Source organism: Fringilla coelebs, assembly GCF_963513975.1.
Source record: "Fringilla coelebs genome assembly, chromosome: 3".
NCBI classification, from domain to species: domain Eukaryota; kingdom Metazoa; phylum Chordata; class Aves; order Passeriformes; family Fringillidae; genus Fringilla; species Fringilla coelebs.
The window spans coordinates 63,049,217-63,193,395 of record NC_140030.1 but is presented as its reverse complement, the minus strand read 5'-3'; the positions used below and the strand labels follow the sequence as shown (position 1 = coordinate 63,193,395).

General features: G+C 37.5%; 3 protein-coding genes across 4 annotated transcripts; 2 read left to right on the top strand and 1 right to left on the bottom strand.

Moving 5' to 3' along the window:
- Nucleotides 1-57,029: 57,029 nt before the first annotated feature.
- On the bottom strand, nt 57,030-74,555 carry NMBR (neuromedin B receptor; the record flags this gene model as incomplete). The annotated part of the gene is made up of 3 exons (XM_084202871.1): nt 57,030-57,431; nt 59,761-60,109; nt 74,140-74,555. The coding sequence occupies 3 exons, from the start codon at nt 74,553-74,555 to the stop codon at nt 57,030-57,032; spliced, it is 1,167 nt and encodes a 388-aa protein (XP_084058997.1).
- Nucleotides 74,556-80,973: 6,418 nt separating this feature from the next.
- GJE1 (gap junction protein epsilon 1) lies at nt 80,974-82,581 on the top strand (the record flags this gene model as incomplete). Its single annotated transcript, XM_084201771.1, has 3 exons — nt 80,974-81,012; nt 81,606-81,788; nt 82,186-82,581. The coding sequence occupies 3 exons, from the start codon at nt 80,974-80,976 to the stop codon at nt 82,579-82,581; spliced, it is 618 nt and encodes a 205-aa protein (XP_084057897.1).
- Nucleotides 82,582-87,423: 4,842 nt separating this feature from the next.
- Nucleotides 87,424-125,404, top strand: VTA1 (vesicle trafficking 1). 2 transcript variants are annotated; one of them, XM_084202727.1, is made up of 8 exons: nt 87,424-87,591; nt 101,401-101,495; nt 104,484-104,611; nt 105,259-105,334; nt 108,688-108,799; nt 115,078-115,248; nt 117,032-117,112; nt 124,245-125,404. In XM_084202727.1, the coding sequence occupies exons 1-8, from the start codon at nt 87,483-87,485 to the stop codon at nt 124,388-124,390; spliced, it is 918 nt and encodes a 305-aa protein (XP_084058853.1). In that variant the 5' UTR covers nt 87,424-87,482; the 3' UTR covers nt 124,391-125,404. The 2 variants fall into 2 exon arrangements, with proteins under 2 accessions (XP_084058853.1, XP_084058852.1); XM_084202726.1 differs by having other exon boundaries at nt 115,075-115,248.
- Nucleotides 125,405-144,179: the final 18,775 nt, after the last annotated feature.

The window sequence follows — 144,179 nt, the reverse complement described above, 5'->3', positions numbered from 1 at the left end:
TATTAATGAAGTATATAGCTATCAGTAATAGCCTATAGTTTATGTATCTCTGTGTGTGTCTATGCATACATGTAAGCATATATACATGTGTATAAGTGTATACACACCCATGTGGTCCAGCATACTACTAATGGAAAAAGTGTTGCTTTGCACATGTACATACATGTAAGCACAAGTAAATGTACACCTGGGCACACATTTCTGTGTGCCCAATGACATTATTTACATCTGTAAACATTTACATATGTATGTGAATGTTTTTGTGGGTGCAAACACGCACAGCGTACGTGCTCCATACATATAGAGAATATATGCAATATAAATTGCTGCTATTTTAGGAAATTGTTACACAGTTCATTTCTGGTGACAAAGAGCCTAACTTTGATAGGATATGAGCTTTGCTTATTCTTTTACTTGGAAGTTACTTTCAATTGTCTTTTAATATTCTTTTGTGAAATTGTTGACTTTTGATGTCAGTTCATCCAAAATGGAAAGGTCAGAATTGAGGAGTGAGTCACTTTGCTCCCTATGACAGGTAGCTGTTAGCAAGTTCTACTCCTCAAAGAGATAATCTTTATTCTGTGATATAATCCTATGATTTATATATTTCTTCTTTGGTTAATAGATGTTGTCTTGCACATCCTGAAAAAGTCTGCTAAATTTTGCAATCCCTTTGCCTGTGGGCTTAGTATTTGAATCTTTCTAGCTGCCTTTTTCTGCATTTTGGATTACATTGTATGCTTTTTTAATCTTGGAAAGGTGCTCTTGACCACAAGTTGGAAAAATGTAGTAGAGAAAATCCAATAACTGAAAACAGTAACAAAGCTTTTCTGTAATATTTCCTTTACTTACAGAAATTCAAGGTTATTCAGATGTACAAAACATAATTTTTGTCCCAATGCCTTTAAATATTTTGTCACAGCACTTTGGCACTGCATAAGTATTGCTTATTAGATGCTTAAAGTGATTAATTATTCTTAAGATAAATTAGAAGTAAATTCAATTTAATAATAAATTAAATAAATTTAATTATATTAATTAAATAGTTATCCAAATAGGTGAAAACTGATCCAAAACTTTTAATAATACATATTATGATTATTACTATATTTTTTGTATAAACTATATTTTAAGTTACAACTTTAATTTAATTTAGAAATTGATTAATTGTAAATAGACTCCTTATAAAAAATTTCTTAAGGCTGAAAATTAATTTCATTTTCACGGTATTTTACTATTTCTTCCTTGAAAATTATTGTCTGTGTTAAAACCTAGCACTGTTAACTAGTGAAGCAGTTTGCAAAATTTCAATGTCCTAAATTACCTGCTGTAGCAACAATGTAGAGTGAAACTAAAGCACTGTTGAGTCAGGGGTCTTCATTCAGCTGGATAGGGACTGAAAAAATATAAATCCAAGTAGTAGGATTTTCTGAATTTAGAACCAAAAAAATAAAAAAGTAATTTCAATAAGTATTTTCAAATTATTTTTCAAATTATCAAATGATTTTTCAGATTGCATTCTAGAATGGATTGTCTTTAAAAATTAAGTTTGTTTGGCCACTCATTCTCATTTAACCAACAGTTTTCGCTGAGAGTTTCCAAATGCTAAACTTTGAAAGTCATTATGCAAATATAATGACTCACAGGATTTGTTTAGTTCTCCTTTTTGGGGGGAACAAAATATCTTCAGGACTTGTAATTATTGAGAAATATCATCAATTGCAATTCCCTTCACTTCTAAAGCAATATAATCAAATATCTTCTTACTTTGTAATTATGCTAACAATCTCTGGGTGCTTTGTTTTATTTATTCAATTCTACCACATTTTAGTGTATGTTTTATTAAAGACCAAAATAATTACATGCTTTTTCAATAATGAACTGCACCCACTAAACATTTTTAATGTATCATTTCAGAATTCAAAAACAAGAAACTCTTTAAATTTTAATTGCTGTATTTCTTTTAAAGTGCATTTGCAAAGGGAAAATTCTACAAAAGCAGAGAGCACATTCTTCATTGTTGTAACCAGCCATTTCTTACAGATATACCAACCTGCATATTCAGAAATAAAACTGCTGGAAAACATACTCAAAACATCTTAGAATCTTTCTGGGTTTTGGTTTGGCTTAGGGTCTTTTTAACAGTAGGTTTCACTAACATTTGTTATGAAGTCGCTGAGACTGCAGTTTATTGTAAATTTTCACAGCACACTGTAGGGGAGAGAACATTTGTGTGCCATAGTAGGAAAGGAGTCAACAAAATTCTTTACTCAATAGTTCAGCTGCTTGTGTCCCTGTGAGAAATTTTGGGGTCCAGTAGGCATTCCTCCTGGTAAATTTTCATGTCTATGTTTGCATTCAGCATGTCTGACCTCCTGAGTGACAAGGCCAAGTATCTTTTTCTTTATTGCTTGACATCTGTTTCTTAGATATGAACAGTGTCTAAAGAAATACTTTTGGTCTATATTCTCATGGAGCTATGAGAAGAAAAAGGATAGAAATGAACAGAGCTGAGATGCTTCAAGTAACTTAAATAATTTATGGGCGGAAAAAAAAAAGCTATATTTGTTGAGTCTAGACACCACAGGAAGTTTTTTCAGATCCAGAGAAGGGGAAAAAGATTTCATGGCTTTATACATTAAACTGATTTCATGAGAATATGTTTTTGACAATGTTCCATTTAAATGGATCTCCAGTTGCTCATCTTTTTCATATGCAACTCACAGTAGCTTGTTGAAAAGCTTTCAGAAGTCTGCCAAGAGGTAATCCTCTCAATGGGAGTTAAGAAACAGAAACCTAAGCTCAAGTATTTCTTAAATTGGAGATGCCTCTGAAAATCTATAAAGCAGTTTCCCTCCCCAATGCAAGACATATATCTGTGTTCACACACAAAATTTGAATCTCTAATCTTCATGCTTGTGATTGCATCACTGTTCAACCTATAAATAACATTAATATTTTCTAATTTGCAATTAATAAAAAAGGGAAAATTCCTCTATGAAACGGTATCATAAATGGGTAAAGTTTGTCACATAAAATTACAGAATTTAACACAATTTTAGAAATGTGTGGTTCTCACTAAAACTATCTGCTCTGAAAAGAAAGCAACCAAAGAAATAATACAGCCATATATTATGAATAGGAAGGGAACTAATGAATATGCACAGATCATTAATTTGAAAAAACTTATAATAACTCTGGGCTTCAAAGTGAATTATTATTATGTACAGTTTGTAAATTAGCATGGCTTAACTGTTGATAAATTTAGTAGATTTTTTTTTTAACAATACTTAGTACTTTTTACTTCTGAGAGAAGATCCACAGAATTTTTCTGAACAGCTAGCTTACCAACTGTACAAAACTTGAGAGAGAAGGATCCTCCTTAGCCAGTGCTTGTGAAACACGTGATGGGGACCCACTTTTTCACATGGGGAAAGGCAGCTTAGCTGTGAAGCTCCCAACCCACGGAACTTCCTGGGTATGAATCTTGCTTTGGATGTGAAGATGTAACACACGAGAAGGTTTTTTTTTTACAGTACATGTACTACAGCACTGATTATACATTGTCACAGCACTGCCAAGATCATCTCTTAGAGATTTTTTCACTGCCTCACTGCTTTTGTCTTTTGAAGTAAAAGGAGAACCTCTTGCTTCATCCCAACATTTATTTCCACTTATTTATAGAATAAAATCTATCTTCTCAGTTATTCTCAGCTCAATATCACTAGCTATTATCAAGCTGTACAAAATACGACTTTTAGGTCAATTTTTTCAAAAAACACATCCTCAACTCTAAATCTTCCAGAGTAATCTGCCACCCACATGACATTATTGCTTGCACCACAGATCATTTTTATCCTTCATTTTTCACTTTAATATTAACAGGCTGCAGAGAAACCATGGCAAAATTTCCTCTGATCACAGTCAGAGTTACAGCAAGCAATCAAGTGCCTGTGTATTGGATCTGTGTGGAAAGGTTTTAGCTTCAGGTCTGGCTGCTGTGCAAAGCTATGAGAGGTTTCCCTTATGTCCAACGGAGCCAATGCCAGCTGGCCCCCCGCTGGCCAAGGCCCATCAGCAATGGTGCTAACATAGTTAAGGGGAAAAAAACCTGCACAACAGTAACATCAGCAGCAGAGGAGAGAGAAAGAGCCCTGCAGACACCAAGGTCAGTGTCAAAGGAGGGGCAGAAGATGCCCCAGAACCAGAACAGATGGTGCAGACCATGGTGAGGCAGGATGCTCCCCGACAGCCCATGGAAGTCCACCATGGAGCAGGGATCCACCTGCAGCCCATGAAGGACCCCACACTGGAGCAGGTGGGTGCCTGAAGGTTGCTGTGGCCCCACGGGAAGCACACACACTGGAGCAGGTCCTGGCAGCATCTGTGGACCCGTGGAGAGAGAAACCCACACAGGAGCAAGTTCACTGGCAGGACTTGGACCCCATGGGGGACCCATCCTGGAGAAGGCTGTGACTGAAAGGCTGCATCCCATGGAAGGGACCCACACTGGAGCAGGGGCAGTGTGAGGAGTCCTACCCCAGAAGAGGAGGGAATGGCACAAACAACATGTGACAAATAGTTTGCATCCCCCATTCCCCACTGACCTGCGCTGGGGGGAAAGAGGGGGGACAGACAGCAGGGAGTGAAGCAAAGTCTAGCAAGAAGGGAGATGTGGGTAGAAGATGTTTTATAGATTTGGGTTTTTTTCTCATTATCCTACTCTAATTTGATGTGAAATAAATTAAATCAAGTTTTCCTCAACTCAAGTCCGTCATGCCCATGGTGGTAAGTGGGGGCTGATCTCATCCTGCTCTTGTCTTGGCCAATGAGTTGTTGTGTTTCCTCTCCTCCATGCAGATGAGGAGGAGACTGATAGCACAGCTTTGATGGGCAGCTGCCATCCAGCCAGGGTCAATGCAGCACAGTCTAAAATCACTAGTATATTTATATGATTCCTCTCTTCTTAAAAGTGCAACATGTACAGAAATATTCATGCAAATTTGTCTATTAAATAAAGTTAGAGTCCCTTGCAATGGATTGATGAGTCAATGCTCTCTGCTTTTTGTATTCCTTCTTGGGGCATTCAGTGATCACATTTGCTGTTTTCTTCCCCCTTCATCCAAGTCCTCCCTCTTCCCATTTCCCAACATATTTTGTTTTACAGTCTCATGCTTGCTCTGTTCATATTTCTCTTACTCCTTATGTTCCCACTTCACTGTTCTAAAATTCTTGCCAGCTGTTATTTTTTAACATTTTTTCCCCTTCTTCAGAACAGGAACAATATCAACACTTTGAGGCAGGGTGAAGCTGAAAATATATTGTTTTGCTTCTCAGTGCTGTGGCATTAGAAAAGAATTATGAAGATCTTCTTGTTTATGCCAGCAGGGAAGTTCTCAGATATTCGGTACTTACCCATTTGATTAAGAAAACAACATTTTAATATAGATTTTCCTCTTTGTTTGTCAGCTAGATTACTCTTCCAGTCCACATTTTCTTCATTCTTTTTCTAAGGAAAATCTAAGATCACCCATCTTATTTCCAAACTCTCTTTCTGCCTCCAGTTTTTCTTCTCTGGTCTTAAAAGAAATTTGCAAATGTAAGATGAACACCTCTCATCCATATCAAAGACCAAAAGTTACCCCCTGTACCTAACAATGAAGTTATCTCATAACATATATTACACAAGAGCATTTGTCCTGCTTTAATCTATATTGTAATAATTTCATTCTTAGAAGAAATTGTTTTTCTCATTTATTTCATATTGTTTAGCTTTCTGACATGAAACTAATTAGTGTAAAACTATTTAATTAAAAACATATATGCCTTTCTTTTAAATTGATGTGAACAGAGACATGGTATTTAAAAAGAATCCTGTGCTTTGTTCCATGCAGTGGTCTGATGCCTCATTAGAGTGAGCTCAGTGCCTGGTGCTCAGACTGGAGTGGTTGAGAACACAGTGCTGAACTTCTCTTGAGAAAAAAGCCTGCATGAAAAACAAATGTGTGTTTGGGTTTTTTTCATTCATTATTTGCATGAATTGAAAGGGAGAACAGGAGAAATGTGGCTATCCTTCACATTAAGGTACTGTACAGACTGCTCTAAGTGGACTTGTGTTGAGCTGAAGGATGGATTACATGGCCTCTGGTACTCCCTTCCAATCCTTCACACCACCCTGTGAACCTAGCAAGTGCCATATTTTCTCACCAGAAGCTGAAAATATTTATTGGAAACACAGCCTTGTCTATATTGACATGATTTGTATTGCTATGTTCCTGCTATGGACCTGTTCTGAAGGCCATTAATTACCATTATGTTCAAACCACCTACTAAGCAGAGTTAGCCTGTGAAGTCAGACTTGCACACCCCTGGCATGGTGAACCCTGCCTGTCACACAAACAATTTGCCTCAGGGATGACTATCTAAAATGGAGTGCCCAGAAATACTTTGTGTTTCACCTCTATTAGATTAGGTGTAGATGTAGTCATGCACACTAACTGCAAGTTATATTTAGTTCCCCCTGAGTATCAGAATGGGATTTAAAAATTACCAAATTCAACATGCCAAAATTTGCTGTAAAGCTCATCCTTTACATTACAAGTAGATATCCTCCCACAGCAAAGAGTAAGACTAGCTTCTGTAGAATACTCTCATTCTCTTTTCATACAAGTTTTAAATGTCAGAGCATAATGTCTGCTAGATATCTACTGGAAGAGATCAGCTGCTGTTCATTTAGCTCTTTCCCAAAGAGATGTTATTTCTTCTTTTTTTTCTTTTTATCAATTAATATTTTCCTGATTTTTTCCTAATTTAGTAGGCAGTGTCTATAAAGCATTTACTAATTCTTCAATCCATAAGATTCAAGACCTCTGTTTTTACCTCTTCTCTAAAGCACTTTTCAAATTAGTTACAGTGATGTTTTATTTCATATTCAGCAGTGGCTTCAGCTTTAAAAAAAATTATAGAGAGATAAAGTGAGTGAAATTGTGCTGCCAGAGGTCTGAGCTATAACCAAATCTTTCAATCTTCATTAATTGGCTATTTTATGGTCATAACTAATGGTGCAATGGGTGAGAAAAAGGAATAGCGAATAAATAAGTAAGATTTATCTATGAAATTACATAGCTGTCCTAAAGATGTTTTAACCCTATGCTATAGAGAAGCAATGAAGCACATTCTGTTTAAATATATGTTTTGTAAGAAAAAGCTCTGTGGAATGCTGAAATTTCAGAGATGGGGAAAAATGATTGAAGATCCCTCTCAGACATCTTGATTGACACACGAGAGGCATCAGTGATCCTATTCTGTGGAAATGAGACTCAAATCAATGAATGGTTGAAGTTCCACTCCCAGATGTTTTATTCATGACAGGACAGCTGAGCACAAGGGCAGAGATGATGACCAATATTTCTGACACTGGAAGGTATTATATGTTAAGTAGAGGCACAATTCCTCACAGATCCCTGCTCACACTTATGGGCAAATCCCAGTGGAAGCTTTGCAGATGTTTTCCATTGATGCTAAAACAGGGGAGCACAGAACAGTTTGCCACGCTTGGCTCATTTATTTGGCAGCAAGAAGCTCCTGTGATAGAAGGATCATAACATTTTCCCTCATGTCTGAGCAATTGCCCAGGATACTATGTGCAAAATCCCATCTGACAAGACAGCCCTCTCACTGCTTTCTCCAAATGAAAAGTGATATACCAGAGTGCAATTGCTAGATCTAGCTACAACACTGAAGCATTTTACAAGAAAAATGTTATACATAAGGAGTAACAGAATACATTAGGCATCATGAGACGGTTAGCAATTACATATAGCACTGTAGGCATCAAACAAATGCAACACATTTAATAGGAGTGAGGCAGCACATTAAGATACAGTGCATATCATCTTGTGATAAACATGCTCTGCTTTCAAAGAGCTGCATGGAATTTTAATTAGGCAGCTACTAACACAGTGGGATCATGTTCTAAGGACACATTTGACAGTCTTTGGGAAGAGGCAAGGATGTTATTAAGCCATTTTTTTTACCATGATCATTGTCTTGTTACTGCATCTATTGCGAAGAGAGTGAAGAAATATTTGACTAATACAGAAAAGAACTCAAGGAATTTGCTATTCAAGAGGATTATAATATTATTTTTGGAAAAGTGTTGGGTCTGGAAAATAGTTTGTGGGAATTGATTTAACTGGGAGTCTTCACACTGGGATTACTACAGGTTTGCAACTCTTCCTTTGAACTACTAATTGATAAAATTTTATAATTCATTATACAATTATGTTATGTTATATTATATTGTATAATTTAATATTACATTATACTATTATATTATTCTATTATGTTATTAATTCACTGTACTCCTCTGGGAACACAAGAAGTTGGTAAATTAATCTCTTTATTACACCAAGTTCTTTCACAAAGTGGCAGGGTAGTAGTTACTTTTTCCTGTTAAGATCTTAATGTAACACATATGGTTAAATAGAGTTTGTATATATACAACCCACAACTATTTTTACTGCTTTATTTCAAGTCCTGCTTTCAAACATAGCTACACCAGCTGGATTATAAAAATCATGGAGTCTTTTATTTTAGCCTGTATAGGAACTAATTAATAGAAAAATAATTATGTTATCAATGTCCTCTGAAAATATTTGTGTGAAGATTTCAAAAATAAACATCTTAAAAGATCTTTCAAAAGTATTTTTAATAATCAATAAAGGATTAGAAATACGCTTTTATCTTTATCATTGATAAAGAAAGATTCAATCAAATCTCTTCAACTGTTGTGAAGGAAGACCTTCACACAATTCCCACAATACATTTTTCAGAAATGGGATAGGATTGTTCATGATTAATATAGGATGGCAGTATACTATTAGCTATTTTTACCTCCTGTCTAAGAATAAATATAAAGTACTCTCATATGTTCACATAATTAAGAGTCATTGACAGAAAACAACACCTAAGAAAATCACAGGAGAGAGTTTCAAACACTTTAGCTACTTTTGGTATTAATTGGCTCCAGCTGTAACACAGGGGTGTCACTGTGCTGAGCAGCCAGGATGCTCCTGAGGACATGGCTTCATTCAGTATGTAAAATCTTTTCAAAATCTGGTCCCAAACTTAAGATTTCTGTCTGTGTGTGAGGAATTTAAGTCCCGTTAAACCGCAATAGGATGTGAGTGCCAAACTCCCTAATTTCTTTTCCTTGTTTCTACAGTTTTAATGTGATGACAATTTTTAGTACTTGCTCTTTCACTTGTTTCTGGTCAGGCATAGAGTACCTTTTTTCAGCCTCATAAATGCAGGCAAGGTCTTGTGAGATTTGCCAGGTTTTGGTTACAGGTATTCTAGTACAACATGGAATATGGAAACTGCAGCACTTTCACACTTGCAGTGCTACAGCTTGAACAGTAGAAGCACATAGGGAAAATGCCCTCGCAGATGGATTACCAGGGGGCAGTTTGGATCAATGATATCTTTAAACAGGATGAAACACCAGCTGGATATTAGTGCTGATTCCATAGTGCTGTGAAATTGACTGCAGGAGAAACAAGTTGCCATCAGTCTCGGTTAAGCTACAGCACAGGCATTTGCACAAACTTGAAATCACACAACAATTACTCTGTGCTCTGGAGCACTGATTATCCAACATCCATTTATTATGTTCTACAAGTTAAAACTGAGAAATACGCAAGTCTCCCCCAAAAATTCGTCCAAGGGACAGACCAAAATATTTTTACTGAAACTCTTAGCAAAACCTACAGCCCCTCAATGCTTCAGAAGGTTATTGAAAAGTAGAATGCAATATGCAGTGACCACTCTCAAAATAAGCATTGGGAACACTAGCTCACTTCCAGGTATTCAGAATCTTATGAATAACAAAAAAGGATTTGCTTCACACTGAATTTATTCAGAATCCTTGTACTGGTATATTCATTACCATCACAAACTTTGAAGAATATTTCTCTTAAGCTATTTAATCTCTGCATCTCTGTTCATTTTGAAATTATATAGAAATTATCCAAGTGTAGAGTACAGAAATGCATTACCAGAGTAATATGAGCAATGCAGTGTAAACAACCATTTAAGTTATTTTTAGATAATACACTTTTCCTTTTCTTTTCAGACACAAAAACTTCTGCATAAAACATTAAGCACTTTTAAATTATTACTGTTCTCCTCTGCATAGTTCTTAATCTGAAGAACAGGCTTTCAAGGAGACTGAAATACCTCAGTTTAATCAAAGCTCAAGAAAGCCATTTTTGTTAAGTTCCTTTTCCCATTTTTTCTTCTTTGTTCTAACACTCACTTACGGCATTTTATTTCAGATTAGATTTTAATGCTTTTGGCAATACACCTTACAAAGCCCAGAAAATGGAAAGTGCTGGAAATAAACCAGCTACAGCTGTGGAATGAGTTTCCTGAGAATTTAGAACATGGAAGGATATGCTTCAAGATCCTGATTTCCATGGAAATTCTCACAGTTTCATTACTTTTAAGACTTTCAGCCAACTTCTCCAGCAGTAATACATCTAATATAAACAAACAAAATGTAATATTCCTTTGCAGTACCAGTGCTCTCAATGCTGCAAAAACTATCAAAATTAAATTCTTGTGATCAAACTTATATGATCCAATTGATCCAACCTGAGACACACCAAGCTCCTCCCTGCTCTCCTCCCTGCCTAGGACATTTCCTTCATTTGTAACAGATGTTTGTATCTAAAAGAATGCCAAAAAAAAAAAAAAAGAAAAAGAAAAAGAGATAAAATCATATCCTTTAAGTCAAGAGTAACACGTTATGCAGATACATCACTGTAGCTATGAAGATACACAGAAGAATTCTGCTCTTGCATGGTGTGCTTTGGGTCCTGTTTGAGATTGCCAGAGTACTTGCCTCAAGAAAAAGATTAGCTCAGGTGAGACATCAGTCTGGCCCTGGCACTGGTCTCTGTGCACGCTTTCAGATCCAGGTTAATAATGAAATCCAAAAAGTATGCATGAGAGAGACTTCTACCCTCCCACCTGAAAGAGAAAGGTGTAAAACTTACAGGCCATGCAGTTTATCATGTGCCCACACACAAGTGGATGCATGCTGCAAAGGGAAGACTTCAAGCAGAGATAACACACGTGACTCTTCCTTTCTCAGTATGAGCCAGAAAATCAGGCTTGTCTGCTTTGAGGAAGAAATTTATATCCTTAATGTTTTAGGATGAAGGTGTTCACTCCCCATCCAGGGAGAATTAAAACAATAAATTTTATATGTTATATTTTTTATTACAGACTTGGAAAATAAAACAGCAGTTAAAAATGAGACAAGTATAACAGGACAACCCCTTCAAGTAGAAGATGCCTTTTGTGTACACCACCAAACAAAAATATTATAAGCTGTTTTAGGCCAATACCATGAATATACAGGCAAGCTCTGATTTTTCATGAACCTACAGTACACTGCACATTTACTGCTGCAAAGGAGAAAACAGACTGAATACCTGAATAGGGAATTAATACCAAAATTCCATAAAATATAATGGTGTGACCTGTGTAACTAATGTTTCTGATTTTTACTTGAAAAGAAGCAAGGAAATATTTTATTAGATACAAATGTCAAAGTGCTTTTTATTATACGACTACTTAAGGAAGGCTTTAATCAACAGTGTAGATGGGGGTGAAATAATGTAAGCTAAGGAAAGACCAGACAGTTTGCCCAGAGTGACAAAGAGTTGGCTAAGGAGATTATTATTTTGCTGATGCTTTTTTCAGTGAAGTCTGGAGGAGTGTTCAAGTGCCTGGACTCCCCAGCACTCCAAACTACGACTGCTGCCACCAAAAGTGGGCTTGGTGGGGGAGTGACAACTGCTGTATGGGACTCTACTGAGAAATCCCAGATCCAGCCTTGTGGCAGCTGAACCTGGAACAGCCAATATTTCTTAGCTATCTTTATGCATCAGGCAGTCAGTCTGCAGGCCTGTGGCCTGGCCAGTACACCTGTAAAAATAAAGAGAGTTAAGATTATTTCATAGAGAACTAAAGAGAAAGTAAATAATGAATATTGGTCAACATATTCTCATGGAAAAAGATCTTGTCAAACAAATGTGATATCCTTGGAGGGGATTTCACTTACAGCACATAATAGAAACAGACACAATACAGGCAAAACCAAGACATTCATCTGAGTGCTGCACATCATCTCATTAAAAAATTAGGTAGACACTGCATCCATAAAGCATAAGTTTAATAGATTTGAATATATACAAGCAATGATGACAAAGTGCCATTCTTAAGGGGGAATCATCATAGAACAGATTTATTTCTAGCATTTACGGTACTATAATAGACTGAAAGTTCTCAGTACCACAGTTATGAGAAGCAAATAAAAGCAATCCAATATTTGCCAATGACACAGAGCTGACAAACTGGTAAATACTGGTAAGGAGAGAGTGATCAGAGAGGCTGCTCTGAATTGTTTGTCAAATGAAATTTGCTTAAGCTCAGTGTTTCAGTATAGCAAAGTAATAGCTCTACGGGAATAATGATATTCTGTGTGCTAAACAGCAGCACACTGTAAGAATGTCACACAGCTTCTGCAAAATCCAAACTTTAATGAGATGGCAGTAGAGTAATACATCTACTTCTAATTTTCATAAGTTTAGAAGTGCAGAAGAAATGAGACAATGCTAAGAACAGAATAAAAAAAAATAATGAGGGATTGCATCTTAAAAATTCAAAAGGATGATGAAATGATCTATTTACAAAGTATATGTTTCTTTAAAGGAAGAAACTACCAGTCATCAAACATCTCTACTCTTGTGAAGAAAAGCATAATAAAACCAACAGTTGATAAAAAGAAATTCAAAGTAAAAGATTAGTCATAACTTCCATTACAGTGATTAAGCAATAAAAATCAATTACCAAGGGTTATACTGCTGCTTCTGACATTTGTTATGCTTAGCTTAGCCTGCCTGTCCTTTAAGAAAACAGTTCTAGCTAAATATAGTGGGGTACATTCAGCATGGGGGTAACTTTGAATGACTCAGTTTCATTCAAAAAGCAGCAGTTCAGTTGTACCTTCTGCAATAAATTATGAGTATCTTAAGATTTTAATTAAGGTAATTCTGCACAACACTGTTTCTTTTTTTTTGCCTTCCAGTGTGTAATTTTACCCTTTTTGTGGTAGATCTCAGCTTTGCTTCTGTCCAGTACACATGGCATACAGCAGAGCCTTCCCTTCAATAGTATTTGATTTAGTTTAGCTTAGGTTTTAATGCCTGGTCTGATCCTGAAGCCTCCATCAACTAATCAATTTTGTTTTCTACTGACGCAAGAACTGGTCCTTGAAAACATCTGCACTGAAACATTTGTCCTTCCCAGGACAATCTGGTAGTCTTTTGTTACTCTGTGTTAAATGTTGATGGACACTTGATAAAACTTATTTCTCCTTTTCTTAGGAGTTGAATTCTTTAGTCTGACCATTATAATACTTGCAACCCGTTGTTATAAGCTCCAGCACAAGCCCGTTTTAATCCGTTCTAGCAGGTTAATGTTACCTGTTTTCCTGCCACTGTTCTTTCTGCATGCTGCTAGTAGGTCTGGAGACCTCTCCCTCAGAAATGTGCAAGCAGGTCATGATGTTGAACTGCTTCCTGCTCAAGCCAGAGAGCAAAGAAGGTGCCAGAAGCCACTCACACACTAAATTTTCTCATCACCCTGCAGTGTTGATTTTTTTTCTCCTTAAATAGATTTCTTGCCTGCTTGAACATAGGTGCAAGCAGACTAATTTCTCATGGTTATCAAAAGATCTGCAAACAGCAAATAGCCTTCAAGTCTTTCAGGTAGCTACAGAAGTATTGTGGTATTTTATTTTATTTTATTTTATTTTATTTTATCTTTATAAAGGTTCTCAGATGAGATAATTTCCATCTTAAAATATCTTCCCTGTGAGGGTAGGTGGAGGGGCAGGTACTGATTTCTTGTGTCTGGTGGCAATGACAGGACACAAGGGAATGAAATGAAGCTGTGTCAGGGGAGGTTTGTGCTAGTTATGAGGCAAAGATTTGTCACCCAGAAGGTAGTTTGTCACTGGAACAAGGTGCCTAGGGAAGTGGTCCCAGAACCAAGCCTGATGGAGCTCAAGAAGCAATTGAACAGTGCTCTCAGGCACATGGTGATTCTTGGGTGATACTCAGGGCTGGACTTCAGCGATCCCGGTGAGTCCCTTCCAACTCAGGAGATTCTATGATTCCGTGATTTCGATGTTGTTGTAGCAGCTGTGAAGCACCCACTCCACAATGACAGAAGTGTTATCCAAGCTGCAAGCTTGCTGACATCGTGCAACCAACCCAGTGCAATTAGGAGAGGAGCAGAGAAAACATGGACATGAATCTAGGAAACCATCAATCTCCGCTGGTCTTGCACTTGCCTTAAAAACTTCCCACACTGAAGAGGAGGAGCTCACACATTTTGGCTTTCTGCTCTGGCTGAACAACTTAGAATTTGGGGTTGATGGGGTAGTGAGGCTGGTGTCTGGGGGTCTCTGCTTCTCAGTGCATTGAGCAGTAGAGCAGCAATTCAGTAAAAATTCTGGCAACTCACCATTGCAGTATTAATATTTCAGTGTGCACATTTTGTAATACTGCGTGTGTGGACTGTGTGCTTCTGCTGGAATTTTGTGAAGGGTATTTGATTTCACCACCTCACTGAAAAACTGCCATTAAATGGATATACTATAAAATACAGCAGAGAAATCTGGCAGTAGTGTTTTATGCATATTCCAAAGGGCACAGTTTAACTTGTCAGATATCTTTATTTACATTTATGTTCCTTGCCTGTCTTGTGAACCAAGGTGAAGGGAAAAATCTGAAACAGCAAATATGGAAATATAAGGGGTTTTTTGGACATTCAGAAGACAAAAGATTAGTATCACACAAATTGGCCTTTTAAAATTTTACTAACCAGCTCAAATAGTAAAGGATATTTATTTAGTCTTACTTTTCATCATAAAATTACTCTTTAGGTCTACTAAAATTATTTACTGTAGTGCTTTTGCATCTAAGCTTTTTGCTTTTCCTCTATCTACATGAACCACTTCTTTTGTGAAAGTAAAAAAGATGTTTTTATTTCAGTGTGGTTTTAATTTTTTTCTTTTTTTTATTTAAATGTTTTCATTTATTTATATTTTAAATTAACAAATATAGACCGATTTCTTGTACTAGTTAATTCAAACTAATAATTTTTAAATCTGAATTTATATAAAACAAGAATAAAACTTAAGAAATTTCTGATTCATTAGAGTTCAATCAATTAGCTTTTCATTAATCAGCATTATTGTTACTCAAGAATAAAAATAAGGCATTTATTAGAATAAATGTGCATGGAATGTGCTAAAAGCTAATGGTGTCCTCACCATATATTATTTACAATGTCATGTTTACAATGTCCTAGGTTTATTGGAGCAGTATTTTATGCAACCATTGCAATCTGCAAAGACTTCAAATATTGACTTTCTGCAATGAAATATCTCCTTCCCTTTTCTGCCCATGGTTTATATAGATCTCTATATACACCTGTGAACTCAGAATTGAAAGCTAACGTGGAAAACTGCTGCAAGGTTTGCCTTACTGTATCTTTTAAAGTTCCTAAGCCATCATCTTGACAAAAAAAAATCTGGCTGTTCTTGTTTAAGTTAAAACCTAAGCAGATGTTTCTTGCTGTACCAGGGCCAAGGATTTTATTTTCAGTATATTCCCAGGCAGACACTCATCAGAGGCAGTTAACAATTGTTAAGCAGAAGTGGAACTTCTTAATCAGATGTTGACCAAATAGAAAGTCTGTTGGGAATGAGATGTTGGACCATGTATTTATTTGCAGTTCATTTTTGAAGTAAATTGTTATATGAATGTAAAATTTGCTTCAAATCTATTTAAAATAAACTGAGATAGCTAGATGCAGAAAAATCCAGTCAGTTCAAAACTACAAAAGTTAGCTGTTTCATTAAATTTTCTGGGTCACTCTGGAAATCCTGAGCCTCACTTGTAATAAAATTAAATTAAGTGCACTATCAGCAATTGTATCTGTGTTAATTAAAATATTAGAGAAAGATTGTGTAATTGTTCTGACATGTGCAATGAAGGCATTCTATCTGCCTAAAATCTAGACAAGTCCCTTTTATGGAAGTTATCCAAAATAAAAATAAAAGGAGTTAGTAATTCTCATGGATTATTATGCTGTGATTCCTTCAGAGATTTAAATAAATGATGAAGAAAAACAACAAACAAATTGGCTCTGCTTGGTATCACAGAGACATGTGCAACAGGTTTGACTTTTCATACACCCAGTAAATGGGGATGCTGGCGCAGATATCCACTTCAGTAACACCTAAACTACCCATGGTCTGAATACAGTATCAATATATTCGTGCAGTACATGTTATACTGTGATTATGAATCTGCAAGTACATAGCCTATAGCCTGAGGCATATAAATTTGCATAGTGCTGTTCCATGCTACACAAGAAGAGAAGGGCAAATTTCATCTCCTGAGCTGGTTTCTACCTAAGAGATGTATCTTTTCACCATGATTCATTTCAAGCCCCAGCCATGTTCATATTTACTGTTCTCTCTTCCAGAAAGACCTTTTTGCTTTTCCAGAAACTTGAGCTGGTCTGTGCAGCCCTGTGCATTCACACATCTTATTTCTTGCTCCAGCATGAGGTATAGAACTGCTTTATGACCTAAGGATGAGCCATGTACTTCTGTCCTGCAAGTTGTACAGGCAGCAAGAGAGGGGCAGGAGGTACACAGCCATTTAAAACTGAAGGTAATCTCGGCAGTGAACCTGGAATCAAGAGTTCTCATTCTTAGACAGTTACGTGGATCCAAATAATGGAATCATATGTATGGAGAGACTGGATGGCTGGATTTCTAGTGTTGTGGAACAACTTCAGCTGTCTCTAAAGTCACATTCCAAGGAAAGTTTTAAATTAACTTTAGCTAGAATTAGCACAGGAATTGAATCTTAGCTAACAGTATCTTACAAAACTTCAGGATGATCTATGCAGTCTTAATTTTTTCCTTGTGTGTATTAGGGCACAGTTTTCAATTATATCTTCTCACTTCATTTTTTTCCTTGGCAGTCTTGGCTCTTTCATTAAAAACTTTGGAATCAGTAAAAGCTTTTTTAGTATTACAAAATCTGGAAAGGAACTATGATAGAAGAAAATATGTTTGGTATGATCTTTGCCATCTACAAAAATAATTCTGAAAATTGTGTTCACTCAGAACAGGGTCCTGTACTATAGGCATTACTGCCATTCAGAATTAGAAATGACAACAGAAAATTTGGGTTCTTTACAAAAGCAAAGACAGACCAAGCAGAAATATTTTACTACCTTAATATTAATGGTAATAAATAAATCTTACTTGCATCTAATTTTAATGGAACTGAAATTTTCATCTAAACTTCAATTTTTACTTCCATTTAAAAAGGAAGCATCCTTCATCCATATATGTAAGGGGGATCTTAGTAAAGTTAACAGGTCTGCTACTCATTGTACTAGGATCCATTTCTCTAAAAGGCCTTTCTGCCTGCAAAGACAGGATATATGTAGTTGCAAGTTATGGACCTAACTCAGGCATACTGAATTGCCAAAGAACTTTTGAAAGATTATCAGAAAATAATACCTATGTCTCTAGAAAGGTGTCAGGAGACAAACAGATCTGCCACCATAAGCAGACATCTTTTAAAAGAAAACGAATCCTCAGTGGATTCCATTGTGGAAAAAGAGAAACTGGTATTCTGTATACTGAAAGGTAAGGAATGAGTTTTACAGTGGTGTCTCAGCTGCTTTTAAATCCTAAAGGGTGAGAAGAATTAAACATTATATTCTTATGTCTGAATAGCAGGAAAATGTATGACATAAAAGGCCCCTGGAGCTGAAAATGGTCCCTCAGAGAAAAAACACATAGGGGAGATTTGGTGATATAGTGATAAAAGACATTGGGGGAAAATAAAAGCCTTTTTGTTGTTTCAGAAAAGGAGAAGGCATCTGCTTCTCTCCCACAGTCCAAGTGAGCTTTTAATTTTGGGGAAGTGTGACGATAAATCTGCCACACCTTGGCACAGTGCTGAGATGTTCTAGCTCTACCCTGGCTCTTTTCTGACAGTGTTACAAAGCTGCCTTTCTTTCACCCAGAGAAGTCTGTAGCAGCCACCAGTCTGTGCCAGTCTGAGTCTGTGCAGGGAGGGAAAGCCAGAGCACTGCCTCTGCAGTCTCAGTGTGTTCTCCATTTGGAGATGGTTGATGGTGCAACCCTCCAGTGGTCAGCTACTTGGTACAGTTTGCAGCAACTGGACCCAAATCCCAGCTCTGTGCCATTTGTAACTAAACCATGAGCCACTGCATTTTCTCCTTTGCCTCCATGTATTTCATGTCAGAACCAAAGCCCATGTGTCCAAACCACTGACCTTTGGTTGATGTTACCAGTTAATAGCCATTTCGCAAAAGGTTGCCATGGTTGTTTTGGTACAGGATAGAGCCCCTTGATTACAGGGACAAATTACTGCAGATGTTCAATCCTCATTTTTTGACAAAGCAATTCTGCTAAAAATATGTGTGAGTGTAACCCAAAAGAAATTCAGTCTTTAGAGTTTGTAATAACAGTTGTGGCAAAATTGAAAACAAGTTAGTAGAAGTTGTCAGGCAGGAGTGCCATATGTGTCAGGAAAGCCAAGAGACCTGGAATAGCTCCACTTTTCTCTAGGATCTCTTTGAACTAAAATGTGCTCTTTTAATCAATTTTGCCAATCTAAGTAAGCTTACACATTAAGCAACAATGAATGTTCAAATTGTTTTCAGGACTGTTTTAGTTTGCTTTGATTTTTTTTTTTTTTTTTTTTTTTTTTTTTTTTGTAGAAATCAGCAAGTGTTGGCCTCTTGGAGAGGAAAAAAGTGGGAGAAAAAAAGTTCCTACAAATAGTACTATAATGAAAGCTACTAATGATTGGAATCCAAGAATCATCTGTATCTATGAGGATTAGAGATGGAACACGATGAACGCATCAGAACTTTGCTTTTCACTCAAGAGATGGAGCAGTTAGTGCTCCTTAAAATAATAGGGAAGATGAATGGGCAGATCTCTGCAGTAAGCCTACATGGTATGTCAGAGGTTAGCCATGTACGTTTATGGATTTGCCAAGTTGCAGAAGTGGAAGGATAGATAGAGTGAACAGAGGGGCGAATGGATGAGATGGAGACAGAAAGTCTGGAACAGCAGCTGAAGGTCAGAAAAATTCTAGAGGAAATGAGTCTATCTGGAGCTGTCACATCAGAATCTCCTTCTTCAAGTGTCCTGTGTTTCATGCTGATGACCTGTCTGTAGGTCAGGATTAAAATGTTAACGCTGTGCTCATGAGGAGGTAGGTGCCAGATAGCTGTTCTGTGGAAAGCCTAGACAGGAAAAATCTCTACTGAAGTTTGTGCCAGTTGTATGTGCTAATGTGTGAATGACTGGAGAGTCTAGACTCGAGACCAAGATGAAATATGTGCTAAGTGATAAACCTGGAGTTTCCTGGGCACATAATTGAAAAATCTGATGGGTTTCCAACAGCTAGCTTTAATGACTGTGGGTTTGTTGTACATTTGTGGAAAACAACAACGAAAATAGAACAAGTCACAGATATTTCCCAGAAGCAACTGTGGCAATAATCTTTCTGGTGAATGGACTGAGTTCCATATAAAAACATTTGAAGATTTTGCCTCTCTATCCAAAATGAAGGAAGACTTCTTTGGAAAATAAACGCCTCCTGGTGTTTTACAACAGACTAATACACACAGATCTTCTATTGTCTTCAGTGGCATGAAGATTGGTGGGTTTACAAGTCTCACTATATTGTTATCATATTTTGCAACATTATTATGGATAAATGGAATTGAATGTCTTTTTTTTAAAGCAACTTTAGAAGAATTGCAGCTGTATTTTATTGATTATTATCCCTTTTATACTCCCCATGGAAAAAGTCTTGTCTTTACCTTTATATAGTTTTCTATTATTCTTATGAAAGTTTGCACTTTTTTCTGGTTTGATTTCCTGCTGTTTGTTAGCCTTTCATACATTGAAGTTTCTTGTAAAACTGACTTTCCTCTTCTCAGGTACCAACATAACTTCCCAAATTCTTTCCTTAACAGAACTCCCCTATAATTATGACTGACCTAAAAATCTATTGTTCCAGTACTCACACAGTCTCCATCTCCCTAGGGTAGTTCATACTGTGAACACATTTCAGTTACAAAGACCAAAATCTCCTTCGTATTCCTGGTACTTAAACCATCTGATCATTCTTCAGCACTTTCACTGCTTGTTTTGTAACATCACTGAATCTCTCACCTAAAGCTCTGAGCATAGTTATCTAATTAAATAGGAACCTTGAAACATTTATTGTAAGAATGCTAGGGGGGAAAAAGTGATAGTAAGGTAAAAAAGAAAACACTAATTAGACCCCTGGCCTGAACACCTCTCCCAAAAAAAAAAAAGTTAGTGAAGCAGAGACCAGTATTCAAGGATATCAGATGGCAAGTAGGAAATAAAAGAAAACATTTTGAAAAATGAATGCAAGAGGAAGAACATAAAGAGCAGGACTGAAGGTTAATACTAGCGTCACAATCAGGCAGATTTATGTGAGGAACCATAGACTTTTTACCGGAGGAAGGACAGGAAGGAAGTATTTCTGCCAGGGACAAGAACACCTATTTCTGAAAAGCAATGAAGAATTCACTCTGCAATAAATTTCAAGACTAATTCTCTTCCAAGGTTTCTATTTAATTAGAACAAGGCTGACAATTCCCAGACAGAATTCAGAGGATCACCAGTGATACCATTAGATTAACCCTTCAAGAAAGTGCTGAGAGAAGTACAAATGAGGATTTTCATGCCTTCCTGGCAACGTTAACTGGATGCCACTTGCTATTCTCAAACTACTGTGGGCCAGAGACAGCTAAACCACATTCCCTTGTGTGTAATCTATATAGATTACAATGCCTATGAAAATGAATCCAGCTCCTACTGGGTGCGAATTTGCACTGTGAAGAATGCAGTTGTATTTTCTCTCCTTTCCATCAATCTCCTAAACATAATGTAATATCCCCCTCTTCCTCAGATAGCAGTCTCTCCAGAAGTCAAATTACATTCATTTTTTACTAATTACATTTTAAAGTTTGGCACCCTAATATGACCATTATGAATGTAATTTTATTGGCTCTTAACTCTGCCAAAAGCTACAAGTATCAGTTCCTGTAAAGTGTGACCTGAACTGTTAATTAGACTCAGATGTTCAGCTTTAGTTTCCCATTTTGAAGCTATTAGGAACATGCTAATTGTAACACAGCAGGTAAATAGCAATCTGAAACTCTATTTCATAGCAATTACAAAGAAGCCAAGATAAATGTGGAAGTTACAAATGGATTTAAAAAGCATAGTGTGCTTAATGACGTCTTACATGTTACGAAACTTGACTGCTCTTAATAGTCAAACATTTATACAATAGTCAAACATTTGTACACCAGAAGAGTGCATTTTGATGAGAAGACAGGGAGATCTGTAGTGCTACTGCATCTTCCAGCTCCATACAGGACAAGATAAGCAAATGCCATCCTTGATATAGAAGATGGACGTATCTTGCTCCTGATAGTCACTGTTCTCTGGTGCCATAAAAGCACAAGTGTGAAAAGAACTGACAGGGGCCAATCAAACCCACAGGTTTGACCAACCTGGTGACGTGATACTTCTAAAAATGTGTTAGAAAATACAAGATGATTCAGTATTTCCATCTATTGGAATTCTGACAGTTTTGTGGCAAAGTACTGCATTGAGTGTGACTTTGATATGGAGTAGCACTGCTTGCCGAAGTAAATTCAGTAAATTCAGTAAATTCAGTAAATTCAGTAAGCAGAGCATTCAGAATTATCTCTGTACTTCTTGAGGTTGAGCATTAAATCTGGTTTTTTAATTAGTTGTAAACTGAAACTTTTCAGGTTTGGTTTTGTTTGTTTGTTTTTCACCTTGCCATCACACTTCTGTCGTTTTTTTCCCAGGTCACAGTTTTAAGGGCGAGAGATACAGCTGGGTAACCACAATAACTTAAACCACCTTTAATTACAAAGCAGCCTTGAACATGAACTTACAGCCTTACAAGATAAGCTGATATCACTACAGATGAGAATAATTGTATCTCACCATAACAGAACACTATGTCCTACAGCAAAAAAAGGGCAGATCTGTAGCATGCTGACATTCCCTCAGGTTCATTATTTCATTTTTTAAAAAATGGTAAGGCAGTAAAAATGTTAAAAAGACACACACACAAGCTAAGAAATTTTTCATAAGAGGCATTACATGAACCAAATACCAGCTTTTCCTGAAGGACTACATTTTGGTTAGCCTGGATCTTCTGTGCTATCTTATGATTTTATGATACATTTACTGACTCCTATATCTACCAAATTTTCATAATTCCCACTACATTTTCTGATGACACTGAATATAAATTTCAGAGGTCAAAAATTCCACGCATGATAAGAAAAAGATCTCAGTACTGGAAATTCTTTCAATATATAAAGGGCTGGTTGAGGCCTTGCAGGACCAGGAGGGAAATATTCAGAAAGATGTGACTGAGGAGTATAAATCTCTTTGGGAGGGGTCACCCCCCATATACACAAATTAAGAGCAATACCTCTGACATTCCCCATGCCTGAGAGTGAAATAACACCCAATGGCATTAAGAAAAATTGCAGAAATTACATTTCTTTTGTGAATTCTGAACTTTCAACGTGGAGTTGGAGCAGATTTTGAAGGGGTTTCCTCAAGTTTTAGAGTGTAACTTTTGAAAATGTTATTCAGTTGTTCCCTCTTTAGTCTTCTACACAAAGTCAGTGTTATCACACTTTTCCTAATTATCTATATTTACATGTTGAATTCCCCTGAAACAGATTCTCAGTTTTCCTTGGCATATGGATCTTCCATGGATGGCTCCTTTGAGCCCACATCCCTAATATGCCTCCTGCCTTGCAATACCCTGCAAAGCAAAACTTCCCATGTGTATTCATTATTTTTTCTCTGCTAACAGATACAATGTGAAGGGTAATTTCTTTCTGCTTCTTGAAAAGGTTTTGTGATAAATAGAGAGTCGCAATTCACATAACTGCAATATAGAGCAATACACAAACTACTCACAGTCACATAGGATTTTCAGCATTATCAAAGACTGGGACATGACTGAACTGAAAACAGCCACACTGACCTCATCCTCGATGGCTTGACACATTTTCCCATGTGTAGTCATTTAAAATCCAACCAGAGCCCTGGTAAAAGACCTTTCCATGTCTGCTCAGTGTCACCCAGTGCTCTGAACATTGGTGTACTTCATTTAGGATTCCTGACTAAATTCATCCCCCATCCCTCTTCTGAAAATCAGATCCTTGGCACCTCTATAGCAGAAATTGGGAATGTGTAAGTGGAAATATATTAAATTATCCCCCCTTTTCCCTTTCTTTACAAATAGCACTGGTAGTAAAATGCAATTGTAAGTCAATGTTACAGCTTTCCCCAGAGGGTGCTGCCCTCAGTATAATCCTTTCATTACAAAACATGTTTGATGGTCAGATCCTGTTGGTTAAATCTGTTTCTTCACTAGTGAAATTAGAAAAATGCAATAACACTGTGTCAAGAAAAAAATATTTTTAATACTCTTAAAATTCATATCAATGGAATTCTGTGATAAAATAGCATGAAAAAGGTAAGACAGGACTTGCACAAATGTAACAGGGGAGAGAAAATGGAAGAGAAGTAAAAAATAAAAATGGGCAGTGTTTTCCCCCTCTCCCCTGCAAATGGTAGAGCAACTAAAAGGAAGCAACAGAGCCTGAAATTCACAGAGCAAGCATATGAAAAATGGAAACAGACAGAGGAAATTAATAATTTCCTGTACAACAGAACAATGTTTTCAAGATAAACAATAGGCTTACAAATGAAAACAACAAAAGGAGAGAAAAGTTTCTAGAGAACATTCTTTGTTTTTGAAATGCTAAACAGCTCAGATTCTATGTATGTTCTGAAAGAAACCTTTTCAAGAAAAAGCTTTGTGATTGGGCTAAATTTAGCTAATATATTTTCTTGGGGTTTTTTTAATTCAATTAAGTAGATCTGAAATGGATAAAAATATTTAGCCCAGAAGACATATCAGAGTAACAGCTTTTCATGTAGATATCAGGAATAGACGGCTAAAATGCTCTTTGCGTAAAATTGTGTGTGCTTCTTTATGATAGTTGTGTTATTTGCATTAAATAGCAAGTTAAGGATACATTATATTAAATTATCTAGGATATTATTAACACATGAATAAAACATGCTTTTGATAATGTAAAGTAATACTTTTGGACTGTGAGAGTCCCTAACATTTAATGGAGAGGAAAATACATTTCAAGGAGCAAAGCACAGCATGGGCCAGCATACAGTGCTATCTCCCCCTTCTCACATGGGTGATAATGATTTGCATCAAGTGAGGGTTTGGAATGAAGCACTCCCCTTTCCCATTGACAGTCACCAAGTAAAGCAGATTTAGGGACACCAAGTGATGTGGTGTAAGAAAACTGATCTGTGGCCCTTAAAGCTCCTGCAGTTTGTGAGCAGCTCCAGAACAGCTCCCACTCCAGGGCAATGTCACACAAATAGCAATGCAGTTTTCATGTCTAAAGGTTGCCAAGCAGTTCAAATTCCCAGCTTTGGGAGCCGCTGAGCCAAGCACAGGCCGATGAGTCTGATATCGGTGGCTGCTGTGATGTCCAAAGGAATCTGCAAGCAAATGCTGCAGACCTCATGAGAAACTGATGTCTCACAGATCTGCACTGGATTTCAGGGTCACTGTAAATGGCCAGCACTGTGCAATGGACAGAGATCAGGTCCGTGACATAAGACTCAAGGCAGAAAATTTGTTTAGGCTTCAGATCTTAATTCCCTTGCACTGACAAAAGTAGCTTCAAGCTTGTTATTTGAGAACTAAGTATTCACTCATTATCAGCTAAAATCTATATTTTTCCTTCTAGCTAGGACTAAGACTGCAACTACTGCATAAGGCATAAGAAGATAAGAAGTATAGGGTTTCTTTTTCTATGGTGTTGTACTTTAGTACTTCTGGATGTTAACTTATTTTGATAATCAGTAAAAGTTTTAAAAACAGCTGCAAATTAATTTCCTGGCCAGAGGAAAATGGCAGATAATTTATATAGCCTGTAGAGCCTCCTACTTGTCATGCTTGACAAGGAAGACATGATGAGTTTCTTTTGCTTCATTTCCCTTATTATTTTGACATGAAAATGAGGGGAGGATGTGATGTGATTGCAATGCACATGTGAGAAAAGGAGAGGAGGCACTGAAATTTTCCTACTTAATTACAAATCATAGGCTTATATAATACTGAATTTTTGTCTACTGTGGATTTTATTTTTCAAAAAAAATTTGAAAATAATTTCTGTTTAAAAGGAATAAACCCCATAGAAATAAAGAATATATAGGCAATTTTCTGTTTGCTTTAAATTGTAAGGGATTTTATCTACCGCTTATACTGATTACATTGCAGTTACACTGAGCTCTCATCTTCAAAGGATGTTTTGACCTTAAACTCATCTTGTCAAGAGTCCTTTATTCTTAACGAAATGCAATATTAGAAGATGATAATGGGACCAAACAATCTGTCCCAAAGAATTTTGTGGATTTTTAGCTAGACCACCAGTCAGTCCCAGCAGCTGTCTGAGTTTACTTCATAAAGAAAGGAGTTCAAGCCTGTAGAATACTTCAGCCACTAAAGGTTTTTACTGATGTAGCTGCAAAAAGATTATATACTTTTGCATTATTTATTTAATACTCAGCTCTGTGGGTGTTTGGACAACATCGGTGGTGGAAGTCTTTGGAAGTCAGTGAGATACTTTGGGGGTTCTTTAAGGTAATAATGCTGTTTATCTTAATTACATAGTGGAAAGATGACGCAAATACTTTGCACAAACAGAACAATGTGCAGGGATTACAATTGTTTGTCTTATTAATTATACCTCCTATTTGGCCTCTTTGTTACAAGCTTGGTTTTATAAACTCACCAGGCATGTCATTCCATGAGTCATGGAGTAGTCTAACTGGTAGACCACATATAAATTTCATCTCCTATTAAAGGATTTACTGGGATTCTCCCATGTGTTTGGGTGTCTGTTTTTGTTTGCTGAAAATGCTCTGAAACAGTGGAAATCAATCAAAATTAAAAGCAAGTAAAATGCCAGCGGTTTGATGCAAAGGTCATTAAAAGCAGCAGAAAGTTTTAATGGATGTCACAGTTTAAGACATTACAGCAGTAATGCAGGTGACACCAAGCTGGGCAGGAGTGTTGATCTGCTGGGGGGCAGGAAGGCTCTGCAGAGGGATCTGGACAGGCTGGATCAGTATGGCAAGGCCAACAGTGTGAGGTTCAACAAGGCAGAGGGCTGGTCACCAGCCTTGAGTCACAACCACTCCACGCAGCTCTTGAGGCAGAGCGCCTGAGAAGCTGCACAGCAGAAAAGGACCTGAGGGTGCTGGTCAGCAGCTTGGGCATGATCCCAAACAGTGTGCCCAAGTGCCCAAGAAGGTCAAGGGCACCCTGACCAATGACAAAACCAGTGTGGCCAGCAGGGCCAGGGCAGGGATTTCCCCCCTGTACTCAGCTCTGGTGAGGCCACAGCTAGAGTCAGGTGTTCAGTTCTGGACCCCTCCCCAAAAGAAATACACTGAGGTGGGGAAGCAACTCCAGTGAAGGACAACAGAACTGGAAAGATCTTAGTTCTCACTAGGGTTTACAGGAAAATGCTTACAGGAAAATTAGCACCATGGAAGATACCCTTTAATTTGCCAAACAAGCTGTGAAAGTAGAAACAGAAGACTTGGGTAAAAGGGACGCAATTTTTTTTTTCCAAGCATATTATATTTGCAGCCTTCAACAAATACATTTTTTGATACAGAAGAATTTGAAGAGGTCATGTAGTGGCTGCAAAGTATAATAGATTTTATAAGTTTTATAGAAACAGCATTTTCATAGGTGATGCTGAGTAAAGTCAGGAAAGGACAGAATTAAGAAGAAAGCAGTAAATAAAAAGGCAGTGCAAAAATATTCAGGCCTCATGCTTTTGCATAATATTATATATGGCTATATACATGTATTTATATATTATGTGCATATTATATTTTATACCTAAAGACTACACATATAAAACATGCATATCTATACACACATATGCGTATAATTTGATTTTATTGATTGATACATAACATACCAAAAAGAAATAACATGCTATAATCTAATATACATAGAGACACTCATTTATATGTACATACATAGGTTCTGCATTTATGACATTTGAAATCTTGACCTTTATTTTGATTTGAGCATCTTTGAAGTTTCAAGCAAAGACTCTTCTTAGAAAGACTTGCCTCTGTAAAAACTCCCTACTTCTGGGGATTTTATAGTGTTGGGAAAACCTTTATAGTTTCATAAGATGCATGCATATTTTCTTTGCCAAGTGAGGAACATTTTTGGCCTATTTTTAGGTAATTTTTATTAACATTATCACTATTTATTAGTAACTTGCCGCATAAGCAAGTACTAAACAAGTGTGCAGTGAAATTGAAAACAGCCAAGACCAAAGTAAGACACAGTAGGCAGATTATTGGCATCAAAATGTTTCAAAATTAAGAACACTTAGAGTAATTTTAACTGTTTCCAAGAGGCTAAAACTCAGGTAGCTGAATCCAAAACAACAACTTTCCTCTGAACCTTAGAGCTTTGGCTTCAGAGAGCTTTGATCAATTAAAACGCACACAAAATAAAGGGGGTGGGCATGAAGGAGCTTTAGAAAATATTTCAGTATTCCAAATCTTTGCTGTGTGCTCAGATAAATGCCTATATGGTTTGCTCATGAGTCTCTGTGCCAAATTCCTACCAGCAGCAGCTTGTTGCCATAAGAAGAACAGCAGAGACAAGAAGAGGGTGAACCAGGTGACAGAGTGAACCATGTACGTTTGTTTGTCTCTGGAGACCGGGTCGCCTGCATCAGCTGGGGACAAATGAAGCCCAATATAGCAATCCAATGCTAGTGTCTGCCAAAACCCAACACGATTTGGCTAATTCTTTCCTCCTGATATGATTATCTGTTTAGCTGAAGAGTTACCATATTCATTATAATTCTGAACATCTCCTCAATCTATATTAATTATATGGATAATATTATTTAAAACACAGAGCTCACGGAGTCACATCTCCAGTCAAGGAAGCTCATTAGCCTCAGGCTAATTGCTCAAGTAAATTGCTGGGCTTCTGTATGTACAATTTAGATCATAATTCTGTTCACAACATAAATAATCATCGCTAACTTTACCTAAGTTATCCTTTTGGTATAAGTTCCTATTCATGCTTAAAAGAGGGAATTTTCTCCGAAGTGAATTTAAAAAAAAAAAAATTTCTCTTCAGGTATCTGTAATTGGAAAATCACTTCCTAAGCAGTGTCAATGCTTGTTTATCATGAAATGGAGGCACGATAAGAATTAAAGTAGAAACCAGTACGCACACGGATTGAATGGGATCTTGCTTTATAAATCAACTGTAAATCTAAGCAGCAAATGTATTCTATTGCATAAGACAAGCTAAATGGTGAGTGATAAGCCAGTTGCAATGCAAAAATCACAAAGCCAATTATATGAGTTATAATTAATAGAACAATAAACACAGAAAACTGCAGATACATTTAGTTGATTTTGTTGACAATCAACCAATTCCACCAAGTTCATGAATTTTAGCCTTACAGGGAGGGTTAATGTAGATGTGTTTTGCAAAGCAGACTGAGAGCATTTTCCCTTGCACAAGAAAAAAACAGCTGATATATCTGGATACACTAGGAAATCATAAAGCAGATGGATATAAGTGGCCATCATTCTTGGAACAGTAATTTTAAAAAAACCAAAAAGAAACCTGGTTTGGCAATAATTATTGCCATTCCAGATGAGGCAGTTAGAACCTCAGCTTATTAAAAATGTCATATTGTTTAAGACATCACAACTAAGTCAAGCTGGCTTACAAAGTGGGTCAGTGGTAAAGAGAAATGCATTGTGTCTGCTTTAAAATCAATCAGGCTCTGTGGGGGGATGCGTGGGACTGTGGAATAGAAACATTACCTAGCAGATTCACTGAAATCAGACCAAATCAGATTTAATTCAGGATACATTTTCAGTGCAAAGATGTGTTAGAAGCAAGATGTATAGCTATTTGCACCAGCAAACTATTTAATTCTATAAACCCATCACCAGTCACAAATTAAAATGGTTCTGCCTTCTTAGACTGATCAGTGCCATCCTAAACACACCTCCCCAAACGTGATAGGTAATCTGCACAAATGATCTTCTCTGCTCAGAAGAATTATGCTTTTCTGTGGGAAATGACCAAGCCTGGTGCTGTCTCTGCTTGCACTTCACATTCCCTGGGTAATTGATCCTCCAGCACAGGAGGCACATGCTGATCTGTTCTTGAAAACGCTTTCAGGTTCCTTTGAAGTCTCTAGTAGTGTTTCTGCTGACTTCAAACAGCTTGGAAATAGCTGTTATAGGTAAACAGGGAAGAAAAATAAGGTAAGCAAGGAAAATTGGCTTGAAAAAAATACTGTTTGTACTGATCTAGAAAGAAAACATATACATGACACAGCATGCAATAACAAAGCTGCATCATAAACAATCAATTTTGCATGCACAGGCATTTAGGAGGGAAGTTTCAGCAAAATTATCCAGTGGTACCATGAGGGAACATTTCCCAGACAAGTTTCATGCCAGCAGACCCCTCAGACTACTGCTACCATTACCTGACCCATGGAGGCTGACAGTCTGGAATCTCAGTGCATCCAGGGCTGCCTCTGAACCAACACACCTTGCCTCCAGACAGCACCTCCTGCTGTGGATGTGACCTCCCACACCTGCCAGACTGCTCCTGCACCCTGTGAGCTTGTGTCCAATGATAAATTAGGGACTCCCTGCCTTGGTCTCCATTTGTACCACAAGCATGCTTTCAGGAGCATTAATAATCCATGGTATCTGCTGCTTCTGGAGATATTAAATTAATCAGAAGGTTTCATCACAACTGCACAAATGTTCCAGGTATCCCTGGCTGCTCCCAGTCTGCTCAGATTTGCCCATTGCAAAATGAGTTCCTTTCTATTTGTACAAAGCCTTCAGTTACTAAAAAAATGAGGTAACCTTCTGCATGAAGTGTTTGTCTGACTAGTTTTCTAATCCTAGGCTGTTTTCTAATCCTAGGCTGGTTTTTTTTGAAAATCAGAACCTTAAAATGCTGCAACTGTGACTTTAAAAAAATTTTAAAAGACTGCCCATGGCTGATTTAAAAGCAAGAGGGAACACAAGCTTACTCTGCATTGCAAACATTTTTCTCGGCAAGACACAGTCACAATTCCAGTGCTATAAGCAAGTCCTGATGTCAGCTACAGTGCTGTTCTGACTGTCCATCTGCTCAGGCTTTGCATTTTGCAGCAGAAATTAGTGGGGTGTATTACCACTCTCCAAATTATATAGCTGGAGGATATTTACATACATATTTGTATATGGAAGCAGCCTTTGCCTATCTCCTTCAATAAGCTTTATGAATTGATCATTTGAACTGGCAAGTGATACTGGTAGTTCAAACACAAAACCATATTGCTAAGTATTACCTCCATCAACCTTCCTTATCTGTCTAAGATAAATCCTTCTCAGTGTGAGCTGACTGTTAGGAAATGACCATGAGATTTTTTTTGGAGGCAGAAAAAAAAGGCAAAAGAAAAGTGTTGCAGGAGATGTACAGAAACCTATTTCCCTTTTTCACCACTACTAATTTACACACACACACAGACCCACCCACCCACACACTTACACCCCCATTATGCCTGTTCCATGTATTGTTACTGAATACACAGTATACTGGCTTAAAAATGTGGATTTGGAAATGCTGATGAAAAGCCTGAAAGCTCGGAAGAACTAGCCAGTTCTTTGACTTCTAGTGTATCTTGAATTTCTCTCCATTATTTTCATATTAACCTCAGCAATTTGAATTCAGCCAACATGTAGTCCCAGAAATAATTCAAACTTCATTTGAAGATCTCAAGAATAAGTGTGATAATAAAAATACTGTTCTTGTTAATACTTAGAGCTTATCTTGGTGGTTTGGCTAATTGAGTAATTATGGCTTTTTTTAAAAGGTACTTCTTTTCCCTCATCCAAATTATACAGCCTGAAGTCAAGAACATTTACTTTCATTACCTTTTCTTTTTTTAAGTGAGCTGGAAAAATCCTAAAATACCTACCATTTTCTCTTCCTGAAGATACTTTTACAACTGAATCACACTGCCTCTCTTACTTCCCTTAAACATACTAAAAAAAATAATTGAACCTTTCAATTCTTTGGAAGAAAGCCATGTTTTACAGATCATTCATCACTTCTAGCCTTATAACTTCCCTTTGTGCAAATTTTCATAATCCTTCTAAAAACATGGAATGCCCTGTTGGACCAAATGGGATTCAGTGTGTTCCTTCCATAGGAAAAAGAAGACATTTACAGAGGTAAAGCCATGTATTTTCTAGTTCCCTCCCTCTATAACTAAGGATAACATTAGACTCTTTCTCTAATGTGTACAGTGGTATTTTTTTTTTAATCTGGTTCTTGGTTACTGATGAGTATATTGAGTCATGCTGCACTGAAAACTACCCCTTGAAAATCTTCAATGGAAGTTCCTGCACTAGGTACTCCATTCACCTCCTATTTCTTGTTAATGACAAGGTTTGAGAGCTTCAGGTCAGCTCTCATCTAATTATCTGGAGCATAAATGCCAGATTTCAATCTGAAAGTCATAAAGTACAAATCAAACTGCTTACTCAAAGGCTTTGTGTTTTACAGAGCCTTTATCAGCCAAAGTCATTATCTCAATTCAAATTGATGTTATATATTGTAAAACAGATGTACTCTGGGGGGCATTTTTTAGCTTCTGGAGGGTTTTTTCTGTTTTCTTTTCCCACAAAGGAAGCTACAGTGGCTGCCATTAATAATCTTGTCTCCCATCACTTCTTTATGGATTGAATCCAGTCTGAATTTTTCTGTAATTATTCCCAAGAAGACTGCGACTCTCCAAGCAAAATAATGTCCAGTCTGCAGGAGAAGTAAAACAGCATTTAGTGCTGGTGTCATGACAGGCCATCTACAGAAAAAGATCAGGATTGTTAATCAGTGTAATAAATGCAGCAGCAACCAGCACAGTAGATTGTCTTTCTGATTCACTGAATCTCCAGGAACTGGGGAAATTACCACCAAACACCCTACACACTGCACAAAGACTTGCATTTCACAAGGCACCCTTCCAGTTACTAAAATTTGTTATATCAGTAGAAATGTAATACAGAGGTTTTAAATTTACTTATCTGTGACCTTTATACCTGATGTTTTATGAGCTCTGAATCCAAATGGAAAATTTGAATGATGATCACATCTTTGCTTGCAAACTTTGAACACTATTGATTTTGCCCTTTAATTTTTGTCTCAGTTGTATCAGTCAATAACAGCTTTTGAATGTATATGCTTGCTTATGTTGCTATGGTTCCCTTTGCTGTGCTGAACAAAACCCTGTGAAATTAATTTGCATTTTGCTGAGAGAAATCTATCTTTTGCTTCTTCTCACCAGGAGACCATTCTTTGTGATATTTCAGTCTCTTGCTGAGAACACTGTCTTAAAATTGCAGAGAATTAGGCTTTTTATGAGGTGATAATAGCAAAAACTATACATGGTTATTCTTAAAGCAAATACCATTTTTTATCAAAATGCTGCATTGAAATGTTACAACGATTATTTCATCAAGACAAAACAGGAGGAACTGTACTTAATATTTTCTTATAATTCAATAAAAAGGACACTTCAAACTTTGTTTTCTTCTTTATTTTTCTTTACAATTAGAAACAGAAGGAAAATAAGTAGAGCGTTGAAATAGGTGCAAGAAAGTAAAGAAAATTTGAAATTGTTTTTATTTTCTAGAAAATAAAACTACTAGAAAAAGGTCAGTCATATATCAAAGAAAACCTTCTAATATTTTATGTTTTAACCCCAAAATTGCGCAACAAATAGAAATAGGCTATTGCTTCCAAATAAATTTTGTAAGCCAACATTTTGTGCTACTGTCTGATATACCTAATACTGATATAATCTAAGTAAAGTGCTGAAATCATGGATTAGGGAATAAAACTCACAAAATATCTACATCTCCTGAACTGATTGAATTTTTGGAAAAAAAAAGATACTGTAACTGCAAAATGATGTGGTGGTTTGCCAGGTTATTGAACACGGAGGACTGTGATTTCATTACCGCATCAGTCTAGAATGAAAAGGCTGCACCCCAAAAGTCTAAATGACGCTCACTGCCAGGAACTTTGCGAGTGCAAAGGCAGCTGTATGTCTTGAGGATACATGGCTTGCTCCTCTTCTTAGCAGGCAAAGAGCTGACAAAATCTGGAACGGAGCCCTCAGGACACTCTACGTTTTCTGTTCATATAGCCACACACATACTGGGGCGCTGATGCTAGTGTAACTTAGGGCAAATGAAAGGCTTTTCAAAGCAGAAAGGAAGAGTTTAAATTCCCTGCCTTAATGAAACATGGACTTTGAAGAGACGGGAGCACACATTCATGTCACTCCTTTTCCCTCATCCTTCCTTCCCTGGGGCTAGGGAAGCAGGAACTTGATATTCACCTGGTAAAGTGGTAGCACTCTTTCTGGTATTAACAGGTGATAATGCTAGCATGTGGAGCAGCAATTTTTGTCAGAAGGGGAGACAAAAGTTATTTGTCACAGGCCACTATGCAGAAGAAAGTGGACAGAATGCTCCAAGCATCACTGGAAAAGGAAAGGCTCCATTAATAAATGACACATTTTAACAATAGGGAAAAATGAACCTAATAAAAACATCATTTGAGATCTAATATTACATTCCAAAATATTCAAAATGTTTTAAGTTATTGTTTGTAGTATCTGTTAAGTAGCTTGAAGCTGCTTAGAATTCTAGGTCTAGCCATCAAAAGATGGTGACATCTTCAACTCAAAATGAGAAAAACTGATGACTAAAACAGCCATGTATAGTATCAGAATTATTTCCTAATGCTAGACTTAGACTCATAACACCTGCAAGCCCTACAGTATCAGAAAACATTGCTAGAGTGTTTGTGTCTAACACAAACTTCCTTCTCAGAAAGAAATCTGAGAGCACATGAGCTGAACTTCACCCAAGCATAAATAAGAGCAAACATCCTCTTTGGCTTCATGTTAAAGGTCATTCTCCTTCAAAAGCTGTCAGGTGCCTGATCACAGCCAGCAATTTTTCAAACAGATAAGTCAAGATTTTGTCATTAAGGGAGATGATAATAGAACTACACTGATTAATGTAATTAAGTGTAATCCAGCATAACTTCAAATAGCAGAAGGAAAAAGCTCAGTAATGCTAGTGTATCAAACATCTGGTCAATGGTATTCATTGGAGGGGCAGATTGTGGAGCCACAAAGACTGTAATTATCCATTATTTAAAGTGAGAATTTATATCTCTTTATCACAGAAAAATATGAGTGGTTGAATTTTCTGTTATAGAAAACTGACTTCAAAAACTAAAAGCCAGCTTTTAAAGTTCTTCTCAATTAATGTTATTTCAGGCTTCTCTGCTACATCTCTTTTTTCACCCCAAGAGACACAGAGTATTATTTAAGCCTCGGAAAAGTCTTCATTGGAGATTCCTTAGCAATAAAAAAATTTAAACGTTGTGGCCCCTTCTACAAATGTGCTGCTGGCTATTTCCACGATTACTACAAGAACACAAAATAGGATTCAGGAGAAAAGAATAGCACAGAAAGTGCTTCGATGTAACAGAAAAGAACAAAAACAAAATGAATACACTTAGAACAATCAGATAAACATATGATTTTGTATCTCTCTTCTCCCATGTGGGTTATGCATGCTTTCCCTTTCAGATGTTCCCTTAGGCATGTTGCAAGTAGGACTGCATTTAGCTGTTTGTTCATTCACCAACAGGCTTCCCAAAAGGCAAGTTTGTGTATAAGACCTTGCTCCTCCTTTGAACATGACTATTTCCAAGGGGGAAGTCTGCAGGGAGCAAAGGCTGACCCCAGGGAAATGCTGAACATATCACTTCATATCAGAAGGTATACATTCTGAAGGTATACATTCTGAAGGTACACATTCTGAAGTACCAGAATGTATCCCAAGGGGAAACCTGCTGTGAGACAGAGCCGCCCCCAGGAGAGAACAACGTCAATTCAGAAGTTTTCCAAGGGGAAGCCTGCAGTGAGCGAGAGTAGTCCCCAGAGAGATGCTGCTAGCTACCTGGAAGAAACCAAAGGGGAATCTTGCAGTGAGCTGGAAATGTCCCAGGGAAATGCTGGTCACTACCAGGAAATGTCCCAAGGAGAAGCCTGCAGTGAGCCAGAGCTGTCCCAGGGAGCTGCTGGAAGCTTCCCAGGGGGAAGCCTGCATTAAGTGGGAGCTGACCCCGAGAGAATCAATCTCATAGCTTCCAGAATATATTCTAAGTAAAAGCCTGCAGTCAGCCAGAGCTGCCCCAGGGAATGGCGGTAGATAGCTGGATGTGTCCTAAGGGGACGCTTGTAGTGAGCCAGAGCTGTCCCCAGGGAAATGCTGGTATCTACTGGGAAGTTTCCTAACCCGAAGCCTGCAGTGAGCAAGTGCTGTCCCAGGAGATGCTGGTAGCTACTAGAACATATCCCAAAGGAAAGCCTGCAGTGAGCCACAGCTGACTTGAAGGAGATGCTGGTAGCTCCTGGAAACATACCAAGGGGAAGTCTGCAGTGAGCCAGAGCTGGCCCCAGGGGATGACAGTGTCCATCAGGAAGTGCTGTAAAGGGAAAGCATGCAATGAGGCAAAGCAGGACCCCAGAGACGCCTGTAGCTACTGGGAAGTATCCCAAGGGGAAGCCTGCAGTGAGCCAGAGCTGTCCCAGGGAAATGCTGGTCTGGTAGCTATGAAAAAGTGTTCCACAGGGAACAGTAGCCTGCAGTGAGCCAGAGCTGGCCCCTGGAGATGCCAGTATGTACCGGGGAGTATCCAAAGGCCAAGCCTGCACAGCTGCCCCAGCCCCTCAGCACCCATGGGCTGGTGCCACCAGCAATGAATCACAGAGGGTCACCAGGGAGGGAAGGGACCTTGACAGTCATCCAGTGCCACCATGACAGCGGCACCACCAGCATCACCCCTAAAGCACATCCCCAGCTGCCGCATACGGATGGCTCTTGAACACTTCCAGAAACAGTGACTCCACCTCCTCCCTGAGTGACTTCTTCCAATGCGTCACCACTCTGACACGGGAAATTTTTTTCTGATATTTAATCAGAACCTCTCCCAGTGGAATCTAAAGCCATTTTCTCCCATCCTGAAAGGATTGCTTGAGATCCTTTGTGATTTTATCCATGAGGAATGGGCACAGACAGGAGGTACTGCTCCCAGGACCCCACTGCACACTGTGGGACTGCAACACACACAACTCATCCAAACCAAATAGAAGTTGGTTTTAAGAAATAGTAGTATTAAAAAAAAATAAAAATAAAAAAACCCACATCCAAACAAACAAAACAACGCCCCCCCAAAAAACAGAAAAAGAAAAGGAGGAAGAATAGAAATAAGAATAATAAGAAAAAGGAAAAAGAAAAAAAGAAAAATAATCTGAATCAGAATCACATGATATAAAAAAATTAGTAGTAGTAAATAATAAGAAGAAGAATAAGTCAACTATAAGAACAAAAATATGAATAAGTATAATAAAAACAATAAGATTAAGATAAGAAAAAATAGTAGCAATAGCAGGAATAATTAGAAGTAACAGAAGAAAAATAATAAGAATAATAAGAATTCTAAGATGAAGAAATAGTAGTAAATAAAATATTGATATTGATATTGATATTATTATTTCCTATTTCTATCTCTCTCCCTCACATTTCTTGTTAAATAAAATCTATGTTAAATTAAATCTGTATCTTGTCATCATACGGTTGCCTCTGCACCTTAATTCAGGCAGGGGCATCTCTCCATAATCTGATTTTAACACGTGAAATGGGCCTCACTGGAAGGGCTGAGAATCAGACCATTTTTATCTATTCCCACTCAACAAAATAGTGTTGACAGTAGTCCTAATGAAACCTCAATCAGTGTCCATATGGGAATTGCCAATACTACAATAGCAAGCTGCTTGTGAAAAAAAAGTATTTCTAGTACGTTCTTTGATGAGAGAGTGGCTGTGGAATTGAAATACTTCATTCCATCTTATACTGTTTCCCATCTCCAAGTGTTTAGCCATCAACAGTGGAAGGGACTAGCACTGGTAACACCTTTCCTTGCTGGTTGACATATTCCTCTTCTTTATAGCTCTTAATTTTTCCTAGTTTTCCCATTTGGTAAGTCATGGTTTGGTGACTCTGATGATTCCAGATGAAATAATGGAACTAGGAAGGAGGTATGTAGAAAACCTCAGGTAGCAACTTAATCCTTTTTCTAAACCAACCTTGGTGCTTTTTAACTATGAACAGAGACCCAAATATATTGGATTATGATACTTTCTCAGGCCCATTGCAGACTACACTGAAAGAAGAAAGAGAACTCTGCCTGCCAGAGGGCTTGGTTTCCAACTTTCTTAAAGGGCTCAAAGCTTGCTGGAATGTATAAATCATAGAATATGCTGAGTTGGAAGAGACCCATAATGGATTTGTTTAGTGGTGGATTTGATTGAAACATATTTCATGGAATAAAAATCTCTTTGACCTGAACAAATTGACTTTTAATGGATTTCTTTCTCATTCATTTAAGGCTAACTACTTGCATAAATGTTCAGAAGCTCCAGTAAACATGCAAATTAGTTGGGAAAAAAGTTCTTGATGGAGTTGGTCACCCAACATTAGAAGTGGAAATATACTTTACAGTTAAAAATATAAGAAGGTCACCCAACATTAGAAGTGGAAATATATTTTACAGTTAAAAATATAAGAAGGTATGAGCTGTTTCTTCCTGTTTTATTTATTTTACTAAGACAATATCAGGGAGAGGTACTGTTCTTCTCACATTCCAAGAAACACTTTGTTTTCCATTTTTATGATGAGAAATAAATCCCTGTCACTCAACAACTGAATATTGTAACTTGGGAAAAAAAAAAAGTGTCATGAAAACTTAGACAGTGGCAGCAGCTATGAAAACTTTATTTTCCATTAATTAGACAATATTTTAGGAGTGGGCTCTGATCGAATATATTTGTATAATATTTTTCTCTCTTAGTGATCATATAGGTTTTCCTTACACCCCATACTAACCTTATAAATCCACTTTCATTTTATCTTTTTTGTCAATTTTCAGATCCTTATGTTTCTTTTTGTGTGACACTTTCAGAAAAATGCAGTACAGGTGAAAGTATAGGTGAAGGCACTTCTTTTACACTGAGCTGATAGGTTGTTGTGAGTGATAGTTAAGTCAAATGTATCCATTTAGCACCTGCAATGCAAAATCATTGACTCATCTCTTCCCCGACCTGAAATATTCAAGTTAGGTCTTTGAACCTCAGCTTTTGTGGAGTAATTATTTCTAATTTCCCTAAGTTAAACTCTGGTTCACTTCATTCTTGAATTACATGTAACTTCATAGATATTCACTGGATGTAAAGCTAATACTGCCAGGCAACTCTATGAAATTTGTAAATCTTGTCTTCCTAAAGGGAATTTTTTTAATATCATTTATTCTTCATCTGTCCAGAAAAATAGGTTTAAATTATCTAAGACAAAAGTAACTGATTATGACAGATGTCTTAAGCATGAATGCTAATAAATCATGATACAACAGGCTACCAACATCTGCAATAAAAGGTGTCTTAATGACTGTAGAGTCCTTAAATTGTGACTTGACGTAATACTATTTTTGGACTCAGTGCTTGACTGTTTGGAGCCAGTATAATGCAGTCCCTAAATACAGCGATTCTTGGGAATCAGATTGCTCATTGCAGCTTCAGTAGATGCTCCCTGTAAGTGCTCACTTTTACTGAGGACAGTAAATGTGATAGTGGGAACTGCTTGGGTTTAAGCATTTTGGGTCAAGCCATATTTGAAAGGGAAATAAATTCCTGTAAAAATGTAATAAGATCATGGAAGTGTAATATTTAAAAGACCTGTTTTGTCTTTGGAAATTGCAACTGAAATAGGCCTAAATTTTTTTCACATCCATTATTAGAAGAAATCAAGTATGTGTATACCCCTTCAGTATAAAGCAACTTACAAAATTAAGTTTTTTAAAAATAAAGTATGATTTTTTTATACATTGAGTACACATTGAAATGGTACTACTGTATTTACATAGCTGTGATATGCAAATGTAAGTTTAGAACCAAGAATATATTTAGGTACTACTATCTGTCTCTTAAGAAAGAAGGTGTCAGGGGAAGAGAAATCCATCCCATCTGCAGAACCTGCTGAATCAGTGCTGTGTGGCAGCTCGGCTGCTGGGGGAACATCACTTGCCATAGCAAAGGCTGGTGCCACTGTTAACCACGTCCCATTGTACTTATGCATTGCACTGCTGAAACATGAGCAGGGGCATGTGGCTTTTGCCATTTGGTTTATTTTATCCCAGTTATCTTAATTACCGCAGAATTCTGAAGCCAGCTGTGACAGTTTTTAAATTTACCTCATACAATACGCCCTTGACCCCATTGCCTGTAGCAGTCTATGAACCCTGTGCCACACTTAAAATATGTCAGAAATTATTCTGATTTTTTATTTTCACCTGGCATTCCCAATTACTGGAGTCACCTAAAGAAACCGCTCCCAATGGTTACTCTGTTGAGCTGTGAAAAAATTTCACCTGCAAAACTCAAATTAATGAAAGAAGTTATGCTTATACCACCAGTTGAGTTATCACTCAAAAGGTACTGTTTCATTTTGGTTTTTTATAAAGCCATTCTATAGACAATCATACTAATTATATATGTACATAAGCATATAGGTCATTTCAATATAGTCCTTACAAAATATATTTTTCATATATCATTAGCTTGCAAGGCCAAAGTTTTAACAAATGCTAGTGCAGAATTCTAACCCAAATAATATTAAATTAAGTAAAAAGATTATTTAAAAGAAGAAGTACTAAGACTTAAGTTAAAAACATATTTAATATAGAAGAAAAAATCAGTACATTGAAGATAGTGTCAAGGAATTGTTGCACAACAAGAGATTAGAACATGATTTTGCATTTGTAGATGATAAATATTAACTTGATATACCATACAAAGCAACAAAATGTGTAACAAATTCCCAGGAAAGCATAAAATATTTGAGAATAGGTTGCTTTAAAATGAAATTGTGACACTAGAAGAGAAAGAGAATATTGAGAGCAAGAAGGATGGGTGAGACAGATGGGATCAACCCTCTCTTTTTTTGTTTAGCCATGTGTTGCATTAAAGAATGTATTTGTACAAGATACCTACATTAGGGCTGTGATTTCTACTTTGAGCACTGGTGACCTAAACAAATAGCTGAGCTCAATTCTCCTTCTTTTTGCTTTTCCTCTAACTTTTCCAAATTATTTCCCAGAGCTGTTAATAAGGTCACTTATTAACAGTATTAAAGTTTTGGAAGTTAACAAAGTGATTTAAATGTGTTTAAGCAAGACATTCTTCCTTGTGATTTAATCTTGTGCTTGAATTCCCATATAATTCTACAGGTCTATTATCTGTGAAGGAGCTATGATGACTAGATAGAAGAGATTTTTAAAATTTATTTTATTTTCCTTTCACTATGATGATTCTGGATTTTTTTCTCTACCCTTTTTCTACTATTCTTCCCCCTCCTTTCTTTTTTTTTCTGGTCACTCTTGGCTATAATAATTGTAATGCAGTAACTCATGCTCTCAAAACCCACATGGTGTCTCTGTAATGAAGCAGGAGGAGAGCAGTTGCAGCAACCTTTTTTTGAACTTAAAATAATCTACCTCCTGGAGGACTGCTCTGTCATGTGTTGGCAATGCATAGGAAAAATAAAATGCATAGAAATATTGTTGTAAAATACCTGGAAAATAAATCAGAGAAATATATTAGACCAGTATTTACAGTGCCTGTGATTAGGTTTGGCTTTCTTCCCAGTCAAAGAAATCAAATGCCTTTAATATTATTAAGAATTAATACTGTGTTGAAAAGGCAATGGATTTTGTTAGCTCATCAAAGTGGATCTACATATTCAGATCTAAATGAAAGATACTTCATTTATAACTATCCCCTCTTTTCTATAACTGCACATCCCTTAATTTAGCTCTTATCACATTACTGAAGATGAGTTTGCTCATGTTTCTATCATCATTTGCAAGCAATTCAGTGAGGAAAGAATACCTAAACTGTCTTTCCAATTTCATGTTCCTTGGTCCTTGAAAAAGGCATTTCCATGTGAGGCAGCTGAAATAGAGCAACTAACCACAGAGATGGTTGGAAGAGCATTCTTGTAGCTCTCATATGAGTTAGCAGGCTGTGGTAAAGAATGGTAGGAAACCAAGCATGTACCCTGCCTGGTAAGAACTACTGACATTTCTTCTCTGCTGTTCCATGCTATTCAGTGGCCATCATTAACAGGAGGTTTTGCCTTGGGGCACAACTGAGTGTCCACTATGGAATATAAATAAATTAAAAAAATACCTAGAGTGAACTAGAGCAGGAAAATGTATATTTCTGTTACGAAGAGATGAAGTCCATCGCCCATGAAGGCAGAAAGTTCTCCTTGTAAAATCATTAGTACATTATTGGGATAAGTCTACACTGCCCTTCTGTGCCAGACCCCTTCCTGCACTGCAACTGGCAGTGACAGGGACATTACCTAGAGCAGCTTTAAACTAGGTTTTCATCTGAAGCAGCTTTCTCTTACTGCCCCAAAAAATGAGCTGAAATGTAAGAGACCCTTGCAACACACTGCCCAAAAATTATTGGCTAGCAATTAGCTAATTGTCTGGCAGGTGTTTTTTAGGCAGACATATGTAGAAGGACAACAAATTTGTTCTGCAAATAATAAAAAACTCAGAGTGACAGTGAGCAGCTGCCAATGAACCAGCATCTGGAGCTTCCAGTAAAGGCACACAAGGCTTCTGTCCTGTTCATTGTTTGAGCCTGACTCTTCAAAAGAAAGTCTCAGGAGTACTTTCTCTACCTATGTCACAGAAGCTGTTGCAGAAAATATCTGGATGTTCCCTGGAACACGGATCCTGGAGGATTTGGGCTGACTGGCTTTCATTGACAATATACTGAGAGATGACAGTATCCACCATCCCCTGCTGGAATCAACATAATAATCACTTTTAGAAAATTAAGGTATCAGGTGTTCCTCCCTTCCTGGTTTCTTCCAGGGAATGAAGACTCCAGGGAGTGCTGCATGTGTTAGCATGACCTAGAAATAAGCGACCTTCCTCCTTGCTTTCCAGCTAGATCTTTTTCCCAGAAAACAATATACAGTACATTGAAAACAAATCAAGCTGATACAGCAGCTGCCAGCTGTAGCACAGGTGCTGCACAGTTTTATCAGAGTCATTATCTCTTAGTGCAGCTGTCTTCCTTGAAGCTGTGAGAGCTTCTGCATGGCCAAAAGGTTCATGTGACAGCAGCCTACTGACACACTCACCAGGCAGCTCGAGCTTCCCCTAAACCAGGTTCCTGTCTCCAAGATATCACTGCTGCCTGTTCCTTACCTTCAGGCTGACCCATCCCAAGTCACTGGTCAGTTTCTTCTGCCTATCCCAGCCTTTCCTGTGTGTCCTCTCACATCCCAGAGTGTGTGACAGCCTCTTGGCATCTCCCTATTCTTCACAGCTGGTCTATCTTTTAACACCTACTTCACTTTAAGTAATGCTGGCAACTTAAGCAACTTAATCATTCTTTCCTTCCTCTCCCACTTACTTTTGTAATTTACTCAAGCCAAGATGATCACAAGCAGATTGCTGCCTTTTTCAAGCCGGGAACTCCTGCTTCAGACTCAGGATCTACGATTCTGCACAATGTGTGGAAACTGCTCATGATCCATACTCTGCTAGGACTATTGGCTTCCCTGGCAGGCTTAATGGAGCACATGCTTTATAAAAGCTAAAGAAAGGGTGGAAGATGGGAGCACATCCTATGCATGTTAATCAGAAAATTAATTGGAGAATTACCAGACTTAAATTCATTGTGAATCCCCAGAGGAGCTGGTAGGTTGGAAGAGTATACTACTGAAAAACATTTAGGTGTTGAAACTCACTGATTAGGTTTCAACTCCTTGTCTTCTTACCACATTGGTGCCCATTGTGATGCTTTCCTGATTTTTAAAATCCCTAAAAGGGCATTCAGGGAATACTTCCTCTCAAAGACGACCATTGTCTTTGTGTGTATCTTACACAGTTGCAGTCACTTCAGTCATGAGTGATGGACTAAACCACAGCTACTTTTGGTCCAGCACATTGCTGTTGACACACCAAAAGAACACCCCTTTGCCCAAGAGAGAATATTACTCTTTTTGCAGGGTTGACTCTTCATTTCTTCCTCCCAAGAAAAATCTTCTCATTGCTTATATTGATGAAAAACCATCAGCATAACAAAAGAGTTGGCTTTATGCAAACAGCTAGAGGATTAATTACTTGAGAGAAACATATATTTGGATGCCTTTTTGGTCAGTTCTGAGTACACGAATACTTTGGAAATCCTGCATCAAAATAGATTATTTTTCTGCAGAGCCAGAATATCTGCCAAAAACTAGTAAAAAGCAACAATTCTGCTCTAAAAGTACTACATCAAAAAATTCTGAAAAAAAAATTAAATTTGAGGTTGATTATTAAATACTCTTCTGGGGAATTGAACTGGCAAAAAGTTTGAGAGGCCAGTTTTTAGGGATTAAGTAACTTCAAATCCTATTCAGCTGTGTCAACTAATAGTTTAATCCTTCATGGATTCCTACCAAAATGTGAAATTCTCACTCTTAGTGAAAAAGCCTTAATTTGAAAAGCTATCACAGTACGTACTAATCAACCCTCTTCCTGAGAGTTATTACAGATATGGCAACAGCTGAATGAGCATGAAGTCTGGGAACAAGGAAACTGGTTGGAAATTTTTGGAAATGCAACGTTCATCTGAGGGAAAAAAATTTGTTATATGTTCTAGGTAATGAATATTGTACTTAGGGGAGAGGACTAAGGTTAATATATGCAAACTAGGGACTAGGCTTCTTATTTTCCCCCTTCTTTTTTACATAATAACCACCTTTCTGTATATTATTCTTTCCCTTTTTAACAGCTGAATAGAATAGTTTTATAGATAGGGAATGACAAATCAAGCAACACATTTTTTGTCAATTTATCAAAGACATTTTTCAAGTGAAAGCTCAGGCATTGTTAGTAGCAACATTTTTTTGTTCTAAGATTTCATTTATCATGCCAAGAAAGGTGGTGGGGGTAGGAAAATATATGGTTTAATGGTACATCTACTTGTCAGCTCGGTGCAGAAGATGGTAAGTCTAAGTTTATAAAATGTTCATATAGAAATAAACCACAAGCTGGGTAAAATTCAGGCTCTCAAACCTCAGTGTTATTTCCTGAATGGTAAATAACTGAGAGTCATCGAGTACACAAAAAGTAACCAATTTATTTACCAGCATTTACAGAAATGAATAGGAGTTATGTAGCAGATATTTTGAGTAGGATATAATGAAAATATTTTTCTAACATAAAATAACCTAAAATATTTTTCTACATTCTGACTTAAGAAATAGATAACGTGACATTATTTTTATTAGCACTAGTTTCATTCTGCTAAAGCTTAAAACACCAAGAAAGACTGGGAGCCTTCAAAGGTCTTGCATGTACACATATTTACAGGAAAAACAGAGAAGCTGGTGAAAGAAAAGGAAATAAAATGGATGACACATCTTAAAATGCATCATGCCAGGAAAAGACAGCGCCCTTCCAGTGCTGTGAGCAATATGGACAGTGGGATTGAGTGCACCTTTAGCAAGTTCAGCAACACCAAGCTACATGATGTAGTCCACATGCTGGAGGGAAAGGATGCAATCCAGAGGGACCTTGAGAGGTTTGTGAGGTGGACCTGTGTAAACCTCCTGAAGTTAAACAAGGGCAAGTGCGAGCTCCTGCACCTGGGTCATGGCAGCCCTGATATCAGTACAGACTTGGGGATGAACTGGTCCAGAGCAGCCCTGCTGAGAAGGATGTGAGGGTGATGGTGGACAAGATCCTGGACATGAGTTGGCAGTGTGCACTTGCACCCCAGAAAGTCACCCAGATCCTGGGCTGCATCAAAAGCAGCATGGCCAGCAAGTCAAGGGAGGTGGTCTTGCCCACTACTCTGCTCTCGTGGGATCCCACCAGGAGTACTGTGTCCACTGTGTACTGTGCTCTTAAGTTGGTGCTCTGGAGGCCCAACTTAAGAAGAATTTTAGCCTCCTGTACTGAGTCTAGAGGAGAGCCACAAAGTTGACCAGCAGGCTTGAGCAGCTCTCCTACAAAGAAAAATTGAGAGAGTTGGAGTTATTCACTCTGGAGAAGATAAAATTCTGAAAAAAAATTATAGCAGTTTTCCAGTATTGAAGGGGTTCTACAAGAGAGCTGGAGAGGGACTTTTCACAAGGTCATGTAGTGACAGGACAATGGGGGAATAGCCTTAAATGGAAGGAGGGTAGGTTTAGATTAGCTATTCGGGATAAATTCTTTCCTGTGAAGGTGATGAGGCACTGGGAAAGGCTGCTGAGAGAGGTTGTGTACTCCCTATATGTGGAGGCATTCAAGACCAGGTTGGACAGGGTTTTGAGCAGTTCTCCCCAGGCTGTTCTTTGTGCAGCAAGGTCAGGCTGGCTCAGTCGGCACAAAAGGCACATTCATGCACTGGGAGCCTGATGCCTCTCAATCTTCTTTGGGGCTACAATAGCTTGAGAATTTTTCCAGACATGATCTGCCCTTGAAATGTCCTTTATCTGGTCCCAGTAAAGTAACAGTGTCGTATTTCAGTAAGGCTTTTAAAACAAATATAGGTCCCCTTCAATCAATACAGGATGCTGGGATTTACTTTTAAAAGTAAATAATAGCTTTTTAAGGTCCTTTTGCTGGCCTTCCCAGCTACTTTCCTCTTTCTCTCTGTCATACTTCTAAAAAAGTGCTCATCTAGATCACAGTAAGGGTCTTACCACAAAGACCTACCATTCTTTTTTTTTTTTTTTAATGGCTAAAATGAGAAGTTCCCTTTTTACTAGAACTCTTTCTGTGTGGTAAGTTTTTGAGACCAGCCTTCACATTTTTGTATATTTTTTTCTTCCTGGAAGGCATACCAGTGCAGTAAGAATGTCTTGTATTTTTAAGCATTATCCAACTTTCAGGTCTGAGTGAAAGTCCTACCTATATCCCAGCTTCATATCAGCACAAGACTCTGGTTCTTGCTACATCCTCCAGCACATCACAGACAGTAGGCTGTACACAGCTTCAGGAATTTTCCTTCCTAAACACTGTAAACATCTTGGAGGTAAAGTTAGTTCTGCATAGCCTGTGAAGTCTCATATGTTACATATTAAGAGTTAGAGGCTGGACTCAGATGCCTTCTTTCCCCATTAATAAAATTATAATCTTATGAGGACCATTGATTTTTCAAATTAATGTTCTGTCTTCAATTCCCAACATGGTAAATTTGTCCTGTTATTTGCACCATGGAGTTTTCCCAGAAAGAACAACACTAACTTTGCCACCGTAATGGGGAAAGAGAGGAAAAGCCAAATATTATTTATTACCATGGCGTGGGGGAGTAAAAACAGACTGAGACTATCACATTCCTCCTTTTTCCTTTTAAAGCATTTCTATTATATTACTGTATAAAACATTAATTTCTGGCTTGGGTTTTTTTTCTTTCTCTTGTGGAGTTGAAATACTTACTGAATTAAAATAGGAAGATAAAAAATAGTTCTCTTAACTGCTACAGCACAAACTGCAGCATATTAAATTGTCCAGATGTTTCTCATGGTGTGAGCAATCAGAATGCCTGACAGAATGGAAAGTCTGTGTGTGCATTACATTGCAATACACAATTATAAATGCTTGCTGAAAGGAAGCAAAAGAAGCTCCATCTCAGTCCAAAATCCCCGATGACGTATCGCTATTCTTCCTGATTCTTCATGTCATCCTTAACCCAGTCATCTTCTTATGGAAAGGACTCCCCTACCAGGAAGATGTGCTTGTATAGCATCAACTTGTTCTAGTTCCCCATAACCTAAGAAAATACAGTGAGGTCCCTGAAGTATGCTTCCACTTGGATTCTAAGTCCAGAATGAAACCATGTCAGGTTTTCAGAGTAATGTCTCCTATTTTGAGGAACCTTAAGGACTTCTTCTCTGGTACCTACCCATTGTCTTCTTTCATTATTTCCTCATCCTCTGACAGAGGAATTCCTCCTTCTGGGTGAGCATGCCACTGTAGCACCCTCATAAGACCATGTGAAATGCTCAGCTTGTTGGGCACGCTGAGCAGCTCTTGAATTGCACAGGAAAGGCTGCAGGACTGACTGATCAAACTCTCATGCAGACATGGAAGGGAGCTTTCTTGGGGTTATCAGTGAAGCACGCACTATGGTAGTGATACAGTGTTCCCTGAGATACTCAACCCTTCTGCTTTCAGCATTGGTCTCACAGAAATTATGCCTTTCTGTCCTGGCACAGCACCATGACTTGCAGATTATGGGATTCTTCTGTTAATGAATCTTCAAAAGCAAGAAGGATTTTCCACGTTCTTTTCTGTAAAAGTTCTGATGATTATAGTGAGAAAGAACCGTGTATGGAAAACAAAGTGGTCTCATTTTTGAGTGCCCAGCAAACACCTTTCTTTTAAAGGACCCTATAAATATCGGGGCATTCAGGCTGTGCCTAACTCTGGATGAGGGCACAGACAAATCCAGAACAACACACTCCGTAGAACGTGAATTACACATCTATGCTAGGTGGAGTGAGTTGCAAATAAAATGAACACCAATCCTGGAAGACATGTCTAGACTATATTTGGATGAATAATTACAGCCAGATGAAGCACACTCTTAATTTTTACATTAACTTTGTTACATTAAATTAACATGTTTAATATTTATTATCTTACTTGATTCATCAGAAGACTGATAGTGATCTAGTTTTGTGAAGTTTTGTCAAGTGCATTTTCCTGGTGAGTCCTGTGCTGCTATCAATTCCTGCTTCTGACCAATGCCACAAGGCAACACACTCTCTGAAGGGTACAGAAGCCCACAGCAGTCCTATGAGAGCATCTACTCAGCAGTATCAGGTATGGGATTTATTCTGGTTCTCTGTAATTATGGATTGTGACAATTTTGTATCTTTTCAAACCTATTTGTCACTTAGCAAAAAAGTGCAAAACGCATGCATTGCAAAATGAGGGTTTTTCCCATTGATTACACCCCCTGCAGTATTTTCTGCTCACTTAGCAGACATTGTTTGCTGCATTTTCGAAAACACAAGAGAATGTACAAGTCAGAGACTTGACATTTTCTCTTATTCCTTGTGAGTACTACACACAGCCATTGATCCAGCAGGATTACAGGAAAGACAGCTACAAAAAAAGGAAAGTTTTAATCTATCTGAGATGTCTGAAGGGTGTACCCAAGGACTATACCTGCTGTGTATGTTCTTGCTTCAGTAAGAAGAGAAACTGCTTTTGCATTGAAGCATTCTCTTAGTTCTGCCACCGTGCAAACTCTGGGAAAACACTGAAGTGTTCTGATGTGCCATGGCTTCACTTGTTCAGTGTCTGATATTAGACTGTGTCAGAAAATATCTTTATTTTCACCTGACAGAATGATGGAATAAGCACTTTTGCTTGCTGCCTTTCAGTCAGATTACTGTGCTGTGCTCGTTCGTATCAATATCTTTCACATTAAATAAAAGCCATACATAATGTTGCTAAATATAAAGCAATTCTCTAGTAAAAACTTGCAGTATACCTGGCTTGACACATATCACTTTTGGATATATACACTTTATCACATATCACTTTTACTATATCACTTCTGCATGGGGTCTGTCAAACAGTTCCCATAATTTAAGATTTATGCCAGGGAGCTTGAACTAGGCAGTTTGGGTTCACAGAATCACAGAATAGTCTAAGTTGTACTCACAAAGATCATAACTCCAGCTCTTAGGTGAATGGCCCATATGGGGATCAAACCCACAACCATCACATAGTTAGCACTGTGCTCTGACCAACTGAGCCAAATGGAAATGTTCTTCTCCTCAAAACCAGAAAATCTCTGTCATTAAGTAAAATATCCAATTTTTCTCTGCTTTTTTGCTTAGATATAAGAAATACTGTAATTTTTCTTAAAAGGTTTATAATTTGTTTTTTCACATAAAATGTGACATTTTCAAGAAAAAATTGTTGATATCTTTTGCATGATTTCTTTTATTGGGAGCAATTTCCATTTTTAAGACAATCCTAGTGGAAAGCATCACACAGGACACTTTGGTTTTTAGTTGTTCTTTGTTGGTTTTATGCTTCTGTGGGAATTATTGAAGCTAAATGAAATGAATAAATGGATTTTTAACAGGCTTATTACAATGAACACTTGCCAACATGTTCTCAGCTTGAAACATAAAGCTCTTAAGATTTAATTTTTAGCTGCCTTTCTCCAAAAGTGAAATTTAATTAGAACCCAATTATGCTGAAATTGAGGTAACTGCTGAGGTAGTGCAATGGATACTCAGTCCCATATGGTCTGATTTATAATCCACAAGAACTTTGAAGAACTACTTTATTGTTTTCTCTATATTTATATGCATTTCCTATTAACATACATTAGAATTGCATGGCTTCTTTTCATGTATTTGAGAAAAATTTAAAAATAAAGTTATATTATAATGTCTATTTTACTATCTATTTACTATGGCTTTACATTCCTAAGAATAAACATATATAAACTAATGTTATTTCAAGGCCTGAGAGTTTTTGTCAGAAAGATAAAGAGGAAAGTAGGAAAATCTTTCAGGAAGAGCAGTATCACCTTAATTCCTTTGTACAAAAAAAACCTTCCTAGAAAACACAAAATAAGGTTTCCTATTTTTTACTCACACCAATGTGAGCACAAAATAATGCTTCTAAACTCATGACTTCTAGATATTCCAGACTTAAAATTATGTTTTAAATATCTCTAAGCTACATGTGAATCCATTAAAATAAAATTTATTTTAAAATCCCCAACAATCAAATAACACAGAGATCCAGATTATTTTCTTCCATCCACCATTTTTCTTTGAGGGAATTTCTGATGCCTTTAAGGGATTTTATCTGAGATTTCTAATTAATTACTTGAATAGAGCAGAAAGAATCTTCATGCTCTCTCTACATAAGGCACAACATAAGGGACAAGACAATGGAGGATCAGAAGGGTCAAAAACAGTAAAGAAACAGAGGTCTAAACAAATGGGCCTTCTTGACCCATGCTCTATTAAGTTTTGGTCAAATATTGAGTCACAAAATGCTGCCATTCCTTATTTTTTAATGTTTAATGGGAAATGTTAACAATTAAATGGCAATTGTTTACCTACCTGATTAGCATTTCCTATAAGATAATTTGATGTGGACTTAGGTTAGTTTGTTAAGCTCAAGCCTTCTTCTGCAAAAATAATTTCTGTTTTCAAAATGGTTTCTGTAGGATAATAATCTATATTTTAAGAGGAATTTTATGGATGATCAATATGATGCCGAGGTTTGGAATCATAAACAAGAAGTTTAAAAGCATATTTATTGTGTCTATTTTTTCCAGTTACACATCTGATTGCAGATCTAATATGTCATGGGAATTGCCAACAGCTCTGCTTGTTGGCAGCTAAATGTCACTGAATGCTGATTCTGTACATTACCACATAACTTCTCAGATCATACTTGCATCTACAATCCAAGCACTGCCACAGAAAGCTGATGAGTGTTCCTAAAGAGCAGGAAAGACTCTACAACCCACCATGTAAACAATAATTGATTCACAGAATTCATACACCCATAGAATTGTTAAGGTTGGAAAATACCTCTAAGATCTTTTCATCAAGTCTAACCACCAACCCAGCAGCACCACCATGTTCACCCCTAAACCATGTCCTGAACTGCTATAGCCACATGTTTTCTGAACACTTCCAGCTCTGGTGACTCCACCACTTCCCTAGGAAGTCTGTTTCAAGCCCTTCTGTGATTGTTTTTCAATGTAAACCCTCCCTGGCACACCTAACTTGAGGCCATTTCTTCTCATGCTGTCACATGTTACCAGGGAGAAGAGACCAACATCCGCCTGGCTACAACCTCCTTTCAGATACCTGTGGAGAATGGTAAGGTCCTCCTTGAGTCCTTTTCTCCAGGCCAAACAGCCCCAGCTCCCTCAGCCACTTCTCATAAGATTTGTGCTCCAGGCTCTTCACCAGCTCTGTTGCTCTTCTCTGGACCTTGTTCCATCATCTTAATGTCTTCAATACAGCACTTGATTATGTACTGTTAAAAACTACCAAAAACTGAGCTCCATTTTTTTTAGCCCAATTCAGGCTGCTACTGTCATTATAAAATAATCATAAAACATCTTTACATCTTTGAAGAGCGGTTCAGAAGTTGGTTAAATTCCCAGCACGTGCTTGCCCATTTGGGAGTCTCACAGGGTGTGATCATCATCATGCTGGTCCTTCCATACTGTGTATAAGGATCATTTCCTCCTCTCTGCACGTAGTCTCTGTTCTCTATTGCACTTGTGGGCAAAAGACTCAAACTGGGAGTTTCCATCTGCTCAGGTTTTAATAATATTATTCTGAAATACATCTTGATTAGCTGATTTTCTGGTCAGCTGCTGCTAAATCCTTTCCAGGTATAAGCTGATTTGAAGCTTTGATGTTTAATTGAAATGTATTTTTGAGACTGTTGCTAGTTCTGGTCAGTACACTGGAAAATGCAGTCTGACTTCTTGTGATACAAACTGCCAGGGTGATGCAGACTTTTTTTCAATAAAGGCTAAACCCACAAAACTGCTTTTCTCTGTAAACAGCGCACAAAGCATTCAAGAAAACCATAGTACAAGGTCACTTTTCAAGTGGCAAAGCAAAGATCTCCAAAATAAGTAAATACTGGATTTACAGTGATCCTTACTATGTTTATCTCCTTCCCTGTGCAGTGCATATAGAGAAGTCCTGTGGGAGTAGAAGAGTTTGCGTTCCTAGAAGTAATGATATCAATAATGCCTCCCTCAAAAGAGACACACCACTGATTTTAGCCATTGCTTCTTTGTCTGTGCTCTGATCTGCAGCTGAGCCAGACTGCTAGAGCAACCATATATCATGAAATCATGGAAGGGACCCTAAAGATCATCTAGTTCCAATCATGTTGCCATGGACAGGGACACCTTTCACTAAACCAGGTTGCTCAGAGCTCTATCCAACCTGGTCTTGAACAATGCCAGGGATGGGGCATTAACAACCTCTCTGGGAAACCTCTTCTGGTTCCTCACCACTTTCTTTCAATTTGATCCCATTCTCCTTTGTCACTATATGATCTGGTAAATAGTGTCTCTCCATCTTTCTCGCTGGCTTTTTCCCTTTTACTCCTGGGACTTTTCCTAACTGCCATAACTTTTGAAAAATCTTAGGAAACAAGATCTTTTCAAACAAATATAGGAAAGTGACTTGGTAACTACATCAGTCAATTCCCTCAGGACTCTGGGATGTGTCATCAGATCCTATTGACTTGCTACCCCTCGACTGATCTCTAGTAGCCTGGTCTTATCCCTTCCCCCCTCTGAGCATGGTTTAATACTTCTCAATCAGCCCTGCTAATTCCTGGGCCACAGTTTCTGTGAGTCTGTCTTGACTGAGTTAAGAAAAATATCTATGGGGCAGGTATGCTGTAAAAATTTGTAGTGTATTCTAAGTTAAGTGGCTTTGTTGAAGATAATTATCACATCACAGTGCAATGCTAAATGAAATATCTCAGGTTGGTTGAGAATTTAACCATATTGACATCTCAGGATTCAGCAGTGTATGTAATATTTCTAGTATTGAGAGGGTGAAGTGAGAATTATGTTGTACTACCGCTAGTCTACAAAAATAAATGTCTTACACTGAGAAAACAGTAATTACCTCTATTCTCTCATTTTTCAAAGACTAAGAAGGAATGGTAGTTTTCTCAATCATTGCAAAAATATTTTTGAAAGAAGCCATCTCAAAACTCAGGAGAGGAAGATAGAAAAGAGCTGATGTTCTTGAAATAAGAACATTTTTATAACAGGAAAAAAATCAGATGGCATTTTAACAACTATTTTGGCATAGATCTCAATGCGGTATATGAAAAGCTGACATGATCTTATTTACAGATTTTCTTTGTTCCTTTGACTACAGTTAGAAGAAAATACTTCATAAAATGCATTCAACTATCATTTTAATGGTTAGCAAGCAGAGTTGTCTGAAAATAGCTTTATACATACGGCTTATATACAACATGTACAAAAACACAATAACAGATACTTCCAAAATGTGCTCATTGTGTTAGCAACACTCCTAGTAAATCTCCAGACAGATTAAGTAGTTCCCCCATGCCATGCTACAAGAACTTGAAAGGAGCTATATGAAATTTACTTTACTTACTTGAAACAGACTTTGAATATTAGGACTGGGAAATAATGAAGCAAAACCGTTTCCTGACAACAAGGAGTTATAGTCTACTTCTGAACACCTTCCCCTCACAAGAAAAAGGAACAGACTGTAGCTTTCCATTCTGCCAGAAAAGCTGGTTCATGCTGTCCATACCACACACAGCAATTTAAGACATTGGGACAGAAACATCAAATCTACTACAAATTAGATTATTATTTTTCCACTAGGGCACCTCTATCATCTGGTAATGTCCACATCAGAAAAATTCATTTGGCAATAAAAACCACAATGGATTTAGAAGTTCTGTGAAAGGCTATGCAGTGTAGAAAGATTGTCAAACAAAATGAGGAGCAGGGAACAACAAAAACCCCAGCAGAAATAAACAGAAAACTTGACAACAGTCAATGATAAACGCCAGGAATTGACAAAAGAAGACTTTAGGCATTAGTGCTCTGCAGGTGTAAAATATTTGTGAGTGAAAATGCCTTGAGACTGATCAGAAGAGCAGGATCCAAAACTTTGTCTGGCATCCAGGAAGAACTAGTGATATAAAATTAAAAAGTAGTTCTGAGAACATGTGGGCTCACACAAAACTAAGGCATGAAGAAAACGAAGAGCCAAAATGAAGGAAAAGGAGGATGAGGCAGTGTTAGGCAGTTATGGATGTGTCCTGGTTCCAGCCAGAAAAGGGTCCATTTCTGCAGTCGCCAGGAGGGGCATGACCCGGACCTCGAGGTTACTCTATACCACCTCATGCCAAAGCAGGGGGCAAGGGAGGGATGGGTTCCTTCCAGTCAGGCCAATGGTGAAGTGAGTGGTCCAGGTAGTGCCAAGTTCCCTGTGGGAAGTGATTGCATATGAATCCTTCACTTCCTGTTCTTAATTTTAATAACACTCTCTTATTAATATTGTTGTTGCTACTATTTGTTGCTTATTTCATCGCTGTTTCTAGTAAATTGCTATCATCTTAGCCCTTGATATGTACCTTTTGTGCCTCCAATTTCTCCTCTCCATCCCGCTGCAGGGGGAGGGAGAGAAGGAATTGTGGAGTGAGACAGCAGCCCATGGTTTGGAGCCTTTCAGCGGGAACACTAAACTAAGGAATTCCATTCCTAAACTATGACAAAACAACAACTTTCTAAACCATTCCACATAAATTTACAAGTTCAAAGGAGTTAGTCATCTCTTTTGTATAAAGACTTCTAAGGAGCCACTGAAGCCACAGGGCAACTGCAACCAGCTAGGGTAGGCCATATGGAGCCAGTCTAAACTGAACTTAAGAAGTTTTCTCTTTTGAATGCTGCACACAACTTTAAATGCATTACATCCTCCTACAGGTCTCACCAGCTAGACCATGCTGGTTGACATTAAGAACTTCAATCTGTTACTTTCCGTGTTGAGTGGTTACAACTGAGGAATTTTTTTCCTAGATAATTAGCTAGAACACTTACAGTTTACATCAATATAAGTTTTCATTGCTTTAAAATTTTGGGTAGAGATATAACTAGTCTTGAAAAAAGAGGAACTGTGAAAGAAATTTTGAACTTCAGGTGGTTCACAAAGTTACAAACAGAACTAAATAAGCACAAGTGTATTATTAAGGACAAAGGGAACAATGATCAGATACACTGCATTAGCACTTCAGCTTTTGAAATTATAAGACTAGCAACTAATTCCAAGGTCCAATCTAAATTTCTAGTGTACTCTCTAGTATGCACCTTAGAGAAGTCACTGCAGAAGTACAGGATAGAGTGTTGTGACAGAGACAGATCTGTGCTGGAGCAGTTCCACCTAACTGTAAAGTAAATCATACTTAAAATTACATTTGGTTCACAAACTGGCCATAAATAGCTACTTCCACAACGCGCCTTTATCTGGTATTACTGTCCCTTCTAAGAAAGACACGGTGAGCACCTTCTCTCTGGAGCTCAGACATGAAAACTAACCTCTCACCTGGCTTGGGAATGATTATTTGTCAGATTCTATGACACTGTATAAGGGGGAATTCAGTTCTGACACTGTTGGGAAGGATGAAAGTTTGACGAGAAAGTCTCACAGATATGTATGCTTGGCAGAAAGATTTTTAAATGTGGAGTCTGATGAAGGAATAGAGTTGGAAGCAGTTTTGATATAGAAGAAAAGAATTGCTGAGCCAGTCTTACTGGATAACCAAGGAGGCAAAGGGTATGTTAGTTAGAAGGGGTTTTTTATGACTTAGAACAAAGAATAAACCCACCCCAAACAAGAAGATGTTTTTACCAAGCAAGAAGATACCACAGGCAAACAAGCCTGCTGATGTGGCAAGTAGAAAAAAGGCCTCAGAATTTTCCACTGCAAGGAAACTGAATAACAACTTCCAGCTTAAACTGTAATGTACTGACTTTTAGTGATTGGAGACAGTAACATGAATATGGTAATGATAGCAGTTATGATAGGCTATAGATAATAGTTAAGGGATAGATTGGTTCTAATGTATTAAGATGCTCACCAAAGAAAAGTACATAATGCATTGTAACCAAAACCAAAGGGTCTCCAGGCCTGCCTGCAGCTGGAGCTGACAGCTGTAGGCACAGGCTCTGTTGCCCACGACCCTGGACTGCTGTAACCTCGTGGATGGAATAAACTGCATTTTGGAGAGCTGCCTAGAGTCCCACATCCCTCATTCTGGCTCTTACACGACACCCCTCTTCAAACTTTTATATGAACAGCCTTGTATCAGTAGAGGCAATAAGCTTCAGTCATTGTGTCTATTTGACTACCTGTGCTGACATATGAGCTGATTAAAGAAAAAATAAATTAAAAAGAAAAGTTTAATGGAACTTGCACACACATCAGAGAGCTAAGGTCATGCAAACTCTACTGAAGCAAAACATAAGCCTGGATCAATATTCAGTTAAAAATGCATATCAAAAAATCTATACTTTCATATCAGAAAATCTATACTTTTTAAAGCAATGTTTTATCAGATACACTGCTTTCCTTTATCTTAAACATATATCAGCATCTCCTTTTAAGTACAATATTATGTCAGTCAGATTTGTTTACTCAATAAAACATACTCTTCACTTCTAAGAGTCAGACAGTGTGAAATAACCTCAGATTGGCCAGAATTTTACAGAGCCTCTCTTCTGAGGACTGTCTAAGAACAAGAGCCAAAAGTGACTTACAAGCTGCAAAGGAAAAGTTCAGATTTGTTTCACAGTCAAAAATCACACTCATTAGATCATAATGACATTTCTTGTTTCAAGATGTGCCCATTCAATTGTGTCATGGTAGTTACTGTGTTCCTGGTGTTGCTTTTCAGGGAAGTCATTTGAATGGCAGAAGAGTTGCACAAGTAGCTGGCAGATCTCTCTTTCTGAGCTTTCTTCCTGCAGCGGAGCTGGTTGTTGAAATGTCTTCTAAAACTCTCACTGAGGAAATACAGTGCAAATGGGTTGACACAAGAGTTACAGAAGCTTAGCACTCGGGCCACTAAGGTAACAATCATATGTCCCATCGATGGATCAATCTTATTGTAATTAAAAGATCTGTACATGTATAGCACGTGGTTAGGAAACCAGCAGATAGCAAAGAAGCCAACAAAAACTAAAACAATTTTTGCCAGACGCTTCCGAGTTTCCATCTAAAAAGATGAAGAGAACCCAAATGAACAACAACAAACAGAGCTACCCCACACAACAGACTTAATTAAGATATGTAGCATTTTGCTATATTAGCTTCAGCAATTGTCATGAGTAAGGCCAGCAAAAATGCTTTCTTCGGGGCCTGAATTACTTTTGCTATCTCATTTACTTTCCTTTTCCCCTTTCAGTTAACTTTCAGTGAACTTTCTTACCTTTTGCAGTTACAGAAGGTTGCTCTTTCCATATGATACACACAGCAAGAGTGAATCATGACCCAAGGAAGCATTGCTTTTTAAAAGCCTGTATGCATGCACCAAAGGGTGCTATGAAACGTAACCTTTTCTGACGAGATCTCAGCGCTTGGCTCGAAACTTAAGTTTTAGTTAGAGAGCTATTTAGAAATAGCTTCTGGCTTCAAAATCTAGAGGCATCATGAGATAGACTTTACTAGGGTGTTAGCTACACAGTGGTACTTATGTCCTTTTGTTTTTCACTGAGGGTCTCAGCTTGCACCTCTCTCCTGGGGAAACCACCAAAATCATATTACACCATCTAAAGCATCTTAATTCCAGGGTAAGGTGAAAGGTTCCGTTAATTGCAAGAACTTCTCAAAACGTACCTTAATTGCAGTGCTAAAGTATAACGGATTACATTGTAGATACTGAGAGTGGATGAAAAAATGGCACGATAAGAGCCTACACAGAGGTTCCAAACTGAGAGAGGGAGATAAACTGGCCAGGTAGAAGGCACCAAAGAGAAGCAGAAAGTTTCCCCATATTCCTCCTAAAAGATTGTTATGTATATCAGGCATGTAATTTTGCAGAGGAAGGAAAGTTTTCTACTCTGCTCAATTTTCTGGGGAAAGAAAACCAAACAAGTGAATTTATTCTAACATTTTTTCAAAACCTGTGAAATTAATCTTTAAATTGTTTTCTTGGGTCTATCTAAACAAAAAACTGGGGAAATCAAAAAAGATGGGAAAACTCTAACATTCAAATTTGGTAGAATTTGCATTCAGACAGATTGCAAGAGCAGAGTAAAAGGTGCAGAAGTGTAGTGTGAATATTACACTTGGCTTAAAGAAACATGAGCTGATAGCAATAGTCTGAATTTATTTCCTCTTGCTGGGAGATATGTAAGTCCACCAGATTTTTTTATTCTTCAGAGCCTCATAGATGAACAAAGAGAAAAAAAACTAAGTAGAATGAAAAAATGTGTTCTTACTTTGAAAATACATGTGGGTTCAGAAATGTGGTATAAATTAAATATTGTTTCCATCCAGAGGGTTCAGCCAAAAGGCTCTCTATATTTCACAGGGAAATAAAATAATACATGAAGTGCTAATATGTATGCACTTTTGACAAGAAACAGACTAGAGTAGAAATGAAATGTTGCTCAAAAAAGGACATAAAGGAATGTAGTCTTTCAAAAAGAATGTGTGCATGCAAAGAGATTCCTAAGAGCATGGAAGTAGTTTTCTAAATTACTGGCAGAGAAAACAATTCAAAAATGTTTAAATTGGCATAATTATTTTTCTATCAGTACTACTGCTTTTGCAAAGCAGCTGAGGCACTTTCACTGCAAAAGTTGTTGTTTGTCCATATGTGTGTTCCTGCTAATGTTACTATCTTGTTGCTTCCTGTGCCTTACAGGGAAGATTAGCTTTGTCCAGCATTTCAAAATGGTTTGTCTCAAAGATATACAGAACCTATACCAAGAGTTTTATAGCATCTCTAACAGAAAAGATATTGGAAAAGCACAAGTTCAGTATTGTATCCAAGAAAGTTTAAAAAATCAGTTAATGCTCTATGTTCAAATTTCCAGCCTTCCTTCATCTGAAAAGAATCTTAGATCCCCTAAGTAAAGCTTTCCCTGCCTATGTCAGTTTTCTCATTTCCAAGCACAAATAAAAAGGGACAATTCTCAAAACATTCATGTAAGATTCCTCTCCTAAAATGACTGCCTACAGAGATGGGTGAAGCCACCATCATTAACTACAAACACATCATTCCTCAGTAAGAATACAAGTAATGGTTACAGTAACAGCACATACAAACATATATACTAATCTCATTTGCTGTTAGGAATGTGCATTCATGGCAGTGAATTTACAATTTTCCTTGTTCATATTCATTTACTACTGGTCTTCATATTGGGTAATTGCGAAAACAAGAAAATCTTGAGATAATCCTTGGTTTATTTTGTGTGGAAACTGAACTAATCCTCTGCAAAATCCAACAATTTGGATGTTATAATACCTTGGCTTTCATTTGTAAGTGTATACAGCACACAAATCTTTTACCAGGATGTAAAAAGCAAATTGCTTACCTGTCTTTTGGAATGCTCACTGTGTTCCCCAGGGATGTTGTGAGCACTTTTTATTAAACTCTTTGCAATATGATAGTAGTAGATACTGATAATTACAAGAGGGACAAGGAAATACACAAGGAAAAGCAGCACCGAATGGATCTTTGGGTGCATGTCATCTGTCATGGGGTATGGTATACATGCTGTGAAAGTGGCATTATCTGTGTCATTGATGTGAGCCAGTTCGGAGAACACTGCTTCAGGAACTGCCAGGAGCATGGAGATTACCCAGATGGCAGTGGCTTTGAGACAAGTCCACAGCACTGCACTGGAGGTCTGGATGTCCATGGGATTTACAATTGCTTTGTACCTGAAATTGACCAAAATGCAGATACAAATTAAAAAGTATTCAAATTCAACATGCAATGCAAAAGTTTACTTCATAACTTTGATTAAAATAATGTCATATTTTTTTCTTATTTGAAATGTCAAGGAGCTTTTAATCTTTCTTTAACTTACATTCTCTTAATCTCCACATTATTTTGTATACACTCATCAGAGGAGGCAGAAGAAGACCTGGATACAACCTGTGGCTGTAGGTGCCCATTCTGTGCCAGCGTGGTGAAAGTGAAGAATCAGCCAGGGCTCTACCCTTGGCTTCTCCAAATACCCCCGGCAAATCTCCTCATGTGCATCCTACCTCCATACTCCACATGTTCAGCACATGCACACGTAGTGTTTTCTTCCTTCTTTCCTTGGCTCCTGAAGCCCAGGGCTCTCTCTTGCTGCCACCAGAACTTTCCCACCCTAGCACACTGCCAGCCCCTCTCAGAGGAACATACACATCCTCATAAAGCCAGGCATTTATGACCCCCAACGGCCTGTGCAGAAAGTATTAAACTCCTACATAAAGTAAACATTCCCACATCAATAGCTGGAAGCTGCTGGTCTAGGCTGCATTTTGGAAAACTGTCTCATAATGTATGATTGCATATAAACCTTTGTGGAACCGATCATTTCATAGCCCCTGCAATGGAAACAGGAATAATTGCAGAGAATGGGAATATCACTCTAGAGCAAAGTAAAATAAATTAATAGAAGTTGACTTTGGTCAGGAATTTTTTTATTTAAAAAAATCATTCCAGGATGTGATACAAAGTCAAACTTTCCGCAAGAAAATGTAATTGTTATAAGGACAAATAGAATTTAAGAAAAATATTTTAAGGATACCTTAAAGCCCTACTTAAATTTTTAATTTATTCAAATTTTATTAAATGTAAGTAAATTATGCTTCAATGTTTTTATTAAAAACTAAATCTTAAACAAAGGTTAAACGAAACATTTCATTTTGTCTAAGCCGTGGCAATATGGAAGCTCAGGGGATTTTTCTTAACTGCATTAATTTTTTTTGGTTCTACTTTCAATTTGATTTGGGATGGCTGTGATCTTTTCTGAAAGAGCAAAAGTTTTGAGAAATGGAAAAAATTATTCTCCTTTAATATTCAAGGAAAAGTTTAACAGAATAAGGGGAGTCAGTAGAGGTTCATACTCCAGGTACATAACTTTGTTCATCCTCGGATGTTTGCAGTCTTTGGAGACTTTCAAATCACTTTCAAAGAGTGATTCATATTTTAGGCATATTAAATCTCCCTCTAGGGTGCTTGGTTTTTCCCTCTGTTAGCTACACAATGGGCTTAGATTAAGGAGAACAGTAAGTTAGATGCCTCTACTTTGTGATAAAATTCCATGTCCATGTATGTAGCTAGATGTACATGCCCATAGATGTATAAATATGTACGGGGATGAGCAAGTGTCTAAATACTTACCAAGGATTAGTTTATACCCAAATATAACTTGATTGCTGAAGGGAATGCTGATAAAATGGAGCTGTGATCCCAAACACCCCTCAGGGCTAATTTGCCTGACAGGTAGTTCATAGCCCCTCAACACCTTAAGCAGATGTTTGCAACTGGTTACGCCATGAAAACATCTGGAGCAGAGCACTGCAACAGTACCCAAGGAAACCTTTCCTTCACAGAATATGTCAGTCAAAATGTGCCTTAGGGTTCTCTTTCTCAGGTTTGTGACAAATCATATGATCACTAAATAATTAAAAATAATGGCTATTAATGTTCATATCCTCTCTAAATTCAAAGAGAATTTTTACTGTGTTTTCACCCCTATCATGGAGTAGAAAACAAAATTCAGCAAACTGTCTCTGTTAATTTATATTTACCATTTCTGCTGACACACACTGAGAAACTCCCTGGACACCAAGGTGTAAAGAAAGCCTTTATACTGCCATAGGAAGAACAGAAGTTTCTGCACAAAGCATGAATACTGCCCAGCACAAACTGTGACCTCATTATTAAATAATTGCTTCCTATTGCTGTCTGCCTTTATTTCATTACATAAAGACAGACCCTCTATTTTTGAGGCAATGTCAAGTCCTTACATCTGCTCATTTTTTAAAAAGTTTGCATTCTTAGGAAGAGCTGGTTTGGGGATTTTGGGGTAGGGGGAGGACACGATAAAAATAATATTTTGTAGTACATTTTTATTTCCTCTCCTTTTCCATTTCATTGCTTCAAAATATTTTAACCACAGTCCTATGACCCAAGTAAATGACCATGTCACAAATAGTTGTTTTAGCAGCAAATTGGCCTAGTTAATCTCTAAATGGAAGAATTTTTCACAAGTCTTTACATTAGCAGAAGATGTGACATATATTTGTACTTTGGTGTATATTGCTGTTTGAGCAAATAATATGCTTTTCCCTGAGCCATAACTTACTCCAAGTGGAAAGGCATTGAAGCAGGGTGCCCTTTTTCACAAAACAGCTGAGTTTAGCGCAAAACAAACCTCTTCTTTCATTCAGCTTGCTACTTTAGTGGCTACAAGGTGACACTCTTCCTAGGCACTCAGCCCTTCACCGTACTCAGTGTCAAGAAAAATGTACTGTGTTTTACAAAAAACCTGTCATCTTGTTTATATCTTTAAAAAGCTATGGAGTGAAAAGAAACAGGTTACAGATAAAATGAAATGTAGATGTAATGAGAAGTGATCCCAAAGTGAAAACCTAACCTCTTCTTTTGTATAAAACCAGTGAAAAGGCTAAAACATACCACCAACCATTCAAATTACAAAGACCATGTTTTCCATCAATAAAAACAATGTCAGTAAATTAGACTAACAGTGCAAATTAGTCAAATTAGTAAGTAAATTCATCTTTTCTTTTGCTTCACTGATGAAAAAGAGCAAATTATAGGTTGCCATGAAGTTCAGAAATAATTGTAAATATGCATTTGGTTTTAATTAAAAGCCATCATGCAAATTCTGTCTTCCTATATCCTCTCTTATTATCACAGCTGACAAAGGGACCCCAACTCAGGAAACTCTTCCTGCCTTTGAAGCTGTGGTTTCTGCCAACAGATACAAGCACAAACTTGCCCACTCTCCTTCAGCAGATTGCTTTAAAATGTGAAAAAAACACTACACAAAAAAAAAAATCTCCTCCCTTCTACACAATCCCAAAATAAATTCATGAAAAGAACATCCTCTTTCTCCAGAGGTATAACGTTGTGCTACCTTCTAAACTCCAACCTATTTTATATGCTTCTCCTAATCTTTGTTTTCAAAGACTTTCTAAAGGTATTTCTCAGCTCCAAATTAGAATGGAAAGCTCTACTGTTTCTGCTGCATCTACAATGCTATTTCCCTCCCACACAGCTGATTTCAAAAGCAGGTGCTCCTTTACTAGACCTATGCTGTCCTTCCTTTGTTTTCCTACCTCTTCTTCTCCAGTACTTTGTTGTGATGACCTTAAAAAATACTAAAAAGAAAGCCCCAAAATAACTAGTCAATACTTAGGCAGCCACTGGAAAATAGCCTACCATTCTAACTAGATTAGCCTCAATATCTCCTTGCCCTTTTGATTCTGCATGGTCTCTAGACCTTTTTTAAAAAGCCCTCCAGGTCAAGGACTTTCTTCTTCTTGCTGATTACATAGTAACTACCACAAATAGGACCCTAAATTATCACCTAATTTCCTGCATGAAATCACAATGAAAATAAATACAATAAAGAAGTGTTAGAAGCCAGGCAGGGAAGTTTCACATTACTTTGCTTGAATTTTCATTTTAATCCTGAAGCTGGAGGGGTTTGTTATTTGCCTCATTATAAATAAGCTTTTCAAAGTGATGTTGCTGTGCCATTGTATTGCATTTCCTGCAAACTAGAGTAATTTATCAAAACCATTCATATGTTAATCTTTTATTGTGCCCCTGCATGGTGCTTTCAAACACAAAAATTTTAACAACATAAAAGCTTATAAATATATCCAAAAAAGAAACCTGCTTGTACAATCAGTATTTGTTAAAAATACTCATATCATGTTCTACAGTAAAATGAAATTTTGGATGGGACCAAAGTCCTTTTCCTTGTATGGGCAGTTCAACTGGCCCAACTCCAGCTGAATCATTAAGAGGGCAACAATTTATCTAGCTGAAAACATGGTGGTATCATTTTATCGCTGGAATTGAGATGTGCATTCTTCTATATTCTTGCAATGTAAAGTACATTTCTCTTTTTTTTTTTTCAGGTACTAGCAATATTTTTATTCTATGCTTATCTCTTGAGAGCAAAGAATTGTATTTACTCAGGAATGAGCATCTCTGAGGTCTGATAGTGAACATAATGAACAGTGTTTGAAGTGCAGACTAGAAGACCATGTGCAAACACACTTAAAGTCAGTGTCAATGACGCATTCTGTGTTTCTCAGGGGCAAAATCTTAAGACTTTCCTAAGTGGAAAAAGTTTTCCACTCTGTAAAAATACACTCTGTTGAGCCAAAAACTATCAATAACAGTTCAACACTTGTTGATGATTTCTCTACCCTGAAAAGAATCAAACCAGAAGTTTCCCAGATGGTGGAAGGGTTTTTTTCTGCATGAAGTGTATTACCTGTCCTGTCCACCCAGTGTTTCAGAGGAGAAATTTTCTCTTTCATTTTTTCTTCTCTTTCTACTTCTGCTACTTGCTATTTGCCTCACATTAGCTAACTATGCTTCTTACAAGCTCGTGCAAATCTTGCAATGCCAGCTCATTGCCTGCAATCTGGACTTTACTTCTACTTCTCTAAAGCCATTCATTGATATCTGCACTAGTTAATAGCACAAGTTAAAAGTACCTTAATTACCATTTGTTCAATTCTGCTCCTGAAAGCAATATTAGTAAGTTGTTTCACCAGCTATTAGTCAGAAAAGTTCATAAATGTCAGTATTTCCAGTGAATTTAGGTTTGATGATTTCAAGTCACTGATGAACGTGTTTTAATGTATCTTAAGACTAATGGGTCTTCATTAGAGTTGCAGTTTCTCTAAGTTTCTGCTGTGAGAAGGAGGAGAGGACAGAGGGGAACCAAATCAAATAAAGATGCTACATCTCTATGAGCAAACCTAACAGTGCCACAGTCTATCTTTAGGCCTGGAGGCCAAGTGCCATTGGCCAGACATCCATGACTATTTAATTAATCTCTTTAATTGCCCAGTACAAGACCACCACATCCAAACAAATTAGGCAGTTTACACCTCTGCTGGTAATGGGCCCTGGGCTTTTGTTTAATCCTGAATCATGCCTAGAAATTGTTTAAAGAATACTGATTGACCCATGTCAAAACCTCATCATGGACCTTTACAAAACCAGTTTGACCAGTGTCTGACTGCCAGTCCTCAGTCCCATGTTCTGGTTCTGTTGAATATGGGTTTGTGCCTATATAGATAGATATACACAGACATATATATGTGCATAAAAAAAGCCCCCCACACTTTCAGGTGCCTGAAAACATCATCCAGCAGCCTTACACAATGGCTGACCCATCCCAACCCACGGTGCCCATTCTTGACTTTGAAAATAAGCAAGCAGTCGTATTTCCCCTGCTGTGCACGTCAGGAGCTCCCCAGATTGCAGTTTGCACCTACTCTGTTTGCACCTAAACTTCATTTACAATCCTGAAACTAAGCACAGCCAGGTTGAGGGGTCTGATCTCAAAGTTATGTTTAAATAATGGCTGGGGCACACCAAAGTCATCACCCTTCACAAAACTGCCACGGCAAAGGCAGCTCTGGCACGTGCCTCTCCAGGAACAAAATGGGGCCATTCGTGCAGCCAGGGTGTCTGGGAGCCATTGCCCAGGCTGCTAGACAGAGGCTCAAAATTAACATTTCACCTGTGAGCAGAGAACTTTATTCTTAGCCTGCTGCATCACACAAATAACTGCATATACTATTTCCCAGGGGGAAGTATAAGGAAGTTTAGCATGCGTATTCTCTTGGCTTCTACCACCTTTCTCAACAATTTATCCCGTTCCAACACTAGTCTGGAATTCTGGATTTAGATTATGCTCAGGAGGGGAGGATGGGATGAGGAGAAAGTCAGTACCTAGGCTAGATATTAGGCCTTGCAATGTGCAGCCTGGACAAGCATAGGTACTTTCTGGCTTTGTCCCCTAGATCTCTTTTCTCCTATTAAAAAAGCTTAGAAAACAACAACTAGCCTTGTTTAATTCTTTCAGGGTTTACAGTCTCAATCCTGAAGGGTCAAAGAACTTTGATAAAAGTGAAATCCATTTCTCCAAATGAGTTTGATCCAAATCCCATCGATACCCCAACCTTTAGATTGATGAGACAGAGTTGCATGCTTGTCTGCATATTTACTATGTGCTTACTGCACGTCTCTCAGCAAAAATATCTATACATACTTGAATGAAAAAAATCTCATAAAATCATCAGTGCTGGATCAGAAGGTCAAGAAAAATATTAACTACAGAAACTAGAGTGTCTGAAAGAAGAAATCCCAAGTGTAAAATATGCTTAGTGTCATTTTACCTTTATCAAGATTTTGTTATTACAAAACAATTTCTCCCATTTCATTGATGAATTCAGTTATAATCCAGGCCACAGCAGATAACATAGTGTTGTGTAGAACATTACAGATGATTTTTAGAAATGTTACAAGCCAGAAAGAATTAAATAACCAAACCTCTATTAATATACCTAGAACAGACTTAGATTTTCCCATTTGAGAATCTAGACCCTAAATCTCTAATTTCTAAATTCAAAAATCAGCAAATTCATTGATTTGCTCCAGTATTATCATCTAAAAGTTCTACTCTCTCAATTTTAAAAACATTTCCAGTTCAATTTTATTTGCAAGTTCTGATCTTGGTCTACCCTGAAATAAGTGTAGATGGAAAATAAACAAGTACACACCATGATAAAAAAGAAAAAGAAATATAAAAACTCCATAGAGGGAAAAGTTAATGTAGTAACCCTTAAAATACATTTAATCAAACAAACTTGGAGCCCAAACACAAGCATGAAACTAGTCTTAAAAAAAAAATATGAAAAGCAGTTTGAAAAAAATGAAACATTTGAAATAATCATGTGAAGGAAAAAACAAAATTATATGAGATATAATAACATATCAGAATAACCCATTTCTCTCATGTTGATACACACACCACAATTTTATTTTGATATTTGCTTATACAAGCCTGGAAACACACAAATCTACATGCAGCAGATGCAATTATGAAAAGCTTTTGTGGACTGTTTGTCTTGTGATTATTTTCTCTGTTACCTGAAAAGCTGTGTCAACTTAATTCCAAAATATGCTTCTCTTCAATGGACATCAAAGTAGGTTTCCTCTTATTTCTACAAATTTAATGAACTTGTAAGAACTTACTTGCTCTTCGTAATTACACAGTTAAATTACACTGAATCTTAGAATGGTTTAGAAGTTGCTAGTGGAACATGTTTAGACCTAGGAATTGCGACTACAAATACCTTGTTTCATTAATACAGATAAAAACTAATAAAATAATTTAGCACCAGAAATACACAGTCTGGTTCTGCAGCAGAACTCATATCATAAATACACAAGTTCTTCTGTAATTTAACAATTTAAAATGAAGATTCAATTAAATTATCCCTTTCAGGAATATATTGAAGAGTTCCATCACACTGCAGAGATGTATTATTTATTCTCTAACAGACTTATCATGTGAAATCTTTTCCCTAGACAAAGCATTGCTACAGCATACTTGATCTTTGACATCATTTCTGAGGATCTGCTAAATGCTGACTTGAGAATTCCAGCATTCCGATTCGTAATAGCCCATTGCAGTGTAATAGATAAGGGAATCATGTACTACATTATGCTAAGGAGCAAAAAAATAAAATAAATGAATGGTGATATGCATGCTTGTTAAGAATTGGGCTGGATCTGCTGTGTAGCAGCTATTTTGTCTGTCACAGACACAGGTTTTACCGAATAGCTCAAAGAAGCAGGAAACAGGAGGGATGGTTTTGAAGCAGTTTCTCTGTGTTTAGGTTGCAGCCTACAAAAGGCAATCTAAACACCAGCATTTGCAGTAGTTAAAACAAAGTGTCTTCTGCCAGCTCGGCACAGGCACTGCATTGATCACTGACTGGGATAAACACCACTGCCATTTCTCACTTCACCATCCTCAACCTAAGCTGTTTCTCTATGGGTTGGAGAGTACACACAGGACATGCACAAAGGCAGGAGTTTAAGAGATGCATGTGCCTGTAAGAAGTTTGAGAAATAGTTGCCCAGCTTGGCAGGAAAATGTTATTTGCTGAGAAATCATTTTCAGCTGTGCAGAGCCAGTCACAAGAGGAACTTCTCCAACAGCTGATTCGAATTGCCTGGCTTGGACAATATTACCCTAGAATAGTTAACTCCTTAATCTACTCCAGACATAAAATTCTTTCTGCAATCTCTAGGTCTAAACATAGTGGGGAAGGGGTAGTTCTGCTATCTCTCTTTTTTTCTGGGATATTTTATATCATACTCCTTTTATCTGCATTAGATAGATATAAATTAATTGGAAAATTATTGGGTGGGGACAGGCCTCATTGTCTCATTTGACAAAGGTTTTCTGGGAAGCTTTATTTTGAGAGTCAAGTTTGCATATATGAACTAAAAGGCAAGTTGAAAAAATGTGACAAAGCTTGCCAAACCTCTCTTAAATTTCTTTTGCATTGCCTGTTATTGCACAATTACAACCATAGTACTGTAGCCTCGTGTGAGAGAAACATCTGGACCATCATTTATTTTAATGTACTTCACTAATTCATTCATTCAATACATTTACCTCAAGTGTTAGGGTATCTAAAATAAATATTTATAGAATCTCATAGTTCTACTTCATCCATATATTTTTGTTTTCCCATCTACTGTATAATGCTAAGGCATAGTTTTTCACTTATAATCTTCCATTTTACCTTTGATTATTTTTTTATTTATTCTTTGATTAATTATAAGTAACTTTCAATATGTCATTTAATACAATTTTACTCATAAGGAGTCCTTAGTTCCTGACTATCAGCTATTAGAGCTCAAAAGGAAATCATGTCCACTGTCCTGCTTCACCTGCTCCACTACATGTAATAAGAAATGAGGATTTTATATTTTTTCAATCCCTGTATTTCAGCCTGAATCAGCATCTGCCATAATAAAAGAAGAAACTAAAAATAAAGTGCAAGAAAAGGAAAAAGAGGTTTTCATTAAAGTGATATTACTAATGAAAAACCCAAAGAAGGGGTTTGGCAGAAGGTAGTAGGGCAGCTTTTCACACTTGAGAATATTTCCAAAGTTCCCAAAAAAAGGAGATAATCGACTAGCAAACTGAGCCAAACCAGATTTTGCTATCAGATGTCATCAGAAGTCAGCACAGGGTGCAAACTTGCAAAAAAAATTTTTGACTTTTTCTAGATACAGATTGCAGTCTCCCAAATCTCAAACAAATATAAAGAAAAAAATAGAAGGAACAAATAGTTTAGCTATGAAAATCTATAGAATACATTTTAATCATCTCAGGCACTATATTTAGCTATTTAAGTATGAATTTAAATTTTCCAACTGTTACATGTTAATCAAGTATTTGTCTCATCAAAGGTGTCTTTATGTCACATGACTTAGGAAGAAAGCAAATACGATGCTATTCCAATTGTAGTCGGGTGAGTTTGACTTTGCTGTCTCCATTAGAGTGCAGCAGAACTGCATTAGATCTAACACATTTAAATCTTTCATTAGAAATAAAATTCAGTGTAGGAAAAGAAACAGAATTAAATTTAATCCTATTTTTACAGATCACTTAAAAAATGAGGCATAAATGACAGCTAAAGAGAAAAGGAAAGGCTATATGGGACAAATCTAAAGCGTTTGCAGGGGCTGCTGTTTATTCCTCCAAATGCTGTTCACTGCAGATGCCTTGGAATTTTGTAGGTACCACACAATAATGCAGTAACGCCAGAGGTGTACATTGTAGCACCCAGCCTTAATTCACTGCACCCAGAGCTCTCCACACCAAGGTTAAAATGTCATCCAGACCTCTAACTCTGAAAAGCATCCTGGAAACTCCTTTCCATAATGCCCTGCTTAAGTTCTTACCCTAGCTAGATTCCTTCCCATGCACAAAACAGCAAGATTCCCTCACCCTGAGAAAAATACGAGAATCCCTAATGGGCCCAGTTTGCCTTCTGAGCTAAATGTACGGTCCATCATAGACACAAACTGGAAAAACACTTTGTGCAGCAGTAAGCAAATTCACTGGATGGGTCAAGTCAGGTTCATCCCTGGCTTCTGCCCTTTTTGCAGTGAGGAGATGCTAGCACACATTTTCTTCATGTGTGTCATGCTGCAGTCCCTCTGGCAAACACTTCTGACTTCTTTATTTTTATCCTTTTTATCTAAGGCCGCACCAAGTCCTGAGATGTTCTCATCAACATCCATTAGCCCTTACCAAAACTGCAGTCCATGGACTCGGGAGAAACAAGCTCATCAAGGCCCCATTCTTCAATTCTTGTCCCACCACATCTTTAGGAAGTGCATCCCTGCTTGTCGTGCACCAGCTCTGGGCACTTATCCCTGCTTATCATGCACAGCCCAGGGTGTACTGGGTGCTTTTGGGAGTGTTCTATCCTACACTCCCCTTAGTTCCCCTCTTTTTTTGGTACAGTTTTTTCTTTCAGCCCTCTTCCTTTTCCTCATTTGTTGTCCAGTCTATTAAGTTTTGTCTTTCTGTTTCCCACCCTCACTTTTTTCTTTGGTTTTATAAGCAAGAGAAACATTAAGATTTGTAGAGGTGGTCTGGTTTCTCCCCAGTAGAGAAAACTCAGTGGCCATGAGGGGCAGGGTTGCTGTCCCTACATATCCTGCATGGCAGTGAGAAGGGACAGCTGGCTCAGCAGCACATCTCCTGCGCTGCCTTCTCCATCCCATAAGAGAGGGAGACTGCATCCTGCTCTGACACCAAAACCCTGTGCCACCAGTGCCACCACTGCATCATCTCTGCTGCCACCATCCCCACGTGCACCACTGACCTCCCACCCCTCTCTGCCCCAACACGTGTGGGGCTCCAGCAGGGCACCTCTCCCCACACCTGGCAGCCAGACCTCCAGGAGCTCAGGGGTGGGAAGAACCAGCTGCTATTCCTGTGATGGGGATGGGCAACCTCAGGCAGATATACTGCTAAATTCTATCTGCATGGAGGGGAAGTCTGGAAAGTATTGTTAAAAATTACATATTACATTTGTACACACACACATAAAACCCCCAAATTAAAACTCAAATAACCTCAATACAAGATAATGAAGTATCCAAATAAAAGGGGCATGTTTGTCACACTGAAAACATTACTGATGCTGAGGATTTCCATGACAAAAAAATCTGTATGAAATCAAGCAACTTTACAAAATATATACATATGCAACTATATACTACTACTTTTACTAAAGTAAAAGTAGTAATATATAATTTCTCTTCCTTCAGTTTGTTGGCAACAATCATTCGGAGTTTGCAGCTTCTGTAGCTACTTACATTAAATGTATCACACACAAGGAAAACGTTATGCAGAATTTCCACATAAACAATAAGTATTAATTTGACTGTGGAAACCAAGACAACCTCCCTCATCCTAATTTACACAAGCATGCTCCAAAGAATCCTAAGTATTCCTAAATCTGCTCTTTAGTGTAATCAATGTCTGGCACTCTATACAGTCTCATGGTTACAAGGAGCAAAAAGCAGGAAAGGCTTTAATTAGCCTATATTAAAATGTACTTTGAACATTACCTGGGAAAGAAGGGGCCACTAAGAAGACATTGTGTACCAGACCAAATACTGGATTATAATAGATCCCTCTTGGTGGCATCACTGCTTACAAACTGCTAACATCCTACCCTACATTCACTTATCTGGAGAAAACACTGCCCACAGCCAGGCACCACCTCTTCAGCACCTCTTGGGTGCAGGATGCTGCCAACACTTCTGATCTGCCAGCATAACCACACACAACTGATCTAGTTACAACATACATCAGAATCTGGCTATAGATTAGTGTCACAGAAACCCCTCCACAAAAGTGCCTCCCCTCTAGTCCAACACAAGTGTTGTACAAAGAGTAGATTTGACTCCAACCCAGACACCACTGAAAGGTCAGCCAGCTTCACTCAGCAGTCTCCTGGGCCCTAGGAGACTGATCTCTGAAGTCAGTGGAAGATCTTCTGACTGGAAAATAAAAGGTGTTTTTTTTTTATCTCATTGACCTAAAATAAAACTACAAAGGTTAAATAAACATTATAAATTCCTAGTATAACCATTTATGACATTGGCATATACTGTGGAGTCCAAAATGCTGGAGAAATGTATTTATTATGAGCTTATTTGGTCTCAGCAAAAAAACTGTAACTGTTTATGCGTGATTCTGGATACATTAGGCATAAAGAGAGTCAGCACTATAAATTCTTGACTCTTTACTGATAGAAAAAGAGGGATATAAAATTATCTGGAAAAAAAATCAAACAGCAAATGTTCCAAAGCTATATAAAAGGCAAATGAATGAATCGTTAAACATTAAATCACCAGCATTGCCTCACATTACAGTTCTCTAGAGAAATGATCTCCACTAACTCCTTCCCTTTTCAAACAAGAGGTACACCACAAGATATGAAGGAGTGGAAATAGAGCAGAAAGAGAATTGCAGGGTTTCCTTGGATCTGTAAGGACAGATTTTGAAATACTATTCAACTGAGGTAATCAGAGAGCTACAGGTGTTCACTTTAAGATGTGTTTTGCAATCTCTTCTTCAAAACCATAATCCATTTTCACAATTTACAGTCTTTATGGACAAGTACTTTAGGTCCTGAGGTCCTGATTCAAACAAAGCTGAAATTAATGTTCACTGAAGACTACCCTCAAGTGAAATCAAACAATGGACTGAATTAGTTTAAAAAAAAAAAAAAAAAAAGAAAAAAACAACAGAAAATAAAGGATTAAAAGTTTTAAACATTAACATCCTAAACATTACTCTAAGTGTGAAGATGTATTTCTAAACTCAACTCTTCACATCATGCACCAATATAATGAAGTGGCTCAGTTCAAAACCCAACAAAAGAAAATAGATGAATGTCTATGGAGAAGGAATTAAACATTTTTATTTCTGGCCCAAAAAGATTGCTCAGATAAAAAATAAAGATAATTTATATAATTTAAGTTTGCAATTACACTGCAAGATTTTGTCTTGCAGAGCCTTAAGCACAGTTCTACAGGCACTCAGTTGCTATAAATTTCTTAAGTACCCATTCACAGTAATTGGGAGGAAAAACTGGGGATTCAGTTTTTTGTTTTTTCCTAATTTGACAAATAAGGGAGATTAAAGTGTTACTTCCTAGTTTGTTTGGGGGTATTTCCTTTTTATTTTTTTTCCTTCTTTTCTAAAAGTTCAGAAGATAATAAGAATAGTCTGAACAAAAGTTTAAGACTGACAATTAAAACAGAGAAATTTGGTGTCCCTGAATTCCCAGAAGCTAAGCTAGTTCTGGCAGTCACCTCTGGTAACCTGCTCTTCTACTAAGGCACAGACACAGGCACACATGTGTACACCTTCTCAGCAGAAAGAAATAAGTTGATTAAAAATACATCTGCACCTAACCTGGTTTAAATCACTCACTGCCCATAGACACAACACTGTGACTTGGCAAGGGTCGTATCTGGCATCTAAAACCTTACCCTAATTACCTAAGTTACCCAAAATTTCAATATATAGACTGTTACAGAACCATCCCAGAGGTGCAGAAGACAGGGCTAAACTCAATTCTTGCAGCTGACACCCTGGAAGCTGGGGACCAGGCACAGCCATTTTCAGATATCCTTTAACTTCAACTAGTACCACCTAGGGAAGAAGAAGCACAGGCATCTCACAGGTTGGAATGAGGGAACTGCAAACCAGGGATGCCTTATCTAGAGAGGTGCTTTACCTTTCATCCAGCCTTAGCTCAAATTGTAGAGAGCTGAAGTGGCAGCCCAACTTTCCTACCTGTCAGCACTGAGGGCAGTGAGGGTGAAGACAGAGACACCAACAGAGGTCAGCTGGATGACAGGGATGAGCTTGCAGCCCACTTCTCCAAAGAGCCACTCTTCAGAGAAATACCGGGAGGCATCCACGGGCACACAGGTCACTAGCAGGAGCAGATCACCAGCAGCGAGGCTGGAGATGAAGATGTTGGGCACACTTCTCATGGCGCTGTTGGAAATGAAGATCTTCATGAGGGTGATGTTGCCCAGCAAGCCGACAGTGATGATGAGCAGGTAAAGTGAAGGGATCACGCAGCGGATGATGAACACGGCCGTGCCTCTCCCCGGGGACAGCAGGGCTGTGTCGGGCACCAGGCGGACACTCCCATTCTCCCCGAGGGGCATTGCTGTGAGCTCGGGCGGGGGCTCTGGCTCCATCCTACAGCTTCGCGTGCCCTGAAGGTCTCCAGTGCAAAACGCAGTGGGAGGCACAGCAAAGCTTCACCTCTGTGCAAGTCAATCAACTTTCCCCCTTCTCTACTGCCTTTCTTCCTACCCCTTCTCTGCCGAGTTTTCTCCCTTAGGAAATGCAGAGGAATGTCCGCCGGAGCAGCGGTCGGGGAGGGAAATAAGAACTCCGGTGCGCTGCCCCTCAGCTCTTCGGACGAGCCTCTCCCGGTGGGCAGGAGATCCTGAGGGGACCCTGGGGTCAGAGAACGCCGTCGGGACAGCCGCCCCCTGCCTCGTCCCCGGGAGCGCCCTCGGCGCGCCGCCGCTGCCACCGCGGCGAATGCGCGCTCCGGCCGCCGCCCCCGCGGAGCCGCCAGCGCTGTCCAGCGGCGCCGGTGCTGCTCGGGCCGCGGCGCCGAGGGCGGGGGCGAGGCGCAGAGCGAGCCCGCTCCTCACTCACTCCGCAGCACCGGCTTATACCTGGTTCGGCGAGGGGCCGCCCCGCCCCGCCCTCCTCCTGCGAGCGCCCGTGCCCTCGCCCCAGCCCCGCGCCGCCGAGGGGGATCTTGCGGGGGAGGGAGAGGCGGATCCCGGAGCCGCCGCCGCCGTCCGCGGCGTCCCAGCCCCTGAGCGCGATGGGCACGACGTGGTGAGCGGGAGGGAAGAGGGAAGCCGCTCTCCCCGCCGCTGCCCACCGCAAAGTAGCCCCCGCCAGGCTCTGCCCGGCAAACGGGAGAGCTGTCCGACACGTCGGACAGAACGCAGGATCGCCTCCGGAAACTCGTCTTCCAGCATCTTACTCAGGTGAAACCACAGTGCTTTGAAACGCAGGGTGGCAGGGAGCGAGGGGCGTGAGAATGAAGAGATTTTATTCCTGACATCCAGCTGTGGGCTGTGCATAGATCTTACTCAAAGACATCAGCTGAGTTTAAAGTTTTAAGGCTTGATTTGCGAAGCTGCATTTCACAGTGGTCTCGACTATGGAAAGGGGGACAGATGATGTGTTTTATCCATTACTTACTCTGCAAATGGTATAACACAGTGGAGAATGAATTTTGTTTGCCTCTTTGAAAAGTAGAATTTGTCTCTAATGCTTCTTGATTTTCAGTGAGGTAATGTCTTTTACTTCCTAGTGTCTGCACATGTATAGGCTTTCCAAACAGCTCCATATGTTTCCAGCAGAAGCCATGGACGTAGGTAGTTGTGTAAATATGCTGGGAGACAGGCAGACCCGTTGGACTGAAGTTTCCAAGATAAAAAATTAAGGTAGAATAACAGCATTGTCCAGTAACATGCTCTGCAGACTGATTCCTTGATTTCTTTTTCTCAAAAGAGAGGATTCATGAGCTTGTAGAGAACTAGCTTGTTCATATTGCTGCAGCAGTTCTCTTGAAGCTCTATGAGTTTATGACAGGTCTACGGAGAATCTGACCACTGAAATATCAGAAGCAAAGTATGTCACATGTGCATGGCCTGTCCATGGCATGCTGTCTAGTGTAGGAATTAAACCAGTGATTTCTTCTTAAATAAACTTTTACTAAGATTATTTAAAAAAAAAAAGGATTGATGTTTCTTTAAAGTTACACTTCTCTGTATCTATTCATTGATCATTGTGACTCTTCTCACATCCCTGAATATATAAATGTGTTAAAGTTGTGTAAATTAATGATTCATATAAATGAGTAATTTGTTTGAACCCAGCCAGTGCTAGGCCTCAGAAAGGATCAGGCTGGATACTTAATCTTTACCACTAAGAAGCTCATCAGAATCATCACAGAGCTCCTCTGGAGGTGATTCTTGTTACCAATCAAGTTCCTTCCACACAGTTTTAAATTCAGCTATGCTCCCACTGAGGCAGCCTTACTGATGGCTTACATATTTATATAAATTGCTGGGACCCTCTATTTTTGGTGAGCATACGTGAAATTTTCTAAGATCAACTATAGTCATGTTTCTGTTAACACTCCAAATTCCTCTTTATAGTTCCCATTGGCTGGATCCAATATAAGTCTTTTAGTGTGGTTTTAACACTGGGAGTATGGTCCTTTTGCTAATTCGTTTGAAAATGGGTTTATATATCAACAGAAAATATGATTCCCATTGGAGAATAGTTTAAATTCAACTTGTCTTTAATATTGATTTTCTTGGGACAAGAGGAAGTTGAGTCTTTTTGCATGAATAGCAACAAAAGAACCCTTTAAAAACTTCTATTGATATAAACTTGTTGCAGTTTCCATGGACAGAGGTGAGACCCCTTGCTTTTTGTTTCACAACGCTACCACTCCTACTGCTGCCTTCCAGGAGAATTTCTTCTATCGTAGTGAATTTTATCCGTCCATTAGTCCACAGGATGGAATTCCTAAGGTTGAAGAATTAGAAACATTTTCAGTAGAAATTTCTATTCCTGATTTTTATCAGTACTTGATTTTATCTACTCCAGGTTTTTTAGAACTCTAACAGCAAGGAAATAAGCTTTGAAGAAAGTGAGTGGCTCCAGCTCAGGGAAGACAGAAAGCTAGATAATGCTTCTACTGCAGTATAAATATAATTCAACCAGTTATTATATTCAACCAGTATGAATATAATTTCCTGCACAGGAAAAAAGGGGAAGATCCACAGACCCTGACATAAACCAGTCGGAATTCAGATCTCCACATCCAAATTGCTCATCATTCTCTTTTCAAACAAGAGTCCACCCATGCCTAGATGTCATTTCAGATTACAGCCTAGAGACAATTTAATTGTGCAGCTCTGACACAGTACTTGGCACAAGAGTGAGGGAGAGAGTGCCACAGGTGAATCTCCCCAGTGGGAAACTACACAGGCACAATTGGCCACCACAGATGGAGAAACCACAACAACTTGGAAATGTGAGAGGGGAAAACTTCATCATAATTCCCAAGTGTAGGAATTCATAATCAGTTCACGTAGGAATGAGGAACTCCACACATCTCACAAACGCCCTCTACCGAGAAGTGGGTCTGAGAGGAAAAAACACTCATTTCACACATTTATGCAGCTCAAGGCACTTAATAATTCCAGGGCTAATTCCAGATTTGCACATCACAAAATGTGTAGTCCCATGAAGAGCCAAGCATACCTGCCACCAAAACTACCTGCAGTAAATAAGCCTTTAAATAATACGTGTACTTGCACATTAAATTAAAACCAGATTCAAATGGAGCCCTGGAAGTGATCATATTTGAAGGCCTGATTGTCAGTCAAGTTTTAAAAAGAAACAAAGCAACCACCAAGGAACAAATACTACCTGAATTTAAACACTTAGCATTTGGAACCAAACCTTCAATACATTTTGTAATATCACTCATTACACCAGTAGATACAGCTGGAAAGTGGGCATGCATTGTAGCAGAGTGACTTCTTCCAGGCAGTCAAATGTACAAATACCTACAGTAACTCACGGGGTCCTTCTTGTTATTTCAATAGAAGCTTTCTTAGTTTGATGGAGGGAACTCTACAAACTGAAATGGAAATTCAAGCGCTTCCAGTACTAGACAAAGCTGGAAAGCTAGTGGAAGTGGCTTTCTCCAATATTCATGCAAGCTCTCTTTTGGGAAACAAAACCTTATCTTATTGATATCAATTCAAATTTTTGTACCATTTTCATGGTGCTGGTTTTATTTATGGCACAAGGGTAACAGGTGCCATTACCTTTGACCACATTAATAAAGAAATTAATTGGGTGCTTAATATTAAACACACAGGTCATCCCTCTAAGCACAACTGTAGCTTTATGCATGCATTTACATTCCATTGGTATTCATTCAGCAGGACTTAAACTCATTAAAAGGTTAAAGAGCAGACCGCTGAGCACTCCCAACTGGAGTCAAGATCTAGGCTTCGGACTCACTTAGAAACAAATGTGATATCCACATCTTCCACCCCATTTGTCCATGACAGACAACTAACAGACAGCTGCTCCTACAGATTCAATAAAAAATATAATGATTTTCTGTCAAGGAGGTCTCAAGGAATGGCTTGAATCCCCACTGCACTCAAAAGGACTGCACAATGCCAGCTTATCCTACTTCCATCTCAAGTTATCTTCCTAATGTGATGTTAAGAAGCACATTATTGAACACACATGACAAAAGAAAAACATTGCTATTAGTTCCTCCTAGTGCGAAGATAATGGGATTCCTGTGCTTGAGCTCACATGACACTGGAGCCACTTCAAAGAAAGTGAAAATTTTATTGTGGGCCCATTCATCACACTCAGTGGGGTTTTACTGCAGACATCCATGGGGTTTGTATTGGGTTTATCTGACAACCTCTCCAGAATTAATTTGTTTTTTTTTTATTTCAGTGCAGCTGTATTCCTTATGTGCTCCTAGAAAAAATCAAAGCATTTCCAGCTAAGTCTTCCTTTAGCATCTTTATCACAGATGACTCAAGTTTCTATACTGTTATTGAGGTTGATTGTTGATTGTCTTGTATTAGACAATCCAGTCAGGTACGTAATCATGTGATTCTCACCTAAAAATAAAAAGATACAAAGTAACATTTGTATAGTGCAGATTTTTACCTAAAATGTATTCTGAAATATTGTTTCTATTTATAGTGGAATCAAATGCTGACCAAACTTTATGGGTTCATATTCATCAATTAATGTGCAAATAATCACTACACTACCAAGCACAACAAAAAACTTTGAAAGATCTATCTCAGCTTAGAAACTAGGAGTTGTTGATTTTTTCTATGGTATTTTTAAACATTTATATTTAAAGAGATCCTACTAAATACAAATACAACTACTTTTTGAGGTACATTCAACAGCAGATTTTCAATAGGCAATTCACATTTTAAAATAATTAAATTATTGAAATATTACTGATATTAAACATGCTGAACCAATTTAGTAATTTCATAGCATTGTGGGAGCAGTAGAATTGCATTTGGATGATAATAAAGTTCCATATGTATTGAAAAACAATTCACTGTGACCAAAATCACTGCATTTTGGTCAAGGTCAGTCACCATGCTGAGAACCACAGTACTTTATTGCAGACCACACACCACTAAGAGACATTATTGCTTTTAGTTCATTTGACATACACAAACCTCAGCATTTTCTCCATGCAGCAGAGCAGCAGATTGCATTAAAAACGTTTGGAAACCCCGTCTGAGTGCTACCGATACAGCACCTTTACAATACTCCATGAGACAGAGATTTAATTAACTGCCTGAACTAGGAGCTGTGGTAAATAACATGCATATATTGGAGCACTTTTCACCTTTCAGTAGATGCAGGGTGGGTTCCCTTTACAAAGGGTGTTCTGATGTCTTACAACAGTTATTTTAACTATATCATTAACACAGTCATTGAGGCACCTCTTAGAGACGCAAGAGCTCAATTCATAAATAAAATAAACATCAATTCCCATCACTTCCCCTCTTCTGCCTATTTCCATGCTTATGAGCATAGATGACAGAGGGAACAAAGCTTTTTGATACATCAGCTCGAAGTCATGCTGCAGCCATTTACGAGGGAGGCTCTCTTTTGAGCTTAGAGGCAAAAGAGTAACTGCCCCTCTCAGGATTTGGTGACCTGATTTCCTACTTTCCTATGCACGCCAAATAAACTACTTCATACCACTGAGTGAATGACAAGCTAGCATTTCCCCTTTACTGGTTTCCTATCTCCATCCTTCCACTCTCCATCTTCCCATAGAACTCCCACTGGGTTCAAACTACTGAGTTGAAGTACTTCCCTGCGGCAGTTTACCAGCAGAACTGTCTGGCTCATGCACGGACTGGCATGCACAGCTCTTCTGGAGCTGCTTCAACTCCACACACTGAGCAGGCTGGCAAACTATTAGTAGCAATTATTGCCATTAAGTTATTTGTAGCAACTTTGAAGTGGGTAATACTATTTGTTTTCATTCAATTTCTGTTTCTTTGAATTCAGAATCGTGGATCTACAGCTTCCAAGTCCTGCAGCATCCTTTTCCATTGGATTTAGTTATAAAGTTGATAAGCTCTAGATGCTCCGGCTAGCAGCGTCCCGGCTCTTCCCCCCGGCGGCAGCCCCGAGAGCGCTGCGCCAGGGCATCAGCCGGGCCGGGGATGGGGGCGAGGGCGGGGGTGATGGTCGGTACAGTGGTACCCCGGCACGGCGGTGAAAGGCCGGCGGGACAGGGACAGGGGCAGAGGCAGGGGCAGGTGCGCAGTGGGTGGCGGTGGCGGCCGGCGCTGCTGACGGTGCTGCCCGGGGATTATCGGCGGGCGCCGGCCGGTCCCGCTTTTGCTGCGCCCGCTGCCGGCCCGAGCGCGGGGCCCCGCCCGGGGACAAAGGGCGGAGCGAGCCGGGGCCGGGGTCGGGGTCGGGGCCAGGGCGGGCTCCGGCTCCGGCCGCCGCCGCCCACGCAGGGCACCTTCCCCAGCCATGTCCCCCAACTACATCCGGAGCTTCTCGGAGGGATGTGTGAGTACGCGGGGCGCGCCCCCTGGCCCCACCGGAGCCGGGGGTCCGGCCCCAAGCCGCGCACGGGCCAGCGGGACCGCCCGCCCGCCTGCGCTCCCGGCCCGGGCACGGCGGGGCAGGCGGCCGGAGCGGGCTGACAATTGCCCCTTTGGGGAAGCTGAACTTTAATTTGCGGGAATAAGTATGGTTCTAAGCATGGTTAGGTTTGATGGTGGCACGGCGGTCCGTGCTTTGCCATCACCTGACATCATGTGAATGAATCAGTACAACAGCAAAACGAATAGCCTTTGGGTCGAAGCGCTCAGCTCCGTCTGGCGCCTTCTGCAGCAGCGGAATACAGATAAAGGCAGTGAAACAAATGAACTGGCAAGTGCTAGACAAATTAACGTTTATATAAAGTTTCTAGGAACAATAAAGTGTTGTAAGAACATTATCTTGTTAGAGAGCTACTGCGCCCTTCATAGGCAAACTGTCTCCTTTAAAACAAGTAGAATAAAATAAATATTCTGGATAATGAAAAAGAGCAAGTAGACCTCCAACAATAACACTGTTCATTTTTGTTTTTTATGTTGAATGAACCCTCTGATTTGCAGCTCAGGCCACCAACAGTAATTGGACAATTCCACACTCTTTTTTTTGGCTCAATTCGAATGTTTTTCCTTGGTGTTTTGGGCTTTGCTGTTTATGGAAATGAGGCCTTGCATTTCAGCTGTGACCCAGACAAGAGAGAGGTTAATCTTTTCTGTTACAACCAGTTCAGACCTATAACTCCTCAGGTAATTATCTTTTTCTGTTATTATTTTTTCAGAGTAAAAATCCAATGTAAAGCAAGTAAACTGCAAAAATTAAAGCATGACTGTTCCATATAAGTACTAACTGACTAGGCTAATTATCACTATATTTTTTCATTAATATTTTCCTTTTAATATCCCTTTAGCTGTGACTGAATATGGAGCTGTGTTTCCTGTCCTTCAAAATAATACTCATGTTTCAGAACCCAACTAAACTTTTCAAATCAAAACACAACTGCTTTTTACCTTTACTGTCATCTAAGCTTTTATACATTTGATCTATAGTAAAAACAGACTTACAAACTGTTCCAATATGCATGTGTTTTAGCTGTTCCAAAGCAGTTGTAAATGATCTGACAGGTACATTTCTGCTACATTTTAGGTATTCTGGGCATTACAGCTGGTGATTGTACTGGTACCTGGAGCCTTTTTTCACCTTTATGCTGCTTGTAAGAGCATCAAACAGGAAGATATTCTCCAGAAGTCATCCTACACTGGTTTTTATATCTTCTCTGTTTTCTTAAGGATTGTCCTTGAAGTTGTGGCTTTTTGGCTTCAGATTCAGCTCTTTGGTTTCAAAGTGAATGCAATCTACATGTGTGATGTGGGAGCACTTGATAAAAAGTTTAACGTTACCCGATGCATGGTGCCAGAGCACTTTGAAAAGACAATCTTCCTTATTGCAATGTACACATTTACTGTGATTACAGTGATCTTGTGTGTTGCTGAAATTTTTGAGATCTCATGTAGAAGGCTAGGTTTCTTAAAAACTCAGTGATGTCAGCTTGCACTCATTTACTGCTCTGTCCACCTGCAGTTTTGTAACAATGGTTTCAAACCACAGCAGAAAAACATCTCCTGTCCTCTATGCAGTGCTGCAGAAGAGAACCACACTCATGATTATTGAGGCAGAATAGTCACTTGACATAAAGTCCTCATCTAAAAACTTGCACACTGTGAGAGCAATATCTGTTTCCATATCAAGGTCAAAGCCACTAAGATCTCCAAGAGCAATATATTTTCATGACCTGCCACCTCTGATAGTTCTGCCTCGAGAGGAGTGTCTGCACGTGAGGAGACGGTTATTTAAAAACACACTTCTATTCACAGCTTTTCTGAACACATGCTATCTGAGTTAATAAGGCCATTGCCCTTCTAGGAAAAATTATTGCAGATTTTTTACATGTTCTTATAGCTTGAGAATTGAACAATAAGAGTGGATACTCTCTGGGTACCAGAAAGCATTCAAGCATCTTCCCAAGAAGTGCCACTGACACACAACCTGCAACTCAGTCCCCAGGGGCAGAGACTCCTAGTTAGGCTGTGGTGACAACATATACATGGATACCAGATTACTTTACAGAGGCTCAGCTACTGTTGCCTGCTGGCTCAGAATCTCCTTTTAAAGGTGAAAGAGTAGCAAGGTATTCTTTGTGCTGACTGCAACGCCTCATTATGTTTTGGCTTACCATGTAGAAGATTTTTACCAATTTAGAATGATCACATTTTGAAGGAGGAAAAGGGCTTTTTAACAATTTTGCATAAGCAGCTTCAAAGTGTCAAAATAAAATCTTGGAGAAAAGCCTTTCCTAGGCCCAATCATGATTTGTTTTTAATGCTTTTGCTTGTGTGTGACTGCAGAATTGGGCCCACAGAATTTTCTGCTGTTTGTGTCACATCTGACTTTTTCTTGCTCTGACTAAAGCTGCTAGAAAACAGTGAAAAAAGAATTCTGCATAGTAAGATTATTCTATGCAGTAAGTGTATTGGGTTAGGTCTTAAACTTTTTATAGGCATCAGATGTTTTTGTGTGTAACAGCTTCTTCTTAAGGTCTAATAAACATAATAAATTTAGAAGTGATTTCCTTGTGCTGAAGTGAGATAAAGGAAAGAAAACAGATTTCAGAATCAGAAAGAAAGGAGGAGGTAGCTTCCTGTATAAAATATCTACAAATAGCTATAACAATCAACCATTTTCCATCTGTTTTTCAAACATAAAAAGCGGAGATCCTGATTACAAAATCTGGGTAATTTCAGAAATATTTTGAAAATTCAGGAAAAAATCTTACCAACTGTTTTACCACCAAGTGTTAGTTAATTAGTCCAAAGCACAGTTGAGTTATCATAGCCTTGTAATTCTGACCCACAAAAGGAAACCTGCTAAATAAATGGAATAGCAAGTTTTAGGTGTCTTGGATTTGATTGAATCTGGGCCGTTTAAAACAAAGTGGGCTACAACTAGATGTAAGAAGAACAAAACTATATATTTCAATACATTTGCTGTATTATTTTTTCCCTATGGAAATAAGTTATATGTTGTCTTAAAGAAATGTCCAGTCAAAGCTATCAGATTTATGCAATATTAAACTAGTTATTTGATATTTTCAAGCATTACAAGAGAAATAAAAATCACTGTACTAACTTCTTGTTTACATAATATGCCATGTTCTTTGGTTGACACATGTCTAATTTTTCACTGTATATGTCAATATCCATCTGGAATTATTCTTTCCAATTGAAACTTGTAATCTCAGGTTAAAAAAATTTATTTATAAAAACATATAGTATATAGAACTACTAAGAAAAAGAATTTACTTTTGTGTGCTAGGTACAGTTGATACCAATGGTACACTTGGAATCCCACTTCATCAGTTATTTGTATAATTATAAAATAACTTAATCACAACCTTGTCAGTATTTTCCCTGGTGCTCAGTATGTCATTGCCTGTTGTTCTTCTGTAAATTTCCAAACACTTCAGAAGGGTCAGAAGAGTGCCAAAACCCCCAAGCCCTCAGGAGTTCTTTAAGTCTTTGTTACCATCAAGAGCCTTGAAGAACAAGTACTGGCATGGGACTGTCTAAGGATCCCTGGAGTGCTTTAGGAGCTGGGTTACTGTGGTCAAATTCTGGAACATATTAAAAATTACTCTTCTTCCAAATCAGATACACCAAATTTTTTTTTCTGCACTTCCTATGGAATTAAAATTGTCAAATTCCTCAGTCTTTCATTAAAAAAAAAAAAAAAAAGTGCTTTATTGCCTTTTAGTGCAAGTGTTTTTCTGTGCCTCATTCTGCCATTAGTTTCTGGAACACATTGATGGAGATATTATGTCCATGTAAAGAAATCATTTCCCCATGGATGTCAACACTTCTCTTTCCTATATTTGCCATTTGTTTTCCTGGTGCTCATTGTATTCTCAAGTGTCTATAAACTTTTCTTTTGCTTAGTCTTCCAAACACCCACCACTTTCATTCTCATTTACATTGTTTTCTATCAGCTTCCTTCCACCCTTACTCCCTCTGAGATTGATATGCCTTCATACATTTCTCAGTGTTGAGCTGATTTTTGCTCAAAGGCTTAGCAAATATTTGAGACGATCATGAAGGCTTTTTTTGGTTTTTTTTGTTTTTGCCATTAAGAAAGGAATTTATAATACAGCTGGGGATTCTTTGATTCAATTCTATTTCTTTACACAGCGAACATGAAGTCCTGTCTCCCAGAACACTGAGGAAGCATTTTTGTTGCTTACATCAGGTTCACACTGTAAGTGCTTCTTTGACTTTTTCATTGTTTTCCACCATACTCTAGCCACCTAATTTTCACAGATAGCACTCAAAGCAATCCCCAGCTCATGTGTTTGCAGTCAGTTTTGTCTCTAGTCAGACATCATGACCATTTCTGTTCTCACTTAACAAAGAGCTGTAATTGTGACGTGATTGCATTTACATCAAAGGTATAGCTGCTCTGGGCCAGCCCGCTTCTAGTATAGCACCACAGCATCCCAGTCCTGTAACCACACCTTGTTCTCTTCCTTTCATGGATTCCTCTCTTCTGCTCAGACATCACTTCCCTTCTGTTCCCTTTCTGGCACATTCCCATGCCAGCAATGAGACAACACAACCACCTCTCCTAGCTTGTGCCTCCCTCCAGCATGCACCCTTCTTTATGCCATGGAGCACTGACATTCTCTTCCTTTGCCAACAGACACTTGAGATCAAAAAGGGGTTTGGCAAAAGGGCTACCTAAAGGAAATGTAAAAATGGTTTTAACTGTGCCATCAGAATGAGGTAATAAGACACTAAATTTATATTGCAATAACTTGTGAGATTCATTTGAAACCATTTTGCTTCAACAGTTCACATTTCTTGTGCTGTTCTTATCCCCTCTCCGCAAAACCAAAAATCCCTGGTGGTTCCTCTGAGAAAAAGTTATCTGGGAAGTGGTGATCCTATGAGATGACAGGGCTGACAGGCTTTCTGACAGTCACCAGTCCTATTAGCCAGGCCATGGTAGTATTACAAAATGGGGAATATGTTAAATTTTCCTAAGAAAGGATTTTCTTTGATGTTTAATCTTCGAATACTTTCAAGCTTAATCAACAACAAGGGAGATTTAATCTGTGAAAACAGACAACAGCTAACAAGCAAGCTCTAACTGATGTCCAAGTGTTAGAAAAACAAAACACTTGGTAGTAGAATTGCCTTGTTTACCAGGTTTACATTGTTTGTCAGGTTTAGAGCTTGACATTCTTCATCCATATCAGACTCTGGGGGAGGTTAACAAAGCTTGGGAAGAAGGATGCCCACTAGTAGTTGACACAAGGAATGCAGAGTTTACAGGCCACAGGGCCATTTGGCAGAACTCACAAAATAAGGAAGAAACTAGTAAGGCCACTCAGCTACCGTGTTGCAATCAGCTCTAACTGGGTAAAAGGCAATTCTGGCAGGGGGAAATCCTGACCACCAGCTCACAGACCAGTGACCCAAGAAACACAGTGACTCAGATGAGAAAGACTAAACATGCTCACTAATTAGCAGAAGAAGCAAGAGAATCATTAACTAACAGAATACAGAAAACTAATAAATAAGTGAATTATTGTTCTCTTATTAAAAAAAAGAAAAAAAAAGCAGCCTTTGTTCGCTAAAATATATAAATAGTAAAATGCTGATAGTTAGGGTGCTTGACTTATGGAATGCCCCCAAACACCCAGGCTCACACAACTCTGAAATGAATAATCAGTATCTCTCTCGAGTGTGTATTCATTGGCTTGTTGCATACTAATCCGATTTTTGCAGATGACAGTTTTTTGGGGGTGAAGGGCAGAGGCCGAGAAGTAACAGCACAGCTCAGCCTCCAAGAGCCTCATGGACCTTGGCAAGCCTTGGGGCAGCCCAAGGAGAAGAAGTTTCAATCTGAGAAGGGATTTTACTTGCAGGAGTACCTGCACAGACCGGGTCTGCACAGCTCTCTGGGCCGGCCTGCCAAAGGGAGGGAGGCAGAAGGGACGGGGAGGCCGTCACTGCTCAGCCCCGGGCAGCCGGGGCCAGGCTGCCGTTCCACCGCTGCGCCAGGGAGCGGCCCCGACCGCCCACAAGTCTCCAGCCCTTCCTCACGGCTGCTGTGGGGACGCGTTTCAAGCACTAGAGGGGCCACGCAGGTGGCGTTTGAGGCTGTAGATCCCCATAGATAGACAGACGGACAGACGGACGGACGGACGGACGGACGGACGGACGGACCGACCGACCGACCCTCCAAGCCCCCTCCTGGCCAGCAGGGGGCGCTCCCCGCGCCCCGCTGCCCACCCTCCCGCCCACGGCGCCCCAGCCGGAAGCGGAAGCGGCGCGCGCCAGCCCCGGGAGCGAGAGCCGCGCATCGCCGCCTCCGCCGCCGACCGCGCTATGGCGGCCCCGGCGCTGCCCCCGCTGCCACCGCAGCTCAAGAGCATCCAGCACCATCTGCGGACCGCGCAGGAGCTGGACAAGCGCGAGCCCGTGGTGGCGTACTACTGTGAGTGAGGAGGCGGCCCCGGCGCCGTCTCACCGGGCCCGGGCCGGCCCGGCCCAGCCGCCGCTGCACCGGGCGGAGCGCTCCTCCCCTGCCCGCCCGGGCGGCCCGTGGGATGCGCGGAGACGCGGGGGCGGGGGGAAGCCCCACCTCTGGGCGGTGCGGGATGGTCGCGGCAGCCCCAGCCGCCTTTCCTCCGCTCCGTGCTTGCGGAGTCCCAGCCCCTCGTCGGTCGCAGCGCGCGTTCCGGCAGCCCCGGCGCCTGCTTGTACGTCACCGTGTAAAGCGGTCCTGAGGGGACAGTCCTGATAGGCACGGCAAAAAATAACATTCAAGAAGTTTTTCAGAGTTTTTGTTCTCCTGAAAAGACCTCCCTTCGGTCGTGTGTAACTCTGAATAAGTATTTTGAGTTTGAGAATCTTTAGTGCTGATAGAAGCTTTCATTTTCTCCTCTGTGAGACTTTGTCACGTTCTCTGAGTTCTCAAAGGGAGCGGGTTTTTTTTTCTGCTTCATTCGCTGAAATGAGCACAGCAAAACCTTACTGTAAAATTTGCAAATTAATTTTTTAAGCTGATGTGGCTTCTAAGCTAATGATTGTCAGCATGGACTGTGAGCCTTTCTAAAAGACTTTGTATAGTGAATTAAGAAATACAAGCTTGCTGTTACTCTTATATTCCTGTTACAGTTAAGCCACGCTGGTAAAGGGCCTAACACTAGCATCTCATCAGAAATGTATGTTTATGTTGTTGAACAACCCACCCTTAAAGGGAAGGAAGATGGGTCATCACAGGGTCGGTTTTTTTTTTGAGATGCGAGGTCATTCGAGGGCTTTACTTGGCTTGTCTTCCAAGAAAAATGAAATAAAAAATAGATGTAGAACTGGTAGTTTTTCTTTGTAAGGTGATCTTAATTTAGAAGAATGAGTTAGTGAAATTCAGTTTTCAGATAGCTCTGAAAAAACTGTCGTCTGAGTGATAGAAGTATACTTTTACCTTTTCTATGTTACACAGGAGTAGTGTGCTAACATGGAAAAGTGCAAGCAGGAAGGTGAGATAGCCACATACTAGAATACTAGAACACTAACCAGTGCTCACTCTTTATTTGCTCGAAAAACACAGGACAAGTGACACTGTGTGTGGCAGGAAGCAGCAGCTAGATCAAGTTGCACTGAGGGGTTTTTTGTTTGTTTTTCTTTATTTATTTGGATTTTTCTGCCAGGTGTAGCACACTGTCTGGCTGTACAAGAAAAAGACATGCGTTAGTGTAGGTGATAAAATACAAGTCTATTTTAAACCAGAAATGTTTTAGTGTATGATCTCTACTTTTCTTTGTCTTTTGCATTCTGAAACTTACGCCTTAGTGTAGAGGGGAAAAAAGCTTGTGTTGGATAATTACCATTTTTTGTAAAGTCATTTGCCTTGTCTGTCCTAAGTAGTCTGAAAATTTTATTTTTTCTTCTGAGTACTTCAACACATCTACTTCATTACTGAATGTAGCAAAGACTGTATTCTAGAGGTATCTGTTTTATTACAGTATTATGTAAAGTAAAAAGCACTGACACCTCTTTTTCAAGTTAGGTCTTGCTCAGATCCTTTGTTTTTTTAAATACACAAAGGAGAAGAATGTGTTTTCACCAGTGTTCCACTGATGACGCTTACTTCCTCCCATGGTGGATGAGTTTGTGTGGATTGAAGAAAAGGCAGTACTTGTGCCCCATTGTTGTTTTGGTTTTTTTTCTTCATTTAGTTCTGGCTTTGAAGCAAAAGTAAGGTTTATGAAACATCAATTTTTAACATTGGGGTTTGGCATAATTACATAGAATCCCAAAGTATTAATTATTAATATTGCTACTATCAAAAAAAATGTACTGTATATACTCCTAGCATGCTATGAATAGTAAAAGCCTTACTAAAAAGATATATTTTTAGAAGTGTAGAGCAGGGGATACAAAAAGATTTCAGGATTCCTTTCAGATAATGTTTTGAAAGCCATGTGGATTTATGTAGGGTTAAAGTAACACTTCTCGTTAGATGCTTTACTGGAAAAAGTGAGCATCTCTTTGTGGAGCCTTTGAAATGGGTTTCAGAGAAGCTTTGTACATTTTATATAATGTATTGTGTGGAAGGAATAGAGTGAGGAAAACTGTGTGTGCTGTATTGTGTGGTGTTCTCTGTGCTGTTACTTCCCCACCAGCCTCATCTGAGGGACCTGTCTGGCACCCTGCATGTCCCAGGAGCAGGGAAGTGCTGTGGCCTGTGTCTGGTACCCTGCATGTCCCAGGAGCAGGGAAGTGCTGTGGCCTGTGTCTGGCACCCTGCATGTCTCAGGAGCAGGGAGGTGCTGTGGCCTGTGTCTGGCACCCTGCATGTCCCAGGAGCAGGGAAGTGCTGTGGCCTGTGTCTGGCACCCTGCATGTCCCAGGAGCAGGGGGCTGCTGTGGCCTGTGTCTGGCACCCTGCATGTCTCAGGAGCAGGGAAGTGCTGTGGCCTGTGTCTGGCACCCTGCATATCCCAGGAGCTGGGGGCTGGTGAGGCACAGCAAAGTGCATCCTGTGTTGTTGAAAGGCCGTGTTCCATCGCAGAGCTGCTTAAGCAGCCACTCTATGAGTGGGATCATTGGTTAGCTAGTGGATGTAACCATCAGTCTGAACAATGATGTGTTTGTAGCTTTGGAATGTTGCCATAAGAGGGTCATACCCAGAAAAAAGCTTTGGTCACAGTATTATTAACGTTGCCGTGACACAGTAGTTTGCAGTATAAGCATATGTGTGCTAGGTTTTGATTTATGTTAATTTTAGTTAAATTGCATTTTTATATGTCTAATAATAAGAGCTGTGACACAAATTAATTTGAGGATCAGAAGCACATAGACTCTGGCAAGACATGTTTGCAACATAAAATATTGCTTTCTATAGCTTAGCAATAAAATTTTCAGAAAAAGTACTTACTGCTCTTGTTAATGTTTTTGTCTCTCATCATAGGTGCTGTAGGTGCACTCTTAAAGCTGGAAATTTATGTGACAATTACATAATCTGTTTGCCTTTTTTCCCTGTTGTGTTGTATTGCATTTTGAGCATTAAGCTACCATAAATCAGTAATGCCACCTAAAGAAAATGCTGTACTCCTCTAGCTTCTCATTCCCAAGCCTGGACTGCTTTAGAAGCAGATGTTGATGTAATTGTATGATGAAAGACAGTAATAAGCTATTTTTCAGCCAGGCCAATTCACTGCTGCCTAAACAGTTGTATTCCCACACAGACAAAGAAAGGAACAAGACACTGTGGCTGGGGGCAAAGGCAGGACTCCTGCTTTTTTCATATTGGTGGCATAGTTGATTTACAGAAACTGTAATTTAATTAACATTAATCTGTTTTACACAATATAAATAGCTACAGCGGGGATTATTTGTCTTTTTCAACTGCCATGTAATTTTCCACATGAAAAGTAAAAAGTTGAACACTGATGTTTTTGCACACTCTAACGCAACACTTCTTGTTGTAGTACTTCCACATTGCAAAAATTTAAAAACTGGTTTATTGCTGGTAATCCTGTGTAATCCTTACAAAACCTTTATTCTTAAGCTCTTTTTTAGGTATTCAGATTCAAAGCAGAATATGGTCAGTAGCTTTACATGTTGTGTGTATGCCATTACCTTTTTAGCCCTATCTATTGTTAGTAGATGGACGTAATTGATTGAAGTAATTAAAATATTTTTTGTCCCGACAGTGTGCACCATAAATTCACATGGTTGTAATATTTCTTCTACCCAGAACACAGGCTGTAGAGAAATAGAGATATCAGGTTTATTTTTAAAAAATTAATAAAAATTATTTTAAGAAATGATCTCACAAAATAATTCTCCTTTTAAAGAGATTGGACACTTAATGGTTAATGTAAGTGTCCAGCACTCTGGTAATCTACCATCTTATTTTAAAATGGTTTCCTCCCTGTATGATACTTTTTTCATTTTTGTATTATTTGTTAATCATTGTCATTAAGTATATAGCTATTTCAGGTTCAGTAAAGGTCAGTTTATGCAGCAGGTATAATGGAATACCTGAAAAGTATGCTACATTGGTTGCCTAGCAAAGGGCAAATATGTAATTGGTGGTCAATAAAATAACTTTTTATGTTAAAAACTTACTTGAGTCTAACTGTTTGACTACTTTGAGATGTTACTTTGCAGACACAAGGAGGCAGGCTCTGATAAAAAAAAATCTCTGGCCTGTAATAACTGAAGAAATCTTGTCTCCAACTGGCATAAGCAGTTGGACTGATGAGTTGGTTTGGTTTTGTCTTTTTTTTACCAATTGCAAGGTTTGAGAGGTAACTGTATCTTCCAAAAACTTGAAGCTTAGAGTTAAAAGCAAGATTTTCATTAATGGCTGTTGTTTCAGCCTTCCAGTTGCATTGTTAATCTCTTTGCATAGATGTATGGTAGTCTGTATTTACTGAATGTTGATATTCTAATTCAAAAGTCTTGAGAGAATGCCAGTGATTTGCCAGAAAAGGACTGATATTTCATGAACACTGTTTGGATAATCAATGAATTAATGTGAGAAATTATGTTTCTATAACTTTCAAAAAGCCAAGTGTGGTGATTTTTCCTTTACAGTCTACTAAACATCAGAAAAAATTAATGTAAGATAAGTAGATATGATCTGTATAAAAAGAGGCGTGAAAAAATCTTCGCTTTTTAATTCGAGATGGAAAAGCATCAGAGAAATGCTTCCAGATGCTTGTATTAACATTAAAATGCTTGGTTTTGTGAGATGAAGCAAGAGAGAAAAGCAAGAGACAACTTCTATTCCACAACTAGTTGACAAACTCCTGAACCAAAAGTCATTCAGCTTTTAACAGAAATATCCATCTGTTAAATGTGACTGGCTTGTCACTTTCAAATGTAGTCAGACACCTGTGAAACAAGCTTCTCTCTGCATACAAATTATAAGAGTTTTTTAATATTATTATTACAAAAAAAACAGGACTGTGAAGTTCATGGCCAGACTAAGAATTCAGGAAATAAAGTTACCATGCAATTTTAAACTGAAATACCATTATTTTTTACCAGTTCTTATCCTTTACCAATCCAATTAGTCCTTCTTAATAGGAATGGCTAGTAATGGTCAGATATTTTAATTGAACGTTTAAATGATTCAATTTTTTATTGTATCTTGATGCATTCTGAATGATTAATTTAGAAGATGCGTGTAATTAAGAAGTATTAATAAAATTAAAATTAACTGGTATTTGCTGTATTTGGAGAGATTCAGCACATGCTTTGTGACCTCATTTATACTGGGACATTGTGGAACTGAAATGCATAAAAAAATGTGCTTGTAGAATTCTGTATCTTATAAGATCAAGTCCCTGAGCTTTCCAGTTTAAATAGTCATCTTTTGTACTAGTTTTATATAGTCCATTTGTAAAAGTACATTTTCTGTATTCTTATATTGCTGGTGGCAGAAAACCATTTTGTGCGCTACTAATACAACAAATGTTTTAAAGGCTTTTATTAGAGCTTGCATACAGAAGAATGTAATCTGTTCTTTACTCAGAGTAAGTTAATATGTTTAAGTCAGATATTTAAGTAAATACCAGTTTTGTAGTGTACTGTGAGACTTGATTCTGCTATGAGTATAAGCTAAAATTTTTTCTCAATTTATACTTTTCCCTTTGCTTTCTTATTTTTTTTTTTCCTTTCTGTTTTCAGTCTGTTTGCTCTAATTATTTCAAAGACTTGAACCTGGGGAAGACTGTGCTCTTAAAACTGCTTTGTCTGTAGAGACAGAAAAGCTGAAAAAGTAGTAGGAATAATAAAGATAATTGTATAAACTCCACAATCCTTAAAGCAGACTGTGGGTAGTGGCAAAAATTAAGATGATATTAACATTATATTATGCAGGATTTGGGGCTTTGCTTTGATTACATAGGTAATATTTTAAAATAATCTGTTCTAACAGAGATAGGAGTGGGAATGTATAGAACAAGTGTACTTCGGAGATTGAAACCTTTTCTGAGTTACATGTATTTGTGTAAAACTCTTAACTGTCACTTGTATACTGTAAATATACTAAGGTGCATTTTTTCCATCATATAATTCACCATTTTTTTCTATATATTTACTTCTCTGAAAGTAGAATTAACAACTGTCTTTTCCTGCCTGAGGTGTGCTGCTGCCTTTGAAGGAGGGATGCATCTCCTTTTAAAGGAGCATTCTGATTTGCAGAATCACAAAATTGTTGAGGTTGGAGGCCTTTGTACATCACCTCATGCAATGCCCCACTCAGAGCATAATCACTAGGGTAGGTTGTCTTATCACACAGTGATAAGACCCTCTGATCCTTTACTTTTCAAGACTTAAACAATCTAAGCTCTCTGCCTCTCCTGGGGTGACATGTCCCTAGCCTTTCGTCAGTCTTGTGGCCCTTCCCTTATTTCATACTGGGAGCCCAGGACTGCAGGTGTGGCACACCAGTGCTGAGTAGAATGGAAAGATCACTTGCCTCAACTTGCTGGCAACACTTCTCCTAATTCAGCTGTGGATGCTGGTAGCCAATAAGGTCAGGAGTACACTTTGGAAGCTTATCTCCTGGTCATCTAGGGTGCTTTGGTTCACCTCACAGAGTAGTTCAAATACAGGAAATAGGCTTCTTCCACTCTAAACTAAACAAGAGGGTGTTTCAGATTTGTGCTCTAATCACTAAAAGCTGTTTTATCCTCATGACTTGACCACAACTAATCCAGAGTAGCTGCCTTCTCCTCTTTTTGCATTCTAGAGATCTCAATTGCTATAAATCGTATGTTTAATGTAGTTTTTCTGTTTTATTTGGAAGTGCTTTATTTTCTTTATTTAGCTGTAGAGACCAGCTTTTAAAAATATGCGTAGTTTAAATATTGTAGGAAATCTAAGAAGCTTATGAGTTGTACATATAACTCTTACTGAAATTTTACAAGACCAAAATAAGTCCTTAAACCAGACAGAAGTGTGGTAGTGTAGAATACAATCATTTCCTGAGATTCATAGTAGGTATTGCTATGTTATTTGTTTTGTCATCTAACCTTAATAGTTACCAGTCGTGCTTGTCATTGGAAATTTTGTTTTATGTTGTAGTTGTTGTTGTTGTTGTTGTTGTTGTTGTTGTTGTTGTTATTATTATTATTATTATTTATTATTATTATTATGGGGACTTACTTGAACTTTCAGGAGTTTTAAGAGGCATTTGAGATCATTATGACTTCATAAAATTTGTCTAGCATGTAACATACTGTACTGTTAGCCACTCATTTTCTTCAGTAAGGTTTAGAATACTATCAAAGAATCTATCAAAGAATCTTGGAGGCAAGAGGGTCATGATGCTATCTTCTTTTGAGTTTCTTAATTATATTTTTTGTAGTCTTCATTTCCCCCACATTTGCATTATTTTTTTTTTCTTACAGGTTTCCCTAAGTTAATTTTATTTGAAAATAAGTATTTGAAAGTAGTTTGGTTTCTCTAGAATTCTCTGGAATGTTTTAGATTTTCAATTGATGCTGTCAGGCTAATGTCTTGTCTTTTGCAAGTTTCCTTTGGCATCATGTAATGAAGAAACAGTGTAAGACCTTCCAAGTTTGTTTGTCAGTATGTTAAATCTATTTGTAAAAGTCTCTGAATTTAAACAGTTTAGACTTAGCCATGTAGAAATATATTTATGACCTGCATGCAGAAATTACATGATTGAACTATGACACACTAATGTTTATGAGAGCAAGAGCATTTTTATATGAAAATATTTCCAGTAGTTTTGGATTTGAGTAGAATCCAATTTAATGTCTTTGTGCCCTTTGCTTCCCACATTTGTATTCCAGATGTTGGATTCCTGTACCAAGCATTTAACAAACGTTTTTCTGTCAGTGGCTTGACAAAAGGATGTAGAATCTGAATGAGTAATAAATTACGGTCTGGTAAAGCTTTCATCCCTTAATCAGAACCAAAATATTGCTAAAATTTATTGCAATGTTATTTGTTACTATTTTATGTCAGTTTGTTACTATCAAATGTCAAAAATATTTCAGTTGCTAATAATTTATTTTCTATGCTAGAGAATTAAATACACACAGGAAAATAGAAGTATAATCTTTTGATCCTGTTAGATCAGGAAAAAGAAAGATAGGTAGTAGGACAGAATTTAGAAGATAGAGAATAAGCCTATTGTGCATGCTTGCTGGCTGGAACTTTTGTTCTCTGGTATTTTTTACTTGGCACAAATTTAGTTTAAAATGGGAGTGAGGGGAGTTTCAGTTGTTATCCAAACATAAATCTGGAGTAACTTACTGTGTATGAGGAATGAATGTCTGGCACATACTAGAGACAAAATACTTGCTCTGAAATTGTGCTGTGTATTAGCAAAGGAAAAATAACATGGTATTACGTGACATAAATAAAGGCAGAGAAGTTTCTGTAAAGCTCACTGTATAATTCCAGCCAGCACACCCACACTTAGTATTTACTGAACAAAGATTAAGGGCAGCAAATCAAGATGTATATTTTGTAGTTGTCTTGGCAAAACATTTTTGTGAGAATGATTACTTGCCAAGTCTTTATGAATTTGAAGATAAATGTCCTGTCTACAAACTCTGAGCAAACTCTCTTAGTTAATAATTGGCAAAACAGTTGTGTCTTTGTGTGTAAAATTACAAGTGACTTTAGCTCTACTTCTGATGTTATTTAATATTTAAACATTAGCTCTCTCTAGCCTCCTTACCTCCTTAGTACTTTAATTTCTGCACATACAATACTACTTTGTTGGCCACATAAAAGTCTTTTTTGCTACTTAGTTTGAATAGAGAGGGACAAAAAATAGTTGTATCTATTATAAAACTGAGTGCATAAAACAAAAAGGAGGAATAACTTCATTCATCTGTTTGATTCCAGATATTCCAGATCTTAATCATAAATAGTGAAGAGAGATAAAAAATACAGGTCACTTAATTCCAAGATTGTCTGCATTCTTCATATACATTTAGGCTTTAAAACTTGAAAATTTTTGTAGCTACATTGTATGGTTTTAGTTTTCTTTTACATCAACATTTTCAGAAGCTTGGCTGTTCACAGGGGGTTTTCTTTTATTAGAAGTTCCTAAACAAATGCCTCCTGTAAGTCAAGTTCTTTAGTTTTAAGAGTGTGTCACTGGTCATTAGGGACATGCACTTTAAACATTTTGTTCAATGTATAGAGAAGTTCTGAAGAGAAAACCAAAATGATTTTGATGTAAAATGGCCTTTCAAGTGTTGTATTCTATAAGGTAAAACAATGCATTTGCAATACATAACACTATGAGGATTTATTTTGTGGCATCTATACTCTTCAGGAGATTACTTTCCACTTATTAGAAGTTGAACCATTGAAGCAAAAGTTTTGTGACTTAGCAAACACAGTAATAATACTGTCCATTGTTTTTGCAATATTACAAAAATCAGAGCAGCTGTATTTAATGGAATGTAAATAATTTGTTTTCTTTTGGATGTTGGGAAAGGGGGCAACAGAACTCATGTCACTGTTGACTTTCTTAGTGGAGATCCTGGAGGTGGTAAACTTTTGACCTCTTGTTCATGAGTTATTTGCTACTGAGATTACATGTCAATGTAAACGTGGAGGACAGTTCTTTGACCATTAATTGCTAGTTTAAAATTTGTCTGATTATTTTTACAAAGGAAAGGTATGTTTTACTCTTGCTGCTGAAAATTTAGTGATGAGGTGCATTTGCCTGTTTGCTGCAAGTTAGGCAGGAAAAGGACATTAACAGATTTACTTCTCTAGGTGAAAACATATTTTTCAGTTACAGTCATGTGTTTTTACAATAAGTAATATTTGTGTGATCAAGCACACACAAAAGATATGCAAGGGAACACCTTAACTGGCAAAGGTAGTATCAAAACCAACAGTCTTACAGATAGTCTTCTTGTAGAATACTTGGGACATTTGAAAATTAGAACAGAGAGGAAAACAGAAGAAACAGATGTGGAAGAACTTGCATTTGGAAATAAATAATTTTTTTTTCCTTATGAATATGATTTAGTAATACACAAAAACAGAAAAAGTATAACTAGTAGATGCTTTTTCCTGTTTTCAGCAGTAAGGCAAAGGATTGCTTAATGCTTTCAGATTTGCTCCCATACTGCTTTTCATACAGATAATTTCAAAAGCAAAATTTTAAAACATTAAAAGGTTATTATATTTATTTCATTATTGTCTTTCAAGATAAATACCAATTTATTTCCTCCTCTTCCTATTTTGTTTTTTTTTTTTCCTAGAAATCTCTAGTCCATTCAGTTTTTCAATTGTTTCACCTTCTGTTTGTTTGGTAAGTTTAATGGTAGAGGTTTTCAGTCCCAGAGTTTTACTTTTGACTAAAGCGGCATTGAGTAAAGCAGTAAGTGCACCTAAACATATCAACATTCTGTGTGTCACTGATGAGATTCAAACTGGTAGAGTGTACTTCTGTTTCTTCAGTTCATCAACTGAAACTGATGTTTGTGGAGATTTTTACTGGTTGTGTCTGCTTTGCATTTCCTAACCTGAAGGTTGTGTCATCTTTCATTGCAATTAGGTTTTATCAGTGTTTTATCAATAGCATCTGAGCCAAGACTACCTCTTGGCTCTGAATGCTACTAGGTAGTGATGCTCTGTCAATAGCTGTTTTCACAGACATCGTGTTCTTTCTTGGCCACCACTTACTTGACAAAAAAGGAATAGCGCTTGCCTTTGTCTGAACGATGGCCTCATCAGAGGCCTGTCTCTGGACAGGTTAGTCCTTCTTTCAAACATATAAATGTATGTGAAGAAGTGAGCATGCAAAAATTCCAGACTTCAAAAGCATTAAAGATCACAGTAGACTCTCTTGTTAGGGTAACTTAAGTGTGCATTGACCTTTTGCTAGTTAATGATATCTTTCCGGAAATCTTAACAATTTCTGTAGGTGGTGATACAAATTGGGACTTGGTGGCTGCATGTGGTAACTACTGTGGTCAGTTGTGTGGCACAGAAATGTAATTGCTGTGACAGGTGGAACACATGTAATCTTATCTCAGGTGACATTAATAGTCTGTCTCTAGGATGTCTCTGTTCCTGGTATCTTAGAGCTGCTGCTGCTGTGAGAACACTTTTTACTCTTTCTTGACAGTCTGTGCTTTGGATAATAGTACTTTGATTTTTAACAACCTAGAAGCCTTGGGTACCTTGGTCCTAGAATCTTTTGTTAGGAGGAAGGTGCTGATGGGCAAGATTGCTTGGTGTCACCCACAGTGTACATTTATATATGGACATTACATTTTTCTTATTTCTGTGACTATTGTTCTCTGAAATGTGATTTCTGTGTGTTCAAGAGTTGTTCTGCATTTGTTCATTGGAGTGCCTGAAGGAGTCTTAAAATATTTCTCAGCTGTTGAAATCCTAAGAGGGGAGAGGGCTGGTTTTCCAGGGCTTTTTCCAGAGAGTACAGATGTTTCAGTCCTCTAAATACACCCCTTGGGATATTAGGGAAGAAAAAATTATCTGGCTTTCACAATTTAAATGGATGTATTTGCTATGAGAGTGAAAAAACCCACATACAGGTAATACAAGAGTAACCATTACAGCGTGGAAGATATTTTAATTTTTAAACTGATCAAGGCTAAAGACATTTTCAGGATCCATTTATATGGAAACAGAGTTCTTTTTATATAAATGAATTATGGACGAGATCTGAAGATGCATACTTCAGCTAGTAAGGTAAATCTACATCCCGTAATGAACAAATGCATTTTGAATTTGTCACCCTAATGCATATCAGTCTAAAATTAATTTATTTTCCTCTGAAAATATCTTATCTTGGCATCCATCAAAAGGAAATAACTGATCTAGATGGCTTATTGGTTTAGCAACTTTACGTTAATTCTTAAGTTTTATATTGTTAAATTATACCATGAAATGGGTTCACGCAAGCTTACAATCAAGTATGTACTTAAAAATCAATTTAATTGAAGACTGCGAATTAGCTCTTTGTCATGTGATGGTGGTATTTTAATTGATGACTACTTTTAATATTAATTTTAGTGCCTTAGATGCAATTCTGTCTCTCTCTGTGTTTGACTGTCTTCGAAATCTAATTTCACCATTACATGTGCTAGTTTTGTAATGTTTAACATTAACATGTCAGTATCCTGAAGATAAATTAGTTGGTCTTAAGAGTACCCTTATCAGTAATTAACTTTAATAGTAATGTTGTCACTTGATGAAACCTACACAGAAATTCTTCCATTTGTCATGGTCAAGTATTGTGGTTTTTCTTAAGTTTTTACTAATTCCTTTAGTTTTGTTCAGGACTTTCACTTGGTTGTTCTTTACTGAAAACTTGAATATGAAGACGCTAGATCCTTTTATACATTGTAATAGTAAAAATAGAGAGGCACTGGAGAGCACAAGTATTTTATTTTTCAAGGATAGTGTCTTTAAATGGTTAGGCAAACCAACAGCTTTAACATTCAAAAATAAGTGGGCTTTGCAGTCCCAAATAAGGAATGTATGCTTAGTCTGGTTTGAACACTCAGTTGTATATAAAATAGGAAATACTACTTTAAAAATCCAGAAAAGTTACTTAAATTATGGCACTCACCAGCAGAATCTTAAGTTTTGTAGAAAGAGATCAAATTTTGTTAAACAAATTGCTAACAGATGGAAAAGGCAGACAAGCTTGTGAATATAAAATGTTTTCTTCTGCAGCAGGCATCAGGATAAGTGCAATGTGATAGCAATTGTGTTATATTTATGATTACTGAGGTAATTTGAAGAGAAAACATTTTCTCTAATATATGAAGAGGTGCTTGGGAGGAACGAGATGCTGAAGCTGTGAGGCAAGTTAGGATTGCTTGCAGAACTCTGTGTCCTGCAAGAAGGACATGGGTATTCCATAATAACTACCTCATGACAATATTTGGTGGAGTTACAGCTTTTGATTCTTAAACTCTGCATTTGAAAGTGTTTTTTAGGACTCCCTTAAGAGTCAGAAGTGAGAGAGGAATATTTTTTTTTTGTGGGAAATGTTCTGCATTTGATTATTGAATATTTCTGGCTATTTTCCCTTCTCGGTGTGTGTCAATCCTAGCAAATAATGCTTCCTTGTCTTTGCCCACAGTTTCATGAAGCCTATAAAATTCTGCCATGTGCAAATCTAAAACTCACAGTTTTTTGGTAGTAAAAAGATAATTTTTAATCAAAAGATGTTAATTATTCATGTTTAAGATCTTACTAAAAACTGGCAACTCTACTTGGAGGCGAAGTTTGATAAAGTCTGTCTTGCTTGATGTAAACATCAGGTTTGTGTCTTGAGTGTTTTGATGCTATGCATGCATATTCATGGAGATAGTAGGTGCTTTGTACCATTTGTTCAAGGCTTTTAAGGATAACTGGCTCCTGCTACATGAAGTTCTATTTATATCCATACACTCTCTCAAATGACTTTGAAGTTCCTATTTGGGTGAGTTGCAAGTGAGGGTGGTGGTAGTTTATAAAAGCACTTGATATTGCATAACAGTGATACAAATATCAGTTTAAAACGAGTAGGAATAGTCATTGGGGAAAAATAAAACTTAAATCTCCCCAGACTATCTCCTACTATCTCTGCAAGTTCAAACCTTACATTTTGCTGCCACTACTCACTAGTACTGGAGTCAGTATATGGTTAAATCATCAGTTTGTCTTTCAGGTGTGTTGGGAGGCATTGCATTGTTTGTTTAAGGGTTCTGCCTTGGATAATGACTTTCACTGATTTTTGTGTGTTTTGGTTCATTTCAAGGTCGTTTGTATGCAATGCAGACAGGGATGAAGATTGACAGTAAAACGCCAGAATGCCGTAAATTTTTATCCAAACTTATGGATCAGTTGGAAGCTGTAAGTAGAAGTTATTGCTTTCCTCAAAAATGATAATAATATTAATATAATTTTTATTTAAATGCCTGGAAATACTGTCTCTTCTCTGCAGCTATTCTGTATGCAAGCATACTGCATGAACTTCGGTTGTATGTAATAAATTGCAGAAGGATTGGAAGGAGATAAAGCTCTATGTGTGTATGCATGCACAAACATAATTGAAATTTTGCCATAAGATTTTGTGTAGACAGCATAAATTACAATGATTTATTTATACATGTTCTCATGACAAATCATAATTCATTAGGAAGTTAATGCAGGTCTTCTAGAAGACTTTTTAAAATTGATTTGCCTTTGATTCCTTGAACTCTGTAGAGTTATTTCACTGCTGTAGGACTTAATAGCCTAGTCCTGGGATGCTTTTGAAATCTCTAACCTAAACTGTTGTATCCAGGGAGCTTTTAAGAATACTCTTTAAAAGATAAAGATACTTCTGAATGTATCCTGTGTTAGAGATTGGAGATTTATTTTATACATTTTTGTAAGCACAGTCTAATCTGTGTGGGTAAGGGACAGCTATGCCACACTCTTCTGAATGAACCTGATACTAATTAAAAGTCTTAAATAGAAGAGAGTTTAAAAAAAGAAAGGTAAAGTTGTGGTACAGTTGGTCAGCTTTAGTTCCAGAAGTTGTTTATGTTCATACCCTGTAGTTTTCAGTGTTCTCAAAGGAAGAAGTTTGTTAATTCTAAGGTCTAAGTGCTCATTTGGAAGCATGAAGTAGTGTTGAAAAATGAAGCAGCCATTCTTTTTTTGTTAAGTATCAGTGATTCCATCCAAAGTCTAGCAGTGCCTGAAGAGTTGTGTGGAACTAGTATGACAGCCTTCAGTTATGAAAGATGGATCGCTTGCCCACAGAAGTATTCAAGGCCAGGCTGGATAGGTCCTGAGTAGCCTCTTCTAGTGAATGGCATCCCTGCTCACATCCCTGCAGGGGAGTTGGAACTAGATAACCTTTAAGGGTCTTTCCAATCCAAACCATTCTGTGATTCTTCAGAAAAAAAAAAAGAAACATGAACCATTTGTCTTTTTTTTATCATAACTTGTGCTTCTTGCTTTTTTTACCACTGATTTTTTGCAATGGAAAATTCAGTGTACAGTGATTTCTTGGTGTGTTATTTCATCGGATTTTGACATCTTTAATAGGACCGGGGTTTGTGTTCAAAGGGAGAGAGAGAGAGCAGGAGAGGCGAGATTAAAACTCAAAAGGATTTTGCTCTTCATTTCCTAAGAAATGTTGGGATTTGCTGGGTTACTGTGATACTGCAGAAGTTAATCTGCAGTGCTCAATTACCCCTTCTGTTTCAAAACTGAAGAGAGTAAAAAAGCAGCAAAAATCTATAGTTTCACCTTTTGGTTACTGGTAAGATTGTCTGTGCACAGATATTGAATATTCTTCTATGTATCCGGGTGGGTGAAGGATGGAGAGAGTACTCCTAGTCAAGTCTAATAGAGCAGTTTTGGGGCTAGGAATTTGGGGCTTTTGGAAAAGTTGGACCCCTGCTGTAATTTAGGAGCTGCTGGTTTGAGTCTGCCCATAACCACCAGGGGGCGGAGAGGGGTGCGGTTTAATTTTTTTGCCTAAATGCCTTGAGTTTTGGGTTGAAATTTTGTATCAACGTTTAAAACACCAGTACTGCTGTATTGAATCACAGATTGTGTGAAGGATATTTTCAACAGTAAACAGCTTGTTAACTTTAGTACTTTTAGAGGTGTATGTAATAGTGTCAGTTGTGTGTTTGAAATAATTGAGCATCAGATCAAGTATAGTAATCAGTTCTTTCTGAGTGCAAGGTATACAGATAGGTTAGAGAAATATATGTGTATATAAACAGTTTTCTTCCTGAGTTAGAGTCTTCGTCTGAGTGTTTCATTTGAACACGAATTTTGGTACTTTCACAAGAAAATTACACTTTGTAAAACAAATACTTTTTAAAAACCACATAGAGTAGTTTGATCAAAGCCTTTAAATTTAAAATTCTATTTGGAAAGCTTATATTTAACTACTGAAATGAAGTAACTCTTCTGGCAACATTCTATGTCTTAGAAAGTTGGCAGCAATCTAAAAAATATGGAAATGCTGCGTGCATGATTAAAATTTTCTTCGCACGCACAGTGAAAAATAACTGCCATTCAGAGATTGTTTTTAAATCTTTTGGCAAAATAAAGGCTGCAGGTTAGTATCATGCAGTGTTCCTGTTTTTGTTCTCTAAGGATAACCTGAGATTTCCTTATGTGCAAACAGTAAGCCTATTCAGAAGCTGTAAATCCACCTGTTGTAACTGTTAGAGGGTTGTTTGCTTTACTGATTTTTATTAGGAAACCTGAGGATTCTGGTACTCTAACATCTTTGAAAAGAGTTCTTTGAATTGAAGTATGCTGCTTACACTGAAAATTCCAGTAAATCCATAGGTCACCAGGCGGGTTGAGGTAGGGCTCAGATACTTTGAAAGATGTAATGAACTGCAGTGAAATAACCTCACAAGAGGAGAGAAACATGATGACTCTTAATCTACAGCACCTTCATAAAGCATGCATTACTTTACCAGTTGAACTGTGTTGAATCTTGACACAGGCTTCAGAGTGCTGGGTCATTCAGATGCTAAGGGGAAAAATATCTGTTGCAGTTCCTTGACGGCATTGTAGTTGTTTTATTTTTAACTTTGGCGGAGAAGATGTTGGGGTGTTGGTGGTTTTTCTAAGCATTTTGTGACTGAAGATTCAGAGCCACTTATTCGTAATATTTCTCTCTCCCCAAGAATGTGTGTTCTCTTTCACATGTTGCTTTTGGCATTTGTTGTGTTAGAAGCAGCAGATTTGTAAAACAAAATGTAAGTTGTTTCTTTTTAAATTGTACTTGACTTTGTTTTAATCAGCAGGTTCTTTTTGTGTTTGCAGAATTGCTAAGGTCTAATAAAGTAATTAATGTATTTTTCCAACATTTTTCAGATGAAAAAGCAATTTGGTGATAATGAAGCAATTACTCAGGAAATTGTTGGCTCTGCTCATGTGGAGAATTATGCCTTGAAAATGTTTTTGTATGCAGACAATGAAGACAGAGCTGGGCAATTTCATAAGTAGGTGGAAATCTTTTTTTTCTTATCTGAAGATGTTGGTCAGGGAATGTGAATATCCAAACTCTTTAATTTGAATGGAAGCAAGAATTGAGATTTAATACATTCTTTTCTCTTCTGGAAAACTCAATTTGTTACTACTTATAGGTCTCTAGCATCACACATTAACTGGTATCCTCCTCCTTATGCTCCTTAGGGAGTTGCTTTCCTACTGGCAAGCGTTCTAAAACCACAGGCTAATATTTTGCTTTATTTTATCAAGAATGTTATAGTTTCTATTGACCAGTAAAATAGTTGTGATGATCCATTATGTGTTTTGGTTTACAACAATTACTATAGCATGTTCATGTATTTTTCTAAGATAATACAGGATTTCTGATATCCTACAAATTCCAAGCTAGAAACTAAGTGCAGAACATGTTACCAGTTTTAAAAAATGCTGAACATTTTCTGTATAGTAGTTGGGAGACTAATCAATATTGCTAGATTTAAATGTTGTGAAGCAGCTTCTGTAGCATCAGATTAAAAGAGAAAAAAAAAGTGATGTTTGGCTTGAAATAAGCCAGTGTGGGCTAAGATTGCAAAATGCCTAAAATGTGATTCTGAGAGAGTGACATTGCCAAGTTAGCAAAATGCTTTCTTTTTTGCAGAAACATGATTAAGTCTTTTTATACTGCAAGTCTCCTGATAGATGTTCTAACAGTATTTGGGGAGCTCTCTGAAGAGGTAAGTGTCAGACTTATGAGTGTATTATCTGATTGCTTTTCCAAGCACTGACATCACTTTTATACGTCATGAATATGAATCCCAAAGAACAGTGAAGCCAAATACTTGTTAGAAAGCCATAAAGAATCATGCAAAGTATTTCAAATAAATTGTAGATGAAATACTAGACATCTGTTAGAAGATGCTTCATGACAAGTATCAATTAGAAACTCAGAGTTTGATTTTTACTGTGGGACACATTGAGCAAGTGGGAATGCTTATAGGGGAAAAAATGATGCAAGGTTCCTGGCTTTGTCCACCTTCACTTTTTCCATATCCTACTTGAAATTCACAGGTTTGGCATCCTGTGTGTAAATCCCCAATCTGGTAAGTGTGCCTAAAGTGCAGTTGTACTTGCTCAGTTTAACATGCAGTTATTGTGGCTACTTTCATTTGTAAATATTGGAAAGAAGGTAAAGCATGGTCTTGATAGTGGTGCATTTCTGGAATACTTTAGGATGTAAGTGTAGATACTAAAGATAGGTCTTACCCAAGAGAAATGCTTGGTGAAGAGTTCTTGCAAGATTCTCCATCTTCCGTAGCCTGAGACTCTACCAATCCAAAAATTTCATCTTATTGAAAGGCACAAATAAGTTTGCTTTTTGATGTGTTCTCTTAAAACTGTCTGCTCTGCACCCTGACATCCTTTACTAGATCCAGTAGTAACATTTCCTAGAGCCAGAGAGTGAATTCATATTTGCACATTGAATTGGACTGAAAAAAAAAAAGCTTCATCTGTAGGAATCCAGTGCACAGGGTAGTGCACTGATCAATTGATTCCTCAGAGTACCTGAAGCAATCCTGCTTTGAAAATGGAAGGAATTGTTACAAATGTCAGTGCAGTATGCTAGCAGTGGTATATTTTCTATTGTGTGTTGGGGTTTTTTGTTGTTGATGCTGAAAGGACAGAAATGCTTTGCAATTGGAAGGAAGAAGAATTCTCTCATTTTGTTTAATTGGTGAATACCAATGTTAAAAGAAAGTGTACAAGAAATACAGAAAATATTTGCTCCTCTGTATAGCATCATTACATTTCAAGAGTTTATTTATCCATTCTCATGTGAAGAGATGATGGGAGAAGTAGGACTTAACTGTCTTAGATTTTTGCAGAAGTTTTTTTTCAGCTTAAGTTACATTCAGCCTGACACCTGCTTATAGAGGATGACATCTATATTCAGACCATCTGCCTGTTTTTTCAAAGGATAGTTGAAATTGCCTTCATATGTGGACTATCGATTATTAAAAGGCTTTTAAAGCAATAACAGAAGGCATAGAAAGCAGATATTTGACACCTAGAATCAGAAAATGGGCGTTGAGCATAATATATATGTTTTTAAATGGCAAGTGATTGATTATTGGGTAGTATGAATGGATTGTGTCACAGATGAAGAGTGGTTGTTCTATATCTCCATATTAGAACTAGGCAAAAGGATTTACTGGATTATTTGATTTTACAAGACATGGCTTAGATCAGGGCAGTAGGAAGCTCTGCAATAGCAGCGTTCTTTTCATTTACCTCAGTAGTAACATTCATTCAATAGGGCAGCCTTCTGAAAAGGGACAGCAGTGCATGCTAAAAACAAGCCAAACCAACAGCATTTCACTTCTCAGTTCTAGAATGATAAGCTTTGCAGTCAGGATGCAGGACAGACATCAAACACTTTGTTCCATTCTCCTCTTCAATGCGTCATTTTGGTGCCAGGGTTGGGGGTGCTTGGCCTGTCCTTAAATATGCACTCCCAAGGGCACCACCAGATGGCCAAGGGCCTCAGCTGTGTCCCGAGGTGGGTGCACTGGGACTGGTTTTATCCAGCGTGGGGCAGCCCTGGCCTGTCCTCACAGACACCACTCCTGCCATGCTGAGTTGCCAGCGCCTGCGATGGACACCTGATACAACTGCATCTTCACACTTTGTCAATAAATAATTGCCATATTAGAATAGGGGGGAGATGTACAGGCTCTTAAATGTTGCATAATAATCTTTCCTAAAAGTAACATACTCTGGGAATGTGTTTTCTGCATTTTGTGGCTTCTAGAGTGTTTGTTATAAATGAAGGAATTTAATCTGTAACACTGACTGACCAGAAATAATTATTAAAACAAAGTTTAACAGAAAGCCATGTTTTCCAATTGCACCTTTTCTTTTTGAGGTAGAGTGAATGCATTTTAATAAATATGCCATCAGAATAGGCTTTTTTTTCTGGAGAACATCTTGTTTTCAAAAATGAAGACCAGATCTTTCTCTTGGATTGTGTGAGCATCCTGGGTGATACAATTTATTAAATATGAGCAAGGGAGCTTGCTGGAGATACCTTTTGTATTGTGTCTCTCTACCCTGTTCTAGATGACAGTGCAGTAGGCTTTGTGAAGTACAGTATTGAATTTCAGTTTATTAATTTCTTAGAAACTTTGGATTTAATTTTCAAATTAATTTTTAAAAATAAAAAATTAATTTTAAAAATTTTGGCGTTGGTGTGAACCATGCTATCCCAGCCTGTATTGTTTATTTGGGCAAATTATTCCACTCATCCTTCCACATTTCTAATGTTTATATTCAGCCTTGATCCTTGATTTATATTGCCTCATAACTGTCAGAACTGGTTGTTTCCCATACAACCGTTGGCAAAGCAGTTGATTTGCATAATCTGTTTAATATTTCTTGCATCAATTGACAGCTCTTCCTGGATTAAACATTATTGTAACTGCCCAGGAGATACAAAGTGGCCAATCTTCCTTTCATGTTTTGACATGCTAAAAGTTGTACTTAGGAACATTAAAGTATAATTTAAAAAAAAAATCTTAATGTCATAGAATATTATAAACAAATCACATTAATCTGCAGTTATATCGGCCTTTCTGTGTTCATGCTTTTAAATAAAATTTTAAATTTTAAAATAATATAATTAGAAGAACTGCCATATTTCTGATAAGCAGCAGTAGCATTTAGTTTCAAGTATTTAAATCTAAAGTAAATAATCATCAAAGCTTATGGAGATAGGAAGCTTTCTTCATTATTTCATGTCAGTAATTACTACACAGTGCTATGTCTTTCATACTAGATGTTCTTGGTATAATTTATTTCCTTTTCCTGATATGCTGCACTAAGTGAAAATCTCCACATTTTCCTTCATGCTGAGATCTTGTTAGAGCTGTATTTTAATTATTTTTTGTAATTCACCTATTAATTTTACATGTTTATCTTTAAAAGGGTGTCAAATGACAGCAGAGAAAGTGGAGATGTTTGTATTTCTGTTTTGAATGTATTAATTTGCAGAAGTCAGTTGTTAAAATGGCTGGCCTCTTCCCTCCCCCAGAATGCCCAGCACAGGAAGTATGCCAGGTGGAAGGCAGCATACATTCATAACTGCTTAAAGAATGGAGAGACTCCTCAGCCCGGCCCCATTGGAATGGAAGGAGAGAGTTTTGGTATGTGTTTTCCTTTTCTTTTTAAGAGAGCGGAAGGCTGTGCTAAGGTGAAGTGGTGGTATGCACAGTTCTTCAGGGAGCACCCCTCAGGAAGCACAGCTTCCCAGCTTGATGTTCCATTCACAATGAGCTGCCTTCTTCTTTTCAGCTTCTCCTGCTGTTATTTTTATTGGACCTTACTGTGTGATTGACTTATTTAATAAAATACTCTTTTCCTTGTTGTGGAGATTATTATTTTGAATACAGCTACTCTCTAAGAAGGTATTGTCAGCTTTGGGCCAGAACCATACATTTCTTTAACCACAGTCCCTCTTTAAATCTGTTCTGTAAAGTTATGATCCCTTTGCCAGTTTATCCTCTCTCAGAAGTTAAGTAGGAGTTAAAAGTGGGATGGTGGCAAGCAAATTCAACTTCAAAGCAAAGACCTGCTTGCGAGACAACTCCTTTCTCCCTGTGTAATAATGTCAGTCTCAAAACGTGGTTATGGTCTACTCTTACTGAGTTGGATTTTCTGCCCCTTTCTCACTCATCCTCCTTTTCCTTGTCTTCATTCTTCCCATACCTAGTGGAACAACTAAGACCATCAAATAGTTTGTAATTTTCTTCTGAGCTGGCACGTGAGACTTTATGGCTCGTCAGTTGAGTTGATGCTAATTTATCTCTTAAGCTTGGATCGAGTAATACAAAGTTCTTCAAATAAAAAGGATCAATAAACAAATCTACAGTGTGAAAGGGAAAGATCTAGCTTGTAGAGTATGTATCTGACCTGTAGAGCCGCCTTATAGGGGTGGCTACATGAAGTTTTCTGAATGTATAAATAAATTTCTGTATAAATATAGATGACCAGTGTATTTACACTTGTGCACACATATGAAATATAAATTAATATAAAGTAATATAAATATTACTTTTAATGAGTTACAAGTAGGCTTGAATTTTTTTCTTAGTACTTTTGTTTTAGACATGTCAAAACATTAGAAAACTAGTTTCTTCTCTGGTTCTCAATCTTTTCATCGTGTAATCTCACATTTTGATGCATCTCCATATTGTAATTTATATGTCCTGGACAGTGTTACATAAAAAAAAAAAGGATACTATCATTATTTGGTTTTTCTAAGGAGAATGTGTACCGAACATCTATTTCAGTTTATTATTATCTTTATAGTGTCTAAGAACCTGGGTGCCAAATACAATTTATTTGCAATTTCCTGGATAAAATACTGTTTATATATTAGTGCTCCAGGAACACTGCAACATAAGTAAATTCAAATATTTGTGAACAAATACCAAGTATGATAATTTTATATCCAAGCTACTTGTTTGTTCTTGTTATTATGTTTTCCTAACCTAAAGGCACCCTACAGACTTAAACACCGACATGGGTATCTTACCCAGTGAAATATGCTCCAGTGTAGGCACAGCTGTATTTGAAGTGAAGCATTAGCAAACTAATTTCTTCTTTACCATACAATCTTTTCCAAGGCAGTTTCCTTAGCTGTCCATGCAGCTGTAGCCAGAGATACTTACGATGCAACTCCAACTGCAAACATCTCTTCATCTTTGTCAAATTACAGCAGATTGATGATTTAATGGAGAATGCAACATGTGAGAGAAAAATCTCTTGTTATATTGAATGTAATGAATAGTTCAGTTAAATATTTTCAGCTTTAAATGAGTGCTCTTTTAGTGGTCTGGCTCATAGTGTGGTAAAGCTGACCTGAGTATGTGAAACGAACTATGTATGTGAAACGAACTATGAATTTTAAACAAGTGCAAAAATAGTATTTCTAAGTAAACATTACAAAGCTTTTGCTAAAAATCCATGTGTGCAACTTGCAGAAGCTAATTATTTCTCAATAGAGCAACAAATAGGCTCTTTCTTCATTTTTATTAATGCGCAGAAGTAACTTACTTGCTCAAGGCTACAAAAGAAACTGTTGTAGGAAGGGAAGCAGAATTCAGGCTTTCCTCAAATCCTTGGTATTCGTTGCAGTTCATTACAGGTGGTAATGGGGATTGGTGAAGACTTTTGCATTCATTACCAGGTTATGTCTACATGCATCTTAAAAGGGACACAAATGCTGAGTGAATCAAAATTTTAACATCCTTTTTGGTAGGGAGCCTGCAAGATCTGTAACTTGACAAAATGTTTTTTGCTTGTTTATTTTGTTGTTGAATTGTATTTCATGTACAGAGATTATTTCTCACACTCCTAATTTTCTAAGAAATGAAATGAAAAATACATGTTGATGTTTATTTTTTATTATTAGCTCCATGGTGTAGGTGTCCATAATGTCTCACATAATCAAGACAAATTTTATGCAAATTAATTTTTTATGAGAAGAATCAGTACAAAAGAGTTTCAGTTCCTCTTTGTGCATCATAAGAAGAAAAGCAGTATTGTTTGAATGTATGACTGGACCTTCCCCATTCCTTTCTGCTTGCTCATTTTCTTCCTCCCCTCACATGTGGAAAAAGTCTGTTTAAACAGAGTGAAACTAGGTCTCTGTAGCTTGACAAATTACCATTTTTTTCCAAAGTGTTTTTTTTTTTTTTTTGTGATTCTTGAAAACCATACTGTAACTCTTGGAGCTGTTTTTTACAGTACATAGGCATGCTTTATGCAGTTCTGCTGTTGGATTTATGGATGCTTTTGTCAGGATGCCACCATGGAAACGTTAAAATGACACGCTTAATTTATTAATGCAGTTGGAATACAAGTCCTAGAATACACACAAAGGTTACTTAGCATTAGCCCTAGGTCATCCAACAAGGTTTTACACTGATGGAAAAAAAAATGGAAATAGAAAAATGTTCCTAAATACCCATACTATAGCTATAGTAAATACATTAAATTTAATCACCTTCATTGCAATATATAATAGGTAAGCTACATTTCCATTTCAGAATTTCAGAAAACCTTAATAGTTCCAACTAGTAAAAAGAACAGTGTGGGAAAAGTTGATGGATTTTTGAGTCCTTTTCTCAATGTTGTGGAAAAAAATACATATTTGGTTTGTTTTTTAAAAGCAGTGTTCAAATAGAACCTTACATTTTGAATCTTTTGGCAACACCTCAAGCAAAAGAGAAACAACTCAGCAGAATGAGACAAAGAAAAAAAATTATATTGATTATAATTCTCTGAACTCATGAAAAACAGGAGTCCAGAGAACTGGAGGAGTCTGGATTCCTTAAAAAATTTTTGCTAATTTTGTATTAAGCGCACTGAGCTGCTGAAATTAAGTCATGCTTGGTGCTTGCTTACACTAGAAAAGGGAATGCCATTAAGCCTTGAGAATCCTCTGTTTATATAAAAGTATCTTTGGATGGTTGGTTGTGGGGCTGCAGTGATGATTTCATAAAATCTTGCCTTCAGTAAATAAATAATTTTAAAAAACACAAACAGGTGGTCTGGGTACACTGTAGCTCTGCAGAAAATTTAAAGAGCTATTGAATTCATTATGTTGGGATTCAAGCACAAAAGCTGATGAAGTTCCAAGGCAAAAAACTCAGCTGGAGCTGAAATGAAATGTAAAACAATTGTGTCACTGTTTCACAGCCTAGTTTCAGTATTTTTAAGCAAATTGTAAGGAACTTTGAATTCTAGGTTATTACTGTTGTATGAGAAAATAATTTTTTAATTTTGTAGCTTTCTTTCTCATTCCATGGAAAAGATTTATTTTTTTCAATTATGTTTTCGACATTCTAGCCATAGAATTTAAAACCTCTGTTGACTTAAATGTTCTTTTAGAGCAGCCTGAAATACTTCTATCTGGCACTGCTGTTAGAAACTATTCACAAATACTGAGAGTGGATCTTAAAATGTTTCGATTACTTCAGTCTTTGATAAAGAATATTTTAAATATTTGCTTTGCTGAAAGAATAGTTACAATGCTTTTATGATATTTGGGCACTCTAAAGACTAAGGAGAGTTAACTTAAACAAAACTACTTTTATGTTTAATACAGTTTTAACATTGGCCAGTTGCACAATGAGCAAATCAAACAGTTGAGCTTGATCTTTTGATACATATACCTGATTAAAAAGTAGATTGTCCATTTGTGAATTTGCCTCTTGCAGGCACTGTTATTACTGGAGGTTAGCAGTTCTAACACTTTTTTGGTTGTTTTTAATATTGCCAGACTTTAACCCTTTGAGTTCATGTCTTCTGTGGCTAGTGTTGGCCGCAGCATTGCACTGTTACAGGAGTCGAGACCCTGAACTGTGCAGTGAGGAAGTTGGAAGCTGAAACTGGGAATGGCTTGGAGAGAAAACTGGGGCAATGCAAGAGGGACACAAGTATGTGGTAAAGGATTGCAGATATGGATATGTAATCCTGGTGCAGAGAAGGAAATCAGAATGTGCTTTGAGAACCAGATTAGGACAACAGGAAGGTGCAAGGGACAGAATAAAGGAATAAATGCATTAATAGCTTAAATATGGGCATGAATTTACAGGTAATTTCTCATAGCTGAGATAGTAAGTACAGTGGAAACACATTTTCTTTCACTGCCTCATTCTCAACAGTTGGTTAGTAATTTTTTACAACAGCTTTCCCAAAATCCTAGCATCAAGCAGGCACCCGGCTTGGAAACTCCAACTTTATGGCTACAATTTGCCCAAGCTGTAAATAATTGGTAACAGTGTTACAAGTAATATTTGGCATCCTCACCTTCAGACAGCATGATGAGTGTTGTGTGTAACTATTTAATTTATTTTATGTAAATTAGGCCTCTGGTTTTGTTCATTATTTTTTCTGAAAGTGTTTTGTAATTTTTTTTCAGTTGACACCAAAACCAGTGAAAAGTGCAACATTCAAACAATAGTTTCCTCTCATTACATTATTGTTTAAAAGATAGCATATGCAGTGTTTACTCTTGAATCTCACCTTCTTTTTGCCAGTTTTCAGACATTTAATTTTATTTCCTCACATGTTAGCCACACAGTATTGCAGTATGAGTTACTTACAAAAAGTACAGCGAAAGAAAAATCTTGACACCTTAAGATGTTTTTTTTTTCCAGAAACCTGTCAGGTGTTCATTTACATGTGTCAGAAATTGTGCCATAAAACGAGAGAGTATTTATTAAAGTCCACTAAAAATGCTCTAATAACAATACTTGATTTTACTCTGCTTTATAGCCTTTTTATTAGTAAATTGTAGTGTAAATTAGAAGGTATTTAGACATTTTTCCTAAAGTTGCCTGTGAATTTTTTTCTGGGAGAGAGAAGGTCTTACGTGGGAAACAATTTGATATTTAAAATAGTAATATTTTTAATAGTAGACCATTTAATTATTAAGCAGCAGAAGTGTTTGCATAACTCATAGTCTTGTGAAGTTGAAGATCAATGTGGATCTCTTTTGCTAGCTCTACACACATACAAGTTTTGTCCTCCCTTATTTTTTTGTTCCCTTTCCCTTTCAAGCACTGGCTGTTAAATAAGCAATTCCCAAAACTGCTTGTTCCATCTGACATTATTGATACAGGTGAATGCATACACAGTAAATGAAAATCAGGTTTTTTAAATTGAACTTAATTCAAATGAAGGAGCAGGAATCAACCATCTATTCTGAATTGACTGGATCCTTGGCCTTTAAAGCAGTATTAAATAAAGTAGATCAGAACCTTAAGAACATGACTAGATTGAAAAACATGTATGTTCTTTGTACATGCTGTGGGATATATTGAACCTCATTATTCTTAGAGGTCATTATGTATTCTAACTGTTCTAGATGCAATTATGACTTGGCTAAGCTGCATTTAGTTTCTTGTTTGGTATTACTTTCCCAAAGTTCCTCTCGGTTCTTATTTATTTGTGGTTTGATTTGGGGTAAAAGAATTGGCACTGTCTAGCCTTTTATGAAGAGTTTGTAAGGCAAATACATTTTTCCATATTCTGGTTCATGTATATGTTAAAATGTAGATTACTGCCTATTTGTAATAACTTGTTCAGCTTCTATGGATGCAGAACACAGGGATATAACAACTTGTTCTAATGAGACAGCTTATATTCAGACAAGTAAGGAAATGATTCTTCAACTTGAACAGAAGAGATCTCTGAAAGTATGTGAGTGTCTAGGTCTTTGTTGTGTGTGGTATGTTGCTTTTTACCTTTTCATATCAACCCTATGTGATTTCGGTTGATGTTTTATGTCACACTGTGTGGGGGCAATTTTTTTAGCAATAAAAATTTGAAAGGAGGTGTTAAGGAAAGCCAAAGTTTTCAAGTGTTTATACATGGTGGTTGCAGTAATTCCTATTTTGTGTCATTTTAGCAGATGCTGAAAGGGAAGAAGCAGAGTCGTCTTCTGTCCATAGTGGAGCAGCTCCATCATCATCATCTACATTTGAAGCTAACAACATACCAACTAGTAATTACTCTGGCATACATATACCACCAGGTGCCCATGCACCTGCCAACACTCCAGCTGAAGTACCTCATAACACAGGTATCTCCAAATCACACTTGAGAAATCCATGCCTTCAATGAGAGATGAATTTTTGCCCAAATTCTAGTCCATCACATAGGAAGTAAAATAATACAGTATTGTGTGGCAAAAGCATCTTCATAAGCTAAAATTGTAAAAATGCCGCTGGAAATATTTTTTAATGTTTTCTTGAAATATGTAAATTATAGTTTGGAGCATTTTTACAGAATACATGTATAGACTAAGAAAGTGACTGTTCCTGCAGACAGAATTTATTTGTCTTCTCTTAAATCAGTAAAATGGTGTTACGTTGCAATATCTGTAATGTAAGGCACAATTTGAATCTTTCAGTTTATAGATGGAATTTTATTACTGCATTTCATACATAGCTTTCCCTGTGCAGATAGGTTGCTGTTCTTCATGTGGGAGTTTATCAACACAGTGTGGAAATTGTTACAACCCTATAGCAATCATGCCTGATGCACTACTATTCATAGTGGTTTGGTTTGGCATGTACCCCTCTTCCCATATAAGTGCTTTAGTGTGGTTGACTTCAGACAGTATAATTAATGGGAATTTTGTCCCTATGGCTAAACATACTGGCTCCATATCCTTCTTATTATTATGTGTAATTTTTGGACCAAAACTAAGTTCTTAGCAATTCAAAGTTCCTTCCCAGATGCTGTATTTATTTAAAAAAAAAAAAAGGATTAAGTAATTGGTGAATAAAACTTTTTTACCTTATGGGACCTTTTTATAATAGTCATAGAGCAGAATTATTAATTAATTATTAATAAGAATAAAAATTTTAAATATCTTGATTTCAATCCTAGTGATCATTTATTGTTCAGATCCATTTTTATATTATCAAATGTATGAGATTTTTTGTCACACAATCCCTCCTTTTCTTTTACTTTCTCATTTAAAAAATGCTTCACCCTGTGAAGAGTTCAGGGTGCTCTTTTTTCAGCTTTATCAAAGGGAATTCCTTCTGATAGGTGGGGTTTTTTTGGGTCTGGGAGGATCTGAAAATTATGGAGTACGTACCTTGTTGGAATACATAAATTCTGTGCATTACATAGTTTTAACCCCACCTATTGTTCAATGGAGTGATGTAATTTAGAAAAATGGTAATACTCTCTTCCTAGACAGCAGATGTTACAGAAATAACTTTATGCTAGTGTGGTATGTTCTGGACATACTGCAAAAATACAGTTTTTGATAAAAACAAATGAGTGTACTTAAAATGGGAACACAGGTACAAAAATGTTTCACAGCATAAAGAGCTCTTTCTTCTTCTAGCACCATTATTTCCCTTTTAAACTTGTCTAGCTTTTTTTATTCTCATTAATTGTTTTCAAAGGAATTAGGAAGGCAATAACTGGCAAGTGTGAAGTGACTGGCACTGGGCTTTAAAAGTATAATCATATAGACTGCCTCTGGTATTAGAATGTAGAATTTAAATTTCAAATATAAAAGGTTACTCACACTTTTCTTAGTAGGTTTTCCTCAATACTTCAGGGTAACCAGTGTCTCTTGGACTAGTGTTTTCTTACTTCTTTAATTTCTGTGAAATCCTGTACTGGTAAAATGGATGACAGTCTGTACATTCTTCTGTTTTATTTTGTAAAACATTCATATTTGAAGTGAAAGCATTTAAATTATTTGTTGTACAGTTTCAGAATTCGTATGCTATCAGCTGCTTAATTTGAAAATCACAAGGTATATCTGTTTTGGTTTTTTGCTTACTTTTAAAGTCAATAAGTAAAAATAATCCACGTCCTTTTTTTACATTGATTTGCAGGAGTGACAAGTAACACCATTCAGCCTGCTGCTCAGAATATTCCTCTGGTTGATCCTTCCCTTTACAGTGCTCAGTCTGCAGGTAAGCTGGTGGATTTGTACTGTTGTACATGGACATACTGTGCTCTCGGTGTTTCCCCTGCACTGAAGGAAGAAGTTTGAGAAATATTGTCACTATTATCTCAACGCTATTCCAGAATTTCAAAAAGAGTGGACAACATCTAAGCATTGTGTTGCTAAGATTTTAGTAGTTTCTGAAAGCTGTTACCATATAGTGTTGTCTGTCTGACTAGTTTGAACTAATGAGCTAGCATTGCCTAAGGCTTTTTATTATTGTTGCTTCTCAGGTGAGGTTCTGATATGCTTTGCAAAGCCTATATTCCTGATAGCCTTGCCAAATTGTATTTTTTGTAATTAATATACATTCCCTTTACTTAAAATTTATTCTACATGGTCAGCATGCGTTACTTATTAATTTCATAAAATAATTCACAAAACATTCAAGTTGCTGTTTTGTGCAGAATAATAGTATGTGCTTCCTGACTGGAAGTAGTACCTGTGCTAAATGAAACAATCAATTTGTAAGGTACTGCTAATGGTGTTATTTTGATGTCCCATTTAATCAAGGCTTCCATCTTCTAGGATGTCATCTGTGTTTGATGTTGAAATCACTGATAACCTATATCATGTGTATTTTATGTCTGCTTACATATTCCGTGCTTTGAAGTGTACACATAAGGGCTAACCCTGGGGAAACCATGGCCTGTGGAAGACTAGTAACTGACAATAAAGCTGGAATCATCCTAGATTTTTATTTGAACACTCATGTACGTATGGTACACGAGTACCTATGGACAGAGAGTTAACTGTTTTCTAAGAATTTTTCTGTCCATGGAGAAGAGAAAAGAGTGTAAAAAAAACTCCATAAATTACATCTGTTTGTAATAATCAGGTTTTTTTTTTTGGCAATATAACATGGATGTTGAATGAGGAGGAGGTCTAGGAGGCCTACAGGTTATCCTCATCAGGATGTACTCTCATTAGTAGACAATATTATGCTATGTTAAGTTCTAGTACTAACCACAGTAAAACATTGCCTGTTATGACTACAAAGTTTTAGATAGGTATGTTCTTGTATTTTATAATTTAGATATATTTAGTTACTTTATTATGTTGTTGAAGACTGTGTCTGTGTTAAAATAGCTGTTCTGAAAAAGCATTTTTGCTTCAATCAAATGCTATAGTAGGAATTCAATGTTCAACTTGTTTTTAATCTGCTGGCATAAAGAATGCTTAAGGATATTTCCATTTTAATATATTAGAAAGCCATTTTTACAGAAGAAATAAAAATAGCAAATTGATAGACACATGCTAATCTTTAGTATTCTCCTGAAGAGCAAAAGGTACTGTAGGTGCTACAGTTTTTCTGCCATATTACTGTAATCACAGAATCGCAGGATAGTCTGAGCTGGAAGGGGCCCAGAAGGATTGAGTCCAACTCTGAAGTGAATGGCCTATACAAGGATCAAACCCACAACCTTGGCATTATTAGCACCGTGCTCTGGCCAGCTGAGCTGGCACTGAGGTCTCAAGTGGCTGTAACTCATTTTATTGAAAACAACACCTCAGACCTGTAGCTGTAACATTGAAACTTGGTGATAGTTTTTGAGTTTTGGGGACTGCTGTGGGGATTTTGGTAGCTCCTCAACTGAAATGGCTCAAAGCTTTACTTAAGGCTTGCCATAGTAACTGCTAGTTGGAAGGCAAATTTTGTGATGTTTAGAAGCAAAGTTTTCATGTTTAACTAGCTTATCATGATTTTCTAGACAGTCATTGTACCAGATTTTTCGGTAACTACTCTAAAAATTTTAGTCATCATTGTTTCTTGGTTTGAATGTTTGTTTCTGGTTGTCAAAAATGTCATCATTTTGATTAAAACTTTTTTTTTATTAAGTTTAAGACATTCCATTATTCATATCTGAATAATATGATTGCATTGCTCCCTTTTACCACCCACCTGAGATAACGTGGTTTAATAAGTACATAAATAAGAAGGAATTAAGTGTGTTTATGAGAATGCATAATAAGTAATATTGCAATTATAAAGATTAAGACCCTTGCTAAGCAGCATGATAAATCTCTTAACTTGATCTAACCTGTGTATTTGCATGCCTGCATTCCTCCTCTGCACATCTCTGTTGTGTCACTACAAGTTTGTAACAGCTCTGTGTGTCACATTCTTATGAGGGAGTGCTACAAAAGTGCAGGCAAAGAAATTATAAAGGTCATACAGGTTCTTGGTTTGAAAGCTTAGAAGACACACTGTCAGTTATGCCCAAGTCCTGATCAGAGGGCACAGGGGATGTGTCAGCAGAGGTACACTGATAGTTATCTTTGCATGTGTAGAGTTAAGCTTGAGAGCAATGGAAAGCGTTTGTCTTTGCCTGTCATTGTCTTGTGCATTCTCCTCATGCTGCTGAGAAGTCCTTTCTATGCCAACAGTGACCTTGTTCTCTAACCCATGAATAGATGGAGAAATGCCTGTATCTGTTAATGGATGTACAAAACTGTGGGACCCGTGAGCCCTCCCCAGTTCCTGAGCTGCAGTATGCATATCTGAGCTAGATCCTTGCTGCATATTGAGGTATGTACCATTCACAACATGAATGGTACACACCTCAATACCTCAATACCAATGTGCCATTGGAACTAGTGGAACTGAGATTTCCTTTGCACAAGAAGGAGGGATCATAGTGTGTTGCCCTCCATCCAATAGGTCCACATTTGTTCCATGACTTAGACGTGATGTCTGTGTCCATGCTAACAAATTATACAGGCTTGCAAATACTTGGCACAGAGAACAGCTGGCACAGAACCTCTCACATCCATATTACTAAACTTTTAAACCTAAACAAGGTAGCTTGTTAAGACTGCTCCTATTGAACGGTCTGTAGCTTGCTCTGACCACAAGTCATGCCCAGGAATTGTTTGGGAAAGTGCTAGTTTTCATGGGCCAAAACCATGCTGGAGTCTGTTCCAGCAGTTTGACACGGCAGACAGTCAAGTTTGAGTGCTGAAATGCCTTTCTTGGCAGTGTTGAATGTGGTAGTATAGGCACAGCCAAACAGGATATTCCACATATTCCTGCAAGACTCTTTCTTGTAGTAAGATCAAATGTATATTTTAAAGATAAATTATATCTTTTCTTTGCTTCCCATAACATGGGAGAAGCTATTTGTTTAAAGCTGTTACTAGAGAAAAACTTTGGTGGAGAATAGTAGAATATTTTATCAAAGAAAGAATAAGTTAAAGGAATAGTGTTCTTTGATTTTTAGTTAGCATAAGTCTTTCAGTAGTTGTCCTGTCCTGTGGGAAGATGTTTCAGAGTTTAACACTGACTTTTGAAAGTGTCAAAGCTTTTTCATTTAAGCATGGGTTAATGTGTCTGACAACAGAATGTAGAATTATGCAGCAACTTCATGTATGTGTGTGTGCACTTCTCTGGTGTAGTTGTCTTAAAAAATTTATTACCCCTAGATTTTACTAACACTGAAGGCATTCATAGTTGTGCTACACAGATTTTATAAGGTCTTCTTATATTGCCATATGCTCCCTTCCACAGGTGGCATAGTATAAAGAAGGCATTTGTCCATTGTAGTTGTGTGTCTAATGTTTGATATTCTACACACAAAGTAGAAATAATAATTTGACATTGAATGTGTTTTCATGATCTTAAAAAGAAATCCTTGAGTACTTATATTTCAAGTATTTCAAGTGATTTAATGGGAAAAAAGAGTCTCTTGTTTCAAAAACCATTTGTTACCTTTTCCATCCCTGTTTTTATGCACCAATTTGTATGATTGAAATGTTCTTAAATCATCTGCCTTATATTTGGGCATCATAAAAAGGAAAAACATCTGAAGGGTAGAAAAGGAATCCAGGGAGAAGCAGATGTATTTATGTAAAATGCGCATTACTTTCATTCTAAAACTTTTTTTTTCCCAAAATTATTTCAGCAGCTCTAGTCAAATCAGTTTCACTTTGTGTTTTTCTTAAACTAAGAGAATCATGCTTGTTGTTACAGATTCCATATTCCTATAATGTTTCAGTAATATTACTACAGTCCTAATAATTTCAGATTAACACAGGAAGCAAGTTTGTTTCAGAGTTAATACAGTATACCTTTTGTATCTCAGTGTTGTTGGGCTTTTTTAGAGCCAAAAATCACTGGATACTTGAGGTTGGAAAGGACTTCAAGAGGTGATCTGGTCCAACCCTTCTGTTCAAGGAAGAGTCATGTAAAACCAGTCACTCAGGACCATGTCCTTTTTGTCTCCCCCTGCCCGTGCACTCTCCCCGTGGTTTAATTTCCTGCACTGAGGAAGTTTGAGAAAAAATGTCACTGCTAGTTCTAAAAATAGGTTTTGAATCTCTCCAGGGACAGACACCACAGCCTCTCTGGGCAAGCTGTCCCAGACCTTGGTCACCCTCAGAGTAAAAACGGTTTTATGATGTTTAGACAGGACCCTCCTGTGTTTCACCCTCTGGTCTTGTCACTGGGCATCACTAAAAAAGCCTGTCTCTGTCCTTTTAATACTCTGCCTTCAGCTGTTTATATACTTGATATAAGGTCCCCCTAAGCTCTCTCTTCTCTAGGCTGAGCAGTCCCAGCTTTCTTGGCCACTTCTCATGCTCCATTTCCTTAGTCATCTTCGTTGCCCTTTGCTGGACTGTCTCCAGGATGTCGGTCTGTCTCTCTTTGCTGAGGAACCCAGAACTGGACACGGCACTCAGGGCGTGGCTGAAAGGGGCAGGATCACTTCCATCCGCCTGCTGGCAGTGCTCTTCCCAATGCAGGACAGGATGTCATTGTCACTCTCTGCCACAAGGGTGGATTGTTGGCTCATGGGCAGACATGTCCACCAGGACCCCCAGGGCATTTCCTCCAAACTGCTTAATCTTTGAATATGTAAATTGAAGTAGGTTACTAACTTTTGTGGTTATACCTTTGATGTAAGTACAGTCATTGCAGTTAAGTTTTGCATTATTTGTAAAACTTCAGAACACAGAGCTGGTTTGTTTCTATTTTGCTTTTCCATTGTGAGGTGTCGACTTCAATAGGAGCTCAGGCTACTGAGCACATCAAAAGATCAACCCTCTTACTCTATAAACTTTGGTTTATAAATTTAAAACTAATAATTTTTTTCTCTCAAGTTGTGTCATAATAGCATCTGAGGTAGATTTCATAATAAATAAGGCTTTATGCCAGCAAAACTTTAATAGAGCTCATACTGTAAAAATAAGATTAGACGGGTGAATTTAGGCTTGCTTCCAATAAATTATTTGAATACTGGACCGATGCCTTGGCCAGTTTTTAAAGAATGATTTTGTAGTTTCTTTTGGCATCATAGCATAAAGCTACTTTGAGGGAAACTTGTTCTTTTTAATTTCTTAAAGATGTTAAGAAATGTGGTTGCAGATTAACCCCAGCTGCTTTTTAGTCTGTGACTTTCCTAAGGTTACAGAATACCTGAGGTGTGGGCCTGTGTTTATGCACTCCCTCGTGTGTATTTACTCACATGTGTATGTGTTTTAAGAGATTTAATGTGGCTTCACTTACTAAGCATGAAATTAATATACATTGCCATCATAATGAGCCCGCCAAGTTTTTATGCCCCTCAATGGTTATATTTATTTATTGAAAGGAAAATAAGTGGAGTTCTAGAGTATATTTTAAAAATTGATAAAATTAATCTTCAGTGTGCTTACCTTTCAGATTTTATTTGAGTAGGGTTGTTTTGAAAACCAGCAGACTGGTCTAATTTTTAATGTTCCCAGGTTTTCTTTTTTATTTGTTCAAAAGCTGTTCTTAAATACTAAGACTGGGGGAAGGAAAAGCAAATATAATAGACATTTTTTGATAAGAATAGAGATTCTTTAGTAAACATTCTCACAGTATTGCTAACAACAGTTCTATTTTGAAAGAAAGGATTCAGCTAATGGAAATTGCGCCATAAAAATGGCTTTAAGTATGTTCATGTAGTTGCTTAAGAGTAAAACGTACTTAGCTAAATCTTTGTTTAACTAAATTTTATGTAAAATATATGGTGCATTTAAAAGCACATTTTCTCTTAATCTGTGAAATCTGTTCAGTGCTTATACCATACTGTGTGGGAAGTTATTAAATATATGCATAATATTTAGTGGTTTATATAATTATTTATCTGTGCCCATAAAAATCTATCGTTTACAAGTTGTTTTGAAAGAACCTGAGTAAAGACTTTATAATTTGTCCATATTTGGAGTTATATAAATTTGCCCATTATTGGAGTGGTATGGGATTGGCCTTAAAACTCACAGTGAATTTGGGGGTGGAAGGAGGTACAGTAACACAGTTCTGCTTTATTTTACACCCACATCAGTGATACTATTCACATATAAAATCTTCTGCCATTTAGGGCTTAAGTCTTCTTCAAGACTGAATGCATGTGTTTGAGCACAATAGCATTCCTAAAATTTTAACTTACTTCAAGAGAACTCTGATTAATAAGTAACATACTATGGTTTATACTATATTGTGGGAATATTTTTTGCTAGTGTTCTCCAATGTTACAAAAATGGGCTCATTTCATGACATCAATCTTGTCTTCAGTCATCTTACATAAAATTGGAAACAAAAATTAGTTGGAAAAACAGAAACATAAAATGTGTGAAAACATGCCAGTGAGAAATGCTTCTACATTCTGAAAAGTTATTCCAGTTGAGAAGGAACAGTTTCTAACTCTGTATTATTTCTGAAGAAAGCAGAGTAATTATGCTGTAAACACAAAAAGCACTGTCCTTGTTTCTTGCAGGTTGTAACATGATTACAGCTAACTTAATGTCATATAAAAGCTCTCCTTTGCTGTCTTAGATGAAGAGCAGATCTTTCTCAAAGGTATTGGCTTACTTTTGAAAGGCACTGGGTCATGCAAATACCAGTGTTTAGAAAGGTCCTCACATTTTTCAATAGCAAAGTTAAGCTTTGTATGAATGGAAAGAAAAGAGAACAGAACAGGAGAAATACTGTAGCTTGGTCTTTATAATGCTACCACAAATATTAGCCTGGTTTTCATAATATTACCACAAACACCAGTAAAACATAAAAATCATCAGAAAGGAAGCTTAAGTCAGATTTCCTTTGTAGTAACTCTGTAATACTTATGTTTTTGCAGGAGAAGTCCGCTTGACTCCAGAGGACTTTGCCAGAGCTCAAAAATATTGCAAATATGCTGGCAGTGCATTGCAGTATGAAGATGTGAGCACTGCTGTGCAAAATCTACAGAAGGCCCTCAAGTTACTCATTACAGGCAGAGAATGAAGCTTTAATCCAACAGATTCATGTCTTTCGCCTAAAGAACTAACAGTTTATTGCTGTACCTGTTAGGGAAGTGGAGTTACACGGAAGTTCTCAATCCCATCACTAATGACTATGAAACCACTGTTTCAGTGTCAAATTAGCAGTTAGGGTACAGTAGGAATCTCTGTTTTCATTTTAAAGACAACGGAGCTTGAAACATGAATGCAGTGGCTTGATGTATGCAAAATATTAAAGAAAGTACTGTGAACACCACTCAAGAGTTAGAATTCATTTTGCAATATTTGGATTATCAGAATTGGAAAATGCTCACTGTAAAAAACCTGAGAATTAGGATGTTTTGTTAAAATTCTTACTCCTGTTTTGTTATTGCAAACAATTATTTAATAGGTATAATAGCTTTAAAATTATAATTAAGATTAGTGCTTTCCTCCTGAAATGAGAAGCTGAATGTGAGAAGGCTGACAGATCCACACTGGGAAGGACTTTTCTATACGTAAATTATTTCAGTATTTGTATTATCTGAGACATATGTCTAAGCTGAGGGAGTCTTGAGGACATTTGTATTTCTTTTGAAAATGTTCTGGAAAAAACATCTCTTGATACTTCAGAGGGAGTAATACTGATGGTGTTCCAATTTAATCCCCCACAGGTGTATGGACTACTACATGTATTCTTGATTATTGGTTCTTGCTCCTTCTGTGTGAACACTTAAAATTTTATATATCTGTATGGGTAATTAAGAGAAAATACTAATATTTGTCAACAATGATCCCAAAACTGGAGGCAGAGATTCTAAATAATTTGAACTTTCGGGAAGAGTTACTGAAAGAACAAAACTGTTCCATCTTTTTAAGAGGCTGGAAAAAAGCTCATTCTTCAGCCATTAAAACAATATGGGTTTTTCTCTGGTATTAGTGTCATAGAGCTTTGTATTTCCAACTAATATTTTTCCTGTCTGCTTTGTTGTGAAGACTTTTGGACTTGGGATTTAATTAAAATATCTTGGAAACTGAATTTTGAGTCTTTATGAGGTCTACCACTGCAATTATAGAGCTCTTGACTGTTAAAAATCCCGCCAGCCTGTTTAAAAGAAAGAATACACAGTCTTTTAGCTGGCATGACATAATAGTTGAGTACACCATAAAGCATGTCTGATATATGTAATAATTTTAATGACATTTTATCTGATCTCTCTGTCTTTCCAAGCTGCTGGATCAAATCCATGTTATTTATAGCTGCGCTGCTTTGGAGTGACTAAAATGAGTATTATATTCAAAGCAAAAAGAAAGGAAAAGAAAATGAAACATAAGCATGCATTAAAGTTTAGCTGGTTATATCCCTTAAAGTGTGTAGTGTCTTTGACAGCAGATTTCACATGGGTAATATGAAACTTTAAATGTATGCTTAAGCACTTTAGTTGACTGAGACTTAAAAGATAAAATGTGGTAATTTTGTGTTGCTTTCTGATATGGTATAGCATGCTAATCTGGACAGTGACTTGGGTTAGATTTTAATCATTTGGGGAAATTTAGAATAAAACTATCTGAAACTTTTTTGACAGTGGTGCTGTACAGATATGAGCAGTAAGTCTGTTTTGTACAGTGTTTCATGCAAGGTAGATCTCTCACTTCAGTATCAAACTGAATTACTGCCAAGTCTTTTCATATATAGTTGTTGGTTTACACTGTATAGTTGTTGGTTTACACTTTTCATATATAGTTTTGGTTTACACTGTAGCATTGCCATAAAGTATATGTAGCATTACTATAAAATAGTCAGAAATTTCTTTCATTTCAGGATCATACTACTATTTTTTAAAACCAGCTTCAGTCTCCAGAAGTTGTAGGAAAAAACTCAGTTTTCCTATTTCCATTTATAAAATAATAAAAAGAACTTTGGAGCTTTTGTATTACATGCAAAAATAAGTAAGCTATGATATAATGTTGTATTGATTTGAGGCTCTTGAATTAAAGCTGTTGGGGTTTTTTGTAATTGAATGATCTGAAATGGAATACGTAGCTACACTTGAAAATGAAAATTTAAGTATTTCTTAAAGTGTATAAAATATTTTCTGTTGGCCATGATTATATTGTACCTTTTGGTTCCTCTAAAGAAACCAGAGAATCATCAGTAAAAAAGTGATAAGCAATGCAAAAGCCATAAGCAATTTGTTTGAATGATCATTTGCACATTTGCTATCTTTCTTCCACCTAGAAAGAAATTAAAGTAAATGTTTCTGAGGGGAATGGAGATGAAAACGGTAATACAAAAGTTTAAGAATTTTTTTAAAAAGCTAGCAAGACATTCTTTCTGAAAATAAATTACTGTTAAAAGATTTACTATATAAATTTTCATGTAAAATGGAACATATCCTAATACCAACCTTCAGACCACAATACCTGACATAACCTATGGAAATGATTTTCCATAAAATGATTTTGCTGTAATAATTTATTTTTTAATTGAGAAGTTTTTGTAACAGCTCATAAAGCCATGTTTTAAACCCCATTTTTAAGCTGCTAATTTTTGATGTAACAGACTGAATATTTACCATCTAAATTGATGCCTAAAGTAAATTATAGCAAAGCATTTCCATTCAATTAGGTATAGCCTCTGGGACAGCTTTAAATACAGGAGATAGCCCAAAAGTACAAACCACTGTTGCAGAACAGTTCAAACAGTATACATATTTGAAAATTTCAGGAGAATGTAGGTACTTAGGCTATAGCTATTCCAAATTGAAATTTGTGAGAGGCACTGAAATTTATGGCCCATTTTTAAATGTTGTGTGAGTTTTTAAGTGTTGACTGATTCATTTTACAGGCATTCTGAGTGATAAAGTATCAACGCATAGCTTCTCTCAACTGCTTCCCCACACAAGTTCAGCTGATTTTGTTCATGCTGCAGTTAACAACTCTCCTTTTCAGTCTGACTGCCACCTACATACTTGTTGGCCATTCTCCTTTGGATTGTGAGTTCTCAATCTTCTAAGTCTTGCTTAAGAATGAAGAAGGAGGTCTCTGTCAGATTTTAATCAGGTATACCATGTTCAGTTTTGCTACTTATGTAAGCTAGAATTTTAGTCAATCTGTTCAGTGTTTTTTACTTAAAAGGCTTTATCTTTTTGCTTTATCTTTGTATTTTCATTTTTCTCCAAGGAAAGTTCCGTATTATACTTCAGGATTCCTACAGAAGTCTTTAAAAAGTGCATTGCGGAGGAGGTCATCCTTTATAAAATGGAAGATTTTTTCAAATGACTTGGATTTACTAATACTGAAGCAGTGTTCTCAAATTTTTGAAGTAATTTCAGGTGGAATATTTAACAGTGTCCTTTGTAAGTGAAGTTTGAGAAGCACAAGCTTAAGTATGATCACATTCCAGAATGTGATTGTAACAGTAATGTTTGAGTCTGTATAATACTGACCTGTGAGAAACTAACAGCAGAGAAACTTCTTGCCTGAAGCAGAATTGGGGGGTGATAGTGGTTTGTGTGCAGATGTATCAGTGCATGTACAATATAATGCATGTAAATTTAGAATGCCTTTAAAAAAAAAATTATTACCTTATTTACAAGTTTTGAGAAAATGTTAGATACAAATATATAGATACTGTAGATACTGCTGACAAATGCTGTTCTTAATGTGAGGTTTTAGATGCAGTAGCATAGGGCTGAAAGTTAGCATTTAATTGCGTGGTATTCCAAATGAATGATCTTTGGTTTTCTTCTTTTTCATGTCAACTGTAAAATAGGAGCCCAATACAAAAAGAATGAGAACACAAATTCAGAGGAAGTTAAATTTACAAAAGATCAAATGTCGTTTCTGTTATTGTAAAGTCTTTGTGCTGATGTTTTGGTTGAGATTGGAAAGTGCCCATGCTTATATAAAGTGTAATTCTTGCGTACTTTTTACAATATCCTTTGTCGTGCGGTTTATGGAATTAGGGCCTGGGCCAGGATATCTGGGCTAGGAAAACCTAGACTTTTATGCCAAGTTTCTAAACCACCAAAGCATCCTGGTACTGAGCAACCGTTTTTCACAATCACCTCAGTGTCTATTTTTAAACACTGGAATTGTAACCAAGTTTGTTGGGAAAAGGAGCAGTACTTTTTTCTTACTGCATCATCACCTTTCAATGCACAGCTGTAGCAACAAGAGAACTGGACAAAACATGAATTTCCATTAGATATTTCACTATCAATCAAGAAAAGAGTATTCGTGCTGCCAGCAGAGCTCTCCTTGGCTTACAAGAGTATTGGAACAGTCTGATTATAGACACTGTTGTAATGCCCTAAATGATCTCAGAATAGGAAACTTATTTATAAGAGCGTTGAAAACAAGCTTGAAAGAGGGAAGGCATATGCCAGGGGGGAAAAAGAAATAGCATTCTTCACAGAATGAGAGCGGGCACAGAAGGGATTGCAGAAAAAATACTTAAAATCCCACATGGAATGGGAACAGGACAATGACTGGAATGAGGTTGTCTAATTTCTTCTTGAAAGTGATGAGAAAAAGTGCTGGCTCTTAAGGCAGAAGATTACAGGGGGATAGAAGAGGCGGAAAGGAGCACTAGAATGACAGGGGAAAAAAACTTTTTTTTAATGCAAACTGGAACAAACGTGAGCACAGGAGAAAGTTAACCTAGTTGACAAAATAGCAGAATCTTAAGTTTAGCTATAAAAGGGAAGCAAAAAAAAAATACAAGTTGACAGCAATCTGAAAATGGAGAGTAGATCCTCTCACCCTAAGAACCTATGCTTATTAAATATGTCCTATTTATTAAGTAATTAAAATTGACTTGATGTGCTCTTTTGGAGAACTTGGGAGATTGCATAAGTTAATGCCTAGTATCTGCAGAGAACTACAGAGGTCTGTTGGCCTTAAAATGCTATCTACTGATTTTCTGCTTTCCTTCCTTTGCCTCCCCATTTTCAAAGTCTGTGTTCAATCTGTGGTGTTTGCATAGCTGGGAGGAGGTTGCTGTGGTTTAATACAATGCTGAGTCTGCTGTAGTTTAATACAATGCTAAGTCTGAGTGATAGCCCACATGTTTAGGCATTCTTGGGTAATTTGCAAAGATTATCTGGTCTGAGTTTTAGCTGGTATGTGTTGCAAAGAAGGAGGTAGTCATTGTACTTCCCTTCTTTGAAGAGCTTCAGAGTCTCTTTGGCAGCAGTATGACTACAACATCTAAAGAAGGATATATGGAAATTAACTCTTTACTCAGAGCTATTTCACAAGTCAGAGCCCAACAAACTAATCTGTAAAAGTTTAAAGACCTCCAGCTAAGTAGTTGATGCAATTGTAAACTTTCCTTTGCCTCAATTAGCCCATCTGTAAAATGGGATTATTTAGATTTAACACTTAATAATATAGTCAGGATTTTTGTAATTCTGACAAGTAATGAGAGGACAAGGGCTGATCATTATAATAAGCTCCCCAAATGAATAGAATTTCTAGGCAAGGCAGAGAAGGTGGTTTTTTGGTTGGTTTTTGTTTTGTTTTGGGTTTGATTGTTTGGTTTTTTGTTTTGCCTTATCTCAACCCACTAGTTGTTTTTCCATCTTGTTTTCTCTCCCCTGTCCCCCTGGGACAGGGAGTGATAGAGGTAGCTTGGTGGGCACCTGGTGTCTCGTCAAGGTAAACCCACTACATGAAGAAACAGAAAAAAACTTAGGGAACAATAGGCAGAAATTACAAGATTTGAGATATAGAAACATTGTAGTTGTAAATGACAGGCAGGAATATATAAAGTAGTAGCATCTAATGCAAATCTTAAAATATTGAATTTATGAGAGGTCCAAATTAGCCTCCTTTCTACAATACTGAAATAAGTATAAATGCAGTAATAAGAACGTTTAATGGAATTAAACAACTGTATTTAAAAAAAAAGCTGTGATCAACTTCAGGCCTGCTATTTTAACCACAAACCTAAGCAAGAGATTACTTCAGATGGTGAACAAAAGCCTTGGAAGTTCAAATATGGGTATGGTAGCATATAGTATATTTCCTCCTTGCCCTTTCATTCTTCCCCTCATCCCGAGTGGTTTGGGACACAGAGTTTTTAGAAAGTGAATGCAATTAATTTAATTTACTTAAAATTAAATAATGCTTGACATAAGACTCTAAAAATACTTGAATGGAAATAGATTAACATGAGAATTGAAAAACAGATTAAAGCTGGTGGAAAAAGAGATTGCAGTAAATTCTAAATTATTTTCAGAATGCAAATGGAGAGAGATCAGCCTAGGGACACATCCTGTTTCATGTATCAATGACTTAGTTGAGGTCACGATCTAAGTCAAATGTAATTTGTGGATGAGATGAAGTTGGGAAGGGTTGCAAGACCTGCAGAGAACTGGGGAAAATCCTGTGATTTTAACTGAAGGATTAGAATGGAGTGAAACTGAAAACACAAAACAAATTAATTCATGTAGGTTCTAACAAGACGGTGGTTTTTTAATAAAAATTAGGATACTGGAAGCAGAAAAAATGTTGTTCATAATGTGCATTTAGTATACATTGGATGAGATTGTATCAGTAGAAAAAGTTCATTGTCACTTACTGATTTGATTCTGATCATTGTTGATGACAGTTATTTGCCAGTACGAGGTGCAAAGAAGGGCCACTGAGATGATGCAAATCTTATTTATTGAAAAAATATTAACCATGGGTACAGAATGGCTTTCTTAAGGTATTAATGATGAAACGTTTATTTTAAGACATCTTGATAAATTTGAAGATTGGGTTGCAAGACTGAAATAATTCTAGAGTTAAAATTTCCATTTGTCAATGGCTTTTGGGAAGGTTTTTCTGGCTTTTGCTAAACCCTGATGCTCCATCTTCCAAAATACCTGGAGATGTTACTTTTCAAAAAGATATTGCAGAACTTGAGACATCATGATGACCTGATTTCTCCCAGTGTTTTCCCATGGGAAAATGTTTTCAACATAACTTTATCTCTATTAGGCCTAATGTTTGCTACAATGCATTGTAAGCATTTTTGTGAGTGAGTGTGGGGTCAAATGAAGAGATATTTAGAGATTTTATTAATTCAATATCTAATGTGCATTTGCTTCTGACTGTGAAAGAATATCCACAGTTAGTATACTTCTCAATGCAAACACCTTTTTAATTTGCAGTATTAAAAGCTTTTGAGGCTTTTGAAAGATTGATATATATGGCATATTGTTAAGAAATGGCACTGCTCAAGATAGAGTCCATATTTCTTGGTGTGAATTCAGCTTTGCAGGAATGAGCCCATACTGACATCTCTGTAAGCTTTTGTAAAAAACAACAATATTTCTTTTGTGCTGAAGTTAATCAGATGTATCTGCGCAGTCTTGGGAAAAATGCTTCATTCAGTGTCAACACTAAATCTGTGTTTGTAAAACAGGCATGCAGGTACTCATAACTGCTGCACTTCATCTCAACAGCTTTTGGTAGCAGAAACCACACACATCTGGCCTTCATCCTACACTTACTTGCCTGAGTAACTCCAACCATTTGAATGGTCTTAGTGAGGCAGTAAGAGTGCTCATGTACATAAGTGTTTGCTGTGTTCGGAAAGCTTTGCTTGCTGTTGAGTAAAATACAAGAACAATAGCAATGGCATTAATGGATCCAGGTGTGGTATGCAGATAGCCAGAGTGGAGGTTCTAATCTCATAATCTTTATACTGACATTTTTTCAGCCATTTTTCTGAAACTCTCTACTAAGACTCAGATTTCAAGTAGTTTTCTCAAAAATTTGGCATCAAGGGACAGAAGTACTTTGCAAGGATTGTATGCTTTATCAGTCTGTATCTTGGTAGGTTCCTTCATCATCACTCCGAAGCAAAGGTCCTGCTGATCAGGTCTCACAGGATGGCTAGGTTCAAAATACTCAGAAGACTGGGAACTTTGACAAAAAGTACAAAAGAGTGCAGAAGAGGTTTGTTTTGTTCATGTGCCCAAACACAGTAGCCACCATGTCTAATGCTGAACTGAGGGGCTTTGTTTATAGTAGGACCTGTCAGCCACTTGATAACATTTGAAGACTCATTAAGTAATTTCTGGGATTTGGCACAAAGCAATTGTCATGAGACTCCTTGGGCTTCCCAGGAGATTACCAGAGCACGTGCATTAATGTCTACTATGTGTGCATCCTGATTCCTGAAGAAAATTTATCATGCCGTGAGGAATCTTCAGCATTTGTATAGCGAAGTGCTCATTAGGATAAGGGTAGCTGCTTGACACTTTTTGTCACTAGGGGACTTCCCTCCACTCTAAAAAATACTAAATCTGATGTTTTTGTTGAGTGTAATTCAAATTGTTTGTTTTCTGTGTGTTGTGACTTTAATGTAATATCATTTTGGATGCCATTTATCTCCAGTGTTTGACAGCTGGTAACCTCAGCTATGTTTGAAAATATGAAACAGTTTTTTCTTTGTCTGCTAGAACTCCTCCCACAAGACTCCCAGTCCCTTGTTAGACTTGCTAGCAGAAGCAGAGGCTCATCATATGTCTAAAACAACCACATCATCATATGTTCTAAAACAACCACAGCAGATATTGTTCATGAAGATGCAATGTAAATTACAAACTTAAAAGTACATGCAAAATATAAAATGATAGAAAATTTAGGGGGACTACTCATAGTCATCCTTTTTTCTACCTATGCTCTGGCAGTGCCCAGTAAAAGGACTTTATATGGAAACCATGACTCACACAAGAATTTCCACACAGAAGTGGATGGATGAAAGGAAAAATTAGCCCACATTCTAAAATAAAACAAATGTAGAAAATGTAACTGCCTACATCTTTATTGCTGTAAGTGTTTGGGGAGACATGTATGCTTATTTCAATACTGTGAGCTTCTGGTTTTATTCTGTGTGGGAGTATGTACTTCATTCTTGTAAGTGTAAAAGAAATTAGAGTTTTTAATGTAATTAATATTTCTTTCTGGCAAGCTGGAACCTAAATGTTATGTATTTCAAGTCTCACTGTGGTAGAATATAAGGGGGGCTGGAAGTGGGAGGGAAAACATATACCAACACAGTTCGCTCATTCTTCAAATAATTATCATAGTGAATTACACCATTGATTCATTTGATTGTCCAGAATTTGCACATACCTTTTTAATTCAGAGAGATTTGCACATATCTTTTAAATTCAGTTTTTACTAAGTTGATGTGCTCAACTAATTACTGTTGTACTGAAAATTGTATTTTAAGATAGAGGCAAAGTAAAAAATTTAGAAAGTGTTGATGCAAATTTGTTATTTGCTTCATAAACATTCAAACATAGTACATCCATTTCTATCTGGTATTTCTTTAAATGCTACACTTGCCACCAAATGCAGGTTCATAACCTGTGTTATGCCATTCACAAACAAGCCAATGATCACACTGGAATTTGTTGCAAGCATTCAGCTGTTGAAGGCAAATAAGTATTTCTTCAGAGATTCCCTTATCCAGCACCACAGATTTTGATTAGTGTCATCAAAATAGGCAGGGAGAGAAGAAAATTATTTGGTCCAATTCTACATGAAAAGAAAACTAATAAAGTTCAATGTATGAACATTGGTCTCTGTCTTAATAATGTCTGATTCTATCATATCTAATTTAGTGTCTAGATGTCAAAATTTTCTGCATATGGGAGGAGAAAGCTAGAGCCATCGGGATCTTTGACTTAAATGATGAAATTAGCACTTCCACAGGGACAAAATCAGGACTTCCCATAAGTATGTGGACTTCTCTGCAGAGAAGATGATGCAATATGAGTATTTATGTGGAATAAAAATTATTCTTTCTATTCTGTTTACCGCTGTCTGACTGCTTTCAATTACTGTTCCATGCCTGTAGCCAGGGTGTTTGTTGCCATTTGTCATGAACAAGTCAGAAACAATTTGAAAGCAACCAAATCCCACCCCTACAATGTGGCAACAGGAATGGCTGGTACTTTAGACTTGTCAGTAGGGGGTTTTTAAAAACATTGTGTTGTTGCAACTGTGTGAGTTGACTAGTGAATAACTTGCTTTATTCTCTTGAGGTGGAGCACACTCATACAAATGTGTGCTGGTTTATGAGTTGCTGCAGGCGTGATTTCCTTGAACTCCTGAAACTGCTACAGGAATGGTGGGTTCATTGAGAAGAGACAGATGTTCTTTTGTGACATGTGATTGCAGAGCATGTAAAAGAGAAGAGAGGAAAAGGATGGCAAGGCCTATAATTTGGGGATGCTGGAGAACTTCTGTCTGGATTGGCTTAAGTGGAAGCAAAGATGATAAAAACATACTCTTAAATATCAGTTCAGAGTTTCAAGACAATTTATTGTGAAGACTTTGGATATAAAACTGTGCTTCCAATTCTTTTAAGACAAGTCTAGAAAGACTAAATGTTATCAGTGATTGTCGTGATTTTGTCCATTTCCTTTACATATCAGGGTCTGGTATCTGTGGAGCACATGGTATAAAAATAACTATGTATATATTAAAGCTTTTCTCTGTCACGTTTGTACCTGTACCCATATTTGCCATTTCTGAGATTTTCTTGGGAGTGGCAGTTGTAATTGATGGGGGCTGACATAATTCTCTTTGGGCACTTGTGGAGAGTGCAGTGTTCTGCTTGTGCCATGACATTGGCATGCTCCAGAATTTCCTTTTTTTTATTTTCATCAGATACAGCTTTCCACAACTTGTCACTTTTTGTTTCAGGTTGGCATTCTTACTCAAAGCAGCCTAGCTCTTGCTGGAGTGATTAAAAGTCAGCAGACTAACAGGTGATTTTTCTTTTTTTCCCTTTACTGTATTTTTCTTGAGCATCTTATACAAAACAGGCAATTCATAAACTGCAAGGAGAAAATTGTGTCACGGCATATGATTTTTTTTTTTTAATATAGCCTTATTCCACATTGTCCAGTACTATTTTTTCTGTTGTTCCTTCCACTATAATTTTGAGAATATTATTTCTTAACAGGACATGTAATTGTTTTTTTTCTCTAATTACGGTTTGGTATGTGAAACTTGACTAGATTTGCCCAAATGACTCTCCAGTGAACTAAGACTAGTTTAGGGGGAAAGAGCAAGAATTGGTATTTTGCAGTGCCGATTCCATTTTGACTGGGTTCTGCTTTCTTGTAGAAGATTTTTGGACAGCGAAACCTGAGGTTACAAACGCCATTAACCAAGGAGGGAGTTGAAAACAGGCCATTGTGTCAAGCAGCATGCCTGAGCTTTGCTTAGCTCTGGCTGTTATTACCCTACATAACTGCAGTCTGGTTTCTAGAGGATTTATCTATCCAACAGATGTGCTGCTTTTATGCTTTAGGATTTTGGGGGTTTGTTTGTCTGTTTGTTTGTTTGTTTTTGGTTTTGTTTTTGGGTTCTACTAATTTCTTTCAAACTAGAGTGCTATTTTGAAAATAAAATAAGATTTGAGTATGTATTAGTTTAATCTTGGAAGTTGCTCTGATAGATATACAATAGCAGCACTTCTGGCCACAGTATGATGCATTGCAAAAGAAACAGGATGTAAGCATGCCAGAGTTTTACAAAGCTCCCTTTTTTTAAAATGGGAGTGTACAGATGTGTTGAAGTGTATCCAGTGTCAAACTACAAAGGAATGGCCATCCCTTTGCAGACTAATTAGACTTCCTACTCTTGCCGATTTGGAGTCAACAGTTATTCTGTACTGCTTCCTTGGCAAAACTAGGAGGCATGCAGAGAAGAGGATCAGACAGAGCTGTGACTTTCCTGCCTTCATAAAGGAGCTGAACTTCTAAAGGGAGAGCTTTGCGTTTTTATGTGATTACTTTACAAATGATCACTCACATGGAACTAGCACCAAAGGGGAGAAAAGAAAAAATCTACCCTTTGTTTTGTTTCTGTGATGGATCTATATTATAATAAAGTTTTGGTTTATTTTATTTTACTGGCAAATTCTCATTCATGTTCTCACCCGTAATCTATTAGGCATGTTTTCTATTTTCCGTAGCACAAGCTTAATGAAACTGGTAAGTTTCAAGAAAAGTTTCTGTTGAGGGGAACCAAATTCATAAAAGGTTCAACAATCAAGTGCTTCTTGCTTCACCTGATACAGTTGATTAATCATAAAATTTATTAATGGTGAAGTTCTAGTGTATTTTACTATATTGCCATAGGAACATTGGTGTACAAAAGATTGTTAATTTGTCTCCAGAAAAGAGGGATCACCAAGCATGAACAAATATTTATGTTCTAATATGTCTTTTATATAAATGCAGGACCTTTGATTCTGCAGTATACTAATGCAGTAATTTAGACACAAATTATGTTAGTGGTGAAGAAGGGAAACAAACTGGGAACAATATATTCACTCCAAGTTACTTGAGGGCAGGATATCTGGGTAAATTCTACTTTCCATAACCTGTCATGGGTACTAAACCTTACAGAAACAAATCTAAAAACTCATAATTTCTCAGGGACTATACAGGATGCACACAGCTTGTTCCACATGGCATTTGAGTTATCCAAATGTTAGGAAGAGAATCATAGATCATAGAATCATTAACCCAGCACTGCCAAGTCCATCACTAAATCATGTCCTTACCATTTGAGCAACAACCATAGCATGAGATTTGTGTCCAGTTAAAAGGTTCCTTTATAAATCTCTCTCTTTTTTTTTTTTTTTTTTTACTAAACCTGGCATAACTGCATGAGAGACCAAGTAGTCAATGCCTGGAATTAAATAAATATGGATATTTCTCAAAGCCTAAACCAACTCTTCATTAGTGTTTGTTCTTCTAATTTCATACTGTGGCTATGCTTGTGTTTTGAATTTTAGGTGTGCTTTGGGTCTGGCTGAACACAGTGATACAAAATAAGTCTGTGTACTTACATACGCAGTGGAAATTATCACAATGAAAAATAAAGAGTATGTAAACAAGTAAATGACTGTAATAGGAACATTTTGGTGTATCTGGACAGACACACCAAAACATAATCTGAGAATGACAACAGGTAGTTTAATAGTTAATTTAAAGCACAACAAATAAGTGGGAGTTTTAATTGTCCTGCAGTTTCTCTCTTCCATGACTATGGAATTTAATTACTATTTTCACTGTAGAGAATTAGCTTTAGTGATATATCATAAGGTTAGACTGTATTAAACTTACTAAATATGTAAGAAAAGGATAAATTGTAAGGCTATAGTGTGGTGGAACACAGTATGGAATTTATGGCACGTTTTCGCCAAGAATTAAAGACTCATTTTTGTCATTGCTCATATCTCCACCTCTTCTTATATCCAAGTAGTAAGAGTTAATTTTTGCATATATGAAGGTATGATACAGTATAGAATAAAACTTTAGAATCATCATAATCCATTCTAAAATGTCCACAGAGAAGCAAAACATTTGCATTTCCATGGTATGTACTATTAAAAGTTCTCTGTTTGCAAAAAACTGATTACAGTTCAGTTTAAACTAGCTGTATGCCCACGTTGTTCTGTGGACCAAATCTCATGTGTCCCTACAGTTCTTAGGAAAAAATGACGAAGCCTCAGCTATCTGTGGTCTATGAGGACTGGAGTTATAAGTGTGTAGAATTTAGGGAAATAAATATATTTGTAAGCTCTGGCATCTTTATCGTTACTGATCAAACATTGTCCATTTCAAAGGTAGCCTCCAGGTTTGATATTAACATTCCTTATCTCAGTGATAGTTTTGGTGGCACTGATAGCTTTCTGTAGATAGTATTGCATAGTAGTATTCTCTAATATCCCTCTTTAGTTTCACCAGAACTGTTGATGTTGTCATCTTACACCATAATCTTGCACAAGCATGCAGACAATAAAAATCAATTAAGTAAATGAGAACGTGATCCTTACAGTATTTCTCTACAGATGACTTGAAGTAGATTAATGGCTCTGTTTGTACACATATTTTCCCTGTTTAGTATCAAATATAATAGGACTATCATTTATGAAAAATTATTAAGTGAGTACTTGTCATGTGAATTTACATCCTGTTTCCTTGCCACTTATCACAAAGCTAGAGGCGATAGCCGTTTCTGGTGTTCAGTTCCCAGAGGAGACAGAGGTGCTATAGCTGCGGCAAATGTAAACCTGGCAGACACTGGAGACAGGGAGGGGGAAGGAAGTACGTTAAGTGCTTAAAGGTGGGTAGTGTAAATATCATTTTCCCACTCCCCATGCTGTAGAAATCCCAAATATTTAGACCAACTGATAAAGCCAGAAGAGAGCTCTTTGTTTCCATGCGCAAAGCAGGGGCGTATTTTGAAAGCTGTTTAGCTTCAAGTGAGGGGCGTTATTGCGGCAAAAGTAACCGTGGTCTAAGTTACTTGAATACTTCTAACACAGAACTGTGGCAGCTTGGGTTCCAGCATGGCTGGTTATCCCTCCTGGCCTGGGGTTATGAGTGTTAGCAGAGCAGGAGCAGCCTGTGTTGGGGTGCCTCGCTGCCAGCAGTACTGCAAATGGTTGCAGCAAGTCATTTATGGTGCTTCCTGGACCAGGGTTTATGAAAATACTGGTGTCTGTGTGTTACTGTTTCAGTAGTCAGATTATGCTTAAATTATTAAATCAGACAGGTTTCTCTGAACTGTGAAGAAACAGTGTCCTCAATTACTCCTTTGTCTGTCAAATTAAGCACTTTGGTGATGCCCTTTACTGAAGAAAACCTCATTTTGGGATTATTTCTGTTACACTAAATCTGCATTTTCTACTAGCAAAGAAACTTTAGTCACTTTTTTTCCTCTCAGATCAAAATAGCATTTTTACTGCTATACAATAATTGTTCAATTTTGAAACAAATGTGCACTGAAGCACCTTTGGAGCTATACCAAATCCGATTTAGCTGCCCAAATGTTTCCTGTTTTTCAAAGAGTGTTGCAAAAACATTTTTAACAAATCATATGTAGAGAAGTATTCTGTATCAGATATTCTTCTGTACTAGATCTCTCTAGCAGAAATGTAACAAGTGGGGGTTTTTTATATTAAGGTATTTTAAAAGTAAAATTTTCCTGTTAATTTTCTGCAATTCAGATAAGGTTCTTTTAAAACAGCTGTGTCTTGAAGGACAAAGAGAATTTATGAGCTTTTTTGTTTCAATACTGTGTATTGCGCTAAACCAATAATTATAATAAATGTAATTTCTTTATCATATAGATACACTGGCTAAATGCAAACACAATTTTCAAACACAGTGCGGTCAAAACTCCACACATTCACTGAAGCCAAATGAGCCAATGTATTCCCATCTCAAGCTGCACTAAATTTTCCTCACTGCCTTCTAGTTTGCATCTCTATATATAGAGGTAGAAAAAAATATCTGTCACAGCTAGCTTTATCCCAGAAAGGTGAAATTTTTGAAAGTGCATTTCTAATCTTCAGTTCCAGGTAATATGCATGCCATCAGCAATGAAGTTTGAATCTGGAAATTTTGCTGAAGCTGTATCCAGTCTGAATGAGGTGCCTGAATACCTGTTAGGCATAGAATGTAAATCATTCTATTGCAAAAGATTTTCATCTTCTTTTTTTTTTTATATGAGAGAAGGTGGATTTTAATTAATAATAATTTGAATAATAATTTGACTGTAACCTAAAGAAATGGAGAAGATAGAAGATTTTACCAAAATAAAAACCCCAACAAACCAAACAAACAAATCAGTCTGCCCATGTTTCAGCTAGGTGTTGCACTTCTCAGAAGTACTTGTTAAGACAGGCTTTACTTTTCAGTATAACCTGATTCTCTTAGTTGCACTGTTAGCCTTTATTTGCTGTCCTTGGAACTGAAGTTGAGTTTCAACTGGCTTTGTCTAGAGTGCAGCCATCTCTTTATAACCAGGACATTAGTGCTATAGTTATTAGTTCTAGAGAAGATAAATAACACGTTAGTTTCCGAGGAAACTGTAAGAAGCAGTAAACACAAATACTTTCATTAACGGCAGTGCTCTGACATGAAAGATTTGTAAACAATAACTGGAAATAGTAAATTAGGCAAGAAAAATAAGTCCTTCCTCAAAACTGCTTCTATGCTGCTCCTTAAGCCTTTTCCTATTGTGGGACTGCCTGTTTGTATTCATTTAATTAAATCTTGGTGCTGAGGGCTCTAACAATCATAGCCTTGTTAACAACAGACAATAGCACAGCCTTCTTTTCAAGTATCCTCGCTTTACACACAGTTTAATATTGGGAGGAGCAGTGTATCTGTTGTCCTGGCTCTGGATTTTATTGACTAATTGCTACATCAAATCCAGTAATTCAGTAGCTGATGTGTGTAGTTGAGATAGTTAGTATTAGATAACAGCATTCAGTGACACCTTAGTGTTGTATCCACATGATTACTGGTTTTGGCAAAACTATGTAAGCAGTTACATCAATAACCTTGTAGGAGCATCAATAGGCTTTTTTATTAGCATCTGGAGGGAGACTTCCCTCCAGGTGGGAGTACATTATTTCAGCATTAGCAGGTGTATGATTCACCTGCTGTCTCAGTTGAAAACATGGAACAATCTTTTTTCTCTCTTTTTTTTTTTTTTTCACCTCCTTTGAGTATTCTTTACTTCTGGAATTATCCTTATATTTAATTTCCCTCTTTTTTTTCCCATCAAATCTTAATGAATAATACTGTGTAGTATTTTAAATTTGCAGCTGCCAAATAAATGAACTGATGTAGATTGATAGTTGCATCTAGCCAAAATAAATGTCTTTTACAATGAAACAAAGCACAAAATGAAAACCAAGATGTGCACATGCATCATATGTGTCCAGTGGAGTGCAATGAAATCAATAAAATAATTAAATATTGCACTGTCCTCCATAAATTATATTTCTAATGGAAACCAAGCAGTACATGCATCTATGAAATAGACTGCACGAGACATTCCCAATAGTGGAAAAATTCTCATGTGCAATAGGGAAAGGGGCACTAATACGAGAAGTATTGACTTGGAGCAATAAGGAGAAAGAAAGTCAAGGAAGGCTCCAAACATGGACAGAAAATAATAGCTACTTACTTGCAAAAGTTGTATTTGACAAATATATTTGAATCTATTGCAAAGTGAAGTACTGTCACCTTTAAGAGCTTGATGCTTGACCAATGAAGTGCACTTTATAAATTGTTCCATCTGACTCTGTAATTTTGTAAATAAAAAATGGCCCATCACATAGGGCCATTGTAGGGGAGAATTAAAAACCTAAATTCTATTTCTGAGCAGTGATGTATTGGCAAAATTTTTTTTCTTTTATTTTATGAACAGAGAGGTAATTGAGGACTTCAGCTTACCAGAAGTGTGCTGGAAATACAACACAGCAGAGAGGGAACTGTCTGGAAGTATCTATCAAAAAACAATTAGGTTTATTTTGGCATATTCTCACCCTGTCTTTCAGTGATATTTAGATTTCTTGCAGAGAAAACTATTTGAGTTATGAAATTATAGTCCTCAAAATGGCCTCAAAGACAAACCTTCCTATCTGATCCTTTCTATATTTCACACATTTTATTAGATGTACGTCTGCTCAGCGGGAAAATGTGGTCTCTAAGTGTTTGCATGTTGGTTCCACCACCCTGCAGCTGAAAACCTGATTATTAACAGGCTCCCATTTTGCATGATGAAAACCTGAGATATTTCTCTGCTATATCATTAATTTTTTTCCAGTTAAAGTTGGAGGGAGCGTTCTTGCTGATATGGCTGGTAAAATACAGGATAGAAATGCATATCCATTACCACACTCAGATGCATTCTGTCGCTCGTACTAATGGGAAGGTTGTATTGTAAACTTTGGGTCCTGCTGACAAACACATCCAGATAGAAGGCAGAATCTTGGCACACAACAGAGAAAACAGAAACATAATTTCCTACACTGACAGGATAAAGTCAAGTACATTTTCTGTTCCCTGTGCTAATTTGTCATCTGACAAAGTAAAAAATTTTGGAAGGAAGCCCAAAAGTTTTAGGAGCTCTTCTGCAAGTCACCTAGACTGGAGCAACAGTCAAGAAAATTAATCTCAAGAGGAAGACAATACCAATAGTTTAGCCTAGAAGGAAGGACAATACAGACTTTCACTGAAAAAAATTAGCTCTAATTTCTTAAACCACAGAGTGGAAGATTGTACGCACATGCCTGCCATCCCATTCCCCTGGGAAGACCTGTGGAGAGTAAAGACAGTGTCCCATTAATGCTTTTGGACACTGAAAATAAAAAAATAAAAAAAAAAAAATCTGAATTTCTGATCATACAGATGCATATATAAAAGAAAGATGTTCTGATTTCCCAAGAGTGCTTTGTGCCGTGGGGTTTCTTGAGGGGGCTGTGGCTGGAAGGCAGAAAAGGGAGCATCTTAACTTCTTGTCTTGTCCAGGCTGAAAACCTGGAAGAAGAAATTATCTAAGGCCTGAAAACCTGGAAGAAGAAATTGAAGATTGCACCATTGCTCAAAGCAAGCAACCTTATCAAGAGCAAAGAATTTTCAAATGCTTTATTCTTTTTCTAATTTATCTACAAGATCCAACAACCTGTCTTCAGAATCATCAGGTTGTAGATTGTGTTTGTGAATGCCACTATGGGTAGAAAGTATTATTGGGACATTCAATAAACTCATTCCCAGATCCACCATGGAAGTTTGGGCTGTCTTGAGATCCCATCATGGAATCCAACAGCTATGTCCTATGCAGCTTTCAGTAAATGTGGTGGGACTGCTGCATGCAGTGAAGAACCTACAACCAACATGTTTCAAAAGTAATTGGTACAGAGAAAGATTAAGCAATATGCATTCCAGCTGAAGGAGGAAGTGAGATTCAGTATCAGAAAGAGAGGTAAGATGAAGAGTTAAACCCAGCTGCAACCCCTGCCTCATGTCATTGCAGCAGCAGATTCTAGTCAGGAAGGTGGATATAATTCCATGAAGGATAGGATGAAAACCCACTTGGCATCAAAGTGAGCTGGTGCTGTGCTAACGTGAAAACAAGTGGGTTTGATGGTGACAGAACAGCTCAGAAAACCAGATTCCTAGGAGCAGTGAGGGGAAAGAAGCCAGAAGACCCCAGTCTGAACAATGCATAACTTCTTTATGTTATAGTGTATATATGTATGGGAATAGTGTTCTTGAAGGCTGAGACTTCATTCACTTTAGGTTTAGGTGAAACTGTGTAGTAGGAAATTGAGACCAAAGGATGATTGCCAAAGCCATTGTGGAGATGGATATGTTATTGTCTCTGTAGACATACTGTTATACTTTCCAAAAATGAAAGCCAGATTCCTTCTCCTCCTCAAATTTTCTTTGTTTAGATGCCAGTATCATTCTTAAGAGAGAAAGGAACTACAGCTATTGTGTGGGGTCTGTTTCCATCCTTTGCTTGCCGTGATTGAATTAAGTTGTGGTCTAGTCTCTTTTCTGGTAATTCTTTAAAGGAAAGACTACAAGTGGATGACAAACTAAAAAATATTATAAATGGTCAATAACCATTACAAGTAGGTTTTTCTTCAGTCATTTGGTGGCCATTTGAGGAAAGTCTAGTCACTTTATTTCTCTGCAGACAACATAAACTGCCCTTGGCTACTGAAAGGATCTTCTGAAAAAATACTGGCAAACCATAGAGTATCAACTGCTTTAGAATTGTTTCTCCTGGAGTAAAAGGAACTATGTGACTAAGAACAATAAATTCTGTGACTAAGAACAATATCATAATAAGGGTGTACACACAGAACTTGTGAATCACTGGTTTACGATCATTCTGATTAGATTAAGCGTAAAATAAGTGTTTGCACCAGGAAATTGCATTTTCCTATCTTAAAGCTCATAACAGGGTAT

Bases quoted from the DNA above. Each gene is read 5' to 3' on its own strand.
- VTA1 (XM_084202726.1), top strand. From the start codon at position 87,483: ATGGCGGCCCCGGCGCTGCCCCCGCTGCCACCGCAGCTCAAGAGCATC. The intron at 104,612-105,258 runs GTAGGTGGAAAT...TCTTTTTTGCAG, and splicing joins AGAGCTGGGCAATTTCATAA to AAACATGATTAAGTCTTTTT. The intron at 105,335-108,687 runs GTAAGTGTCAGA...TCCCTCCCCCAG, and splicing joins TTGGGGAGCTCTCTGAAGAG to AATGCCCAGCACAGGAAGTA.